This window comes from Misgurnus anguillicaudatus, chromosome 5 (assembly GCF_027580225.2).
Source record: "Misgurnus anguillicaudatus chromosome 5, ASM2758022v2, whole genome shotgun sequence".
NCBI classification, from domain to species: domain Eukaryota; kingdom Metazoa; phylum Chordata; class Actinopteri; order Cypriniformes; family Cobitidae; genus Misgurnus; species Misgurnus anguillicaudatus.
This window is the reverse complement of record NC_073341.2, coordinates 18,390,550-18,534,728: the sequence shown is the minus strand read 5'-3', so window position 1 is coordinate 18,534,728 and position 144,179 is coordinate 18,390,550. Positions and strand designations below refer to the sequence as shown.

At 36.7% G+C, this 144,179-nt stretch overlaps 6 protein-coding genes and 1 long non-coding RNA gene across 7 annotated transcripts; 2 read left to right on the top strand and 5 right to left on the bottom strand.

Annotated features, from left to right (window-relative positions):
* Nucleotides 1-64,129: 64,129 nt before the first annotated feature.
* On the bottom strand, nt 64,130-80,989 carry LOC129414538 (uncharacterized). Its single transcript, XR_008634429.2, has 3 exons — nt 80,716-80,989; nt 79,466-79,558; nt 64,130-64,715 (listed from the first exon to the last, which is right to left on the bottom strand). It is a non-coding gene; the product is annotated as an uncharacterized lncRNA (long non-coding RNA).
* On the bottom strand, nt 73,409-78,430 carry adra2b (adrenoceptor alpha 2B). Its single transcript, XM_055168601.2, has one exon. The coding sequence runs from the start codon at nt 77,118-77,120 to the stop codon at nt 75,603-75,605; it is 1,518 nt and encodes a 505-aa protein (XP_055024576.2). The 5' UTR covers nt 77,121-78,430; the 3' UTR covers nt 73,409-75,602.
* Nucleotides 80,990-82,173: 1,184 nt separating the features above from the next.
* Nucleotides 82,174-86,001, bottom strand: dusp2 (dual specificity phosphatase 2). The gene is made up of 4 exons (XM_055168957.2): nt 85,301-86,001; nt 84,048-84,178; nt 83,659-83,878; nt 82,174-83,573 (listed from the first exon to the last, which is right to left on the bottom strand). Exons 1-4 carry the CDS (start codon nt 85,692-85,694, stop codon nt 83,320-83,322), a joined length of 999 nt encoding a protein of 332 aa, XP_055024932.2. The 5' UTR covers nt 85,695-86,001; the 3' UTR covers nt 82,174-83,319.
* A 5,326-nt stretch (nt 86,002-91,327) lies between these two features.
* On the bottom strand, nt 91,328-97,134 carry LOC129414450 (izumo sperm-egg fusion protein 1-like). Its single transcript, XM_073867346.1, has 9 exons — nt 96,876-97,134; nt 96,328-96,402; nt 96,080-96,163; nt 95,983-96,003; nt 93,810-93,899; nt 93,596-93,711; nt 93,152-93,305; nt 92,899-93,067; nt 91,328-91,936 (listed from the first exon to the last, which is right to left on the bottom strand). Exons 1-9 carry the CDS (start codon nt 97,093-97,095, stop codon nt 91,837-91,839), a joined length of 1,029 nt encoding a protein of 342 aa, XP_073723447.1. The 5' UTR covers nt 97,096-97,134; the 3' UTR covers nt 91,328-91,836.
* A 14,801-nt stretch (nt 97,135-111,935) lies between these two features.
* Nucleotides 111,936-113,709, top strand: LOC129414454 (NPC1-like intracellular cholesterol transporter 1). The gene is made up of 2 exons (XM_055168516.2): nt 111,936-112,093; nt 112,427-113,709. Exons 1-2 carry the CDS (start codon nt 112,031-112,033, stop codon nt 113,216-113,218), a joined length of 855 nt encoding a protein of 284 aa, XP_055024491.2. The 5' UTR covers nt 111,936-112,030; the 3' UTR covers nt 113,219-113,709.
* Nucleotides 113,710-118,255: 4,546 nt separating this feature from the next.
* LOC129414453 (NPC1-like intracellular cholesterol transporter 1) lies at nt 118,256-121,021 on the top strand. The gene is made up of 2 exons (XM_055168515.2): nt 118,256-118,495; nt 119,259-121,021. The coding sequence occupies exons 1-2, from the start codon at nt 118,433-118,435 to the stop codon at nt 120,048-120,050; spliced, it is 855 nt and encodes a 284-aa protein (XP_055024490.2). The 5' UTR covers nt 118,256-118,432; the 3' UTR covers nt 120,051-121,021.
* On the bottom strand, nt 120,352-125,358 carry LOC129414451 (izumo sperm-egg fusion protein 1). The gene is made up of 9 exons (XM_073867671.1): nt 125,038-125,358; nt 124,504-124,578; nt 124,256-124,339; nt 124,159-124,179; nt 122,967-123,056; nt 122,753-122,868; nt 122,290-122,443; nt 122,051-122,219; nt 120,352-121,126 (listed from the first exon to the last, which is right to left on the bottom strand). The coding sequence occupies exons 1-9, from the start codon at nt 125,255-125,257 to the stop codon at nt 121,036-121,038; spliced, it is 1,020 nt and encodes a 339-aa protein (XP_073723772.1). The 5' UTR covers nt 125,258-125,358; the 3' UTR covers nt 120,352-121,035.
* Nucleotides 125,359-144,179: the final 18,821 nt, after the last annotated feature.

Sequence of the window (144,179 nt, the reverse complement as noted above, 5' to 3'; positions counted from 1 at the left end):
CGGCCGGTCACACTTTCCGGCTTTCTCAGCGAAAAAGAAGCTGATTTCTATATTTGCACCTGGGGCTTATATACGCACCTGGCGGGGCGGCGCCAGCATTATGCAAATATCTCAATGCCAAGTTCATTGGCGTTTTAGTAGTATTCGAAGCAGATTGGTCTCTCTAAGCGAGTTCCCAATTCGTCGGTCACGACGTGACGTCTCCGTTCCCTCCTTCAGGGAACGAGGGTTACATACGTAACCGAGACGTTTTCCATTCATCTCCTTCACGGATACGAACCAGGTTGTAAGCGCTGCGCAGGTCCAGCTTGGTGTAGATTTTGGCTTCTCTGAGTTGTTCTAGAGCAGATGGTACAAGTGGTAAAGGATATGGAAATTTGACAGTGATGTTATTCAAACCTCTATAATCGATGCAAGGTCGAAGACCACCATCCTTCTTTTCTACGAAAAAGAAGCCAGCTGCTGCAGGAGATGTAGAAGTACGAATAAAGCCATTACGTAGTGCTTCAGATATGTAATCCTCCATAGCTCGGGTTTCAGGTTGAGACAGGGGATAAACTTTACATTTAGGAGGCATAGCGTTAGGTAATAGCTCAATAGCACAGTCCCAGGGTCTGTGCGGAGGTAATTCAGTAGCTTTGCTTTTGCTAAACACTGCAGTATATTCAGAATAAACATCAGGGATTAAAACTTCCTTACTGGTTGGGCTCTCCACGTGAGTAGACAGACAAGGTTTGCACTTCAGAGGAGTAATACGGGTTTCCATACAACGTGATGACCATTGTTGAATCTCTCCTGTTCTCCAGTTGATCTTCGGGTTGTGTGCTACCAACCACGGATGTCCTAAGATGACGTCATATCGAGGTGAAGAGATTACATACAAAGTGACAGTTTCATAGTGAAGGGAGCCAACTTGAAGAGTGATGGGAACCGTCTGGTGAGTAATACCTTGGCCTATGGGTACATTATTGACTGCTGAAATGCTTAAAGGAGGTTGACAGGGAATGATAGGAATGTGAAACTTACTGACCACATCTTCATGGATGAAGTTAAGTGCTGAGCCTGAGTCAATTAATGCTGTAAATGACATGGTTTCATTATTGTGGAAAATGGTTACTGGTTGTGAACACATATCATAGCAAGAAGGGAGATTAAAAAACTGGTTTACCGTGCTAGCGTTGCGGGGTTTCTTAGCTGGACAGTTATCAATGCGATGTCCAGGCTTTCCGCAGTAGAAACATAGATTCTGTTCTCGACGTCGTTTTCGTTCTGCCATAGTCAAAGGCGCGAACCCCATCTGCATAGGTTCTACACTGTCATTAGTGGTAACCGCAGTATGAAACACTTTACTAGTGTTATGCATGGGCCTATCGGAAGCTCTCAGTTTCATGCGTGCAGGAACATTTCTCATCAAGTTATCAATGTGGACAGCCAAAGTCACAAAATCAGAGAAAGAAAGGTTCTCACCTTTACAGGCCAACTCAGCTTGAAGATCAACATCCAAACTGTTCTGAAACACATCCTTTAACGATCGATCATTCCACCCGCTTTGTGCAGCAAGTGTGCGAAATTCGATGGCATACTCTGCAACTGGACGATGGTTCTGGGTCATATTTATGATTTGTGATGAAGCACTTCTTCCTCCCGCTGGGTATTCAAATACCTCTTTAATTTGCTGTACAAAATAGGAGTAAGATGTGCGAATACGGGGATCGTTGTCCCAAACAGCGAATGCCCACTCGACCGCTTTACCAGTCAACAATGAGAAAACTTTAGAACACATGGCATTATCAGTTAGTTTGTCACTCACATGATCTTGAAAATATATATCCAGTTGACGAAGGAAGCCTCTCACATGTTCCGCTGTACCATCAAATTTATCTGGTTCCGAAACGCTCACTCGTTTCACAGAGGTGGATGGTAACGCCTGAATATAGCCAGTGAGGTGTTCGTTGACAGCTTGAAGCTGTGTGAGTTGTTCCTGGTAGCCCTGCAGAAGCGTGCTTTGTTGTTCGTAAGCAGCCATAAGATTGGTTACTTCCGCTGGATCGATGGGAGGCGAAGTATTCTGTAATGAACGCTCAGGAATACTGGGATCCATTTTGCGGTGTTTATTTAAAACAAACCAATCAAGCAAACAAATCAGAACGTGAGGCAGAAGAGTAGTCAGGTATACAGGCAGGCAGATCAAAACACAGATAGACAATCCAATCCAGGCAAACTACGCAACAGGGCAGATCCAAAAGGCAGATAAACAGATAAGCAGGCAAATGGTCACAACAATAGGCAGTCAGAAATCACAATCAGAACACGCTTGGTATGCAGGTAAACTGGCAATACTTCGCGCTAGCCCTAGGCTAGCTTGAGTCTTAAGTAGGGACAAACAGGAAACAGGAAGAGAAGCAGAGGCGGCGCCCCGTCAGTACTCCGGCGAGGGCTCCCTCTGGCGGCGTGGCGGTATGGACGTTACAAAAGTTCATATTAGTAAATCTCAGAGGTACATATTGGTACCACACTGTAAAAAATACTTTGCTGCCTTAAAACTTTTTGTTGAATTAACTTAGATTTACAAGTAATTTCAACATTTCAACTTACTCTTATTTATCTTGACTAGAGATGAGTTGTTATAACTACAGGTGAGTTGTTACAACTTATGAAATATAGTTGAAAAAAGTCAACTTCATTTTATAAGTTGTAACAACTCATCTCTTGTCACGATAAATAATAGTAAGTTGACATGACTTGTAAATCCGAGTTGATTTAACAAAAACATTTAAGGCAGCAAAGTATTTTTTACAGTGCAGAGAGTGCATATTAGTCATTCAAATGGTACAGTATTGGGTATACAATATTCAGCTTGGGACTATTTCCTGACATATTTTTCTGACAGTGTAATAAACCAAATAATAGGAAATGAGAAAGATGAAAACATTTAAAGTACAGGTATAATTTGATGAGTTTCATTGCAAAACGAGATAAATCCGTTTTTAGCATTTTTGTCAAAACATGTTTATTATTATGTTATCATGTTATTATTTTGTTTTATGGTGCTACTTAGCTGTATTTTTTAAGTTATGAAGGTTTAAATCAAACAAACCAACTGCAGTTGAATTGATATTAATTGGAATGCACAACCAAAAAACGAGATTTCTGAAAAAAAACGGAGTTACTCTTCATTTCTACACTCGCATCATCACTAATCGTACATCTCTGTGTCTGAATTCACTTGAATTGTTCATAAGCTAAATGATAAAACATTTCCATTGTCTTACTCCTTTGCAGTAAGCCTATTCAAAATCTGAATCTTTGAATGTCACATTGTTTTTCTGTTATTCTGCGTTGATACTATCATGTTTAGAAAGGCAATCTTCTGAATGTTTTAAAGAGCACCAATAATCCGATTCATGATTTTACATTTCCTTTGGTGTGTAAGTGTGTATTAGTACATGTTAACAATATGCAAAAGGTACAAACCCCAACAGAAGCGTCATGCCCATTCAAACTGAGGGGGCATGTGATCCCTCGGTTTTTTGAGCCAAATGGATTTTGCATGCAACCTCAAAATCAAAGAAGGGTCCATTAATCTGTTACTTTCTTTTAATCTGTTTAATATGCAAAATATTATCAATTCTGTGCTGCATCCTTCCCACTTTTCAGAGATGTTTTGATCGTGTTACATTACAATTCTGGCGGCAGGCGCTGCAGTCAGCGTGACCGTCTCGACCGTCTCGATGTATATTAGTAGATTTCTAAATTCTTCTTGGTACAACGACAAAGTTCGCCAGAGTTCACAGGGGTGCGGAATCACAAATGCTCATAAAATTTAATGCAAAAATCCATTCCTATCCACACTATTCCTGACGTAAATGCGGGCGACGCCATCTTGAGCTCAGATGGGTAAAACTTCCGGTGAGCCACTACAGCTAATAGTAGTCCTATTGCGAAGGATACGAGTCTGCCATTTTGACTGGCATTTTAATGCTTACTATGAAATTCAGGAAGACTGGCATAATTTGTGCTGTTAGGGGTTGCCATAATTGTTTATACAAACGCAGTAAATCTCTACAAAACAGTTGTTTTAACTATAATACACGCACAAGAACTGAATGTATATGTGGCGCACGTGCATCTATTAACTGTATCCACACATCCATCCAGTAAAACCTTTCATAGAAACTGACAGTGAACAATAAATACAATAATTATTCAAAAACAACATATTATGCTGATAAAATATGCTGATTTATTTATTCTGCTACTATATATTATTATAAAAATGAGATTACAGTACATAATATATAGCCTACAACATTAACTGCTTATTAGTTAATGTTTATAGTGTTTACGCATACCGTTACTTTTGTTATGTTTTAAATGATTTTTAAGCAAATAATTTCATAAGCACATGTCTTATTTACTGTATAATATTTTCATAAAACGAAAACAATACTGAAAACATGTAATAGGAGTTTAATGTTTATTATGGTTTGTTTAAATAACTTACATTGTGTTGAATGAGAAGCATAAGTTACTGCTGCTGGCAGATCGCGTGAAGCTTGATGTGTAGCCATAAAACTCGATAAGTCGATTAAAAATTGCTGTTTAAAAAAAACTTCACACCAGGGACAGTTGTGACATTTAAAAAACCATCACCTGAAAAGGTTAAAAACAAGAAGTCTCGGTATATTCCATGTATTAAACACTCGACTGACTGTCCCACTGTAGAGATACGGCATGTCTTTTATATTTGCACATTGAAGACTCGTCACCCCCGAGGAACAACATGAAACGATTGAATATATCTTGATGTATCAGGACATACATGAAATTATGACCGTAATAATCATGGAAATCGCCGGCTCTGGTTCAGTGACAGTACGCGCCGGAAGTCGCACCCATAATTCGCACAAAGCGTCATGGGGCGTAGGAATAGTGTGGATAATAATTCCCTTAAAATCAATCACGTGGCTATAGCTTATGTAATTTAGTTGTTTACTTTATGGATTTAAAATCACATTAACTTTATAGGATAATGCAGTTGTTGTATGCATTAAGGACACAATTAAACAAGTCATTAAACAAACACATTTTGTTTGATGTCTGTGTATGCACAAATTTCTGTGAGCTGTGCACACTATGCCCCCTTAAAAAAAAAAAAATGGGTGCATGACGCCCCTGAACCCCAAAGTAAACAATGACGCGAGTTATCATCTCCAAGTAAATCTATTTTCTTGGACTACAACAAACACACGGATTGTAGGCAACAGTTTACTTCCTGGGATTGGTGATGTAGAAAGACAGACATTATCATAATTCCTCCCGCTTCGGACTCAGCCTGTATGTTAACTCCTGTTAGCAATCGAATCTTTCAAACATGGTAAGGAGCGTCACATTTCCAACTGACTTCAGAGGTATTTAGGCCAATCACAACGTGTTTTTCAAATGGATGAGTTTTGTAAAAATCTGTGCGTTTCAGGAAGAGAGTGAAATCTAGAGCTACAAAAATGTACGGTATGTTGAAAATAATATGTTTTTAAAGTGCCCATATTATGAAAAAATTAACTTTTTCTGGGTTTTGGGGTGTTCATTTGTGTCTCTGATGCTCCCACATGCATACAAACTTAGAAAAAATCCATCCATGCTGTTTTGAGTGAGATACAAGTTTCTGAATGTCCTGTGCCTTGAGTCTCAGATTGCACGAGTTCAAACTCAGCGCCGTTGTGACGTAACTAGCCGTTTCATCACATTCCATTTAAATTTTCCCGCCCACCACCCCACTCGCAGGTCTCCACCCACCAGGTAGCTAGAGAGCACAGAGCAGTCACTCTACCCTCTATGCTGTTATCATGTCTCACGGAAATAACAGCGCTATTTGGATTATGGATTATACTCCCGCCTAAGTTTTAACGCATGTTTATTGGAACCTAAAGAGTAATCTTATATACAGTGTGTTACGACGCAAATAGTCCTCATATTGTAGTCGATAAGACTTTCATGCGAAATCTGATGTAAACAACAGACTATGTATCTATATTTCATGGATTATACGCATTTGTGGACAAAAATGGTAATTGGATTTTATTGGACTTTCATGGATTATTCACACATCTGAAACAGACTTGATTCGATTCGGGATCGTTATATCAACACAAAAGGTAAGAAGTCACGTTATAATTTGCATTTAGTCATCTTCTGTCACAAAATACTACATTTATGATGCTAGACTCTAGCATCTGTATCTCAAAACAGAGACCATACATTGATGCTAATCGCGAAAATTATACCTTTTAAATGTGAATAGTAATGTGAATATTATTGTTTGTAGACAGTAGGCTATATAGATATTTTTTGCAGGCTAGATATTTTGCAGCATGGTTTCGAAAGTTAAAAAAATATTTAACGGCTTTATTTTACAATCCTACATGAACTAAGTAATAGTGCTTTGCCAAACTAAAAATGTTTTGCCAAACTAACCGAGACTGGGCCTTACCAATCACGCTAACGTACCCCCGAGTCTCTATCACTTTCCCAAGATACGGTCTGGACCTCCCGCTAGCTTCTAGCAATTAGCACGTGGTCACAAGCAGTATACATCCCCCGCCAGAGGAAAATTTCTGTCATTTGCGAAATTAATGCGTTTGAAAATGTTTTATAATGGGAATATGTTAGTATTGTCCAGGGAAAAGGAGTGTATTGTTGAGACTGCTACATCACAATTGACTCTGGAATCATTATGTGTCATAAGTTTCTTCTCCTGGAGTGTACTTAGTAGTGATACTTTTTTGCTTGATTTGTCTGTTGGCAACATAAACCGTTAATAATAATATAAAAAAATAATAACAAAGTATGGTCTGTACTACTCACGATACCACTGAGCATGTGCACATGACGTTAGAAGTGGGGCGTGATCAAAGGAGCAGCAGCTCATAAATATGTAATGACCAGCTCAAAACGGCACAATCTGAAATGCACTGAAACAGAGACTACTAGAGATGGGTAACAATCTTTTCCTACAAGCTATTTTGAGCAAACAACTTTTGAAACATGTTTTATGAAACTCATACACCTATTTAACTTGTGGAAAAGCAGTCATATAAACCATGCAAACACATTGTATAATACCAAATACACAAAATAATGTTTTTTTTAGCATTGAAACACTTTAAACAGTCATTAGTGGGCCGTAAGTTGCAAAAGGTTGAGAACCCTTGCTCTAGTGGACACTTGATATGTACCAGGATCAAAGGCTGTTTCTCAATTTTCGTTCTTCAGCGATCTTGCGTCTTTGTGTCCTCACTCTACGTCATCATTAACCAGCAAAAGTTCAATTCCAATTCTCAAGAACGCAAGTACAGTGGACGCATGAAAATACCCAGATGTGTTCTTGATATTGAGGATGCATCAAGTGCAGACTTGCATGCTGAAATCTGGGTAGGTCAGGTGACCAACAGGAAGCGCTTTGGATGGCCATTGGTCTATGAAAGCGCTATATAAATGCAGTCCATTTACCAATTACCAAGATCACACACATCTCAATTCTCACAGGTGCGTTCTGTGTTCTCGCGACCTTCTGAGTTCGTTCTTCCAAGGTCGCCTGGCAAGACCAATCTCCGCGAGAATGCAAGTCCGTTCTTTGCGTTCTTAGAATTGAGAAACAGCCAAAGTATTTCAGGTTATGTAGAAATGTAGGCGGATTCCAATGAGCCTTTGCTGCAAAAAAGTCCCTCAAACACAACAAAGTTTAGCACCACACCGCTGTTTCATAGCAAAATCCCGGGAACAGTCTAAAGCCCAGGCCGTTGACTTCAGTCATTTATGATGCAAATGCTAATCTAATTTTAACCGTTAACATTTGCTGGTAATTACTACAGTTGAACTTTATAAACATAAACATGTTTCTGTTCACTCAAGTCATTTTGATGTTTTACAAGAGCAGATGAAACAAAGCTTCACATGAAATATAGACAGTGGCACTATCAGGTTAATTACTGTCGGCCATAAAACATGACAGCTGTACTGTATAAATATCCAGCTGAGAGGGAGGAAAACCCGCTGGGAGTTTAAAGCGAGGCGCTCTCACAAGCACTGCAGTCAAGCAAGCAAAACGTATTGTATATCTATGAATAATGCTGTTGTTGATAAATTACGTTACACTTAAAATGCCGTGATTTTTTACTTTTTTACTATTAAGGCGGGCATGTGCACTTGGACTATTACTTGGACAAGAAGAAAATAGATAAGACAGCAAATTATTGTAATTTAGGAGAGATCTGCTCTGCGATCTCTCGTATTTCATTGACGTTTTCAGGGACATCACTACTAATAGCATTTATCAATGTCATGAGCGTTATTATGGAATTACGGAGAATCTTTATCTCATCACCGTTGCCCGCTGGATGTTTGGAATTATGTCAGTTGGGATCATATTACATGATAACACATTCTGAGGGAATGAAATATCAAGAGCCCTCGTTCAGACCTTGAGTAGTGGGATTGCGTCATAGGGGACATATATTACATGCCGGGCTTGTGCAGTAATAAACTTTGACCTGATGATGATTCCACATGCAATAGTCCAAAGCTGCCTAAGGCTTTTCGCTGGCCATCTTCAAAATGAAACGCTAGCTTACTACACTACTGAATACTACACGTTGTACTGAAAAGCAGGAATGATTCACGATAAACAGCAGAATTGCACTTCGGTGTCACACAACCTCATCACTTTGCATGTGAGTGGCATCAAGTAATCATTTTGGAAATAAATATTTTTATATTGCATTTTTAATCAAATATGAAAGTTCAATCAAATAATAAGTCAAACAACAAACGTCACAGCTGTAATTACTTTTGGTTTATTTGTCACACACATATTGTACATTGTGTGCTCTATTACTGCACATTTTGGCTGGTCAGAGTTTGATTAATGCTGTTTGTCAATCAAATCTAGAAAGTTCCTATATGATAGTAGAAATCTTGCATGGGTGTTGATTATTTTCCTGTAAAACACACACCTATAACCTTTCAAATGTCTTAAAATAAGCACCAAGGCAATATCTGAGGTAACTGTGGTATAAGCGGAATAATTGACTCAGGTCTTTGAATAATTAGAAAATATTGCACCCCCCAGTGTAACATATAACATAATAATTCAACAGCCCGTCAACCGCCTAAAACTAATAACACACGGTAATCCAGATGCAGCAAATAATTTTGACAGGTACAGTTTAATACAGACTGATCTCATGGAAAGTTGTAAAAAAATGTTATTAATTTATTTGTGTCCATTGCACGAAATTCATATTTTTTCGTGCCTTGAACACAAATGTCTTTTTCGTGTCACCCGCAAAAATTTCCAGAAATAGTTTTTCTTGTATGTTGCATTTTATGTTTTGTTTTCTAATTTTTTCCCCCTAATTACCATTGTCACTTGGGTTTGGGGTTAGAATCACTTTCTGTTACATTTTTAGACATCCTAACCCAAAACCCAACTCTAAACCCAACTCCAAGTGAGAATAGTTTTAAAAGCGGCAGAAAAACATGTTGAAACCAGTACATAAAAGTACATCCTAACCCAAACCCAAATCTAACCCCAAGCGACAATGATTTAAAAAAGGCAAAAAAAAAAAAACAATACATAAAATGAAACAAAAAAAGAAAGTCGTGCTACGTACATAAAAAAAACTATTTATAGAAATTCGTGCTCAAGGGATGAAAAGCAGAATTTTGTGCCATGGAGAAAAAAAAAAATTGTGACTATAACACGACTTTCCAAACCCAGTCTCACGGAGTTGCATATAAATAGCACAAAGTGTAAAAATTGTGCAATACATACGACAAATTCCAATTTGGCGTGCATATGATATGGCAGTCCTTCCCATTCACTTAAACTGTGCATCTTTTTTTTGTCGTTTTATTAATTGGTTTCTCCATTTTTTTGCTTTTTTACCATTATCGCCTGGGTTAGAAAAATTTTTGTTATATAAAAATGACATCCTAACCCAAACCCCAACTCCAAGAGACCATGGCTTAAATATAGACAAAAACATGGAGAAACCTGTATATTAAATAACCTCCTTAAGCAAATCTCAAATCTAACCCTAAACCCAAGCTAAAAATTGAGAAACCAATAAATAAAACGACAAAAAAAGATGTGCCGTTTAAGTGAATTGGAAGGACTGGCATATGTACGCCGAATTGGAATTTGCCCTATGTATTGCACGATTTTCACACTTTGTGCTATTTATAAGCATCTACTGTACATGAGACTGGTTACGACTTTCCATGAGATCATGTTGATTTAAAATTACACAAAAATGAACATCAAGATGTATTTTAATAACATATGACATTATATTCACACATGATTAAACCAAATGTGTTTGCATTCATCAAAAATGAGCAAATAAAATATTTCAATTGAATATTTAATATCCCCTACCTTACTTGTGAGGTAAATAGCTGCGTAATAAGTGGGATAATCTTTTTATTAGGGAAATTAAACTGGAATTGAAAATGCAGGATTTCAGCTAAGTTCCAAATGTCATGATTTATTTTCATGAATAAAAGCATTTTAAAAGCATAGGTTTTTGCTTCCCATATCTAATCATGTAGCTATTAGTAACTAACCCTTTGAAGTAGTCTGTCAGCTTTCTCCTCTCCGCCTCACACATATCTTAGTTTGCTGGAATAAACACTCATGACTAAATGTAGTCTGTGTAATGACAGCTCCAGTCTTTTCTAATTACTTTCACTTTTCTACTTCATATACATGCTTAAGATTCAGAACTCCAGGAGAAAGCAGCACAAGGCTTTTAGTTAGAGGAATAATGGTGTCGTCAGATTTTATCATTACTGGATGTGAGCAATGGTAGACCCCAGTAGTGTGGTGCCTGGACAAGTGGGTATAGGCTTTAATTTACACCCCCATTTTTAAAGCGGCCTATTAAAGGTGCAGTGTGTAATTTTTAGAAAGATCTCTTGACAGAAATGCAAAATAATATAGAAAACCATATTATCAGTGATGTATAAAGACCTTTTATAATGAACCGTTATGTGTTTATTACCTTAAAATGAGACGTTTTTATCTACATACACAGAGGGTCCCCTTACATGGAAGTCACCATTTTGTGCCGCCATTTTTCTACAGAAGCCCTTAACGGACAAACTTTTTACAAAGTTGTCTCCGATGATGACATGTTTTTCCAGTGGTGGCTACAGTAGCTTCTCTATGTGTTTCAAAAGCAGTGGGCTGAGCAGTTGGTTGCATTTTACAACCTCACCACTAGATGCCGCTAAAATTTACACACTGCACCTTTAAACACCCTGTGTTATAAACAGTGCCATTGTAAAACTAGTCTTCCATAATTAGTTCACTCCTACTATTGCGACTTAACTTCTGCTGCTTGAATTCTCAGTGTAAGGATCATTATGAAATTAATATTTCACATTTACACTGCAAAAAAATGACTTTCTTACTTAGTATTTTTGTCTTGTTTTCAGTAGAAATATCTAAAAATTCTTAAACTAAGATGTTTTTTCTTGATGAGCAAAATGACCTAAGTAAATAAGTCTAGTTTTAAGACAAATAATATACAATTTAAGTGAAATTGTCTTTAAAACAAGCAAAATTATCTGCCAATGGGGTGAGAACATTTCTTTTGAAATAAGATTTCTTTTTTCTTAAACACTTAATTCAAGTAAAAATTTCTCACCCAATTGGCAGATATTTTTGCTTGTTTTAAGCACAAATATACTTAAATTGTATATTTTTTGTCTAAAAACTAGTATTATTTTCTTAAGTCATTTTGCTCATCAAGAAAATACATCTTGATTAAATAATATTTAGATATTTGTACCGAAAACAAGACAAAATTCTAAGAAAGAAAGTCATTTTTTGCAGTGTAGAGGTATACCTCGTGCCATCTTATAAAGAAGTGGGTATCGACCATATACAGTACCTGCTTATACCCTGCACTACAACTCTGGTAAACCCCATCCATGCCATGTGTGTGCCCCTTTCATTCTCTCTACAGAAAGGGTGAGCCATTATTTTCACTCCAACAGGGCCAAAAACACATATACTGATAATATTTTTGATGTTTTGAAGCAGTAATAACCTTCCGCATGCATAAATGCATCAAGAACCTTTTCCAGATCAATATGTTTCATTTTTAGGCTTGTGTAAAATAAAATTTTCTTTTCACAAATGAAATCTAGCTTCACATTTACCAAACGAGGACATCAATACCGCAAGAAAAGGCTTTTTCTCCACTGACGCAAGCTAATTCTCTTCTGGAAAGAGCAGGAATTAAACTATAATTTAAAGACACGGAGTTGGATAAGCTTTTGCCATTTTTTATTTTAAAGTTAATCTGTTTATGTTCAAACCAAAGTTTACTATTGTTCAGAGTCAGCAAGCTTGCTGATTAAGAGGAAAGATGTTTTCAGAGCAGTCAATTTCCAAAAACAATTTGAACGTTTGTTTAGAGATTGAACAAACTTTTAATACAACTTCTGTTTACAGAGTTTATGCAGAGAGTTTTTTTGTTATTTAAACACAGACTATTTAATACTGAATATAATAACGTGTCAAGTCCTATAACTGCGAATCTATAAACACAGAGTAAAAACAATTTAGAAAAAAATTTAATGATTCGGCTACTAGAAGCATATTTGGTTTGACATGTAAAATGAACTTACAATTATTTATAGGAATATTTCTTTAGCACAATAAACTGAATAGAAACTTTTCCAGTACAGTATCTAATAAAAGCTCAAGTTCTTTTAACTTTACTGCTTTAAAGTTTCAGGTCGAGATGGCACTAAAAATTCATCTGACCTAAATCCCAGTAGGCAATTATTGTTGAAGCTTTAACCTTTTGTGGTGTCTCAAAGTATGCATGAACTTTTCAGAGAAGTGTCTGGAATAGTAACTATTATTATTATTATACCTCAGGCATGAATTAATACATGCATTTAAGCATTTAGCAGACACTTTCATTCAAAGAGACTGTATATGATTTATACAGTTCAATTCATGTGTACCCTAGGAATCAAACCTACACTCTACAAAATATTGAATTGGTTTAATCCTGTTTTGGTATATATTGCTGGGTTGTTTCAACTGAAATGCTGAATTGTTTCATTCCATTGTTGGGTAACACCAACCCAGCATAGATTTACTTATAACACAACTGTCCAATGTTTATCCAACCATTGGTTAAATCAACCCAACATTTTTTTTTTTTTTAGAGTGCATGACTATGCCCCTCAGTTTAGCTCCAGGCACACAAAAAAATAACGGCAGGAGTTGTAAGCACAAGGCTGAAATGTTGATGTTCATAAGCAGTTCCCATAGGATTAGGAAGTCAAGCTGCATCAACATCGTGATACTTCAATGGCTTCAAAGTATAAATGTTAAGTAAACATACTCAGTGATTAATTTGTCATTTCGCATTCAACAAAACTTTGCTGAACGCCTTTGGTCTAGACTGTACGTCAATGTCAATATATACTGTATATTGTAGGGCAGGGAAAGTCAACTTGCGGCCCGTGGGTCAAATGCGGCTCTCCGGTCATCTTTATCCGGCCCACTGCTCATCTTTGTCTGCTTTAAAATCAGGGTGGTTACTTTAAAGCTGCCTTTCAACCATAGATGACAAATGACACCAAAAATAATCTGGAAGCAGAGTCGGAAAAGAGCTGCTTGGGGTGCCAACCATCTGCCGGTGCGTTATTTTTTAATCCAATTTAAGCTTTGGATGCATTCAAAAAATATATAAACTTGTGCAGCTACACCACATGTGATGTATTTCAATGTTCCAATCAAACACTGTGTGCGAGGTGAACATTATTTAAGAGAAATATGAGTTTTCAGTAATTAAAAGGCAAAATACTTTTTTTTTGAAAATGCATTTTTTTTAAAGGGACACTTTTTTAAAAAATATACTCATTTTCCAGCTCACCTAGAGTTAAACATTTGATTCTTACCATTTTGGAATCCATTCAGCTGATCTCTGGGTCTGGCGCTACCACTTTTAGCATGATCCATTGAATCTGATTGGACCATTGGCATCGCGCTAAAAGTAACCGGAGCGTTTTGATATTTTTCCTGTTTAAAACTTGACTCTTCTGTAGTTACATTGTGTTCTAAGACTGACGAAAAATTAAAAGTTGCGATTTTCTAGGCAGATATGGCGTAATAATCAAGGACTTTGCTGCCGTAACATGCCTGCAGGAGGCGCAATGATATTAGTGCCCTGATATAGTCCCCTGCTACTGAAAGATACTAAGGGGACAATTTTAAGCTGCTGTGTAATATCATTGCGCCTCCTGAGTAGTTGAAGACCCCTGCTGTAGGGGGTGACCACTTCTGTCTAAACTAAGTCTGCAATATAACATTGCACAAACAATGCACTCTGCCTTTGACAGAGTTACTTATGTTTCGTCAACACTGCAGCCTCCTCAGGCATTATGGTGCTCCTTTAAAATGTACAGCAAAAAGAAATGAGTTAAACATTTTAGGACGCTTAAGATCGGATTGAACCTTATGAGACTGAAGACACTATCTCAAAATTCTGTTAGAGATTACTTTAGCACTTCCATTAACTCCACTGACAGTGTTTTTTACAGATGATAAATGTTGTCTAGTACATGATGGGGTGCTTGGAGCAGATTTTTTTGTTTTTTTTATTTTTGGAAAAGCTTAGGTCTGCAATGCAACAGAATTAGTAAATGATTTTGAGATCATTGCTGTAGGACTAACAAAATGAAAAAGTCCTAACAGAGGATGGTTGCTTATACTTTAGATGATTCATTCACCAATGCTTTGAGCAATGTTGAGATATAGAAACACCTGAGGTTACTGTAAGTGTATTTGTAGTTTACCTTCCAAAAGTCCTTTATACGACCGCACATCGTGTACAGAACTTAAAGTTTGTAAACTATATTTTAGAAGAAAATAGGTTTCCTGTTGAAGTCCTAAGGGATTAACGGTTCGGTTTATGAATAAAATAAGGTAGTGGTATGCAACCTTGGCCAACATGCTGTAAAATGTAAGCTAGAAACAAATCTTTTAGAAATAAATTATGGTTCTGGAAAAACATAAAGACAGAAATGATAGTAAATAATGACTTTCTGGGTGAACTTGTCCTTTAACTTCATAAAATTACAATCTTCACCTATACAGCACACCATGATTGTAATAAGGTGAGAGAAAAACAATGCCTTATATTTTTAGATATGACTGACGGTTACAGTAATAACAGAAGGTGACGGGAAATAAAATGTGGTCACGTCTCTTGGGAAGCGGGGGACTTGTTTTTGATGAATGCTTTTGCCATGACATTTTGAGCTTTTGCAAATGTTGACAGTTTTTATTATTCATGTCTCTCATAAATGTAAGAAATTAGATATGTAAAATCCTCAAAAACTGCTTTGGAGGGCAGCAACATAAATCCTTCTGCTGTGAAGTCGGTAATCAAATCAGTTCTTTCCCCAGATATTACATTTGTAATGCAAATGTGATTGATGTTGCTTATTCCTGAGCAGAATGGAGGGAGACAGGGCAAGAACACATGGGAGGAATATATGCATTAAAAATACAGATTTATCAGCATGCTTAAGCACCTTTATGACTATTTTTAACCCCTGAACAAACCTTGTGTGCACAATATGTTTTAGAGAGATCAAAGGATTAATAGTGGATAATAAAAGTGTGATAATGACTGAATCAGACATGAAAATAAATTTTGTCACATGTGCATTGTATTACAGTACTGTATAATAAATATCAATTTACTCAACAAATATAATTACAAGCAAATATTAACAGTATGCATGTTACATAGCATGTTGATTTACAATATTATGAACACAAACATCTTTAATGAACAAATAAAATTGTTTTATAGGCTTACCACAGTGAATCACAGTAAAAACCAAAACATAGTTGAACACAGATTTGTACACAGAATAAACTCTCTAATAACGTTCTTAAAAAAATACAAATAAAGCTTGCATTGTTCTCATTGTCGGCTTATTTAGTTTAAATTATCTAACTTAACACAAACAGTTCAACTATATTTGCCAGCAGTCATCTAGGTGATTTGATCAACATCAGCTGTTTTTATTGCATTGTGTAAAATATCTTCTTATTTTTATCATATCAAATGATTTCTTGATTTTAGCTTTCAATAAAGTCCTGTTGACTCTTCTGAGGAGTCAATCGTTCTAACTCTGTTCTCCATGCAGTTGGCTCTAGTTAATGGTTAACAAACACCGAGTTGACAGAGATAGGTTGTGGCAAGCCTGGTGAGACCACAAACCTTGAGTCAACTCAAAATTCAACTTCGTGCAACACTCAACTAGTTTCATGCAACACGTCTCAAGATTCTTAAAGGTCTTCAAACCTGAAAACAAACATGAGGTTATATCTGTTCAGTACCAAAACATTGTGTTTACTTCGTAATTGTACGGGCATAAATAATTCAGAATAACTTGGTGTTCAAGGTTTAGACAGCCACCGAAGGTTTCAACCTGCACATGGGTTATGTCTGTGTGTGTGTGCACGCGCATGCGTGTGTTTGCTCTCAGGTGCAACAGCCCACGGACACTGTGCAAACTTTTCACTGAAACATTTGAGTTTAACAGGATTATTTTACAACAGAGGATATAATACTGTTAAAATTAATGGTTCAAGTGTCACCTTTAGACATTCTGTTTACTACAGGTAATGTTTCATCATCCTCAACATGTCAATATACTCTCTATAGACCCCTTAAAAGTTTGTAAACATTGCAACGTCTCCGGGTGGGCGGGGCTTAGCTGGAGGCAAAAAGAGCCATGGAGGCAATGTTGACAAGCGTAGCACGTTTTAGGAGGGATTTATTAAACATGGATGCAGAAGAAGTTTTGGAACTGTCCGAATATGTACAGTCACTGATTCTGCAGACCGTGACAGCTATTTTTGTAAATTAACTTTCGCGATTTTAAACAGGTTTTGGATATTTCCTAGACTGCATATGAATTACTTTTGGATGGCTTGGGGAATTTTGTCAAGGCTTATTGTCTAATGTAACCTATCGCTGGGATTACTATGATTAGCAATGTGTATTATTTTAAGAGTCCATTCAAAGGATGGCACACACACATTGATCGCTGCTGTTTAGTTTAATATTTAAGCTAAACAATAGCGCGGTTGGTGATTTTTCACCTATAAAACAGAAATTTGCTGATTTGTACTGGATAAAACCAACACAACAGTGCATATGCATAGATTATTTTACCTGATATGAAGTGTGCACTGCAAACACGAGCATTATTTATGATCGTCTCCGTCCAGTACTCCGTATTGCATTCAATCACAATTATCTTCTTGATTTCTGTGAAGGAATGTCTGCCGGGATCCGGTAAAACTTTAGTTTTGAACCAAAAGTGCTGTTCGTTCTATTCTGGCATTCAAAACCTTTTAGCGCGCCTGCTATGGGTTACTATTTATTTTTTGCCTCCAGCTAGAGCAGTGACATCACAATGATGTAGGAGATTAAGGGGTCTATAGAGTAGGGGAGTGCGCTGCACAAAACAACACTTTGGAACAAATACCTTGTCGAAAATAGCAAATACTTTGGTAAAGACGACGATCGTGGTAAAGATGGCGCCATTACCGGAAGCTAGTTATTTTCGTTTATAAATAAAGTTTTAAATATGGATATTTCTACAACAACACTGCACGGATTACCCTCAGGAGGCCTTTGTTTATTATCCTGGAGCTGTTTGGATTTCTTTGGGGAAGGATAAATGATTTAATGTATATAAGATTTGAGTGTTACATAATCACATGATTATCACATGATTTGTTTTTTGTATGTAATATTGCATGTAAAATTGTATAATCTTGTTTAGTGCTCTTGCGAAGGGTGTTAAAATGGCTAGAAAATCTTTGTTTCTGTCTATAATAGATAAATATCCACAAATTCATTCATCCATCCAAAGAGCTGCACGATTAAGACAAAAAAACATAATTGTCAACATTTTATCTTATGACTACTTTTTCATGATCTTTACTATATGATTAAGCTAACCCCAAGTATTATAACACTGCTAACAGTGTTTGACCTTGTTTCCTGTAAGAGTCTCTGAGAACCCACAATGATAAACTGACCCAATTTAAAAACTTCAAACTCAGTGTTAGATTTCCAGATATCTAGTTGAATGGTAAGCGCCTTAAACTCCAATGCTCTCCTATACCTCTCATAGCCAGTGCAGCGTGTTGACCAAGGCATTATCTAGTTAGTGCAGGCCCACAATGCTTAGCCAGGTGAAACGGATACACAGACCGTACAAACACATGCTCCATCCCGTTAATTTTACTCTCTGCACATACGCGCTCATGCAAGACACAGAAGGCAAATAATTCTCTGCAGTCAATTTAGGAATCACACACAAACATACTGTTTGCATGCACGAGAGTACTAGAATAGCTCAACATGACATTTTTATGGTGTTTTCCCTGAGACACATATAGGGAAAGAAAAGAAAGAAAGACACATAGGACACATGAAACTGGTCAGGACAGCTTTACGAGGGTCACAGCCAGGGCTGGAGTGGGACTCATTTTCAGCTCTTGAGTTAGAACGGACCACTTTGGTTCACAACTTACCATATTAAAATATATAATTAAATCCTCACCTCATCTTGACTTTTACTCTTTACTATAGCTGTGGAATCGGAATGAACTTCAGCGCTGATGCATAGACTGAAAGAAGAGGCGGAGCTAAAGCATTCACATTCATACTGTATGCTGTTGTGCTGAGAGTAATGATTGACATGCAGTTTGACCAATGTTTGTGTACATGACCAAGCGTGGCGTGCGAGAAGGCAGGAACCTAAAGAGAAAGGTCAAAGCAATGCAAAAATGAACACAATGAATGGCGACTGTAAAAAGCACAACCTCAGCCCCCGCGGCCAAAAAAACAAAACAAAGGCTCTTTGGGAATTCTTCCGGTGCTCCCGAGTAGCCAGTCCTAGCCTGGTCACAGGAGTGTTAAACTGAGAGGACCATTGCAGACATCATGTAAATAATACCTCAGGGGTCTCTGAGTGCCTAACTAAACAAACCCAGCATAAAGGGTCACTATTCACCCATAATTCTCTTTAACAGTTGTAAAGGGGCCGGCTACTTTGTAAAAGTATCCAACTGATTTAAAATAATAAAAAATGCCTAATTTATTCACTGACTATAGTAAAAGTTATAGCAAGTGGTCAGTATAATATAATTGAGTTCCTGGGTTTATTCAGTTTTTATTCCACACTACTATTTGCTCAACCAGACTGGAAGTTTGACATTTAGTATCAAAAGGCTGAAAATCATGGTGCTTTATGTCACTTTCAGTGTCAATTATGTAACATCTTTGTTGTTTTATTTGGACTAAAATAGACATGAGATGAAAACACCAACGACATTAGGAAACACCATGTGACGTGAACGTTTATAGGGTTTAAATAGCTTATTATGGCAACAGGGTACAGCTGGTGGCCTCTGTGTGTCCATTTACATTAATTTACTCTGATATCAGAAGATTAAAGGGAGGATTGAGGTTTTGAAGTCCTGCAATGTGACATCGGTGACAAAACAAGACCCGTGTGCTGACACAAGAGCTCCCGATGAATGCGAGGCAGGCCAGCACTGTAGTCATAATATTTAGTGTGGTTTGGAGTAAAGATTTAGCCTAAAGAAAAACATATCAATATGATTTTTTTAGACTTTTCAACCTAGATGTACATGAATTTCTTTTCTTGAAAGGGGTGGCACCCTTTAAAATCTAAATGTTGCATGTTAGTACCCATTGTACCTAAATGGCACATATTAGGACCTTTTAAAGATACCGTCCCAGTGACAACTTTTGTTCTGACAATGTTTAACTGAATACAAACTAATAATTTTATGTTAAAATGCTGTGATGCTATCTACACTGTAAAAAAATTGCTGTAATTTTGCAGCTGGTTGCCAGTAACTTACTGTAGAAGAAAAAGTCTGAAAATGTTTCATGTTCATTTAACTTTGAACAAAATGTTGCCAGTAAATAACATAAATGTAAAATCTACAGTAAGTTACTGGCAGCTAGTTGCCAGTAATACCCATTAATACTGTAATTTCTACAGACATTTTTTACAGTGTACTGTGATTTGATGCGGTCATAATTTAATTTACATATTTGACTTTTAAAGGTGCAATGTGTAACTTTTAAAATGATCTCTTGACAGAAATGCAATGTAATATACAATAACTATATTGTCAGTGTTGTATAAAGACTTAATAAACTATAGTTTTTATTACTTTTGAATGATGTAACCTAACCTTAAAACTAATTTTTATCTACAGCACAGTAGGGGAGGGCAGGGACGAAAGTACAACGTAATTTTAAAGGAATAGTCAATTTTCTTAAAAGAAAAATCCAGATAATTTACTCACCACCATGTCATCCAAAATGTTGATGTCTTTCTTTGTTCAGTCCAGAAGAAATTATGTTTTTTGAGGAAAACATTGCAGGATTTTTCTCATTTTAATGGACATTAATAGAGCCCAATATTTAATACTTAACTCAACACCCAACGTTTTTTTTCAACGGAGTTTCAAAGGACTCTAAACAATCTCAAACAAGGCATAAGGGTCTTATCTAGCGAAACGATTGTCATTTTTGACAAGAAAAATAAAAAATATCCACTTTTTAACCACAACTTTTCGTCTAGATCCGGTCGTGATGCGCCAGCATGACCCCACGCAATACGTCATGACGTCAAGAGGTCACAGAGGACGAACGCGAAACTCCGCCCCAGTGTTTACAAGTGTGTTGAAAGAGGACCGTTCCTACGTTGTTGTATGTCAACTGATACTAATTAATGTCTTTGTGTCAGGTTATTGTTTACAATGGTCCTCAAATGTGCGTTTTATATATGTAACACGTGACCTCCCTACGTCACTACGCATTTACGTGAGGTCGCGCTGGACTGGACCTAGACGAAAAGTTGTGGTTTAAAAGACCATTTTTTTTGTCAAAAATGACAATCGTTTCGCTAGATAAGACCCTTATGCTTCGTTTGAGATTGTTTAGAGTCCTTTGAAACTCCGTTGAAAAAAAACTGTTAAGTGTTGAGTTAAATATTAAATGTTGGGCTCTATTAATGTCCATTAAAATGAGAAAAATCCTGCAATGTTTTCCTCAAAAAACAAATTTCTTCTCGACTGAACAAAGAAAGACATCAACATTTTGGATGACATGGTGGTGAGTAAATTATCTGGAATTTTCTTTTAAGAAAATGGAATATTCCTTTAAAAGCTAATGTTTTAGACAGCGATATATTTTTGCTGTGGTCAATAACTCACAACGTGGTCTATCAATACCAGTTGGAATTTTGAACAAATTTCAAACGACGTCAGTATAATTTCACTTTGAAAATAAGAAGTGAATTGTTATTTTTGCCCCTGACAGCAGGGACGAAAGTAACACACAGGTGGGTCAAAAGTAACACAACAGAACAATAGATTTTTGTGTTACACTTGTTTTTAGTAAATATACACAACTGTGACCTTCTGTTTATATGTAACTGCAAACATATTTTGTCATTTATCTTTGCAAAAAAATTATAAATAATAGATTTCAGTTTTATCAAATGTTTCAAAAGCAACCTGCAGTACAAACTTGAATTGTTGAAAATAACAAAAATTAAACAGTATGAACACTATAAAATTAAATCAAATTAGAATAATATAAATTTTTAACATAATGCATCAGTAGCATTAGCAGTGGGACAAAAGCACTGGCGGCTTGTAACTGCTCTTCCGAGGATGAGCTAATTCAAAATAAGTGTTCGGATTGTCACGTGTGTGGTTCCCTTTTCCAAAATATGTGTAATGCGTGTGGAGAGTTTGTGTGTGCATCACGTGTTTTGTCAAAATAAGTGCCTGCCAGAGACGCGTCAAAACAGTTTTTGATAAAAGAGACGCTCACGTTCCCTAAATACACGCAAGACACTCCATTAACAGTAACCTCTGATTACGCATGAGATTGTGCGAGTATTTCAAGTTCAGTTTCAAGGCAGCAGGCACTTATTTTGGCATGACACGTGATGCACACACAATCTCTCAAAGCGCAGAACACATATTTTGAAATGACGAACCTCACACATGACAAGCTACATACATGTTGTGACGAACTTCGCATCGTGCGCTTCAAAAAAGAAAGTCACCAGCCGCCACTGGACAAAAGTAACACGTGTTACTTTCGTCCCGACAGGAACTCTTTACATTTAAACCCAATTTACTTTTATTTTTAAAAACTCTGAGAAGTCAAACTGCAGGATTTGTTAGACGACTAAATAACCTGTAGATTGATCAGTCATGTAGCACATGAAATGAGATACACAAAACGTTATAAAAAAAAAATGACCGCTTTATTTACTTATGATGGTCAAAAACAGCTTCTGAACCTACACACGCAAAACAGTGACGAAATAATGCAATATTTGTAAGCTTTGTCAAGGGTTGCCTGCTAAAGATGCTGTCATACTGTAGTTTGGAATTCAAATGTTATCAGGGCTCGGAAAAAATCGCTTTGCTACTTTCGTCCCACGTTACTTTCGTCCAACGTTACTTTCGTCCCGGTTCTCCCCTAACATTAAAGGCGGAGTGCACAATGTTTGAAAGCCAATGTTGATATTTGAAATCACCTAAACAAACACGCCTCTACCCCAATAAAATCTGGACGTTCTGTTGATAGACCCGCCCCACACATACGCAACCCGGCAAGGATGTCGGTTAGTAGACACGCTCCTTACTGCTGATTGGCTATAAGTGTGTTTTGGTAGTCGTCCTGTCTCCTTTTCCAAAGCGTTTTCAAACATCGTGGACTCCGCCTTTAATGGACAAACTGTTCTACAGTTTTATCACTACATTGTCTCAGCTACCATAGCTTCTCATAACGTTTCAAAATTGAGGTTAGTTGTGATTTGTTTGTGTTCCGCTGAAGAATAGAAATTCATATCTGATATAAATAAATTTTCATAGAATTGTCATATTTGGGTAAACTACACCTTTAGGCTGAAGGGGTTATTTAAAATAGCTAACACAATGCGCTAATAGCTGTCCGATCAAAAAAGGCTGCATGTAAATGCTCCCCAAGAAGCATTGGAAACAGATAATCCAAAACACCACAAATAAGACAAATCTCAACAAATAATGGATTTAATACTTTGGGACCGTCTCATTCACATAAACAAATACAAACACACACTCCTGGCAGAACTAAAGACAAAAAACACAAACTGCAGCGTAGCGGATGTGCAGCCATGTTTAACAACAAACATGAGAAAAATTTCCACTGCCAAAATAATCAACACAAACACGAACAGACACACATACAGAAAAGAAAACTACAAGCAAACAAGGCAAAGACACGAAAACATGCCCGGGGGAACGTTTCATTGCTAGGGTTGCTTTTATTTCATTTCAGCTGTCAACTTTGTGTCAATTTTTTTTTCCTTTAAATCCCTTAAAAGTCATGTACTGTAAAATAGACAAAAATGACAAAAATGCTGACAGTAAGGGTATAGAGCGAGCCAATTTGTGACACTTCATTTACATTTGTGTAAGTAGACTCTATTGAGTGGATAGCAGCATTAGATTTACTGTAAAGTTATTTAGAAGTTATTAGAAGACATTTATTGGACACTATTGATGTAATTTCTCTTTCTATGAAAATCAACCAGCTACCTTTAACTATACGAAATTTAAACACACAAATGCTTTCTCCCCCCCACACACACAACAGTATAGCAATAGTAGCTGATCAGTGAGAAGTGGTCCCAGTCCTGAGTTTTGATAGATGGCCATTAGCAACATGCCAAGACCATCACTGGGGGAAACTGCTCTGATGAATGTTCAGGGAGTAAAACATACACAAAAACAACCCTGACAAACAAACTGACAAACAAACATTTAAAACATGCACTTATGCATATACAGTACACTCAAAAAGGGTAACGTACCAAAATAACGCACAAAGAAACGTGCGCACATTTAACTGATCCACGGCGCATTTGCGCAAAGTCTAGCCAGGGGAAGTAAACTCTTCCCTTCGGAGATATTTATAGATGGACTAATTCCCCAGAGAAACTGTGCAAACACACAGACTCTAACACACCAGGAAAATACAGTCATGTGTATACACACATGGGCATTTGTTGACATCTTAACGCAGGAAAGAACACACAAACATCATTGCTATTTGTGACTCATCTAAACAGCCGTCCATGCAACATGCGACCGTATGTTTGCCGTCCTGTAGTAATTCATCTTTTATAACCAGTGATTTCATACGCATGAACATAGGCACGTACGCACACGCTTGTCATTTCACTAATGGTTATGATAATGGACTGCAAATTTCATCAAAAACAGACGGCTTTACCAAAAAGGGGTCGACACATCTGAAGCAATAAGCCACGTACTGTATGTCATGTAATATACTAACGCAATTTGTTTTATGATCCAACCTTACATCAGGTTTGTAATGCGAATAAAAAACTCTCCTTTGATGTATTGTTTGTTAGGACAGGATAATATTTGCCCGAGATACAACGACAGGGTTCCCACACCTTAGTTAACTTCAAATTCAAGGACCTTTCAAGGACTTTCCAGGTCAAATACCCTCAAATTCAAGGACTAAATGTGGGGACACATTTCAAGTGAGAGCAAGTTACATCGTGTTACTTTTTAAGATACATTGGTACAGTTCCCAGTAACAAAGTCCCCTCCAGGGATAAGTGTGTCTGAATGTGTATATCAAATTCAACCAATGATGAGGTTTAACGACAACGTATGACGCGGGAGCCAGGAAGTATATCGCTATCTGAAATATTGCCAAAGATGGCGTAACAGGGAAGCAGAAAGTATGGCAAGGGAGACGCAGCGTCTCGTTCCCTTCTCAGGGAACAACAGTTACATACGTAACCTGAGACGTTTTCATGTGTCAAACACAACTATGCAAAAAAAGCTTTTTGGTATGAATCAACATTCGCATACAGAAGACAAAAGCATTTAAAGCGAACAGTTTAGCACGTGTGCTTAAAAAGTCTAGAACTTTTATGATATTATCCTACACTACACAGGGAATAATATGGATTTTTTTCCAGAAATAGATTCAAGCACTTTCAATGACCTGTATCTATGTGTAACACGGTCTCACACCCATGGCGTCAATATTTGACGACACTTGACCATGCGTCAATATGTTGACGCGGAGGGTATACCTTTCGACGAACTGGGGACTTCAATACTATTAGGTACGCGAAATTAAACAGTTGTCACCTGACATTGGGGTTAGGGTTAGGTTTGGGTAGGGATGTCATTATGTAAATTTAACCCTAAACCGACGCGAAAATGGTAGAAAATGGTAAGAAAATAGGAAAGAGAATGCAACGGACTTAATAGTATTGAAGTCCCCAGTTCGTCAAAAAATGACGCGAAAGGTATACCCTCCGCGTCACCATATTGACGCATGGTCAAGTGTCGTCAAATATTGACGCCATGGGGTGAGACTGGGCTGCTATGTATGTATATTTTTAAAAACTTCCCAGGGCCTTGAATTTTTTTCCCCAAATTCACAAACTTTCAAGGATTTCAAGGACCTGTGGGAACCCTGCAACTATTTGAAAATGTGTAATCTGAAGGTGCAATATTGAGAAAATAGCCTTTAAAGATGACCAAATGAAGTCCTTATTTGATAAATAGGTTTAGATAAATTGTAAGGTTTGTTTATAAAAACAACTTAAATGTCCTAATATAACTAAGGCCTAGACTAATCTAAACCCGGGAAACCGCCCCTAGATGTGTTGTCCTTAACTAGACAAGATGTGTCATTTTAACATTCATTTTAAGAGTGCAGTTACAACGGAGCTGCTAATGGAAAATATGTGCACGAACTTCAAATCTTCCCATCTTCCCGTCCTCGGCACCTGTCTCATGCACTTTTACTTTGCATAAATTACATTTTTTATTTTAGTCTATAATGGCAGCAATCATTTCAGCAGCAGCTTCAGAGTCCCCTGTCTCCTCCTGATGAATAGCGTCCTGACGGAATAATGTGTATGAATTGCCTGCACATATAACATCATTTTATCTTTTAGTGTGTAAAATGACATGCTTACACCTAGAGGCCACCAGTAATGAATTGTAAATCAAAGCAAACTTTACTCTTTACTAAAAAATAATTAGCATGCCACGGTCATTTGCGTAAAACGACACATTGTGCGTCTTGCTCACAGATGGTCATTTATATAAAGCTTTGGCATGCCATGAAAAGCACATACTGATATAGCCTGAATGCAATGTAAATCACTTTGGATCTGCCAAATGTGTAAATGTAATGGTATCTGGTAAATGAACCTCACATTTGCATTCAAATTTTTATTGTGTTATGTTTTAAGTGGAAAAGAGCAAGTGTTCTGCTGGTACAGATCAAGGTTTATTTAGGGTTGTCAGATACTTAAACTCTTTGTAATTTGCACCCTGGTTATAGCAAGAGGTGCATTATAATACCTAATAGCATCATACAGGTCTAAACAACCATGAAGGTGACAGAAATTCCTATATAATGTATTGCTACAGCTCAACGGGTAGAGGATTAAGTACTGGCAAATATATAGATTGAATGCACTGTGAGTTGCTTTGAAATAAGTCTGTCAAATGCATTAATGTTATGAAATGAACTATCCTTTACTTTTAAGAATAAAATTTGCAATTTGAAATTGTAATCAAATGCAAATTTGTCTAATGCACCTGAACAGTTTTGACTGATCTGACTCTCTTTTCTTTCACAAGGGACAAACGTTTGTTTAGTTAAAGCTTTTAAACCTCACATATAATAATGAAACAAATATGCACCCTGCTGTGCTATTTTGTTTAAAAAACAAATAGCGCAACACACGAACGAATTCCCTGATAACTGCTTTTATTTATTTCAAAGGAAATTACCAGGAGTGTACACAAATTACAGATGAGAGAATGCAGTCTCATGTAAATGAAGCCTTCTGTGTCGATGCAATCTTATCTCCACAACTTAACTGGAAACGGATTTACGGAGGAACACACAGAAGGAGAGGCCGGGGAAAGTGCTGCCAGATTTATAGACGAATCACGGCAAAAGGCCGACACTTGGAGAAATAAAGGGTAAATTCCAGAAGTGGCTCACATTGCAGAAGACTGAATAGTGAGCATGACATATGGTAAGACGAGTAGACACAACAAACAGTGAGAGAGGGTCTATTAAAAACAGAAAATCCATTTAGAAATGGTGATATGATGGCAGGCAGGCACCACTTTAGAAGCACGTTTTTAATTTCCACACAAAGAAATGAACAAACACTCAAGGAGGCTCTTCACGGTATGCTAATGAGTGGTGCATTAGAAAGTGAGGTGCACAGGGAGAAAACAGATTCAAAGACAGATTCAAGCTCTAGGGACAGCAGGTGTGTGTGTGAGAGAGAGAAAGCTATTTCTTGTAAATGTAATTCCTTTTTAATTCCATCTAATAATTTGAATCCCTGTGTGTTTGTATCGGTAATTCTAAAAGAATGTGCTGTTGTGTAAACAACACAAAAAAATTACTAAGAGGTGATGACACTATTGTATATGCACACAATCATCTGGAGGTTACAGCTGTAATGTAGTCTGAAATTATTTACAGCACAATAGAATGTCAGACCTTGAATCATCTGAAACCAAATTTATAAAGATTTCTAGATTACCCAGCTAACACACGACGTACTAGTTATGTAATGTATTGGTCATTTTTGGTAATTTCATGACTTACCAGCTGGCAACGTAACTGTTACGTCCTAGGGAGGTAATTTCATTACCATTACAGTACCAACTCACCACGTTGCCAGTACGGTCTCCTTACGTTGCAAGATAACCAAGTACGTTCCAGTTACGTAATAAATTCGTACTATTTTGGTAATTTCATAACTTACTGGCAACGTAACTTTTACGTCCCAGGGAGGTAATTTCATTACCTTTACAATTAGACTATATATAAAAGTCTGTCATTCATATGTTATGGTAAGTCTTTTAATTATGGGCAAATAAGGACAAGTTAAATTAGTTGTACTGCAGATGTCCGCCCAAAGAATATTAAATAAAAGATTTAAATTACTAACTGGTTACCAACATAAAACTTTTAAACCATTACGTTGTCACGACGTGCCCTCGACAGGCAGATTACGTTGCGAAGTTACGTGCAGGCGAGGAATCCAGGAATTTCAGTTTTCCGGTCGCCACGACGTAACTCGGTTCGCCACGACGTAAGTTTGGTCATAATATAACGTCGACGTTACGTTGTAACAATCAGCCCTATCGGTTGTGTCACAAAATATATATAAGGGGTCAGATTTTACTGTGTGAGATTAAAAGAGTTAAAATGATGAGACAAACAAGTGTAATCAACTTAAATAAGTGTATTAACAAACACAAGACTTAAAACAACACACTAAAAACTCAAGACTGTTAAAAGAAAGGAATATAAAAAACCAAACCTAAAACAATCTAAAAGTCCAAGTGTGCTAAAAGTCCAAGTGTTCAAAGTGTCCTCCAGTGTATATACAATAAAAGTGTAATCCACTAGTGATAGTCGTTTTCGAAGCACTGCTTCATGAGGCTTCGAAACATTTACGAATCTTTTGTTTCGAATCAGTGGTTCGGAGCTTGTTTCAAACTGGCCCAAGTCACGTGATTTTAGCAAACGAGGCTTCATTACGTCATAACTGTTTCGAAACGTTTCGAAAATCCGACGATTCAACACTAGGGGGAGTTGATCACATGACCAGTGTCTAATATGTTTCGGTGAACTCGGGCCAGTTTTATTATAAAAGTTCATAAAACATTTATCCTTCTGACTAATAACACTGCCATTTTGTCTATTATAGACAGATTTAATGACAAAAATGTGCATAATTAAAAGGGTAGTTAGTTTTAATCATTTGTTTGCCCTAAATAAAACTAAAAACACATAATACACTTTTAACTATGTCTAAATTAAGTTAAATATTTTTTTTTAACATATTTTAATAAAAATCTTGCTATTATTTTGTTAAAAAAAGTGTAAAATGTTTGGCCATATCTGCTTTACACTATTTTGACCAGCAGGGGTCGCCAGCGTGTGTGGTGTTTCGAACTGCTTCGAAAAACTGAATCAATTTTCAAAGCAATTGGTTCAATTGATTCGAAGCTTCGAAAAGCTTCGTTTCTCCCATCACTATAATCCACAAAACGTGTTTGGAAGGGTAAGTCCACATAGAAAGGTAACTCCACAATCCAACAGAGGTTTAGCTTTAGCATATGCTAACAATGTGCTTCTGCTGCTTCCTTTTATACTGGCATTGTTTCCTGTCATGTGATTACTCACATGACAGGCAACCCAAACAAAATAAAAGACATAAACACATAAAATAGCAAAAGGAATAAAATGGAATAAAATGGCTAAGAAAACATGTAAAACCTATTTAAAACTCAAATATACATAAAACCACAATATAATGTATAAAATGAGCGGTACAACATGTTTCTTGTGTGACGGTGTCACAACGTAACAGTTACATATTTGTGTTAGCTGGGTATATTTCATAGAAATATTGTACAATTATATGCTTCATTCAAACTTCTTTGTTTTTATTTATATATTTATCTGCAAAAAAATGTAAACAGGACAAACTGCACTGTAAAAAAATTCCATAGAAATTACAATGTTATTGCAGCTGGGTTGCCGGTAATTTACCGTAGATTTACATTTATGTTATTTACTGGCAAGAGTTTGTTCAAAGTTAAATAAATTTGAAATATTAACAAGTCTTTATCTTTACAGAATAAAACTATACAATAACAGCCTCATGCAAAGCATTCTGGGAACCAGAAATCATCATCAACCTTTTTCTGTTTTTGCTTCAGATTTTGTTTCCCAGAATGTTTTGCTTGATGCTGTTTTTTTAGTTTTACTCTGTAAAGACAAAGACAAAGACTTTGAACAAAATGTTGCCAGTTAAAAAAACATAAATTTAAATCTACGGTAAGTTACCGGCAACCCAGCTGCAGTTTTCAGACATGGAATACTACAAAGAAAACATGTTCATAATATATTATTCATTTATTTTAAACAAAAGAATACTAAAGTTTTTTACATTAGTTCAACAATAAATGTTTGATGGGATAATCCTGATTTTTAAATCACAGCTTTTAGTTTAGCCTATCGCATTTTTGTTGCAGTGACTTTACAGTTTGCTTTTGTTGGCCTTTTGCTTTAACAGATTTGGAATTTAATGACATACAGAACTGCTGATTAAATGCAAAGAGCTCCTGAAAAACTCAAGAGACCAGGCCAAATATGCCTTTAATGTGTATGTTAATATGCAATGCCCTATAAAAGTGTTGGGACAGTAAGAACAAAATTGCTCTGTTTGCTATGAAGACAAGAAATGTGAAGGATGAATATGAGGCAAAAGTAGACTGTTACATTTTTGTAACATTTAATTATGTTTCAAATAGGACTGTCAACATTTCTGGGCACTATTTTAATGATCTAAGCGTATTGTCTAAAACGCACGGCGCACAGTCTAAACAGGCGTGTCCGATTCCACTTTTGCTAATTTACCGACAAGATAAATGGTTTATGCACCAAACGCACGGCCTAAAGAGGTTGTTCCTATTCTCCTATGAGTAATGGGTGTGTTTTGGGCGTAACGTGCAATAAACCAATGAGAGTTTCAGCTCTCATCCCCTTTAAAAGCCAGTTGGGCCTGGCGCCATGCCTTAATTTTATTTACAAAGCGGAATTTGTAAACTGAAAAACTAAGTGGAGGAAGAAGACCACCAGTTTAAGAATAAGGTTAAAAAATTGTGTTGTTTTCATTTTTATTGGAATTGTTTTTTTTTTATTAAAACCTTTAAAAGCTGTTTTCTTTCAGTCATAAGAATAGCAGGCTTTTAATTGCTGTAAATGTATTGATATCCTACATAATCATTGGAATCTCATAAAATAATTTGCAAATATGCAAGAAAAGTTTTGTACTCTAAACATATTTTATTTGTAACAAGCAAGAGAATTTACGCAACGTGTCATCCTTTAATTTTTCATTGTTTTTGAGCTGCATCCATGTATGTGATAAGCAAACGGCCGTTGTCGTAGGTGCATATTATTAACGCGCTCTTTAAATAACAAAAACAATATTGTGCCATTGACTTTGACTTTAGACGAGGTAATAGTTCATCAGTGGCATAGTCTTATTTTAGTTGCCTCAAAATAGCAACAAGCCAACAATGCACCTGAACACAACTCGTTTTCAGACCAGAACGCCCATGGGCGAAAAATTGGGCGCAAATGCATTAGCTATTTAAACAACGTGTCGCTAAACGAAAATGATCATTGCGCTGGTTTGAAATTAGCAAAAGACACTTGTGTCGCGCATTGCGCTGCATTTCACCGGGTGTTAATGCAAATTCATTTTAATTGCACAAATTTTATTAACGTGTGATTTAGGGGTGTGCATTGGCACTTCACTCACAATTCAATTCAATTACGATTCACCAGGTAACGATTCAATTCAATTCGATTCTACGATGCATTGCGATGCATCAGAATTCTACTGTACACAATAAGGCAAGTGCAACTATTGTCAACAAAAACGGAAGCTTAGCTTTAAGACAATGACAATTATATACCTCAGATGAGAATTTACACACAGCGTAAGTCTTGTCTAGTTTCCTATTAACTTCGTAGAATCCGAAATGTGCCCATATGTCCACTTTCAATGGAAAAGGGTGCGTTTTTATTTACCCGTCTATCACTGTCATCTCTCTCCGCCTCAGCCATCTTGATTGTTGTTGTTATGCTCCCGGAAGTAATTGAAACTTCACCTCTTTATTGTCCACTTGAAGCCAGAAAATAAACAGTGACATAATCGATTATGGCACTTTGCTGCATCGATGCTGAATCGTGCATGCGCGCATTGCGATGCATTGCCGAATCGATTATTGTTGACACCCCTAGTGTGATTAATGCAATGGACAATTTCTGTTTGATCCTTGGTCTAGCTCATAGTTAAATAAATTGAGACAAGACTCGAAAACGATCTTCCTCGCTCTGACTAACATATCTGAAGCGCGTGCACACAGATGCGCGAATGGGTGACCCCTATATATAGACATCTACAAAGAATTACAGTTTTAAAAATATCTGTTTGACAAGAATTCACGCAGATATATTATGTCTCAAGTAAGTGTTTAATATACATTATATTAGATACTTGGAGATCTTAAAGCTGTCTGTTTTAATGTCAGTCAAACAATAAAATAAAAAAGTTTAACATTAATATTGTTTTTGACTTAGTTTTTCATTTTTAAAATGTAATTTTAGATTTTTTTCAAACAGGTGTAGTTCCATCATATTTTGTCAGATTCCAACAAATTATGCATTAAGAAGTTAGAGAATGTCAAAATAAAAATAACTCATTTTTGAAAATTTGCTAATTCAGACTCAATTTGCCAGCATGGGTCACAAATGATGCAGCAGCAAACACAAATGAAGATAGAAAAGGGTCTTCTGAAAGGAAAATTCATATACAAAACAATAGTTGATGATTCTGTCAAAAATGTAGACAGGCTGGTGTAAACATACATTTGCATCTATATTAGTCCACACCCATGTTGATTAGAGTGTTAAAGTTTTGAAATTGAGATTGACAGCCCTAGTTTCAAAACAAACATGCTTTACCAAGAAAGAACAACTACCTTTAATCCTGACGTACAGTATGTGTGGTCACCAAATGCAAAACAGTGGATCAAACTGAGTTAATGCATCCGGACACAGTTCATCCCTCAACACTTGTCAGACAATAGTCTCAATATGCTCACATCAGACATAAGCATTAGTATCCAAACGTGTTGCGTGTTGCTCAGTTCAGTTGGTAAATTGTATATGTTAAAACAAGTGAAAAGTAAAACGTGACATTCTGTACTTTGTTTTCATATTCACCTTTTAGTGTTTAGACATTTCTTCACACCACAGCAAAAAGAGCGATTTTGCCTTTAAAGTCCCAATTCATATGGTGGACACTGTTTAAACTGCATATACCCCACTGTTATTGCAACAAAGGTTACAAATGCACTGCCGATATCTGTTAGACGGTTGACTGGCAGAGGACATGACAACCTGACTCAAAGAAACATCTATTTGATAACATTTGTAACTCATTACACTGGAACACAAGTGCTACCAGAAACTCATTCAAGTCCCATGCAGAAGTCATTCAGGGTTTTAGGATTTTACCTCATCAACTCTCTCAATAAACAATCTAGAATCCTTTCATTTCTAAAAGGTTTTCATTTGAGATTTTGTCCAATTCAGCTTCACACATTCACACAAACATCACACACACCAACAAAGACAGCCAAACATACAAAATATACAGGTAATTACTGAATTTCTTTTCAAGTTTCAAAGTTCGCCAAAAAGTTCAGCATCAACTTTTTATTCTGTTAGACGGGTTTAGTAGCAAGTAAACTAAATATGCCAAAACAAATTTTATCCCTTGGGTTATGAGAGAGAAATAATCTTTACTTACAAAGTCTACTCAAAGTTTCTCTAATCCTCTCTGTGCTTTCTTTGCCAGTTTCTGACTGACACTGCTGTTCAATTTAATGATTTTTTTTCTCTCTAAGTAAACAAATACAGTAACTGTGATTGGTTGTTTTTCATGCTATCAGACCTTCCCAATTCTCCATATAGGTGGTTATTGTCTAAAATAAGGTGAGTGCAGGACCACACTTTGTGCTGATGGTTACTGTGTCCTTGTCAACTAAAAGTTTGTTACAAACCAAAACATTTCTAAGAGCCTTTCACTTTTTGACAGATAGCGGGCAGTAATGAGGAGCGAATCCAGTTTCAGTGACACAAGCACCTTTTGGGCAAGTGGCATTATGATAGCACCCGCTCAGGTGTGCAATGCAGAAAGAGCTAAAGGAGGCATTGCACCACGTGCTGGCAGATAACAGGAAAATCCTCACCGGTGTTTTTCTGAAAAAAAATATTTTTTAAGAGTTTGCATTATCATGAGATAAATCATATTTGGCATGCTGTCTAAAGGGAGGACTCTGAGCTCATAATATATAAGCTTAAACAATATAATTTAATTTCAGAGTATTCTCTCCTCTTTAACTGGGATAGATGTACCAGCAGATAGTGAGGTGATGTGTTGGAGGAGGGAAGCTGCAAAAAAAATGTTAATGGTATATTTTGATACGCTTTCGAGCGAAGCTGCCTTGAAGCCATCTGCTTCAGTCATCACCTTACCCTGACAAAAATACAGAAAAATAGCACAACTATATTTCTCTTTAGATTTCCCTTAAGGCTGCGGATTTAATGTTCCCATTGGTTTAGGACAGAATGGTCCAGGTGAAACTGCTTCTACTTCATTTAAAATATTAATTGCTAATTACAAGATCAGTATTCACACTCAGAGTTAATTTAAATATTTGCATAAACTCAACATTTCTTACTGTCTGATATGTCGTCCTTTTGAGATGACATTTTAGACCTTACATTTGTACCCACACACATAATACACGCATATAAGCGCAAGAATGGTGCAGCGGTAACCAACAGATTGTTGTCCTCCTGACAGGCTTAATGACAGCAGTGTGACCCACTGATAACGCCGAGAAACAATGAAGATCTCTGTGTGCCATTGTGCCTTGAGTTAGGCCATCACTTCGGATTTTTTAGGTTTGCACATGTGTTTGTTAGTGTGCGTTGTGTAAAAACAAGGTCACCCCCCGACACCCAAAAGTCAGCCTGCAGCACAACACTTAAATAGATAAAAATACAAAGAGTTTTATTATTGTCTGAATGTGCGCGTAAATAACTAGGTTATAATCAATCAAAGGCCCACATGAGCTTGACTAAGGCGCCTGGGTAGATTATAGAGGTGTGGGGAATCACAATGGTGCTGGTATGAGTTCCCTTCTGAGTACAAGGATGCCATAGGCCAGGATAGATCAGAATGAATTTTAATATCGAACCAATGTGATTTTAAAGGTTCACATGTTATGTGAAATCCACTTTTACAAGGTGGATGTGAACACAACCACCCTACAATAAAAAAGTGCACCCTCTACACTGTAAAAAATGTCCCTGTTAAATTACAGTAAAGTACTGGCAGCTAGAATCACCAGCATCCAGACTACAGTAGGTAGACTGTAAATTATTTTAGCTAGATAATGTAGCTTATTGTTGCTAATTTGTTTAAAGGAAAACACAACCTTTTAAATATTTTACTATGTTTTTACCTCAATTTGCAGTAATTTACAGTCTACCTATTGTACTGTAGTCTGAAACAACAGTTACCTGCTGTTAAAAATATTACAGTACTCTGCTGTAAAAAAATGTCCCCTTTAATTTACAGTACTGGTAGCTAGATTTGCCAGCATCCAGCTGTAATTTTACAATCTACCTATATACTGTTGTATACAGTCTACAACAGTATATGACTGTAAAAAGGTACAGTACTGTGCTGTTGAAAACAAAGCTGCACATGATAATACTGTCAGGTGTGTGGTTGCCCTTATTTTGTTATTTTGGTGTTCTTGCTGTAATTTCAATAAACACACTGGTAGGTGAAGGTGATTATTGAAAATTTGCATTCTAAAATAAAAGACACTGAAAATGCATGCTGGAAATACATAGTTTTTATTAAAGCTGTTAATATATCTAATGCAATCAATAAATGACACAATTTCTGCTTCACAAGTGAGACTAGGCTGAACAAAACATGACGCCACATGAACATATTTTTGCAAAAAAACAATGCTGTGATTTCACACACAAATTTGGTTAGAGAACACACAATGATGTGACTTTACAAACATCTGGTTGCAGAACAAAATGCTCTGAGATTACCTGATTAAATAAATCCTCACTCAAAGTCCATCAGGTTTTTAAAAGAGGTGGCCACCAGCTGGGTGTCTTCTGTTTCCTTCTCAATGTGCACACTAATTAAGCATCTAAAATGTGCAATAAGAGAAGTAAACATTATACAGTTATGACAGGCAAAACCCACTGCATTCACAATATACACTCACATAAAGGATTATTAGGAACACCATACTAATACTGTGTTTAACCCCCTTTCGCCTTCAGATCTGCCTTAATTCTACGTGGCATTGATTCAACAAGGTGCTGAATGCATTCTTTAGAAATGTTGGCCCATATTGATAGGATAGCATCTTGCAGTTGATGGAAATTTGTGGGATGCACATCCAGGGCATGAAGCTCCCGTTCCACCACATCCCAAAGATGCTCTATTGGGTTGAGATCTGATTACTGTGAGGGCCAATTTAGTACAGTGAACTCATTGTCATGTTCAAGAAACCAATTTGAAATGATACAAGCTTTGTGACATGGTGTATTATCCTGCTAGAAGTAGCCATCAGAGGATGAGTACATGGTGGTCATAAAGGGATGGACATGGTCAGAAACAATGCTCATATTGGCCGTGGCATTTACACGATGCCCAATTGACACTAAAAGGTATAAAGTATGCCAAGAAAACATCCCCCACACCATTACACCATTGCATTAATGAGAAATTGAACAGGTGTTCCTAATAATCCTTTATGGCAGTATTTCTGCCTCAGCATTACAAGTATTTCAGCTTCGGAGACCTGAGCATCTTTTAGAAATGTAGACAGCAGTGTTAAAAGTAGACAATTTTTTATGATTATTCTCCTCAAATTGCAAGATAAAAACCTCTTACAATGCTATCCTTAAATGAGTTAAAGAGATAGTTCAACTAAAAATGAAAATTCTTTCATCATTTACTCACCCCCATGTTGTTCTAAACCTGTATGATTTTCTGTATTATGATGAACACAAAAGAAGATATTTTAAGCTAATGCAGCTAATTGTTGCTAGTTTGTTTAACAGCCAGTCCATTATATATAAAAATAGAATGCATCTCTTTGTTATTAGTAACATAAGTAATGCTAATTAATGCAAATATTTAACAGAGACTTTGATTAGTTAGCACTTACCTTAATAAATAATAATGAAGAAAGTCACAAGCATCAACATCCACACCGTCCACTTTGGTGTTAGCATGGTCAAAGTCGTAACAAATATCATCTTCTTTAAAGAGCACCTATTGTCTGATTCACATTTTTAAATTTCCATGTTAAAACAAATTTGCGTCTCACACCTGAAGTCAATGGAAAGGTGCGTAGGATAAGACAACAAAAAGTCTCATAACATACAACAAACAATTCACGCACACTATATGCTTGCTGAAAATTTTAATAATAGTTGCGTTGCAACGTTTCGATCAACTGATCTTCATCAGGCAACTGATACTGTTGTATTGTTGTATTGTGTGTAAATTTCCATGTTAACAATATGCAAAAGGTACAAACCCCAAAGTAAACGATGACGTGAGTTATCATCTTCAATGTAAATCTCTTTTCTCGGACTACAACAAACACACAGATTGTAGGCAACAATTTACTTCCTGAGATTGGCGATAGAGACAAGACCGACATTATCATACAAACCAAAACAGAAAATGTTGACATTGTGTAAAATGTAAATAAAAACAAAATGTAATAATCTGCAAATCTCATAAACTCATCTTTAGTTGCCAAACGGGTACAGACAACATATCAAATGTTGAAAATTAAAAGAAAAAATTATTTCTTGGAAAATGTAGGCACATTTGTAATGCGATGCCTGCAACACCTTTCAAAAAATGTTGGGACAGAGGGTAGATTTTGGGCTATAATGAGGTAAAACAATTTATTAAAGATGTGATTTGAAATAGGTGATGTCAACAGGGGATTCATTATTTGGTATAAAACCAGCACCCAGGAAAGGCCTAGTCCTTTAGTAGAAATGATGGGCCGGGGATCACCAGTTTGCCAAGAAACATATGAGATAATTACTGAAAAGTTTATTTCTCAAGACAGATAGGAAGTAATTTGAATATTTCGTCCTCTACGGTATTCAACATCATTAAAAGATTCAAGGAATCTGGTGCAATTTCAGTGCGTAAAGGCCAAGGGCGCAAGCCTAAGCTGAACTCCCGTGACCTGCGTGCCCTAAAACGGCACTGTATCAAGAATCGTCATTCTTCCATACCTGATATCATAGATATATACACTAGATGTCGCCTTGGGGCTCTGAGCATGCGTCAAAACCGCCGCCATCTTAGAACAGGGGTCTTGTAAAGCTGCTATCTCCGCCTATACTTCGAATTCATGGACGATGCCGGACTTTTGTGCTGCGTATTGATGTTAGGGCTACTAGCACTATGCATTGCAGTTAGAAAAAGTAAATTTTCATAAAATCTAAACTTTTTTTTTTTCCTGGACTAAATGCTAAATACATGTCTGACTGTTGAAACGAACCAAAAGAAAACCAAGAAAATCGCGTTCAAAAAGATTTATGGTGATTGCCTACAATGACGCTGATGCGGGATTCCCCTGTTTCAAGGTGGCGGCTCTGTTTGACGCATTCGGTCCAATAAACTGCCGTAGCCAAGGCGACATCTAGTGTACATATCTATGAGCTGATATAACCACATAGGCTCAGAATTACTTTGACACAACTTTGTCAAGCAGTTCAATACGAAACTACATCCACAAATGCCACTTCAAACTTTACTGTGCCAAAAGGAAGCCTTATTTTAACAGTGTCCATAAGCGCTGTCGACGTCTCTGGGCTCGGAGACATCTAGAATAGATCATTACACAGTGGAAACGTGTATTTTGGTCAGATTAATCATTTTTTGAGGTTTTTTTTTAATGGACGTCGGATGCTCCAGACCAAAGTTGAAAAGGACCATCCAGACTGTTATCAGCAACAAGTACAGAAAGCAGGGTCTGTCATGGTCTGGGGTTGGGTCAGTGCCACTGGTAAGGGTAACTTGCAGTTCTGTGAAGGCACCATTTATGCTGAGAAGTACATAAAGATTTTAGAGCAACATATGCTGCCTTCAAGCCGACGCCTCTTCCAGGGACGGTCATGCAAATTTCAACAGGATAATTCAAAGCCACATTCTGCACACCTTACAAAGGCATGGCGCGAAAGAACAGGGTGCAGGTGCTGGACTGGCCTGCCTGCAGTCCTGATCTGTCTCCTATAGAAAATGTGTGGCGAATTTTGAAGCGTAAAATGCGACAACTGTTGCACACCTCAAGACATGTTTACGGGTAGAATGGGACAAAATTCCACCTGAAATATTAAATCACTTGGTGTCTTCTTTCCATAGACGCCTTTTGAGTGTTGTGAAACACATCTGTTTAACTCTGCATTTACTGAATGAGCTGCTTCACACTGACTGCACTTTTAACTCAAGTCACTTTTACTCCTGTTTTATTCTTTTTAACATTTTAAACTGCTTTTATTAAAATCACATTTATTTTCTTTAATTGTTATTTTAAATTCTCATGTATCTTTGTTTTTATTGCGATTTTATTGTGTATCTCTTATTTTTACATTTTCTTTTTTCTCGTTTATATATTGTTTTCTCATTTCTATGTACAGCACTTTGAATGACTTCTGTGTATGAAATGTGCTATACAAATAAACTTGCCTTGCCTTTCCTTGCCTCATTTACAGTATTTAATTGTATGAAGAACAGTATATGTCGAAAATGGCCTGGCTTTAACAGCAATTTTATTTACAGTGTTTCTTTTTAAATCCCCATTAAACCAAAGCAGTCTCATTAGACTTACTGTTTTAATTCTCTGGTTAATGTGACATCACAAAAACAGAGGCCCACCCACTGACTGACTGGTTAATTTAAGCTATATTCTAAATGTGCTTGATAGCACAATGTAGCACTAATGCGGCTAAAGATACTATCGTCTCAGACTCTATTCACAGGAATCCGATCATTTTTTAACCGAAAGCAATAGCTCATTTGCATTTAAAGGTACACACACAGCACTTTTTTGCTCGCGCCCAAATAAGGGGCTTTTTGGCCATGCTATAACAAATGATCTGTGTGGCATTTTGAGCTGAAACTTCACAGACACCGTCTAGGCAAACCTAAGACTTATATTACATCTTGTAATATAATGTACAAATAATATGGCCCTTAAATGTACTAAAATGTCTTTTCACAGGCCCAACTGGTACCCACTCGTGCTGGACTTGACCAATGAAGGTTCCAGCATGGGACTCAGAGTTAATGTGTAAATCTAACTAGTATGTATGTGTAACATTTTATAACAGTAGAAACTCGAAAGCACATTCTGTGACTTACTTTTATTCTCATCTACATTTTAATACAAGCCCGTCACTGCTGTCTTATTCTCTGTGGTATTCACTTAAATGATAATTTCCCATCATTCCGGGTTTTAATTTTTTTTTTTGCTCTCCAGTTGCCACGGGAGCTTGTAGCATAGCAACAAAGTGACTCATTCGTGATGTCACTGCTATTAAACCAAATGAATTCAGAGAACCTCAAACACGCTATCAAAAACATGCAACGTATGAAAGTTTACAGACCTGGTCTACATCATTAAGCAGAACAGAGGAAATATTATAATCACTCACCTGAATGATATTGCCCAGGGGTCTGCTAATAGTTTTCACTTTTATATCTTTTGCTATGTGATCTTTTCAGTGATCGCTTTGCTGATCGAGGACATAATAGTAATATAGAGAGAACTCAATGCGTAATGACAATGTCACACATCTAAATGACATGAAAACCCTCTCATCCTAAACAGCGAGGTCCAAACTCTCCAGAGAGCTCTGTGGGGCAGGAAAGATGAAAAGGACTGTTGCTTTAAGCATGCTGGGCATCTCATATCTGTCACTAGATGTTTACCCTTTGATGTCAGATATTTAATTTCTCCTAAAAGCAGACACATCGGGCAAGCACGTAGCATTGCACTTTAACTAGTTTTAAAGGTTATTTTATGTTGTTTTTTTTGTATTAACCCTTGTGTAGGCTAGCAAATATGCACATTTTGATGTATTTTGAGAGTTTAAATGTCAACCCTATTACCATCATATTTTTGCAGCTGCTTAACAAAACTAATAAATAGACAAAATAAAATGAAATGATAATCAAAAGGTGAATATACTTAACAAATTAAGTTAAACAATTTCAACTTGTTTTTATACAGGTCAAAACTTAAAATAGTGGGTTGAATTGACTTGCAAAACCAAGTTCTTTTAACTTAATGCTGCTTTTTAAAGCTACAGCTCTATCAAACTGCTATCTATTCAATGTGCCCATCCAGCCCCGTTTGTATTCTAGACAGTGCATTTACAATCAGTGGTAATGGAAGCAATGCAATGAGTGAAAGCTTGCTGGTGCGTCTGTGTGTTCATTATAGTCCACAGATGAGCTCATTTGTCGACATCTTGGGATTACATTTCACCAAAACCTCCACTTGGACATCTGACAACGTATAAAACATTAATTAATCCACAGACACAAAACTGCCAGTCAGACAACTTTAATCGTAATTTGTACGTTTGAAGAAAGCCTTGGGGGTAAATGCATTGTCAGTCTGCTTTTCATAATCCTGAAAACAATTTAGAGCTCAAGAAGAAATTGGATAGGAAGGCTGTCCATCTGGGACTAAACAGTGTAACCAGAATGGCCTAGACCGGGGCTTGTTGTTATAATTTTGCCTCATTTAATGTCCCCCTGTAGTGAAAATCTAGTGTTTTATTGTTGTTTATATATCTATGTGGTGTTTGCTAATATGCTTTAAATGGGACATTTCACAAGACTTGGTGTCCCCAGAGTACATATGTGAAGTTTTAGCTCAAAATACCATATAGACAATTTATTATAGCATGTTAAAATTGTCACTTTGTAGGGGTGAGCAAAAATTAGCTGTTTTTGGGTGTGTCCTTTAAAATGCAAATGAGCTCTGCAATGTGCCGGATAGTGCAGAGTAAGGGGTGGTATTATCCCCTTCTGACATCACAAGGGGAGCCAAACTTCAATTACCTTTTTTTACATGATTGGAGAGAATGCTTTCCCAAAACTAAGTTACTGGGTTGTTCTTTTTCACATTCTAGGTTGATAAAAGCACTGGGGACCCAATTATAGCACTTAAAACATGGAAAAAGTCTGATTTTCATGATATGTGCCCTTTAGGACAAACCATGTGCAAATGTATTGTGTCAAACTGGACTTAGCGGTTACGGTATGTACCTGAAACTGCAGAATGTAACATCTATTTACATATCTATGGTCCAAGGTGTGAAAGAGTGGAGGCAGGACTAATTTGCATATTCATATCCATGGTCCAAGCTGTGTAATTGCTAAGCTATTTTATAAATACTGTCACAGAAAAAAGCTTTTACATATGCTGTTATAATGCTCAAAGATGACTTTTTTGTGATTATCGACTACAGGGGGATTTTTATATTTACTACTTTATTTTGATGAGGGACATGCTTTATTTGGCAACAGTAAACTATTGAACATGTCCAGAAAGATGCAGTTCATTGAACTACCCCTTTTTGACAATATGCCTCAGTATTAAGTATTAAAAATGTAAAAACTGCCTATATGTACTTCTGGTTTCTTTCTGGTTCATTTTTGGATCTATTAAACTTTTCTTTGCCCTACAGTATGTGGCACTTGTCCTACCTGACATTTTTAAATTGAAAATGCCGTACTGAATATAAACCAGGGAGATTTTACTGTGATCCTTGTTTAACCAAGAGCTGTTATGAAAACAATGATATAAACCGTGTAATGTTGTATAACTATCTATATGTATGATTTTTAACTATATGTTTTCCATGTGAACAACTTGCTCTATAACAATGCATTTCAATGAAAAACTGTATAACCCTGAATGCTGTATGTTCTTTACATATCTTATATTTTTGCAAAATTGCATAACATGCCTATTTAAACCATGGTCCACTTCATGTCAGACAGCAGAACCATGCCATTACTAAGGTTAATAGAAAGTATTTAAGTGCTGGAAATAAAATATTTTTATTACAGACTCTTCCATACACTTAATACTTTTTATGTTGTTTACCAGTCTGTTTCTTATGGCCAGTTCACAGCGACAAAGCGACACAATCCCATTAATTTTCCTGGCGACACAAGCGATAGTGACTGTTGGCAACCGAAAAGGGCGTGTCCAGGAATGCAAATAAAACCTTTACATTTATGTTAATGATGAGCGTCATTCACATCATTTATCTTTGTCAGGCAGGTGATGTTACTTGTTTGTTTATAATTGTTAATAAAAAAAATAATTAAGAACGCAAAAAAGTTGCTGGAAGTGTGCATGCAGCATTACTTACCTAGCCTTGATCAATGTTAACATTTGAAGTGAAAGTACACCTAAAAATTTTCATTTTCTTATCACTTACAAGCACTCCTTTAAAAAACAGCGAGCCAAAATAGTTTACCTTTTATTCAATTTTTTGTTATTTGATTGGAAAATGCTGGGTCAAAAAGAAACAAAGCCAACCCGCCTGGGTAGTAATTTAACCTATGCTGGGTTGTTTTGACCCAAAATGCTGGGTCAAATATAAATATAGGTTAATTTAACCAAACAACTAGGTTTGTCACTTTTGAACAAACACAGCTTTTTAGAGTGTAGTAGTGCTGGTTTAATTTAGATTTCTCATTCACAGCACTTTCTACCCTTTGGAGAGGACATTCATGTGCTTATTAACTTTACCAAAACACTCAATCACTTATTTGCATTTACTTTCAATTCCTGCCAGAACTTGATGGCTTCTCTACAATAATCAATTTGTTTGTACAAATACAATTTGATGAATCATGATACCTTCTGGAGTGTTCGTGACTCAGTGTCATGGGGTCGGACACAGTGAATGTTATCTTCATCATCATCAGATGGGTTGTTTGCAGGAGTTAATTGTTGCCATGTGTGTGGGTTAATCTGCTCTTTAAATGTAGCTGGTGGAAATCTGAAAATAGCAACTAACAACTGTGGATGTTTTAATAGTATATTTTGAAGCTATTCTATTCAATTCAGTTTTATTTATATAACGCTTTTCACAATTGTTTTATTGTTTAAAAGCAGCTTTACATTAAAAAAGCATGAGAACACACAGAAAAATCTGTGATTAAACCGTACTAGCCAGAATGTAACGTATAAAAGTTAACTTTTATTATATTAAGCCAATGTCAGCTGAGGTTGAAAAAAACCCCAAGGAGAAATACCCTGTGGGAAAAAGTCCTAGGTAGAAAAAAAAGAGAGAGACAGACATACACTGAAAAAAATGATTCATTCAATTTACTTAATTTTTTTAAGATAAGTGGTTGCAATCAATTTATTTAAGCTACATTTAAACAAAAGTTTTTTGTTTTGTATTAAATGTAGCTTAAATAAATTGATTGTGACCACTTACCTTAAAAAAATTGAGTAAATTGAATGAATATTTTTTTTCAGTGTAGCTGATTAGGATATACTATACAGTATATTAAATAATATATTATAATTGTATGGGAATAAAAAAGGGATATATTTATACTGTATATATTTAGTAGATTAAATGTTAAGCGGCCGGTAGTCAGTTGAAGGAAAGGCCAGTAGATCAGTGGTGTGATGACCTTCACAGCAGCAGAAACGGTCTCTGTTAGTCTCAGTGTCCTTGGGTTCAAGGACAGGACAGGGAAAAAGAAACAAAATCCTATTAACGTACATTGGTATGTAATGTAAGTCAGTGGTTCTCAAACTGGGGGCCGGGGCCCCCAGGGGGGCCGCGAGATGGTGCCAGGGGGGCCCCAGTTTTATGACATTTTATAAAATACATGAATTTATCATGAATCCTGTGTAATTAAACCTAAAAAAATAAGGCAACTAACCAACAGCACTACTTTGAATCATTTTATATGTTTTGTTTAATTAAAATGTTACATTTTAGAACAAATTTGTCATAAATTTTCTTTGGGGGGGCCGCGAAGAAATGCACTGTACACAAGGGGGGCCGCACGCTGAAAAAGTTTGAGAACCACTGATGTAAGTGTCATACAGTATAGTGGTTGAATATCTGCTCGGTTATGGACAAGCTGACTGTTGTGGCATAAGTACATTTACCAGACAAATTATGTGAATGCTTTGTTTCGCTACAATGTTGTGCTGTATGTGCAAGTACAATAAAGCAGGTGCTTTTTATGCTTTTTTATATGTATATTGGGCAAACATAGAGGGGCATGTAAGTTAACTTATGCTTTTTCACACAAGATGTTACCTAATGGCACTAAATGAGTGTAACTTTAATGTATAGTGTCTCCAATGCAAAGATTAAATCATCCACTGTTCAATATTTTTTGCATCACTGTAAAAAAAAAACCTATTTGTTGGTTCAACTTAAAAAAGTAAGTTACCTGGTTGCCTAAAAATTTTGAGTTAATTCAACTTAAAAATATTAGTTAACTTCAACAATTGTGTAACAAATGTTATGTTAAATTTTTTTTAGTTGAATTAGTTTAAGGCAAATAGGTAACTTATTTTTTTAAGTTGAGCCAACTTTTTACAGTGTACCTCAAAATTGTTATAGTTCTTTTCTTTTACTGTTTGCCAACAATGGTCTTTGTGTCTGTTTATATAGAAAGCTTTATATCTTATTAATTGTGTTGGTTGCTCCTTTCCTTTGAATTACAGTTTCACAATTTCTTCTTCAGTGTTACAAAAAAGAAACTCATCCAGGTGTGGAACCAACATGACAGCACACTATAAAACATTTAAGTATTTCCCCTTGCTTTTTCTTGTTTACTCAGCTTTTGGGCCAAGTAGTTTACCTGACTTAATTTACTGAGCAATGTCTGAAGTATTCCAACTTGAATACAAAAAAAAGAAAAATCAGTTGAACCAACTTAAAATCAATCACAAACCTCAATCGGGTGACAATCAATAAAAATAGTTTACTATAAATACAACAGATAGCAAATAGACAATATAAACAGCATAAATAAAGCCAGCAAACATAAACAGTAATCTTTTTAAATATTTTAACCACAGAATTTAATATGATGCAATTCAAGCTGGGAACTTACAAACAATTGTTTATTTTTTAAATAGTTTGTTCAGATAACTCAGTTTGACAAGTTGAACAAACTTTTTGACACAATTTGGACAAATACTGAACTATTTAAGTCAAGTAAACAAGATACTCTTTGTTGGCAACATGTTTAGGGCTAATCAAATTCAGTATACACAAAATAATAATAATAAATTGACTTTGTTCAAGATACTTTATTATATTTGTTAGGAGAACATTTTTAAGTTGGATTTTTAGTAAATCATGTTTTTTTATTTATTAAAACTTTTCTTTTATCAAACCAAAAACTTTGTCAGACAAAGCCTGAGTTTATTAATAATGAGCACTCTCAACGTTCTCTGAAGTTCACAGGCACACATTTTGGAGAGAAGAATGAATTGCACAGATTCAGACCCAGCTGAATTTCTTGCCTGAAGCATAACTTGAGCTTTCATCCGTGTAAACTGGCCATGCCCACTGGTGATCATTACTTTACAACAGCATTATATGAAAGCTTGTAGAAGGGGATCTTAGACTTGGCGGCGGTCAGCATTTTCACACCTTAAGATCACAGGCTCATGACCATTCATTCTCCCGGGCCAAGCCCGACTTTCTAAAAATTATTGATCTGCAGATAAAACAAGAAGGCAATTGCTATACTCTTAATGAGAAAGAAATCCCTCTGCTTAATGAGCTTAAGCAAAAACCAAATTACCAACAGTGAGCACACTGTGCTTCACCATGATCCTGTTTAAAGTAAAGCTGCAAAATAGTCTAAAAATCAAACTGCACTGAAATGGAACCAATAAAGAAAACTTAAAAAGACATAGTTTGCTTATTTCAAATATTATACACAAACTTTTGAAATACTGAAACACTTGTATATGAAATAAGCAGATTATAAGAAAACCAAATGTTTCATTGAATGCTGAAATTTTGACATTTATTATTATTATTACTTTTATAAATAATAATATATAATTCTTGATTATTATGATATAGTGCTTTTACAGTATGTAGCACATGAAATTTTTCAGCTCTGTTTGCATTATTATCAGCAATATTCTAAAGCCTGTGGGCATCATGCCAATCCGTGCATGAGCCCACTGAAAATTATTCATTTTGTGAATGACATACCTGGTGGAGGAGAAAACTTTCAAATAAAAATCCAGTTATTAAAAATTGCTCACCTTATATAAAATCCAAGAAGAACAGTAATGTGTAATATCAAGAATAAAAATATATAATATAATATAGACATATAAGAATATAAAATGTTTCTCTGTGGGTTGAATAATTCTACATGGTTAAGTTTACATAAACTTCAGAGAGTGAATGAGCATGAATAAATCAGCTTATGACTGTGACAACTCAATTTACATTTAAATAACTAAAGAAATCGGAACACTAACAAAAGTGCATCCTACAGTTTTTATTCCATGGAGTTTATAATGATTCTGATTGAGATTTGACTCATCCTTCTGGCAGCTGAAGCAATAACTTGCATAAAAACAAACAAATAAACAGACAAACAAAATGTGAGCAACATTCGGCACTGCATATATTACAGACGTTTGGGGCTATTAAACTCTAATCCCGAAGAAGCACTGCAAAGTTCTGCTTAAACTCTTATAAACAAACACCAAAGTTATGGTGCGTTCAAGTCCTCCTGGGTTGTCATGTTTGTGACTTTACATTTAAGTCACTTTCGTTGGCACAAGATAGCGGTGTACCTACGTTTTTAATTAATTACATGACAATACAAGGTTTATTAACTTTATGGCATGTTTTGCTATTTTATGTTTTAATTTTATTTATGAAGGCACTATAAACTTTAACATTACATATTAACTGTTATATATTAAAGCAATAAACCCCAAGAAGCAGTGGGTTACCAGTGCATTTTATAACAGCTATGGGGCGTTGTTAGGCACGACGCGAAGATGTTATAAAATGCACTGGTAACCCAACGCTTCGAGGGGTTTATTGCGTTTATAAAACAGTTACTTCATATGCATAACGTTAGCGGGATTTTGTAAAATAAAACACAAATAAGTTGTAATTATATTAGTACAAATATTACTCTTCCGCCAAACAAAGTAGTTCCTCAAAATCAAGTGTGACTGAAACAGAGCGCAGTTCCCTACCAACACAGACGCAGCAAAGATACAATGAAAATATGATTAAAGACTGTGGTGTTTATTTTATAAATCACCATTCATCTAATTTATACATTAACATTTATATCGTGCAACTGTTGAAGTGATGATCAAATATGGGTGGAAGGAAGCATGCTGAATTCTTTCCCCGTCAGCGTTTTTTTTAAAGTTGCCACCCAGTTTTAGTTTAATGCCTTGCAGAAAAATTATCTTCTTTAAATAAACATAAAATATCAAATGGAAGAACAGACCATCCGCTTTCAAACAAAAACAAACAAAAAATAAACGTTTCATCCTACCTTCATTTGTTCTTTTATCACCTCTCACAATTTTTAGCTAAAAGCGGAGATAATTCAATTTTTGTGAAGAACTTTAGTACGGTAAGAGATCAGATTCAGAGCCATGAACAGTAATACACGGTGTTTTCAGTGAATGCGTCAGTGTTTAAGTTGGGTAAGATCGCCACCCAGTGGATAATAATAGCGGACGTATGAACTTTAGTTATAAACTCCTCAGACAACGTTTTCTCTTTGTTGACGAAATGACTCAACAATATTTATTGACATTTATCTGGATATCGCCATTAATTGTGCAATTGTAGACAAATTAAAAAATATGATTAAAGACTGTGGTGTTTATTTTCATAATTCAGTAGGCTACGCAGCAATAGTGGCGCAGTGATACTTATGTAATGTGGTCTGAACCGTGAGGTTACCGGTGTATTTTATCACGGCTTAGAACGCGTTTCAACCAATCAGAATGAAGAACCAGAACTGCACGTTTTATAAAATACTATTATATTTCGTACAGACTGCTTATTTTGCGGTTAAGTAAAAGCCTTGGAAGCGTTACCTACATGGATTGCTTCTATTGGTTCTGCCATGTTTCTCACTGACACGCCCCAACTCGTAAACTTTGGGCTTAAAGAAAATCTCGAGTTTTCCGATGGTATTCATGACATGACTTTGTATTCTGACATAGATTGAACTCAGCATTAATCCAGCCATGTGTCTGAGTTTGCATGCTATTAGATGAAGTATGAGAGGCAAATGAGGTATGTGTGAGAGCGGTATTCATACGTTTTAGACATCTCTTGCTTTGCTTGCATTGTTTGCATGTATGATAGTACATTCTCCATTAGATTCTCAATTTGTATCGGCTGATAAAAGGGTTTTGTATGGTATTATTGGTGCAGTATGGATACACATCGGTCATGTTTTCGTCATGTAACTTGTATAGCATATGATGTATCAGCAACCATGAACATAATTTACTCAGATGGTAAATAAATTTAACTATAACGAATAGGCTACATATTGGTACCTTTATAACTTTCACTTGAAAAGAGCTGCAAGTGTGTTTAATTTGGTTTGGAAACTCTGTTGGACAGTTGAACAGCGCTGTCCTAAGCCTTTTGTGTTTCAGTCTTTTTCACAGTTTCCAATTAACATTAGCATATGTATTTCTCTAGTGTTTTCTGTATATATAATGGTTAGTTTGTACGCTGAAGACATTTGAATTGTATAATCCCGGTTCCCTGAAGTTTACTGAAGTTTGAAGAATGTGTTGCTTCTTTGCATGGTATGCTTAATAATAAAGAGTTTGTTTGATCATATTGATCCCATCTACAATATTAAGAATTTTTATACTGACTATGACTACAGGACATCTATTATCATTTTTATACAGTATGCTTTCCTTATACAGTGTAACCTGTCTAATCTACCAGCCTGAATTCAAGATGAACCCACACTTTTGCAATCCTAGGGCATAATAGGACTGAGATTTTTAGCAATATGGACTCAATTTCCCTTCACTAACCTTTTGCATAATGCGTGGTCATTTCTGCAGTATAATATAAGCAGATGATTTGTGTAGTAGAATGTACTATAAAAAATGAAAAACTATTTAGTCATGTTTATAAGGAATGGCTGAACACATTTGCAATAATAATGTAATAAAGTCTTTTAAAATGACCACAGTATTTCTCTGTTGACTACTATTGACTACTCAGGCTTTACAAGATGTGATTACAGTCAATTAAATGCCAAAGGAAGTTCACCAACCATGTTAAAAGGAAGAGCAGATAATGCCATGTTCATTTATCGTCAGGTACCTCAACCTTGCATGTGTCAAGATCAATGAAAAATGTGAACATTAGGGGAACAAAGTGGCACATTGGTATTATGCTCACATTTCGACGCGGCACAAACACGTTAGAAGGAAATTAGTCCTGCTAATGTTAATGAGGTCAATTCTGACAAGTTTAATTCAACAATGACATTTATAAAATCAGATGTTTATGCTTTTGCTTCCCTACACAGAGACCCCATACACCCTAATTTCGAAAGTGACAGCATTTCAATCCCTAAATGTTCGTTTCATGCCTGTACGGAACAAGACTCACTCCCGAAAATGCGATGATTGACAGAGAAGTAACCATCAGTGGTGGCTGGTCACTAGGGGGTGCTGGGGTGCCGCCCCCCCAAAGTTGGCTAGAAAAGAAAGCTACTTTAACGTGTTACAAAAAAGTTAAATATATAATGCAAATTAGTGCAAAATAAAATAGTTTAGTTATACTATTTTACTGTTAGTCATGTTATCATTTATTTAAAAAAATTGAAAATCAAAACTCGTTTGTGTGTGTGTCATGTTTGTGTGTGTGGGGCGCACCCCGAATGAGTGTCTATGTAGGTCAGTAAAAAGGGTAAAAACATGTGACCTGAGGCTGAGCTCTAATTGGCTGGTTTCGAATCCGCCCTGGGGCGCAGGACTGTGCGCCCCAAACCCTCCCACTTATGACGAACAATTGACTATGTTGGGATGAATTAGTCTAACGCAAACTCTAGTGTGCTTGTTTGTGAGTGTGAGTGTGAGTGCGCGTGCGGCCGGGTAATTATCAATTATCAAGTTTTATTTCAAGTTTGTAAATGCCCCCCCAAAACATTTTTTGGTACCATAGTAAGGTTCTGCAATTCATTGCTTTGATATTACGGGATTATGATTTGCAATTTTAATAAACCTCAGTCTTGGCGTTGTTGTGTGTTGTACACATTTATGAGGTTGCTTCACAGAGCGCAGTCTTGCTGTGTTTCCATGTCTTTTTCGGGCTTATATATCGTTGTGGCGCTTAACCATTTTTGGCCTTGGCTCATGAAGCATTCAGATTTGTGGTGAAAGTGGGAAGGTACCGGTCCTAATATTTTGGTCTTTGAGATAAAGCTGTTTCGGTTTATCATGGGATTTTTCTTGTTCGCTGTGTTTTAATGTGCAAGATCTGGCAACACACGTAAGTAAACACTCGTACCTCCGTGTTTTCTGCACAGCGCATACAGAAGACTTTTCCCCCTTCTAGGCATTTATTTTTTCTCAGAAGAGAGACCTGTCATGTCCATGGTGCATGTTTAAATACTTCATCAATAGCTAGAGTTTCTGTAAATGCGGTTGTCACTACCTACATTTTGCAGTTGTTAATAGAATGCAGTTGTCCTTCCTATAAATTACTAAATAAAAACGTTTGCCAAATGTGTAAATGAATGCACGACAGAATGACATTATTTAGTGGATATGCAGTTTTATGAGCTATTACATAATCATATTACAATGCAGGTACTGCTGAAATTTACAGGTACATTTACACTGGACTATAGGGAGGTAAAATTGCCTTGGATCCTGCAACAATTCATTTACCTACAGACCTGAGATGTAGTAATTTAAAGCATCACATAAATGAAACACTTTTTGTTTTTTTCTCCCCTTATGCCTTTATGCTTCTGTTCTTCTTTACCGTATTGCAGTATTGTTTAGATAGAAACATCTGGTTTATATTAATAAATATAAATTTTGCAACCATAAACGTGTCTCTATAATTGTATACCATAAACTTGCAATACAAGTTCCAACCATTATTATTTTTTACAATATTTTAATTGGTAAGAGGAATACTTTGTGCAGTCATATAGTAATATTTGTTTCTTCTGAAATAAGAAACAGAGCGCTTTAAAATCTGTGTTTCAATCAGACTTTTAGTTGTTTCATGCTATAGGTGGGCAATGAAACATTGCTATGCTTGCAACAATGCAACGTTTCCCACATCTGTCAGAAAAAATAATAGAGTTGACTGAGAAAGATGAAATTTTGTACAGTGCTGTTGAAATAGTGTGACAATAAAAGCCGGAAAGAGGATCCGTTTTTGTCAGACACTGTATAATTCTCTCACAGCTTGACATAACAGGAGTCTAAAACTTTCTTAAAACCTTGAAAGTACAGCTTTTCTTTAAACCTGGCAATGACAATTTTGGATAGAGCATGGACATTTATAGATGTTCCTCTTTCAAAACTAATAACACCTATTAGCGATCTCAGATATATTAAATTATATATTCTGTTTTGAAAAATTACTGAGGAGACACATGTGAAAAAAACCACGGCCTTTTCGTAAGAAGAAAAATCTGAAATGCAGGACAAGTAAACAAAATGTCTATTTGAGTTCTATGTTATTTAGTTTTTTAAGATCTTAATTCTAGTTAAAGGAACAGTATGTAGGATTGTGGCCAAAACTGGTATTGCAATCACAAAACTTGTGGCTAAAACTGGTACTGCAATCACACAACTGGTGGCCAATACACAAAATGACAACATAAACATCAGTTGAGGGCTGCAACTCCACTTTTTAAATGACAATATCCTGGCCAGACCACTGTTGTCAGTGATATAAGTATTTAAAATGAAAAGGATTTCTTAATGTTTAGTGACATATCAGGGCTATTTTATTATTTATTGATATACATTTCTTACATACTGTTCCTTTAAAATATCTCCTTTTTGACATTTCGTTCCAAGTGGACCTGGTAAAGCAAATGCTCGAATTCACATCAAAGGGATTAAAATACATCTTAGTCAATGTGACATCAACATGCAGCAAAAAATATGCACTTGCAAAGGCAAAGTCTTTATAAGGAAGCCACAGCACCAAGACCTGTCAGATACTGCGCATGCGCAAACAATCGGCAGGGATTGTCGCTAAAAACAGGCTTTTTACTGGAACTTCCTTTGCTAGAGCGACCTTATCTCCAAGTGGCAGATAAATACAGCTTTTGTAAATCGGCAGAGATTATGTTCCTGGTTCATGCTTGTCATTCAATTTTAAAATGGCATTTATAATAAAGTTCCATATTAAAGTACATCAGTCAGCTTTGTCATAAGGTCTAAGCAATATAATAATAGAGACATCATGCCCTAAGCTTGGAGTTTGAGTGGATATTGCTTTCCTTTTATTGACTAACATATATCAAGACTGAAGGTCACAACTTTTAAAATTCACCACAGAAAATATCAAAGGGATAGTTCACACACAAAAAAAATGGATTTGCCTTGTGACCTGCACCTAAAGTTTAAGAAGCGAGAGACAAAAACGTGCTTTCGTTGGTTACTAAAGAGATCACCAAAAAATGAAAATTCTGTCATCATTTACTCACTCTCATGTTGTTACAAACCTGTATAAATCAAACCTATCACAGACCCCATTAAATTTCAATAGTAGGAGAAAAAATTGGGAAAAGATTAATCGCGATTAATCGCATACAAAATAAAAGTGATTTTTGGCGTATATATTTATTTATATTTTTATATTTTCTATAAATTAATATATATATATATATATATATATATATATATATATATATATATATATATATATATATATATATATATATATATATATATATATATATATATATATATATATATATATATATATATATATATAAAAATTAAAAAATCTGACATGAATATATGTATGTGTGTGTGGTTAAATATACACAATAATTACACACAGTGCACACACATATATTATGCAAAAAAAGTCTATGGAAGTCAATGGCGCCTCTGATTGGTTTGGTTACAAACATTCCTCAAAATATCTTCCTTTGTGTTCATCAGAACAAGAACTGTATACAGGTTTGTAACAAAGGTGAGTAAATGATGACAGAATTTTCATTTTTGGATAAACTATCCCTTTAATAACCACCTTAAGCGCATTTTTGTCTTAAAATATGAATTTCTCTTGCAAAACTGTAAAATAATAGCACAGTACTTTTCCAAAAGGCTCATTATTACTAAAACGCTGCACATATTGACACAAAAACACATTTCTGGATTATGATGGCTGCAACTGCTATTTTATTAGACATATTGACATCAACTTGACCTGTGAAAATTTCTGTAGACCACAGCGCTAGCACCGTGCAACACGGTCTTAGGTTTGAACCCAAATAATGGACAGAGTAATGAAATGTATGGAAGTCACTTTGGATAAATGGGTCTGCCAAACACGTAAATGTAAATGTGACATTTGCACAGCTCCGTTCAAACTCTCTGCGCACATAATCTCTCCTCATCTGTCTGCTTTTCGCTGCTAAACTGTTCTAGCTTCCTTTGTTAAATTGCTGAACTCAGAGGAAGGAACTTTAAGGGCTTATTTAATTAACCCAACACAAGCTATGGCTGCTTTTCTCTATTATTACAAAAGAGATGACAGGTTATTTAAATCTGTGGCTGGCAGATCACAGGGCGCATTTGTCCACCCTGCACTTTTCGGTTCTTTGCATGAGGCTTTACTGCCGAGAAATTCCCAGAAAAAGTATAAGACGTGCAGACAATTTATCTGAGAGAGACTGACGAGAGAAGCATGTGCTGTTTAATTGAATCAGCACATGTGTTTTGGCTTTTTTTACTGATACTGTACACACGGACAACTTTCTCACTCTGAAATACAGGACAAAAATTGCCAGCAGTGCGGATATGGTTTTGTGTATAGTGTATTTAAGCTATTTATCAAAATGATAGCTAGTTTCCTAATTAAATATTAATTTATAACTCTTATGCCTTGGCAACATACAGTAGGTTTATTAATTGTTTGTTAATTTACAGCAGGTAGGGGAGAACTGGGTATGTTGTCACACTTTTCACACTGTCTAACATTTACTGAGCACCATACATCAAAATGGTATAAATCTCATACCAAATGAAAGAAGGAAGTCTTGGGCACATATGTTGTATTCATAACATCTTTATATCTTATCTCATTACAGAGTTGTAGACTGTTGAATAGTGACTGTGCACTTGTGACAATTTGCCCCATCGGAGGGTAAGTTGTCACACTAGGGCGGGTAAGTTGTCACACTAGATTATCTAAAAATAAGAACACAACTACTTAATTGTGAATATTGATTTTAATTTTTAAACTCAAACCAAACTGGAAATATAAACATCCGTGCCTGGAGAATCTGGAAAAACAATTATTTCAATCCAAATAATGCACATTTCAATTAAGTGGCAAGACCACTTTACTTTGAACTTTGGTTCAAATGTTCTATGGCTTTCACATAAAACCAGATAACTGAATGGAACGCTGCAGATAACTTGCTTAACTTAACATGTTTAACCTCTGAACAAAACAGATGCCCTGTATGACTAATAGGACTCATCTCCAGAATCACAATTCTGACACACATAAATTGCCTGGCCTGAGGTGCAAGCATCATGGGCCCAATTGTTGCATTTTACACATTTTACCCAGGTCTCCTTTGGACGACTCTTTGAAAATGGCTCTACACAGACGAGGCAGAAGCACTCTTCATCATCTGATGATGACTCTTGCATGATTTTTCTTCTTTTAGCTGCCTTGTTTTTCATAGGTCCAGATTTCTGCTTCCCTTTCTTTTGAAACAGCTTTTTGCTAGATTGAGGCTTATTCTTTTCTATATCATGTTTTCTGAGCATGGTCGATGTGTTTGTTGGTACAGGGGCAAGTTGTCAGATGTGACGACTTGCCCCAAAGTCATTGAGACAACTTGCCCCATACTTACTTGTGTGCTAATGTTGTCTAAATCTCAAGTTTAGCTCATCATATCACTTTAGCTAAAGTATCAAAAGACACTTTACGGTCTCCTCTATTTTGTGCAAAATAATCATTTTAAACATTCACACCTAACAAAGTTGTATTGCATAAAATGTAAAGTAATTTTTTTTCTTTTTAAGCAGAAAAATAAGAAAATTGTGCTAACCTCAGATTACAGTGATCTTGACCACATGTGAACAGGAAGTTCACTATAGAAGAAGAAGTCACATAAAGTGGCTATTTGATTTTTGAGATAGAGCCTCTAGTGTTGGAGTTATTAACAGTGTGACAACTTACCAGTGTGACAACTTACCCCGCTCTCCCCTACTTTTAACACAGTCATTTACCTTTAATATCTGTCTAAAAGAAAACACTTGTGACTCTTGCACTAAGGGTTAAAAACATTACCATTTCATGTTAATACGTGTGACAAACTAAAATTAACAGATTCTGTAAGCTGTAGTTTTTTAAAGGAACAGTATGTAGGATTGTGGCCAAAACTGCTATTGCAAACACAAAATTTGTGGCTAAAACTGGTACTGCAATCACACAGCTAGTGGCCAATACACAACATGACAACATAAACATCAGTTGAGGGCTGCAACTCCACTTTTTAAATGACAAAATCCTGGACAGACCACTGATGTCAGTGATATAAGTATCTGAAATGAAAAAGATTTCTTAATGTCTAGTGACATATCAGGGCCATTTCATGATTAATTAATATACATTTCTTACATACTGTTCCTTTAAATAATTTGCATATTTTAACATACTTAAAGTCTGTAAATCACAAGCGCGAGAATTTCCTCCTAGCAAAGTTGGAAATGCCTTCGGGCTTTTCAGATTGAGGCGTTTTAGGCAGGTCTGGATCAGCAATCTCTTCAGAATTGAGACCGAACTTTGCAGATCTTATACATGCACAAACAGCTAAATAACCCACTATATAAAAAAGAAAACATGAAATCGTATTATTTGACCCTCTTAAATGTATACTGATTGTGATTGGATGAAAGGTGTCGGAAATCATTTTCAAGTGTCGTGATCAGCACTGCTGCTGTTGCTGCTTGTGGCGGCGCAACAACTGACAGGTGGATGACATCAAAGTATCCCGAGAGCATTTCGATAGCGGTCTCCTGTGTATGATTTCTCGACTGATTTCTCTCGCGGGATTTTGATGTTATTTGCCGCTCGGGACGCCACATGAAGTTGAACAAGCCTGTTGTATCAGTCACTGGTTAGATCAGTCAAAAACAAATAAATTAGGCTCAAAATACGGGACATCCTGGCTAATACAGGACAGTTGGTAACACAAATATATTCCACATATTCTCTGCACCTTTAAAGTATTTTACCTCAACCCGTTCTTACCAAGATGCGTACAAATGACACGCAGTCGTTTCGTGACATTTTATTTATTGTTATCTCATTTGTTTTCTGTTTTTAAACCATTTTCTCTTGGGTTTAGGGTTAGATTTCACATTTGTTTAAGCAGGTTATTTAATATACAGGTTTCTCTATGTTTTTATCTATATTTAAGCCATGGTCGCTTGGAGTTGGGGTTAGAGTTGTGGTTTGGGTTAGGATGTCATTTTTATATAACAAAAAGTGGTTCTAACCCTAAACCCAAGCGAAAATGGTAAAAAAAAACAGAAAACAAATGGGAAAACAATAAATAAAATGTCACAAAACGATTCGCCATATAAGTGAATGGGAAGGACTGGCGTATCATATGCACGCAAAATCGGAATTTGGCGTATCTATTGCACGATAATCACACTGCGTGTCATTTGTACGCTTTTTGGTGAGAATGGGTTGTTTACCTAGTTAACAAACCACTGAATAGTCAGAAATCATACATGCGGTCATGTGAGGCAACCCAGCAGAAATACTGTCCTATGCCTTACTGTACCACTGCTATGCTGCCCTGATACCACACGCAAGAGCATCAAAGGTTAACACTTAAAATTACTGGATAAAGTAGGAATGGAATATATCACCGGGCAGACTACGTCACAAGAAACACTCATCATCTCTCCAACAGAGATCGCCTAAAAAGAACAATACACAAATATAATAGCATGCATCTTCACGTTCTGTAATAAAATGAATTTCAGTGTAGTGGAAATGAAGCCTGAATATGTGTTCCACACAACAATGATTCAAAGGAAAGTCGGAAGAAAGAGACGTGTGTTACTGAACCTGATGTTAGAAGAAAAAGTAGCATGTTACTCTATCTTTTCAAGGTTTTATTAAATAAGCAAAGGAGCTACAGCTGAAAAGACAACCAATGTCCACATTACAGTCCGAGCAGTGGATGATGTATAATGTAGCTTTAATATTCATCACCTTTTATCCTACAGGGCTGTACATTAACTGTACTTTTTTTTACACATAGCATTGCTACAGAGGTTGAAAGTTTTGTAGCACAGGCCAAACTGTTGTAGCACAAACATAAAACTTCATCATTACCATTAAGTTATCATATCTGTAATACATATACAAGTAATGAAGTTCATCACTTACATTAGCTTCCCATACAGAGCACAAAAATACTACACAAAAAATATTTTAGACAAAGTTTTTTCTTTATTTGCTAATAATTGAAGAGTGCAGAAACAAAAGTAGAAAAGATCTGTGGGCAGACATGACTAAATTAAAGCTCTTAATAAAAAACTACATTTGCAAACTAGCAAACAAACCTTTACAATGAAACCTTTTTTGTTTATCCCTAAAGGGGGCCGCACACCGCGACATGTATCTAAAAATCAAACTCATTATGTTCTATGAATGTACACACACACCGGCGCCTTCTGATGGCAGATGTCCACTGTGACACACAAAGTTTAACTTTTTATTCATTTTATTCCAATTTATTCATCGCACAGACCAGTTTTTTCATAGCATGTGCATATATGTCGCACTGTACAGCCCTGCCCTGTATAAGTACTATTTTGTAACGTCTTCTTGTAGACTTCCTGTAATCAAAAATTTATTTTGGTGCCTTTCTGTAGCTCTGCAATGGGACTACTTCTTCTCAGCAATGTATTAGTGTACTGTAGCTCAGCAGTGTCTGCCTGTAGCTTGACAATGTCTTCATGCAAGCGTCCTGTAGCTTAACAATGTCTTCCTGTAGTCTTACTGTAATCATGTCTTCCTGTAAATAAATATGTAGCTCAACAGTGTCTTCCTGTAGCTCAGCAATGTTGTCCTGTAGTCTTTCTGTAGCTCAGCAATGTCTTCCTGTAGTCTTTCTGTAACTTGACAATGTCTTACTGTAATCATGTATTCCTGTAATCAAAAATGTAGCTCAGCAGTGTCTTCCTGTAACTCAGCAATGTCGTCCTGTAGTCTTTCTGTAGCTCAGCAATGTCTTCCTGTAGTCTTTCTGTAGCTCAGCAATGTCTTTTTGTAGTCTTTCTGTAGCTCAGCAATGTCTTCCTGTAGTCTTTCTGTAGCTCAGCAATGTCTTTTTGTAGTCTTTATGTAGCTCAGCAATGTCTTCCTGTATTCTTTCTGTAGCTCAGCAATGTCTTCCTGTAGTCTTTCTGTAGCTCAGCAATGTCGTCCTGTAGTCTTTATGTAGCTCAGCAATGTCTTCCTGTAGTCTTTCTGTAGCTCAGCAATGTCTTTTTGTAGTCTTTATGTAGCTCAGCAATGTCTTCCTGTATTCTTTCTGTAGCTCAGCAATGTCTTACTGTAGTCTTTCTCTAGCTCAGCAATGTCTTCCTGTATTCTTTCTGTAGCTCAACAATGTCTTCCTGTAGTCTTTCTGTAGCTCAGCAATGTCTTACTGTAGTCTTTCTGTAGCTCAGCAATGTCTTCCTGTAGTCTTTCTGTAGCTCAGCAATGTCTTACTGTAGTCTTTCTCTAGCTCAGCAATGTCTTCCTGTATTCTTTCTCTAGCTCAGCAATGTCTTCCTGTATTCTTTCTGTAGCTCAACAATGTCTTCCTGTAGTCTTCCTGTAATCATGTATTCCTGTAATCAAAAATGTAGCTCAACAATGTCTTCCTGTAGCTCATCAATTTCTTCTTGTAATCTTCTCGTAATCATGTCTTTCTGTAAGCTCTGCAATGTCTTTCAGTAAGCTCTGCAATGTCTGCCTGTAGCTTGACAATATTCATGCAGTTTTCCTGTAATCAAAAATTTCTTTCTATAGCTCAACAATGTCTTCCTGTAGCTCATCAATTTCTTCTTGTAATCTTCTCGCAATCATGTCTTTCTGTAAGCTCTGCAATGTCTTTCTGTAAGTTCTGCCATGTCTGCCTGTAGCTTGACAATATTCATACAGTCTTCCTGTAATCAAAAATGTATTTCTATAGCTCAACAATGTCTTCCTGTAGATGGACAATGTCTTCCTGTATTTTTACTGTAATAATGTCTTCCTGTAATAAAAATGTAGCTCAACAATATCTTCCTATACCCTTTAGCTCAAAAATGTCTTTCTGTAGCTCAACAATGTCTTCCTGTAGTCTTACTGTAATCAGGTCTTCCTGAAATCAAAAATGTAGCTCAGCAATTCCTGTAGTCTTCCTGTAATCAGGTCTTCCTGTAATCAAAAGTGTCTTTCTGCTGCTCAGCAATGTATTAGTTTAGTTCGTCAATGTCTTCCTGTAGCTTGACAATGTCTTCATGTTATCTTCCTGTAATCATAAATGCCTTTCTGTAGCTCAACAATGTCTTCCTGAAGTCTTACTGTGATCATGTCTTCCTGTAATAAAAATGTAGCTCAACAATGTCTTCCTGTAGCTCAGCAATGTCTTCCTGTAGCCTTTCTGTTGCTCAACAATGTTTTCCTGTAGCTCAGCAATGTCTTCCTGTAGTCTTTCTGTAGCTCATCAATGTCTTCCTGTAGTCTTACTGTAATCATGTCTTCCTGAAATTAATAATGTAGCTCAGCAATTCCTGTAGTCTTCCCGTAATCAGGTCTTCCTGTAATCAAAAATGTCTTTCTGCTGCTCAGCAATGTATTAGTGTAGCTCGTCAATGTCTTCCTGTAGCTTGACAATGTCTTGATGTTGTCTTCCTGTAATCAAAAATGCCTTTCTGTAGCTCAACAATGTCTTTCTGAAGTCTTATTGTGATCATGTCTTCCTGTAATAAAAATGTAGCTCAACAATGTCATCCTGGAGCCTTTCTGTAGCTCAAAAATGTTTTCCTGTAGCTCAACAATGTCTTCCTGTAGTCTTCCCGTAATCAGGTCTTCCTGAAATCAAAAATGTATTTTTGCTGATCAGCAATGTATTAGTGTAGCTCGTCAATGTCTTCCTGTAGCTTTACAATGTCTTTATGTTATCTTCCTGTAATCAAAAATGCCTTTCTGTAGCTCAACAATGTCTTCCTGAAGTCTTACTGTGATCATGTCTTCCTGTAATAAAAATGTAGCTCAACAATGTATTCCTGTAGCTCAACAATGTATTCCTGTAGATCAACAATGTATTCCTGTAGTCTTACTGTAATCAGGTCTTCCTGAAATCAAAAATGTAGCTCAGCAATTCCTGTAGTCTTCCTGTAATCAGGTCTTCCTGTAATCAAAAGTGTCTTTCTGCTGCTCAGCAATGTATTAGTTTAGTTCGTCAATGTCTTCCTGTAGCTTGACAATGTCTTCATGTTATCTTCCTGTAATCATAAATGCCTTTCTGTAGCTCAACAATGTCTTCCTGAAGTCTTACTGTGATCATGTCTTCCTGTAATAAAAATGTAGCTCAACAATGTCTTCCTGTAGCTCAGCAATGTCTTCCTGTAGCCTTTCTGTTGCTCAACAATGTTTTCCTGTAGCTCAGCAATGTCTTCCTGTAGTCTTTCTGTAGCTCATCAATGTCTTCCTGTAGTCTTACTGTAATCATGTCTTCCTGAAATTAATAATGTAGCTCAGCAATTCCTGTAGTCTTCCCGTAATCAGGTCTTCCTGTAATCAAAAATGTCTTTCTGCTGCTCAGCAATGTATTAGTGTAGCTCGTCAATGTCTTCCTGTAGCTTGACAATGTCTTGATGTTGTCTTCCTGTAATCAAAAATGCCTTTCTGTAGCTCAACAATGTCTTTCTGAAGTCTTATTGTGATCATGTCTTCCTGTAATAAAAATGTAGCTCAACAATGTCATCCTGGAGCCTTTCTGTAGCTCAAAAATGTTTTCCTGTAGCTCAACAATGTCTTCCTGTAGTCTTCCCGTAATCAGGTCTTCCTGTAATCAAAAATGTATTTTTGCTGATCAGCAATGTATTAGTGTAGCTCGTCAATGTCTTCCTGTAGCTTTACAATGTCTTTATGTTATCTTCCTGTAATCAAAAATGCCTTTCTGTAGCTCAACAATGTCTTCCTGAAGTCTTACTGTGATCATGTCTTCCTGTAATAAAAATGTAGCTCAACAATGTATTCCTGTAGCTCAACAATGTATTCCTGTAGCTCAACAATGTCTTCCTGTAGTCTTACTGTAATCAGGTCTTCCTGAAATCAAAAATGTAGCTCAGCAATTCCTGTAGTCTTCCTGTAATCAGGTCTTCCTGTAATCAAAAGTGTCTTTCTGCTGCTCAGCAATGTATTAGTTTAGTTCGTCAATGTCTTCCTGTAGCTTGACAATGTCTTCATGTTATCTTCCTGTAATCATAAATGCCTTTCTGTAGCTCAACAATGTCTTCCTGAAGTCTTACTGTGATCATGTCTTCCTGTAATAAAAATGTAGCTCAACAATGTCTTCCTGTAGCTCAGCAATGTCTTCCTGTAGCCTTTCTGTTGCTCAACAATGTTTTCCTGTAGCTCAGCAATGTCTTCCTGTAGTCTTTCTGTAGCTCATCAATGTCTTCCTGTAGTCTTACTGTAATCATGTCTTCCTGAAATTAATAATGTAGCTCAGCAATTCCTGTAGTCTTCCCGTAATCAGGTCTTCCTGTAATCAAAAATGTCTTTCTGCTGCTCAGCAATCTATTAGTGTAGCTCGTCAATGTCTTCCTGTAGCTTGACAATGTCTTGATGTTGTCTTCCTGTAATCAAAAATGCCTTTCTGTAGCTCAACAATGTCTTTCTGAAGTCTTATTGTGATCATGTCTTCCTGTAATAAAAATGTAGCTCAACAATGTCATCCTGGAGCCTTTCTGTAGCTCAAAAATGTTTTCCTGTAGCTCAACAATGTCTTCCTGTAGTCTTCCCGTAATCAGGTCTTCCTGTAATCAAAAATGTATTTTTGCTGATCAGCAATGTATTAGTGTAGCTCGTCAATGTCTTCCTGTAGCTTTACAATGTCTTTATGTTATCTTCCTGTAATCAAAAATGCCTTTCTGTAGCTCAACAATGTCTTCCTGAAGTCTTACTGTGATCATGTCTTCCTGTAATAAAAATGTAGCTCAACAATGTATTCCTGTAGCTCAACAATGTATTCCTGTAGATCAACAATGTATTCCTGTAGCTCAGTGCTTCTCAAATAGTGGGGCGGGACCCCCAGGGGGGCTCGAAGCGACACTAGGGGGGGCGCGCGAGACCCCAGGGAAAATACTTTTTCAGGAAGTGATTTTTAAAGACATTACACCCCAATCACGCTGTAAACCGCTTGTGTTATTTATTGATTATATTTCATTTTTCAGTATCAAATGGTCAAAAAATATTATACTTTAAATAAGGATTTATTTTTTTGTCAATAAAGTTATTCTTTGTTGTAAGTTGATCGATATTTCTTTTTTTGTGTTTTCTTTTTGTGTTTTCTCAATGTTAATAAGGATACAATGTTTTGAAGATGTGTAATTTTATAGGCAAATTATACTATTTACAGTTGCGGCGGAGAGTTGGGGGGAGCGCGAAATGTTTACCTCTTCCTAGGGGGGGCACTGCTGTAGCTCAACAATGTATTCCTGTAGATCAACAATCTTCTTGTTGCTCAATTGGTAGAGTTTGCTTTAGCACTGCAAAGTTTGTAGTTTTAATTCTCAGGAAGCACTGATAAAATGTATAATTTGAATGCAATGTAAGTAGCTTTAGATAAAAACATATGGCAAATGTGTAAACCACATGATCACTAATATAGACAAAATGTCTAATATCAAAGAAAGTTTCATTTTAAAAGGGATACTGTACTGTAGATAGACAGACAGAACGACAGACAGACAACTCAGTGATTTTTTTTTCAAATGCACATGAATCAAGACTTATTTTACCAATTGAAGTGGCACCCATGAAATGGCAATATCACAGTCTCTTCACATTATTCAAAATGAAAAAATCACAGTGACCATTTCAAGCATATCTATTTGAATAGCCACGAACCACATTATTAAATTTGCACATGACACAATCACGTGACACATAATTTTCCCCTGATTCTGGGCAAGCCTGCTTTCTTCTCTCTTCTTTTTTTATCTTTACACATGCAGGTAAGCTTTTTGTTTATGAACACACTCTCGACTATGTAGTTCTCTGTGTGAGACCTTCCTAATCTGAACACCTCAGCAGTGACTTTCTCAGTTTCCATGGTTTCCGCCGCGCAAGCATTATGTCCACAATGTCCATCATGTTTGACTGGCACGACAGAGTGGCGGACGCAGACTCTGCACCCCTTCTATGGTACACCTAGCAAAGGTCACAGAAATGAAATAGAGACGGATCAATGGAGTTGTGTTCACCAGAAATTGAGATCTTTTAGAAACTTTACAAACAGGCATTATGGAGCAGGCATTAACATCAGCAGCGGGAGTCACTGAACGAAAACAAAAGCACAATAAGAAATGTTTTAACTACAAGGCAAGTTTTCATTGGCGTCCTTCCAAGTTCCAACCATCAAGAAAAAGTATACACTGTAGCGTGCACTGATTTTAAGTCTTTTGGTTTTATATAGATTTGTTAATGTTAAAAATGTTTTCGATAAATGGTCCTTTTGCATTCACAAATATATATATATGTTAATATTGCATAACATGAAGTTTAGTATAGTGATTATAGTTCCTAATACATTTACATGTATCTATTTTGTCTGGATTTAAGTGCATTCAGAGTATACAGTTCATTTTTAATCAGTATGCGTGTTCCCTGGTGTTCAAACCCACAAACTTTGCGCTTCCAATGCAAAACTTTACCAAGTGAGTTGTACAACAACAGTTTTAGTTATTAACAGTAATAGTTATTGATAAAATTTGCTTTTCTATATTATAAAAATGCTTCATTGTTATTCTTGTTCAGAAAGGGCCAATTAAGTGTTAGATTCATTCTGGTCGAATAACACTGCAATTAGCCACTTCTGTCCTCCTACACTTGAGTACTTGGGCAGGAACATTGTCTTTAGAGATGTAAATATCACACGGATGCTTCTCTACGCACACACTCATTACTCGCTGTTACCATCACTAAGGGAAATATGGTAATTTGCGAATCTTTCATTTGGGTTCTTTGTAATTACACGCTATCTTTTGACTGCAGTGCGGACGCTTAGTGATGTGTGAATCACCATATGGTTTCTTTGAGTGTTAAGTCATCATAGCAGATGCTGAGCGTGTTGTCATCACTCCCCGGGACTGTGATGCTCGTTTGAGTTGTCACTTCATGTGGCAGGTCTAACAGTCCTCCTGTGAAAACAGCTTCTCCTTCGTTCTGGCCCAACTGATGGGGAAGGTGGGGAAGAAACTTGTGAAAGACAGGTCAGTGTTTAAGTATGCTAGACACTGAAGCATAGATCTGTGTGAGTGTACCCGAATTTAAAACACAGCGACAGTGTGTGAATGTGTTAAAGAAATATACTATTTGGTCTGAATGTGAATGCATTAGATTTGAAAATATTTCAAACACAGGTCAGCAAGCGAGCGTGCCCATATTTGAAACTAAGGTCAACGTACCAGCATACCATTGTTGAAACACAGGTCAGTGAGTGAGCAAGAATTTGAAACACATGTTAGCATGCCAGTATTTGAAACACAGGTTGGCATGTAAGTGTGCTGATATTTGACACACAGTTCTGCAAGTGAGTGTGCCGATTTTTAAAACACAGATGCGTGTGCAAGTTTGCCAGTATTTGAAACACAGGTTGGCATCTGAGCATGCCAGTATTTGAAACACAGGTTGGCATCTGAGCATGCCAGTATTTGAAACAAAGCTTGGCATCCAAGCATGCCAGTATTTGAAACACTTGTCATCAAGCAAGCATGCAAGTATTTGAAACACAGGTGAGCAAGCAAGCGTGCCGGTTTTTAATAACACAGGTCAGCGTGCAAGCATGCCAGTATTTGAAACACAGGCCGGTGCACTGAAAAAACTAACTTTTTGGTGTAGTAATATTTATTAGATTAACTCTCATAATTTCTACATAATAATATTAACAGAACTAGAGAACTAGATTTTCCTAAGTAAAATGATGATAAATACACAATTAATTCATGTAAAAAATGAACTGTGTGGGAATAGTAAGTCTTATTAGATATTTTCTTGTATTATTTAACTGTTTTATAGTCACTGCACATAGTCCTAAAATAATTAAGTAAATTTTAATCAAACACTTTAGCAGATTCAAGTAAAAAATCTTAGTTCATTTTACTTAAAAATATTAAATCAATCAAAAATCTAAGTAAAATTTATTTGCACATGTTGTAAGGAATATTTTTATTTTTTAAGCTTTATCACAGAATAAGAACTGATAAGAACTTTAACTACTTAAATATTTGTTACCAAAATGTCATAAAGGTTTAAGCTCTTATATTATTGATGTTGTTTTGTTGTAAATTATAATTTTGTGAAGTCACCGTTCAGGTGATCAGTGTTTCTTTATATGAACCCTGTTCAGAACATTGTATTGTAATTCTCTCCACAGTGCTGATAATGCATGTCAGAAACACAGTTTGTGTGCGTTTCTGTTCAGAATCAAGTTTGTTCAATGAGTGACTTGTCAGTCATGAATTTTGTGTTATAATGCCATTTATAACACTAAAAATAACTAGGTCCATAGAAATATGTTAAAGAAAATAACAAACAATACGATTTATTTAATATTTTTAGGACAGCAATGCTTCAATTTTCAAAAAAAAACCTAATAGACTTTACCTAAACGATTAAAATAAATCTAACTTCTAAATAAAATAATTAAGTAACATGTAATTAATTATTTAACATATGTTTTATCATGCATTATTAAGTAAATTTTATTTGATTTTAGTAGGTAAGTTTTACTTATAAAAAGCAGTAAATTTTACTTAAAAAAAGTTCGTGCAAATTATTACGAGGATTTTCTTAAGTAAATTTTACAAGTTGTTTTTTTCAGTGTGGTCAAGCTTACCAGTATTTGAAACACAGGTCAGCAAGCAAGTGTGCCGGTTTTTAAAAACACAGGTCAGCGTGCAAGCATGCCAGTATTTGAAACACAGTTCTGCAAGTGAGTGTGTCGAATTTTGAAACAGAGATCTGTGTGCAAGTTTATTTGAAACACAGGTTGGCATCCGAGCATGAAAGTATTTAAAACACTGGTCAGCAAGCAAGCATGCCAGTATTTGAAACAGAGGCAGGTGGGCAAGCTTGCCAGTATTTGAAGCACAGGTCGACAAACGAGTGTAGGGGTATTAGAAACACAGGTCAGAGTGTAAGCATGCCAGTATTTGAAACACAGGTTGGCATCCGAGCATGCCAGTATTTGAAACACTTGTCATCAAGCAAGCATCCCAGTATTTGAAACACAGGCCGGTGGCCAAGCTTGCCAGTATTTGAAATACAGGTCAGCAAGCAAGCGTGCAAGAATTTGAAAAACAGGTTTGTGTCCGAACATGCCACTATTTGAAACACAGGGCAGCATGCAAGTATTTGAAACACAGGTTGGGGTACGAACGTGCCACTATTTCAAACACTGTTCAGCAAGTGAACAAGCCGGTATTTGAAACACAGGTCAGCAGGCAAGCATTCCAGTATTTGAAACACAGATTGGCATGCAAGCGTGCCGGTATTTAAAAACACAGGTCAGCGTGCAAGCATGCCAGTATTTGAAACACAGTTCTGCAAGTGAGTGTGCCGATTTTTGAAAGACAGATTCGTGTGCAAGTTTGCCAGTATTTGAAACACAGGTTGGCATCTGAGCATGCCAGTATTTGAAACACAGGTTGGCATCCGAGCATGCCAGTATTTGAAACAAAGCTTGGCATCCAAGCATGCCAGTATTTGAAACACTTGTCATCAAGCAAGCATGCAAGTATTTGAAACACAGGCCGGTGGCCAAGCTTGCCAGTATTTGAAACACAGGTCAGCAAGCAAGCATGCAAGTATGAAACACAGGTTTGTGTCCGAACGTGCCACTATTTAAAACACAGGGCAGCATGCAAGTATTTGAAACACAGGTTGGCGAACGAACGTGCCACTATTTCACTGTTCAGCAAGTGAACAACCCGGTATTTGAACGGTTGGTGTGTAAGCATGCCACAAATTCAAACCGGTCAGTGTCCGAGTGTGCCGGTATTTAAAATAAAGTCAGTGTGTGAGTGTACTGGTATTTGAAAAAGTCATCTGTTTAAAATTTTAGCACACTTACACACTGACAGTGTGAAGTACTAAAATTAGATTAATGATTGCTGGGGTTGTCATGTCTTCAGCCTGACTATTTGGAAAGAAGTTGTTGTGGGGTACCAGAAATACGCTAAAAGAATGGACAAAGTTTATTGACAAATGGCAAAAGTTTTTGAGACCGGACATTAAGGGATATCCATGTCAGCTGGCCCCTGTGGGACGATGCTGGTATGTTACGCAAGTTAAAGACAGTCAATCCAACCTGGAAGAAAGCCGTGGTCAATCTTCACACATTATATTCACGGAGCTCGCATGTTTAACTCCTTTATATAAACAAACCAATGCATCACATTGCATCAAACATAAAACTATTGTGTGTGGCTTAATATAATTGTAGAGTTGTAGTACTTCTATGAAACTTGCACTATATGAAAGTTTGACAACCTGAATCCCGGTTCACTTTGAATCCATGGTAAAGAATGAGAATGAGTCTTCAATCAAAAATTAATACAGGTTTTAAACGACACAAAAGTCAGTAAAATATGACAGATTATTTGATTGTTGAACTTTTACTCATCAGTACATTTTCTGCACTTTCTGTCCACCCAGATCTATCACACACTGTCTGCACTTGGCTGGGAAGCTTTTCCATCTAGTCGACAGATCTATTACTCATTCTGATTGACAGAGGGCACTTCATACATATAATACATTTAAAGAGTTTTCATCCATCAGTACTGTGACATACACACATTACACTACTATCTCTATTCCAATTGGCTTCCTGCACAAACTCTTTCATGATCCCTTTCGTGCCTGTCATTACTCATTTCTTCCCGAACTTTCTCATTTCTAGATTCCTATCCATCTCTGTTTTTCTTTTCTGCCTCTCCGTTTCCTGTGTTGGATGCCCAGGGACCGTTTTTTGGATTGCTTTGCCCCCTAATTGTATCATCCTCCTCCATCTCATCCATGCTTCAGATCTATCCTCCCTGCTCCTGTCGTCCACAATGGAGGTAGAAATTTTTTTAAATTATATATTGTTAGCCGCATCTTCCCCGCATAAATATTCATGGGCGACTCTGCTTGTGCGAGGGCATGGGAGAATTAGGCTTTTCGTAAATGATGTTCACAGCAATCTGTGCTGCTTTGGCTTTGGTTCAGGCTCTCAAAGCAACTGTTTCTGCTTTCCAGAGCCACTGTTAAAAATGTAAACACAGAAACACTTCACATTTACATGTTTTGCCAGCAGCCTTGCATAATATCAGTCAACAATTTGCTTCCGGAGAATTCAGATGCGACAATCAGTCACACGGCTCAAAGCTGAATTGCAAATACGCTCTCCGAATTTTTCGACATCAGCGATGCAATTTATCCTTTTGCTGCAGTGTACTTCCTTAAAATATGTTTATAATAAAAAACTCTACATTGTTTGATTCCGACATGATACTCTTTATTTACTCAATACAGCATAAAAGTAGTATATTTTATGACAAATTTTGTCATTTCAGCTCATGTCCCAGAATGATGCAGTAGGACACTACTGAGACCGAGTCACATCCTGAAAGAGCTATTCTCAGTGGATTATGAAGCTACTGTTAAACATGATGATATGTGGTACGTGATGAGGCTGTGACTGAACACACTTCGTACTTCCTGTTTCATTGTCCATGCCAAAAACGGACACCCCCCTCATGTCCATTCCCAGCTAATCCATTTTCTAATTTAACAGTTTGCTTATCCGAACACACACAACTATTCCAGAATCTCACTGGATGGGAATGTGGGACAGGGGTTGGCCTGAATGAGAACCATCCTACTGTAGTCCTGTCATTTAAGAGTGATATAGGCTTTAAAGCTTTTTTTAAACAAAATGATGTGTGAAATGCTGAGCGGATTAAACATTCTTACAGGCATTTCATATTTTCAACAGCTCATGTATAGGATCTTATTGTAAGATCATGTTTTGAGTACAGTAAAACAGCAGATACAGAGAGTAAAGAACATTCTGCACACACACACACATATAAACTTTCCATCTTTGAAGATTATATATTTTATATTATATTTAAAAAATCCTTGTTGCACTTAAATGTTTAGGTATACTCAACTTAAATTTACAATTCATTTTTTAACTTTCTAGAATAGTGAGAGGTTGCTATAAATTATTAAAATAAAGTTGATTTAGCTTAAGTTATTTCAACTTTTTTTCTATAATTTATAGCTTCTCCTAGCTAGTAAAGATTGTTTAACTAAAAAATAAAGAATTTTTACAGTGTTTATATGACACAAATAGCTCTAAAAACTGGTAATATGTTTCCTCTTATGTTAGCTTGTAAGTTGCATTACCTTAAAATTGCATTTCTTGTCCCAAATACATAGCGGTACACATTTGCATTTTTTGTCTGCTTTAAAACACGTTTGCTTGTCCATTACAGCTACTATAGACCGTTTCATTGGACGCACGTGCGGTGATGCGATAAGCGTCTGGTCCGAACTTACTTCCGGTTTCTGTTTGTTTAATAGACCATTTGCGTGTTTGCAAACAGAGATGACGTTTTTTGTGGGTGGAGCCCAACTGGTGGCAGGAAGACACAGCTCTGCAATAAGTGTTTTAGCGTTAAACTGTCATTTTTATGGATCTGGTGTTCTGTCGAAGTCTGTTTCCTTTTAGTGCATTGTTTCTTATAGTGTTTTCATCACGTTACGTTTATTTTTTAGATAAATTAAACATTTAAATGGCTTGGCTACTGATATATGTGCATAAATGTAATTTATATGTATTTTGTTTTATTGGTAAACCAATTGTTTTTATTGTATGAATCAATAAAGTACATATAAAAGCAATACCATCATGTATTTTATATAATACCATTTATTAAATATTTCATCATTTGAAATAAACTGTTTTCTATTATTTCTTCCTTATGTGTTTGTTCTAAAACTATTATGTTTACAAACAAATTCAAATGCATAGGCCTGTTTATATATTAATAACACTTCACACCATGTGTGTGTGTGTGTGTGTGTGTGTGTGTGTCTGTCTGTGTGCGCGTGCTATATTTATATATTTATTAATGTAAGCATAATAATTTCAGAACAAACAGTAGGTGTCAAAAACAAGAAGACATAGGCTTTAAGATGTAAGGTAAAAATAAATAATAGAAAACTGATAAATTATGAAATATTTAATAAATGGTATTATACAATACATATTGCTTTTTTAGTATAACCCTTTCAATGTAATGAAAACGCTATAAGAAGAGGGAACAGACTTCGACGAAACACTGGACGCCTTCTCTAATTATTTTCTATTCTAATTATTAATATAATTTCATATGATTTCGTCCGTCCTTTTAAGAGCTTGCAACCATAAAAGCCTACGTTTATCTTTAAATGGTGTCTTCAACAATGGTATTTTATAAAAATGAAGTCCATCTTTTTTTTACATTCCTATTCCCAACAGCACAAAGAGACATTTTCTAGAGAGTTATCTTGCTTATTTCACTCCTGTGTAATTCATTTCCACTGTTTTTCTGCCACCACAGCTTGCAGTGACGTAACTGTGACGTCTACTTGCAAACGGTCTATACTCTGACTAGTTGCTGAAACTGAACTCTTAAACAAATACCTCGTTGAAAATATAAGAAATGTTTTGGTTTCCTGTTGTTTATTTTGCTTGTTATATAAATAAACTACTTTAAAAGGACTTGGTTGTTATTTATTCTTCGCAGAGTTAACCGGAAGTTACGTGAAGACCACGAAAGCCGCTTGTTTATGTTGTTATTGCTGAAACCGTCTGTTTTCACCCTTATATTTACATTTTAAATGGGATCCTAAATGTGTCCAAGCTTTTTACCCTTTAAAATGTTCTGAATATTACTTCCTCAGTTTTGTTTAATTGTAAGAGAGCAATCTTCTTAACATAAACCTTGACATTTATTCCCCTGGAATGACGTTTCCATATTTTTAGATAAACGTGTTCAATTTTTCTCACAGCAAAGCAATCAAGAGTTTAAAGCTCTGCAAGAGCACGACCCTGGGTAGATGTTTAGGGAACATGCTAGGCTACTTATTCACACAAAATTATTTACACTCTTCATAAATTAATAAATGCAGCATCTTCCTGCAATTACCGGAGATGAAATTCATTCTCTATTTGATTTCAGAGCCAAGTGTCTGGCTCTTAAACTGTAAAATTGCACATAATATTCACATTTTCTATTTGATTTGTAAAGTGTCGTCGTGATGAAAATAAATGCAATTAAGTCCGAAGTAGACGGTCCTTCATCTTAATATTAAACTCAGTCTAATATTAACCCCCATCGCCAAGATTGTATTGTGTTCTGAAACATCATCGTTCTTAATGCAATCACACTTATGAATATTCTTTTTTTGTTTGAAGGGTGTTAACGGAGACTATAAAGTTTATCCAACCGCATCAACATCCATCTGTCGAAGCATCTCTTTATCCCACAGCTTATTCATATTCCAAAACATTAAAATGTTGTTTTTGAACCTTTTGAATACAAATATATATTTGCATCAGAGTTTGAATAAATCACAGCAACAACAAATATGAAAAGTATAGGGTTATTTTTACAAAAAATTAGATGTGATGAAAATATCCCACTTTCACTGAGATTTTGAAAATGAATTTGTGAATGTTTGGTTTCTAAGGAGCACAACATTTTCTTCAAGGCATTTCTTCTCTGATTTTTTATCTATCAATGAGAGAAAATCCTTTGTGCTTCTGAAAGCTCTTAAACAGCAATGAGTCAGTTGGCACACACAGACACAGCTGAACGGTTTTATTTTATAGAGAGTTTGAAAACCAAAAGCATTACACTGGTGAAAGAGAAGTCCGGGAGGCAAAAGAGATACACTTGCAAGAGATCTGTAAATCGCAAAGCTTTTGAGAATGCAGCGCTGAAATGGATAAAGGAATCAAACAAAAAAAAAAAAAAAATGTACAGTGCTGACTTTTAATCCATTTGCTTTAAAGGGATAACTCACAAAAAATGTAAATTCTGTCATCATTTATTCACTTTCATGTTGTTTTAGAACTGTATAAAAAAATTCTGATGAACACAAAAGAAGAAATTTGGACAAACGACGACAAGCACACAGCTGGTGAAAACCACGACTTCCATAGTAGAATAAAATAAATAATATTGTGATAAATAATGATGAGGATATTTTAATAAAATATGGTAAGCACGGAGTTGATGGTTCCCATTTAATTCCATACATGTACAATTTGTTTTTCCTACTATGGTAGTCAATCCAGCTGTGTGCCTATCACCATCCATCAAAACTTCTTCAGAAAAAAATATTTATACAAAACAACATGATTTTTTTGGGTGAGCTATCCCTTTAACTGAAACTGTACTCCCCAAATGTCTGTTTTCCCCTTGGAAAAAGAAAAATGGAAACAAGAGGAAATAGAAAGATAAATAAATACAAAATCATCCACGCAACCAAAATAATTTACAGCTTTCATTACTCCGTTCAAAATGACCTGAATGATTTTAGCTTTATAAAACTATTATCATTATTTGGGCGGAAACGAACTCACTGTGGCAAAGTACACGCTTTGTATCGTCGGTTTGAAAAAATACTAAATGAGTTTAGCAGCAAACATGTAAGAGCATTGGCACAAATATTAGCGCTGGCATATGATGGCAGATATGACATACCAGCCACATTTATCAAACATTCATACCGTATTTAGTCCAATCAGTGCCTGTGAAATCGGGGAGGGGTGTGAACTTTACAAGCACACACACCATCATCCAAGCAATGAAAGCTTCACACAAACAACGCACACCCTTTCACACGCACCATACGTCAGCAAACATACATGGCAGTCAGACACAACACATACCTATTCACAGTATTTGCTTTGCACACACACACACACACACACACACACAATCATTAGCAAAAAGGTAATGACTAAAGAAATAGAAAGCATCATCGCTATCAGCCCTTAGTCCCAAAGTATCACCCTGCTAAATGGTCAGGGTGTGGTAGATCAGTTTATACCAACAAATATTGTTCCTTTATACAAAGAAAAGTGCTGAACAAAGTCAGAACAGGCACCTCCAAACCCGTCCATCAGATCAGGAGGTTAAAGTCTATTTAGAAGATGCATTTTAAATGTTTTTATAGAACAAAACATTAGAAAAAACATTTTATGCACATTTTGTATATATATATATATATATATATATCAAACGCGGAGCCAATCTTGACCCTTCTTTCGCAAAGTCATTGCATCCAAGCCTTAAAAAGAGATATCAAGGTCTTTACCCATCCATGACAGGTGTTCTGTATTCACAAAGCCTGTCTGCATCAGAGGAAGAAAAGAGATGGGCATGACAGGGGATCTCCCCTATGGTCCTGCACTAGGGAGGATCCGTAACAAGATGCTTTAATGTTCGCCTGGAAAAACTTGCATCAGCATACACATTGCATACACTTTGCCCGTGGCAAGGAGTTCCATGGGAATATTTTTGACTTGGAAATTTTGTTCGGAAACAATGCTCTATGTCCATAAGCATAGGAAGTGTTATGAGGGAATCTGAAGGGTTTACATTAAAAATCCATATTTGTATTATTCCCAAGGTTGCATTTCCTGGAAAGCAAAGTAACAAAAAATGAAAACCTTAATCTTTTGCTCCACGCACTGTGCCTTGTCTTTGCAGGTGTGAAATAGTCTCACTAAATTTATTTGAGCACCCCCCCCAATCCTCCCCTGCTGCTGTAAATATTTTTGGATAAGTCTCATTAATAAGTCCTGGAATCCAAAGCCTGAGGCGGTAACCTGACAAAATAGTCATTTAGTACAAGAGTAGCATCATGTCCTTGACTAACTGGGCTGCACAAAAGCCCTTCATCTACATTGCAACAGCACTGTTATTGTGCGTTTCGTAGTCTGAATAGCTGTACGTTTGTTATCCGAACAGACAATCCACCTCGGGAAGTTTAGAAAAATGTGCCTTTGGTGTTCTTGCAGAGGATCTTTTTGAAGGCTCTGCGAAAGTCTTTGTTGAAGATGGTGTAGATGACTGGGTTTAGGCAGCTGTTGCAGTAGCCGATCCAGAAGAAGAACTTAAAGATGGGCTCTGGGAGGGTGCAGGTTTCTGGGCACACGGCCTGTAGGCTGTAGGAGAAGAAGAAGGGAAACCAGCAGACGACGAAGACGCCAATCACGACCGCTAATACAAATGTGAAGCGTTTCTCGCGGTTCACCATGGCTTTGCGGCGTGCGGAGTTGGCCGTTCCTTCCTGCCTCGTTCTTCGTGCCACCAGCTTTGCGCCTTTTGCTGTGGCTATCATGTCTCTGTATTTCTGTATTGTTGCAGGAGAATGGATGCCGGTGGGTGTCACTATAGGAGTGCATGGCACCTCTGCCCCCCGCCCGCCTTGCTCTGTGTCCGAGTCAGAGCTCATGCTTTCCCCGTTATTATTGTCGGGTACTTTATTGGTCTTTTTCTCCTTTCGCTTCCCTTTGGGTTTACTGGGAGCGATATCGGATGAATTGGATGGGGTGGGGGATGGGCACGGAGGGGTCGGTGTCTGAGCTGATGAAGGGGGCTGCAGGAGGTTGTTGGAGACTGGGTTGCTAACAGCCTTTGTTTCACACAGCTGACCGGTCTCCACTTTGGACACAGCTAGAGTGGGAGGTCTGACCATTGTGGAGGCTTTATGTGTGGTAGCGGTTGTTTCATCTCCTGTCCCGTTTTGCTGACCCTTTACGGCGTTGGCTGGGATCTCTTTCCGGGGCTCTCCAGGTGGACACCGTGTGCGCTGTTTGGCGATCTGGTAGATTCGAATGTAGACTAATATCATTATCAGACAGGGTGCAAAGAAAGAACCAATTGTAGAGTACAGGATGTACCAGCGCTCATCGTTGAGCTGACACTGGGGATCTGAATCCACCCCACCTTGATTCTTGTTCATCGAGAGGAGGGGCGGAAAGGAGATTACTGCCGAGATCAGCCACACCACCAGAATGGCACATTTGATGCGTTTGTGTGTCCGCTGGGCACCGTACGTAACAGCATGCGAGATGGACATGTAGCGGTCTAGACTAATGGCACACAGGTGTACTATTGAGGAAGTGCAGAATAACACATCCAATGCCAGGTAAATCTCACACCACACAGAGCGGAAATACCAGTAGCCCATCAACTCGTTGGCCAGGGAAAATGGGATGATCAGCGTGGCCACTAAGATGTCCGCGGCCGCGAGAGAGACCAAAAACAGATTCTGGGGTCCTCTGAGTGAGCGGCTAGTTAACACAGCTATGATGACCAGAATATTGCCAACAATCGTGAAAATAATCATGAGCGTAATGGCCGTCGCAAACGCTGCTGTGGCTTCTGGAGTGTATGGAGAGAGTTTTAGCAAGCTCTGGTTACATGTTGGTGAAGATGTGCCTACAGAGCTGCTTGTGTTATGGCCATGCAGACCCGCGTCGGCAGAGCACGCGCTTTCCATGACTGCCAGAGCGCGGCCACTGACGTGCACGTGCACTACTCTTCTCAACTGGAATTCTAATTTGGGGAGATTTTAATGATTCGATTTATTTGCTAGCTTAATAAAAACAAAAAATAGTGTATAAACAATAATGAAAACATGAATAATAATATAAATATGTACGTTAAAGGAAACCCATTTATGTATAAACGAATGAATACATGGCTAACCTCTGTAAAGATTGCGTTAGCCACCGTTTCTATCACATCTTTGCGCCTGTATTTATTTCTCTGGTCACAATAAACTTACTATGAACGTCATTTTCACCACAGCCTTCAAATAAATGTAATTTCAGATTAGATGCTTTGATGTGTCTTTATATCGTTTAAGTTTGTTGATATGTTATGAACTAGTTTCTTCGGTAAATTATTAAATTCTGGACGTTTAATTAAATAAAAAACTAATAAACATGAGTGGCAAAAAAATATCAACAGAGTTATGTCAGCATGCGCGACACTGTACAATTATTTGCTAATATGTAAAATATGGAATAATATGTTTTAATGCAACATTGACATTTAAAAAGTCTTTAAAGAGTTTACCGAAATTTGTTGGAATGTTTAAATCTAGGTTACCCAGATGCACGAGTCTCCACGGAGAACTAATCTTTAAATATAAATCTCCAGAGAGCGCGCAGTAGCGCGCGGCGAAGAGCCAATTTCCCCTCGGCGTTTTTCACAAGTTTTCAGGAAGAATTCAAAATGCTGATAAATTACTTCTCTGCTAAATCTTTGTCTTTGTTCTTCACTCGTTGTGTCGTTGTTACATTCCTGAGTGGAGAAAGTCACCTTAAAAAGAATCCAAGCACTTCAAAGCAGTATATTTCCAAGCACTTCAAAGCAGTGTATTGTCTAAAAGTCCATTTCCCAATGTTTGTCCAGTCTGTGGTCACTCAGCACGGCTTGCCTGGCTCGAGCGTGCCTCGCACATGATCTCGGTGACAGCTGTAAGTGTCGGTGCGGCTCGAGCGAGCCGCTCTGGCTTCATATCCACGCAGCGACGCATCTCAGTATCCCACAATAAGTGATGTCAGGACGGGCGTCATGAAGCGAGCTCTTCCCTCCCACCCACAACACTGACCTATCCAAGTACTCTACTGTCAACCAGAAAACAAATTAAGACGTAAGAAGGAATAACTCAAGTGTCTTGAAGCACTCAACAACTTAACTAATTCAAAAAATAGATCAAAAATGAATGCAATGGCATCATCACTACTTAATTGCACTATATATTTGCGTAACTGTGCTAAATTACACCTGCTGCCGCTGTGCAGAACTCCCTCTCTCCAAATAAGCACATTTGAAGCATTTTAAACTTACATCACAGACTGCGCTCTCGTGCGTAAGGGGACAGGGAGCTCATCACGCACCAGAGCGACTGAGCGCTTCCTCCGCATCATATTCGCGCCTAATTTAATAAAGATCAAGTGGTTTAATGCTCACTTCGACTGATAATGTGCAACATATACCCGCCGCAATTTAGAGCTTTTTCAACCTATCCATTAAGAGCGCAGAATGTGTTTACTGTGCCTGGATAACAGTCGTGATGGAGCAAACAGGTCTTGATGTCAGAAGGGTCAGTGAAACGGAGAACACTTTTAGTATGGAACAGGGGGAAATAATAGCTATTAAACAAATAAATAAATGCACGCGCTATTCAGTGAGGAGTTGGATATTTGAGAAACATTTGGCTAGCCTACAGTATGTGACAGATAGATAGACAGACAGAAAAAGAAAGAAAGAAATTTGTAGTTTGTAAACCTGTGGTAAACTCTGCCCTCTTATGGATACCAAAACATATGGACTTGTATGTCTGCAGAATTCAGAACAAGAGCATTAGAGAGTAATATTGCTTCAGCAAAGGTTGTGGGTTCGATTCCAGGGAACGTAATAGTAGCTTATGGAAATGTTGAAAGTTGCTTAGATTGAAGCGTCTGCCAAATGTAAGTTATGATATTATTTATCCAACATTCAGTGTTCCCAATGTGTATTTTAAACACTCTTTTGACTCAAAACTCTTGTAAATTATTGATATTCACATCTAGCATTAATGTCGTACGTCATTCAACATTGCAAGAGGATTTATGACCAGAATACAAAATATCTTGTGACTCATCATCCGCTGGGTTGTGGGTCTTGTGCGTTTCAAAACATTTTTAAGCTGCTTTAAGCCTTGCCAGAAACTCTGGGGTTCATGAGAATTTACTTTCTCCATCAGTTACCATCTAAAATTACGACACTCTTGAGGATGAGATTATTTAAGGAAGTGTTTAATTCACTGTACCCGTAAATGAACTTATTACTTACCTGTCAAGTGGGTTGTGATGTTCCTTTTTATAGAAAAAGTGATGTCTTTAGTGATAGACGGGTGTATTTGCCAGGCCAATTAATTTTACAGCCCTGTAGGGAATAGTGAGAACATGTTGTTTTTATTTTTTTTCTCTTATAAGTATTTGGTAAATAGACTAGTCTGTAATGAAAAAGTTAATTTAACATGACACATTTGTGTCCTATTTATTTGTATTATCTCATTTGCAATAACAACATTGTATTCTTAACCTGTGTGGGGTGAAAAGGGGAGGAACCCAACCCAGTGGGTTGTAATTTAACCTATGCTGGGTTGTTTCAACCGAAAATACTTGGTTGTTTAAATCCATTATTGGATCAAATATAAACATTTTCTGGATTAATTTAACTCAATGGCTGGGTTTGTCACTTTGTGACCCAATGCTGGGTTGAAAATAACCCAGCATTTTTAGAATTGGGTGGGTTATGTTGTCTCTACCCTTGATTTAGTCAAAGATGGACAATAACCCAATCATGTGTTAAAACAACCCAGCATGTTTTATATTGACATGTTATGTTATTATTACATTTCAGATGACAATAAATCAGAATTCCAGAAATAACTGGACAAAAGTTATGCAAAGAACAATAATAAAATAATAATAATAAAAAAACAGAATACCGTGGCTGCCATGTTTCGTCTGCTACGGCATGAGCAATAATAATAGAATGAGAACTCGCCAATAGACAACATGCAGGTTTTTTAATTCAGTTAACTTGAAAATTGTATTGGATCTGATAGGGCTGCCAATGTTTCCTATAGCCTGGCATCAGCAATATTTAAATGAAATGTTTATGTATTCAAAGCATAAACACAAACGAAAATGCTGTCCTCTACTTTCCCATCTTCAAAATGTGTCCAATAAATTTGTGTATATGACACAGTTAATTATTTCAGTCAGATTAAGAGCTCTAGCAGTCAATATTTACCGGGTAAAATGTAATTCAGAAATATTAATCTTAATCTGCATTTAGACAAATCAAAACATCAGGTTTGGACCAAAGTTTTAATTTCAAATAGGCCTAATGTCACCATAAGCAAATGTGTGAGACGGTTCATGCATGATCCATTTCAACAACATCAGGTTTGACACAACCAAACTCCTATGGATTTAGATTTTTTGAGCAGGCTTGGTAGATCTAAACAAAAAAATGTTGCCCTCCCCATGCAGGCACCCAGGAAATAGTAAATGTTGATGACTAGCAATTACCTTCTGGTACCATCTTTGGGCTGATTGATCGATGAACTCACAGGACTCCGCCAGCTGTTAACAGTTCACTTTACTCCTATAGACCCTTTTACAGCCCACGTGATCAAATAGCCTGCGCGCGCATTTTGGCAACAGAAGTGGTTTTATTCCCCATTGGTTCAACGTATTAGCAACTCAGAAAGTTTATTAAAACGGTTTCCCAGCATCAAAATGTCTGGTTGTTGCATTTGGTTGCACTAATATAATATACTAATATATGTATCTGGACACTTTATATTTAGGCATCTGCTAACGTCTTCTATCCCTTCCACTATGTTACACGGATCTGGTAGATGTGTTGAAAAAGTTGATAAGTCAACTTTTTAAAATAACTTTCTCTGTCTGAGTTGCTTCACTGTTGATTCTTGCCATACTTCTGTTGCCAATCTGCGTTGCCACGTCATCATTGTGTACAAACGTGCAAGTCAGAAAGCTTGCTTTGATTCAGTGTAGCATACTTTTTTATAGTCTAACACTGCCTCCATGTGGTCATTTTGTATTACTGTTTGACATGTTAATACTTTCGTTTTTAGTAAAGCAAATGCTGTTGTGTCCAACAGATGGCGCTGATGTAAAAGTTATAATTTTTCAACCGCCTGTGTAATGGCGTTCATGGTCCTCGCTGGGGTTTTTAAAGGCACAGTTCACCCAGAAATGAAAATGTGGTCATCATTTACTCATCTTCATGTTGTTCTGAACCTGTATGAGTTTTTTTTCTGTTGAGCCCAAAATAAGATAGGTTGATAGTACCCAATGACTTCAATAGTATTTGGTTTTCCTACTATGGAAGTCAATGGGTACTGTCAACTGTGTGGTTAAATTTTCATTTATTTAAAAGAGGACAATGTACATTAATCAACATTACCTTACCCGAGTTAGCTCAAAAGTGCTAATTTTCATCGGCAGTCCTTCAGCCAGGTGTAAAAAAGGCAACCTTAAAAAATGATCACAATTATAAAATCACAAAATAAAATTACATACAACACATTGTAAGTAGCAAGTACAATTCATAGAGAATAATTATATTGACTTAATTTAACTTAATTTAAGTTAACTTAATTTATCAAACTATATTTTTTGTATTCATCAGAATAAAAAAAACTCATAAAGGGTACAAACAACATGAGGATGAGTAAATGATTTTTGGGTGAACTATCCCTTTAAATCAACCATCAATAAAGTTGGAAACTTAAATATAACCAAATTCATGCTATTACCACTACTGTTAATTATTATAATCTCATAATAAGATTAGGAGCATCAAAGTTTAATTTCAGTCACTGATTTCAATCTTTGACACGACTTTACTCAGTCAATAATAAAGATATTAAGGTTATATTTTCACAAAATTTTCTTTACATTACTAAATGTAGGATGATTTTATGTAAACACTAAATCACAAAAAAGACTTTAGCCGGGTTTTCACAGGCAGGGTCACATTTATTTAAAAAAATAGAGCCTGATTTAATTGACATCATTCAGTTGTGCTTAAAAAAAATAATTGAACTACATTATCTACATTTCAAAATGAAGAATGCAGCTTAAAAATTGTATTATATACAAAACATTTACATTTAAAGTGCATAGCTGGAATTGAAATACATAAATAAATATTCACAAAAAGAAAAATTAAATAAACACACACACACACAATGATAAGAAAACAAGCTTTTGCGCCTGTTATCTACGTCACACAATTTACCTTTTAAAATGACCTAAGATCACAGTTTGTCAGGTCTTTGCCCTTTAAAATTTAGACTAACAATTAGACAATAACTTTGTGGAAAAACTTGACATTAACCACACAGAAAACTAACCACAAGTCACGCCCATATATAGTCATAGGTTCAGTCGGTACAGTCAAATGGAACATTGAATGATGCAATAAAATTATGCTATGTGATCTGCAGACGTACATCCTGAGCACATTGTTAAAACAACCAAAATTCAATGCTTTATTATTCTCAGGTTTAAACTGCCAATAGAGGTTTGGCTGTCAGTTTGATTGTCCGTCTCACAAAGCTCTCAAATTATTATGTGTATGTCATAAGACCACAATAGCATTCATTTACACAATATCACAGTAACATACAACCTTTTTTTCCATGGGGGTTATAAGGGTGTAGCAGCGTTGTCCTTAAATGTGTCAGTGATGACATTATCATTGTTTGGTGACACAGACCAGCATTCAGCTATATAGTTTGTGTATTGCCATAAACAATCAAGTAAAGGAAGTCTGCTGATGCTATCTACAACAACAGCTAAGTTCATTTAAAAGGGGAATGACTTTAAACCCCTCGCCTGTTCCTGTTAACAGACATTTAGCCTGTGTCATAATCCTGCTGAAGCAGAATAGCATTCAAACATTTGTTTACCCGTAGAAATGTGCACCTGAGTCGACATCATGCTAAACACAAAAGCACCGTAAATCTTTCAGATTCTCAGTCTTTGATATTCGTGCTGTACATAACAGCCAGTAGATCTGTCTTCTGGACAAAGTCTTAAGTTTGTAATGTTCTGTCATGGATCATTGAAGGCAAGATTTCTTCCATCTGTACACAGACACTAAAATGCAGTGGCACTGTTTTCTCGGTCTAGTACCGAATATGGGCACAAAACATCCGTCTCAAACTGCAGCAGCTGGCCCATGAAAGCAAGGTTGGGTGAGATGACTTGTCTGCGGCGTTTTACAAAGTCAAAGGCCTCGTCGAGGCGGACACGGCGAGCGTGTATCAGGTATGCCAGGCAAATGGTCGCTGACCTGGAGATCCCTGCTTGACAGTGGACCAACACTCGCCCACCGCTCTCTTTAACCGAATCTGCAGGCCCAACGTAGGTGATTGTTAGTTTGGGGTCAGTTTTAAGTCGTTAAGTATGTTTGTTTGTTTATTCACTCAAACTTACCAATAAAGTGAATAGCCTCAGGAAAGAGCACACGAATATCTGCAGCCAAGCTGTCCTCCACCTTTAGCGTCTTGTACTGAAGTTCCTCCTCAAACAGGTTCGGACAGGAGGAGGAAACATTAAGCACAGCCGTGATCCCACATCGCTCCAAAGTCTCCAGTCTGGACGAGTGATGGGCGCTGCCCAGAAAGAGGAAGGGGAGGATCTCAACTGGACCACCCTATTGATTTAAAAGGAACCAAAAGCTTGTCATTAGAAACCTCAGAAACGCAAAGGTTCACTTTTCTGTAAATGTGCATAGTGTATTTGTTATAATGTCCACAGCAATAAAAACTAACTATGGGTCATTTTGATTAACAGTGCCAATATGGACAATTTATTTAACTAACCTGATCATAGAGGGGGGTCTTTCTTCCTGACACAATGGGCTCCGGGTCAGCGAGAGCAGGGTGATTTGAACACATGACCGGAGTGTTAAAACAAAGCTCAGGATACAGTGTAAAGAATCCATCAAATCCACCTATAGAAATATAAAGGGAAAACATATTTGTAAATAGAAATGTTATGTAAATGAAAGTGATCAAATATCAGATATCTCAACAAACCTTAATAGGCCCCAACTTAATAACAACACTCAAGCAGTAAATTGTCAATGATAAATAACAACTTATTATTGAAATTAAGCACACAGCTACCGTAAATGGTGTTTACTTTACAAATGAATTCATACAGCATAACATGTGAATTTTTTATTTGTAAATATTTTTTCTATAAATAAAAAACAAATAAAACATTATTTTTAAGTGAATGGTGATGGTACCTTAAGCAAGTCTTTGTATTATGTAATTATTTTTTAAAATTAAGGTTACTTCCCACATGATAAAATGAAAAATAGACTGTAGTAAATTGTAGTATACTGTAGTATATTACAGTATTTACACATAAATATAGTAATTACACTAAAATTAAAATAATCTGCGGTATTAACTAGTGAACTTTAAATAATGTACCCTGGGTTATAATTATTTACTATTGTAAGGTTCAGAAACACCTGAGTTTCTAACGAATTTCACTACAGTTGACTATAGTTAATACTAAGTATACTATGGTATTTTCCATGTGGGTTGATGTGACCTAGCTAATGTTGTCACATTTACCCTTAAAAATAAAGGTGATTCACGATGCCATAGGAGACCCTTATTTTGTCTAAATGTTTTTTAAAGAATCTTTAACATCTTAAGGACCTTTCTATTTAATAAAAGGTTGTTTTAGGTGAGAAAATGTTCTTCAGATTATACAAATGTATAAAAAAAATTATTTAAGGAACCAAAAAAAAAGGTTCTTCTCATGGCATCGCTGTTTATATAGGCTATATATAGATATAAAAAGGAAACATATAAATGTGCATGTTTGTGGTTGTGTTGTGGTTAAATAGAACAAAAACCTAAACAAACAAAACATGTACAACATGTCAAACATGTCAAATGCAACAACATGTCAAAGCAAAAGCTATAAAAAAAAAATGTCCCTCTCATCCTAAATATTGTCCACCACCATGTCCCCTAAAGGGCTCCGTACAAATGCAACATTGCAGTATGAAGTATTTCCAAACAGTGACATATTTTAAGTTTGACATCTGTACCTTGTAAAAAGCAGATCTGGGTGGATGCAGACTGGACCTCTAGTTGAAGGGCACTTATCAGGAGATTGGCCAGACTCTCACTCTTCAGATCTCCCACCGACCGACTGTTCTCATCCAGGACGATCACCGGAGAGAAGTCCCCGTTCCGCAGCTGGGCCAGAAGCGATTTATCGGCCACCAGCCACTCCAGACACACCACAGAGCTTTTGGATCTTCTCCTCAGCATTGAGTTCCAGTTCACGTTGCGGGACTCCGCGATGTGCGCCCGGGAGAAGGAGAGGAAAGGCCGACAGTCCAGCACGATACATCCGCCAGACGTGAAGAGCTCACAGGGAGTCCGCAAAATATGAACTAACTCACTGCCTGAGATCTCAAGAGGGTCGCCAATACCCATGATGACCTCTTAAGATAAACAACCGCGTGAGGAGAATTTAATGTAGGCTAACCGGTTCAGTATATAGAAAAAAAAATGTTTACGACCAGAAATGCACTACTACAGTTTTATAAATAGCAATGGAGCACACAAAATAATATTAGTGTGTGTTCGTATAGACCTAACGTTAATGTGTTTTCACAGTATTGCTAGTTTAAAATGAACATCTAATAAATCTGTCTTTAACTATGATGCTTCAATATTTCGTCAAAGCTGTAGATTTACACTCCTTATTTTGTCAGCAGATGTGAGTCTACAGTACAGGCGGGGTTGGAAACGGCATTTGTATCGCGTCTCCTCCGCCACAGCCACGCCTTCATTTTCCACCTAAGGAACAAACGTCACGCGCGGAAATACCATATTTGGTCTTTTGACAAAGACCGACATTCCAAATATGGCTCTTGACGCGCTCTCCCCCCAGTTCCCACCGGCACGTGGTTGTTGGGGTTACCCGTGTTTTTTTGATGATGTGACGTGCGTTTAAGATGTACAACCACACATATACACATACGTATGTTGCCATAGGGTCTATACGGCACCTGTGTGGCTATCTTGAGATTTTGTGAAAGTACACAAGGAGTTGCAGGGTTAGATATGCAATAATTAACGGTCCACGCGCTGGATGTGACGTATTGTTTATTGTTGACGATTTCGATGTGGGTAAAATAGGCGACTTTCCACAAGTGTACTGAATCATAGGGTGATGCAAACTGTCAGGAGAGCAGAATAAATAGAACAATAGATCTAATAGCCAAATTTAAAACGAATGTTTTTTATTATTATTTATTTTAACGTAAAACTGGTAGGCTAATACTAAAGCAAAAGAATAAGAATAAAACAAATTTAAATGAATTATTAATACAAAATTATTATTTTCACTTATAATCAGAAACTCTTTACTGTGTTTGACTGTATAATCAATATTACATAAATGCAGAAAAAGACAAACAGATCAATTCCATATCCCATCCTTGTTATTTCCAGCCTTCTGTTTATACCCATAAGAGCAGAACAACACAGCTGCAGGCATTAAGTAGCAGGTTGTTCTCTGAACGTTTGAATGACTTTAATGACCTGACCTCCCACATCAGGACTATATGTGTTCAAAACAGATTAGCCAACATATTCTCTATGCACGAACACACAGAAGCAGTACAAAGGGTGGGGGGAGGTTATACAATCAGCTAGGAATATGATTCAACCAACCAAATTATAGGACAAGTGGCATATATATATTTAATGTTAGAAATTGAACATCTTCCACAAGTCTGAGCTCATTTATGTTAAATAACAACAACAAAAATGTTACTGCAAACAAGAGTGTGTCATCTGAAGTCTTGAGTCACAGACTAAATGATGGAAATTTCGCTTCCTCATGTATGGTTGTTGCAAACTATCAAATGTGACGCATCAGCTCGAGGGCAAGTTTAGTTTAGTCTTAGTTTAGTCATGTTTTTGCCCTAAAAATATCCCCGTTTAAAACTGACTGTGGTCGATTTTGCAAGGATGACTTAAAATGACATCATTATGCCTAATGCTGACAAGATTGTTCTTGAAATAGCACACATTGATGTTTTAAATGAATTACGGTAACTGATGTAAATGTATTCCTGTTTACAAAAATACTGAATATTTCAACATATAGAGTAATATTTTACAACTCATTTTGCTAGCAACACAAATGTCATGGGTTCAACTCACAGGGAACATGCTGATAAAAAATGAATAACCTGAATGCACTGTAGTTGCTTTGAATAAAGGCATCTGCCAAATATAATACTGAAAATAAATAATTCTACTCATCTAGCTTAGCCTAAAATCACAAACCAAAAGTAATGGCACTATTGTTAAAGGAAGAGGAGGTGGATCCTCCCACTGTTTGTTTTTCTTCACTGAATGTGTGTGTGTTAAAAGCAGCTCAACTAACAACTTGCTTTGTCCTCTCATTCACTCCCTCGCTTTTTAAATTTCCCTTTACTATTCTACTTCTCCCCCATATTTTTCCCTGACAAATTCACCCACAATTGTGGTTACTCCTATACCCACATTCAAAACTTCATCTTTCTCCTATACATCATCACACACACACACACACACACACACACACACACACACACACACACACACACACAGACAGACAGAGAGATAGACAGAAACAAACTGTAGATTTAAATTTATATTATTTACTGACAATTTGTACAAAGTTAAAAGAACATTAAACACCATAAGCACCATAATGGTGCTGAAGTCGACACGAGCCAGGGCTCTCAGTTCTTCTATCGGCTTTCGGTGAGATCACGGGAGGAAACCAGCTCGACACAAACACTATAGCACCTAGTAAACATGTTGGGTGTTTTAGAGTAGGCGGGACAGGGCCCTATAAAGGCCTGTCACTGCTGTTCCGATATAACCCACTCAGTAACACCTCGACAACGCAATAGCGTACCCGTTTTAGCGGTAGCAGGGGACGCTGCGATAGCCACATCCCATTGAGGTGTCTTAGGTGGCGATTACGACATGGAATAATCGCAAGTCTTTGCCGCATATCTAGTTCTCTGGGGTGACTTTCTAATGAGACTGCACCTTTACAGAGACCGCCGAGGCTTAGTTTTTACTCCATGGACATTACACATATGGGATCCCTCTATAGGGGATGCTCATATGGATGCCAAGCCTTAGGGGTTGTGCACACCAAAACTTTTAAACACGGATGAAAACACCTGGAGAATGGCAGCTGAGTGCCAGCTTTCTTTAGCTGAGCACTTTGGTAACTGTGATACAGCTGAAGGCTGTGAGCCGGTTGGTTGCTGTGGTAATGTCGCGCCCCTCCTCCACTGTGATTGGACGGCCGTGTGAGAACTGACATTGACGAGCGGAGCTTTTCACCCAAAGTTGAATATTTTTCAACTCTCGGCACTCAGCGCAGAAAAACCGTCAAGCGCCGTTTTTTAGCGCGGAAGAAAATCGCTAGCTGCTGGCTTATTTGAAAAACGCAGAGCTTCAATTGGAAACAATTAAAAACATGCACCGGCTGCGGGCGTAAAAGCTTTAGTGTGCACGCCCCCTTACACAGGTTTTCAAGAATTCAGCTGATGAAAGGCTGGAACCCGACGCTTCGCCACGTCTGGTAGCCAAGCCTGTTGGAGGAAGTACCAATTTTAGCACTATAATGGTGCTACAAACCAAAAACACGAGCTAGGGCTCTTAGTGCTTCTACCGGCTTTCAGTGAGAGCGCGGGAGGAAACCGTCTCGAAATGTCTGTCAGCGAGGCACCATGAGCCAATTCCACAAGGACGCTATGGTTCTAGTAGAGTGCGTCCTAAGGCTAAGGCAATAGTGTCCACTATCCAATGTGACATCCTGTGCTTGAAGGCAGCTTTTCCCTTCTGCTGTCCTCCGTAACAGTTCTGAGGTCCTAAAACTTTTCGCTCGGAGAGTGCGGACGGAACACACAACAAGCTAATTCCGGGGCCAGAACAAAAGGAAACAAAAGATTCTCCACCCAGCCCTCCTCCAGGGGAGGAAGTGTTGCGATCACCATCTCCCAAAGAGCAGTCCCTTCCCTCAGGGCCACTTGCCCTTACATTTTCAGGAGGCCTTTGTGGCGGGCTGGATTGGGGGGGTGCCCTGCCTGTGATCGGTTCGCCGACGCTGTGTATAGGGGGGTTGCTGCTGAGGTACCAAGGCAGATGCCGGAGTACACCCTCGGCAAGGAGCAGACTGAGACCCTGCAGCCGGTGGACGGGCAGCCTCCCATCAGGGCATGATATGACTATTCGCCTCAGTCTGCTTTTGGGAGGTCATGAACTATTGGGCAAAGCTCTCGACCACTTCTCCAAAGACCCGGCTTTCTTCGCCTCCAGAGATGGCGCACCTGGATCACGAGCGTGGACATCGTACGACCGACCGACTGCGATGTGACTTTGGTCGCCTGAAGTAACAACAGCATAGCATGCAGGGCTAAAGCCACCTCTCCTCAGGCCCGGTAGGCACTGCCCGTCAGAGAGAACAAGTGCTTGCAGGTGGTGAAGGCAGGGCTGGCTTGTCCCTCCAAGATGCAGACCGTTGGGACGAGAGCTGGGGGAGGAGCCCAGACTAAGCCGACCGCCGCCACCCAAGCGAGCATGTCCGCGATCTCTGGGTCAGGCTTGGGCTGTGCCACCTCCCCTGAGGGCAGCTGAGCGTCCGAACAAACTGTTGCCAGTAATAACATAAACACACAATTGTCAAATTGCACTCAAATCATTGCTGTTTACTTCCATATTTTCCTTTTTAGTTAACATTCAATATATTTTAGATAAAACATTCAATATATTTGTTATTAAATACACCTGTTGTTATTTTTCTAAGTATGCAAAAATAGTAACAGATGTTTATGGTTAGGAATGTACACTTTATCTGTGTTAGAGTTATTATTGCACATGTGGTACTGTCAGTTGTGGTTAGTTTAACAAACTATATACTGTCAATTTCCTGTCAAGATGGCAGAACATTTTTTGCTATAGCAACAGTGGGGCTGTTTACTCTCAGAAGTACCTTAGACTACTTCAACAAAACAATGTTCAAGTCAGGAAAGTACAGAACAGATTAATTTTTTGTATTAAATGACAGCTAAATATCTCAGGGGTAAATTGTAGGCAAGACATGCACTTTTAAATGCCTTTTTAAAATATCTAGTATTATCTTTTATATTGTAAACACACATTTTTTGTAATAATAAACAATGAAACTAATGAACTATGTGTGAATGAAATACTTATTTATGTCCTGATTCATTGCCAAAAAGGATGATTAAAAAACAGAAAGTACCTCATATATCTACCTCAAACAGAGACAATGTGTTGCTTAAGGGAGATCCCCCCATAGGTAGGCCTATGTTTGATTGTCTTTTGTCGTCTACAGGAAGTTGGTGAGTAATCTGGTGAAAATCAATACCAAGTATAACAGCCTGAGAGAAAACAATTAACCCATTCAAGTAAGAACATTGGTTTAAGCCTAGCAAACAAGCTTAAGCTTAGCACATTTTCCACAGCTGTGGAAATGTTTTGGAAGAACTATCCAGTCTGCATTTATAAGCATCAATTTAAGCATCCTGTGATGTCACTCATCTCTGTAAAACAATAGAAATCATATAAAGAGCCACATGATGAATAATTAAAAGCATAAAAACCAGAGACACTCAAAATCATAACTCTCAATACATGTAATTTCCTGTTTAGTATCATAAAGGACTTTCCCCAGAAGAACTGATGACATGTTATTTTAAAGTTAATGCTAACATGGGTGGGTCCCCAAATACAGAAAATAAATTCTCCCATACTCTTACCAGACAACACTATGAATGATCTGAGAAATACATCCATGATCAATCAGATGTAAAGATGAAACAGTAAACAGGAAGTCTGGCAGTTCTGGCAGTTGCTGAAGGGGAACTTTATTTCACCAAAAACAATTTAAAGTTTTTACTGTGCACTCCGATGACCAGAGGCGGACAATCCCTGGGACTAACCAGTTGGCAGGGCTTTAGCACTTTATCTTTAATTCCCTCCCTCATGCATGCCCAAAAAAAAATATTTTTGTGAGATTCAGTGAATGAAGGAATGAATTGTTTTTATTCACAGAGGATGTGTAAGTAAACTTAATTGGTAACTGAATCACAGCATAGACAGATAACCTACAGTACAGATTTGTGATGTCTTTTTTATTTGATTCTGAATTGCTGAACTGTTGAACAAAATCAAGTGTGTTTGTTATGAAAAAATGTAAACTTTGTACCATTAGGGTCCTGTAGGAACAGGTCTGCACTAGAGCTTTTCTTCTGTAAGTCACACGACTTCATGTCAAAGCATGTTGGTTTTTCTTTTTTTTTTCTTTTTAGATGACGTTAGTTCACTCAAACACATTTTTCTTTTACCTAGTAAGCCCTAGTTTCATTTACTTTCATAACATGAAAAAGAGCATAGTCTTCAGTGAAAAAATAAAAATCATGCCGGCTTTGAACAACACAAGGGTGAGTTTTAAACAAAATCTTTAATTTAACAGATCCATAAATCCATCAATTCTTTAATTAACTGTAATAATTTATGTATGCGCCTCTTTGGATCACATCCCTAAGTTTGTGACAGTCAGCTCAATGTTTTCAGCATCCTCCTCCTCTCTTCTCCTGCTGCTGTCTCTCTCCTTCTGTCGCTTCATGGTCACTCTGTCAGAGAGACACAAAACAATGTGACAGAATGAATGAATGAAGTGTGTGTCCTTCCTGATGGCTTTTACAATCAGTGATTGATGACCCTGTGACAGATCACTCACTGTCTTTGCATATGCAAACCATCTTACTGCATGTTATATACATATAATTACAAAAAAGAATGCAAATAATTATTAGGGAGGCAAATGATAACTAGAGCAAAGTATATTTAATCCTCATGTACTGTTTGGAGTTTGAGACCTAAAGGACAATTAGGTATAAAATATATAGATTTTCTCATTCTAAGGTTCTCTAACTGGTGTCCTCACAGTTAACAAATTATAACAGGGCAGTTTATAACATGCTTAGTACTTAACAAAATAAGAGTCTCTATACTATGAAACCGATTTCTTAGAAATGCTGTGATCAATATTTCCAGGCTCACTGAATTACTCACTGGCTCTCTGCCTGTCTTTCCATTAAGGATTTTTACAGCACTTACCATCATTTCGGCCTTTAAGGAACAGTTCACCCCAAAATGAAAATACTGGCATCATTTACTCACCCTCATGTTGTTACAAACCTGTATACACGTTGTTGTTGTTGTTGTTCTGCTGAACACAAAGGAAGATATTTGTAATGAAGTAGGAAACAGAAGCACCATTGATTTCCATAGTAGGAAAAAATACTACTATGGAAGTCATTGGTGCTCAAAAACGGTTTGGTTACAAACATTGCTTAAAGTATCTTTCTTTGTGTTCAGCAGAAAAAAGAAATGAATGCAGGTTAACAACATAGGGTAAGTAAATGATGACCGTATTTTCATTTTGGGGTGAACTATCCCTATAAGACCTTAAAGTTTTAGTTTAAAATTATAAAAAAAAATTCCAATACCCAGTTAAAATACTTCTTTGTCCAAACATGGTTTTGTAAAAAGAGGTAAACATTTATGATTTGATCAATTCAATTTGTCATACCCCAAATAAATTATGATGACCAGGCTGCCAGTGATGCTGAGTACAGTCAGTAAAATAACCATAATGAGGACAGCGTTCCTATTTAGGGTAGGAGGGGTGGATTCATAACCCATAGGCAAAGGAGGCAATGTCACAATCAGTCTAGGGGCTGTAGTTGGCAATGGGTCAACTAAAAGACAAAAAAGACACAGTTAGATACAAATCAGTCCATACGTGGTTTATACAATCAATTTAATGTAACCATATTTCTTACCTGTCAGATTGAAGTAAATGCGAGACAGTGTAGTACCCTTCTGGTCCTGTAAGAGGCAGCGGTACAGGCCTTGCTCATTGACTCTCAGTTGATTCAGTACTATTTTAGAGTCTTCTGTCACCACCAGCTCTTCATACTCCCCATCATGTGACAGCTTGTGATGAATAATCATGTGTGAATTACTGTACATTTTATTTATTAATTTAAACCACAATCCATGTCTGTAAATGCTGTAAATGTTATGAACAATGAACAATGTAGCATTTTGTCACATAACACCACTACTATAAAGTATAGCTTCTTATAACATTATGTTATACATACAGTAGACTATTTTAAAATCAATCATATTTCATTGTTACTTTTTAGTTAGTTACTCCCCAAATTTTGAATGTTCTGTGCATCCAACCTAAAAATCTATTTCATGTGTCTGTTCATATTTACATTATTTGCTGGGAGCCAGGAGTAATGATACTCCATCTGTCCAACTACCAAAGTGTGCCAAGACAGAAAACAGTCCAGCACCACCCCGTCTCCTTCTTCTGCCACTAGATGATGTTCTTGAGCAACACAGAAACATGAGAAATATTTATATATAGTAAAGTGATGCTGAAATGATCTGGATGTGGGTGTATATGTGGGTGTTTGTCTGTCTCACCTCCACAGTCTAGTGGTGGTGTAGATGATAGACATGTATAAAGCCCATACTGACAGGAAGAGCAATTCATTACTTTCTGATAGAACAGTCCTGTAATAAACAAGTATTCACCCCAACCATACAACCATTCATATAACCACACAATGAATGAGCTCTACAACATACATGCATCATTTACATGTAGCCATTTAGTGAGTGAGGAAAAACAATAAAGAGATGTACGTACACCAGCATTTCAACATGCCAGAATTTGTTTCAGTTGCTCTTAAAAGTGATTTTCTTTACAGGCTTAAACGTTTTAAATTGATTTTGTAGATAAATACAAATTTGAAGAGTGTACAAGGCAATAGGTGGCTACTAGGAAAAAATAAAATAAAACCGTTTACATTTATTAGTATGTATATTATTTATTATATTAATAGAATTAATATGGTCACATGCTTAGCTTTTAAAATAAACTCCCTTTAGTTTTCAATATTTCACTATATGGATGGATGGATGGATGAATAAATAAACGAATGCATGCATGAATGAATTCATGAATTAATGATTTATATTCATAATATTTATTATATGAAAAATATTAATATGATCACATGTTTAGCTTTTCTTTCAGTTTTAGTGAATTAATGAATTAATGATGCATTGATGGATAAATTAATTATTTCTATAATATTTATTATATTAATATGGTCATATAGCTTTTAAAGAACCAGTAATGTGCCAATTTTAAGCGTCCTATCACTGTTTATAAGTCCCGGACAACAGGTATAAATGCATGCAAGGTCAAAAAACACTGTAATTTTCTCAAAATAGAAATGTAAAATTTCCCCATTTCTCAGAGATCCCTAAAACATTTGTGTAAAGCAGTTCAACGACTCAGTCTGCCTTAACCCCACCTTTCAGTAGCTTACACTGCTGTGATTGGTCAACTGACAGAGTCTCCGCACAGACCACAGATCAGTGGCACAGACCAACAATAGTGCAACATGTACTAACCTAGTGTTAACATGATTTACTGAGAAGACATTATCGACATCAATACACATCATTCATAATTAATCCAAGCAATAAAAACGACGGTAGAAACTAACATTTTACACTCATTTAAGCATTTATGTAAGCTAACTGGGCCATAGCAAAACCGTAAGTGAGCATGCACTAGCCGCTTGCTAACGTGACTCTCTGACAGTATATTCAGAGTTTAAACAACAACATCAAGACACATTATTCATCATTAATCCAAGCAATAAAAACGACAACAGACATTAACATTTTTAAGCAAGTATGTAGCTATACAGGTTGTGGTTAGGAGACGCATGTTGTTCCAAATAAAGTGGGTAATGAACCATCTTTCATTGCCAAACTTCTAGTAAATCCCTCCGTAAAAAATTATTTTCACAGCCAAAGATTTAGTATATCCTTTCTTGAAAAAGTAATTTTAACAACAGATTCTTCATATATCTTAATCCTTTGGTAGTGAAAACAACACAAACTGAAAACACAGCGTGATATGATGTTTACACTAGCTAGCTGTGGGCAGGTCATAGTTTTCGTTTCTCAAGCGGGCAAGGCTGCAGGCGGAGATTATTAAGCAAAGTGTTGTAAAGTGTGACGTGGGTAAAGTCGGGCAGGAGATTCAAACCACATGACGACTCGTTTCAGCGATTCAGAGTCGACTCCCTACTTTAGAAGCCAATAACTATATTAATCGTGTACTTTTTGGTTCAACTACTTTGCACATTGTTTACACTTATTGACAGCTACATGACACACTGCAATACAGGTCAGTTTCGATTTTGGATCTGCGTGGTACTTTAAGAAACTCCTTTTATGTTTTATTATTTTACTATATGAATGAATGGGTGATGAATGGACAAATAAATGAATGGACGAATGCATGAATCAATGATTTAAATTTATAATATTTATTATATGAATACAATTCATATGATCACTTAGCTTTTATAATATACTCCTTTGAGTTTTTATTATGTCACTATGTGAATGACTGAATGACAATAAATAAATGAATGAAGGAAATGAACAAATGAACAAACAAATGAAGTGATGATGTGTTTATTCTGACTGTAAATAACATTTAAAATTAAATAGATTTTATGCAGAATTGTTTTTATGTTTTAATGAAAGGCTTATTGTAAATATTACTTACCACATTTATTAGGACACAGACCTTTGTTAGAGAAAAAAATAGAGAATTAGCAATCTGGACACCACAATGCTAACAACATGTATGTCAAACATCCCACCTTGTGCAACAAAAAGCTCCAAATGTTTCTGCAGAATTCTCCTTCCTTTCTCAACGATATTAATCATATCCCACTGAAGTGAACCTATTAAAAAGAAAAACATCATGGTTTATAGGATTGTCAATGTAAGCCATAATAATTTATCAGATGCAGATAGCTGACCATTAGACATGAAAAGACCAGTTAAAAATGAATGACTGAGCTGTAAGAGCATGTTACAGAAATAACCAGCATTCACAAGTCTCTACCGGTTCTTTGTTCTTTCCAGTGCCTCTTGAACTCGCTCTGATATTCTGTTCGTGCACGATAAAGTGTTGTAGGATCTATAAAGCAAAAAGCATATATTGTAGCTGTAAAAACGCATTTGAAAAGACAAGAGTAAATTTGACTAAATCATATTATTTATATTTATGTTTTCTAGAGAAGTTCATAAACACAGTATGAATGTATGCACTATGCAATATATATTTATAGAAATATATAGAAGTATAGAAAACCAATTTAGAACTTTTAGATCATTAGATATTAGCATCATAAACACAACAGTCCAATGTTCATGAAATGTATTAAATTTTTATATATTTGAATGTTGCATTATAGTTAGTAATACAAAAACTGATACTAGAAATGTCTAATACAAAAAGAAATAGCAGGGATCACTATAAATCTTTTCAGTAAAACCAAAGTTATTAACAGGCCATCTGATTGAGTTTACCTGAAACTTTTTATGTAATTAGGATTTTACAGACAGCAGTTGCATCATGCATTATTGTGTAACTGCAATTACTTCACATACCTATGACACCACGAAACCATCTACTGGTCTCTCGATAGTTGTTGTAAGCATGTTGAATGATTTCCTGCAGTTCAATCTGATCATGGACAGTAATACCTTTGACAGATGAAAGGAAATCTTCATGTACGTAACGAACAACCTGGTCACACTGCAGACAAGACTTCACACTGCAGCATGAAGACAAAATCAAGAGCCAGCACAAAAGAAATGCAAAACACATGGTACTTTAAAGAAACAGAAAGCTATGGTCTTGATAATATATAAAATCTAATGATGTCATTTCAGATCCAAAGAACCTTTATGATGTCATCAAATGCAAACATTCTATTTACTATAGCAACACAAAATCCTATTAATTATAAGTCCCCATGAAATCAAAGTTAGAGTAAATTCAAGTCCTCTTTTATTTAATTGAAAAATGTGTAGTTGTAGCAGTTGTTGCTCAATAAAATCAATTAAATGTAGAAGACAAACCGTTGAATCTCTCACTTCTGTCTTTTTTGTCTTAATTAGAAATTAATATAGCTGCTGAAGATCTCAATGTGCTTTATGTAGAAACTTTTCTAGACATTTCTTTTCTGTTATTTATTTCTTGCTGTGTAAGCAGTCAAGTAGTGTAAGAGTCTTGCTTTCAAAGTACAGCCTAGAGTTATCAACTAAGTGGTTAACCCTGATACTCCAGCCCATCTCAGTGCAGGCCTGTTGTTGCACGCTGAGGCCACAACTGCAAGATCCTTTTGCCGTGTTTATGATGTGCAATGACTACGTAGGTGTGATGAAAAAAATTATGATCATGACAATATCGGAAAATTTCTACATTTCCAAGTGCCAAAACCATCAAACTACACACCCCCATGCACTTCACTTGCCATGAAAGATGATAAAGACATGTGCACAAGATTTGGTTTCTATGTTGCCACCTTTTTACATTTATGCATTTGGCCCCTTTATGCAAAGCAACTTACAGTGCATTCAAGCTATACATTTTCTTTTATAAGTAGCCTACAGTACGTGTATTACTTGGGAATCAAAGCCACATTCTTCTGCACTGATAACACCAGGCCCGGAGTGGGAAATGGGGAGAACCGGGAGAATTCCCAGTGGGCCACTTCACTGTTGGGCCGGTCAAGTTTTTTTTAATATTTGTCACTTTAGTGAGTCTACATCTTCTCTTAAATAACACACACATTGGGCATTCTGACACCGCAGCACGCAGCCTCTGCATGGGTTGTACAATGTGAGGGAGTTCTCCCCTTCCATAGAGTTGGTTGGGCCCATAGTCCATGGGAGGAAGAGGCCAGGAGGGGCTGAGAAGGCTTTGGAGGAGGATGCTGCCAAATGTGCCAAGCTTACTGATTTACTTTCAAAAGGACAAACACAAGTGGCAACAGTTAAAGAGAGATAGGCCTATGATTAGCATTAGCAACGTAATTATTCGGCTAATACCGTTGTCAGCCTATTCACAAGCAAGATTTAACTAAAAGCCTTTTGTGTATCACCCAATGGCGATTCACAAACTCTTATGTAATTTAATATTGAAAACAAAACTCAAGCTTGATCTGTATATGCAGTAAAATTACTTTGTATTATTTTATTTTATTTTTATCACTAATTATTTTCGTAGTGAATAAGTGAATTAATATTCAATTTTTATTTAACATTTACATTATTGGTTGAACTATTAATAAAAACTATACACAATAGTAAGAGCTGAATTGTTGCTTCATTTATCCAATTTGGAAAAAGTGCTAATTTGGAATTACACCATGGAAAAAGTGGGTCGGTCTTGGGCCTGAAACTCCCGAGCCGAAAAGTGTCCCCACTCCGCCCTGGATAACACAATGCTCCATCAACTGAGCTACCACCTGTTGGTGCAAAACCCAGTAATTTTAAACAAAAGTTACATGATTATCACCTGGCAACACATCCAGGACAAAGTTTAAAATACTGTATGTAACAGTCTGAGAAAAACCCAGCTGAAATACAATTTTATCTTATTTACTTTTTTCTATAAAAATCATTCTAATCTTAAGAGGATATAATAAAATTAAACCTTGATATCTTTAATATTGACTAAGTAAGGTCATATCAAAGATTAGATTATGAGACTTTAGCCTGGATTTTACAGACAGGGTCACAGACACCACACTATGGGCTCTATCTTACACCCGGCGCAATGCAGCGCAATGCGCGACGCAAGTGTCTTTCGCTAGTTTCCACCCTAATTTTCACGTTTAGCGCCGCGTTGTTTAAATAGCAAATGCATTTGCGCCCCCTTTGCGCCCATGGGCGTTCTGGTCTGAAAAACGAGGTGTGTTCAGGCGCATTGTTGGCGCGTTGCTATTTTGAGGCAACTAAAATAGACTACGCCATTGACCAACAAAAACCTGGTCTAAAGTCTAAAGTCAATGGCGCAATGTGTTTTATGTTATTTAAAGAGCGCATTAGTAAAATGCGCCTATAAACGGGAGGACAACGCGGGTTTGCTTATCACAAAGTACATGAATGCGCAGCAGCACAAAAATGCTTTTAAATATGAAAGATTAAATGATTTAATGTAAAAGATTATTATTGAGTCTCTTGGACATAATTGAGGACTTATTATGAGACGTTAGAAGGCGCAAAGAGCTGCTTTACCTGCAGCCTGGTAAGTAAATAAATGCTTTGCTTTGAACAAATGCGTGTTTTTAAATGTTTTTTTTTTAATGCTACCTCACGGATTTATTGTATATGATGACTCTGTACCTGTGGATATGGGAGGTAAGAAACATTTGTAAGTAATGCTTAAAAAAACTCTTTGCTAAAAAAACGCTGTCCAAAGTGCTGAAACGTGAGGAGAGCCGTTTGTAAATTCTTTATCTCCTGTTTGTTACAAATAAAGTATTTTTAGAGTACAAACCTTATCTTAGAAACTTGTAAATTATGTTTTGATGATATTGGATAACCATACATTTAAAGCAATTACAAGCCTGCTTTTTACTTCCATGACTAAAAGAAAACGGGTTTTAAAGGTTTTAATAAAAAAATAACAATTTCAATATAAGGGAAAAACAACACAATTATTTAACATTAATCTTAAACTGGGGATCTTCTACCTCCGCTTAGTTTTTCAGTTTACAAAGTCCGTCATCTAAATAGGGATTAGACATAGCGCCAGCGCAACTTGCTTTTAAAGGGGATGAGAGCTGAGTCTCTCATTGGTTTACTGCACGTTACGCCCAAAATACTCCCATTACAATAGGACCTACCCTTTTCGACCATGCGTTCGGCGCAAAAACCATTTTTCCCGTCGTTAAATTAGCAAAAGTAGATTCGGACACGCCCATTTAGACGTTGCGTTGTGCGCTTTAGACAATGCGCTTAGATCGTTAAAATAGGGCCCTATATGTTTAGCAGCTATTTTGTTATTGCATAAGCATGTGTTTATGTATATTTTTGTGAAGTGAGTAAAACTTTTGAGTATGGATGAGTATACATACAGTACATACAGGTACAGTATATCTAAACCTTTCCTATCAGCTCAGAAAAGTGGATCTTAACTAATCATTGAAACTATTGTGTCCCAACATCTGTAAATCTATAAATGTATGCATCCATACATATATCTATCTGTACAAAAAAAGCAAAATTATGAGGGCACATCTGTAAACTACATTTATAAATTTCATTTTTTATTTTTATTTTGTTTTTTACCAAGTTCCGTGATCAGATTTTGACATGCATTGGTTAGCTTGCTACAATTTACGGATTTCTTATCTTTTACTGATTCTTACGGATACAGGAAATGGCTACGAAAGACAACATTTCGCACCTAAACTGTCATGAAAAGAAATTCTACTTTTAAAAAAATATCTTGGTTAGGGTGAGATGCCTACTCGATCCCTGATTGTCATGGGCTTGCCAGACCTTTTGTACTAGATTCTGGTCTGAGTACATCTGGCAAGACCAAGACAGTACTATGTTCTGTGTGGGGACACGTGGAGTCATATTGTGTGTGTGGCTTCCACATGTTTCCAGTGTCTTGTCGCTGTCGTGGTCTTGCCAGACCTTTGGTTAAGATTCAGGTCTGAGTTCAGAAGGCAAGATCATGGCAGCATTGTGTTTTGTGGGGGGACACTTGTTTTCACACCATGTATTTGTGTCACGTGTTCCCAGTGTCTTGTCACTTTTACCCTACTCCCTTATGTACTCGTGTCTTGAGTAATTAATTATGTTCACCTGTTCCCCATTTGTGTGTGTCTTTATGATGCCCTCTCGTTCTCTGTCATGTGCTCGTTCGTTCGTCCACATTCAGTGTATCCTTCATGTCTTCCGTGTTCACTGAATTGTGTAAATCCGAGTCTGTGTTATTTTTGGTATCCTGTTCCGTGTTTACATCATCGTTAGTTTATTATCTGTTTTACCCCCTTGTGGGTTTTTGTGTTGTTCTGTTTAAATAAACCTTCAGTTTATTTTTACTCTTTGTCTGCGTTTGGGTTCTCCCTTATTCCAGTCGTGACACTGATGGTTTCTTCCAGCCGTTGTCCGCTGCTACCGAACTACCACTATTTTTATTTTTCACAACATGAAACTTTGCTCGAAGTATCACTTGGATCTCTACACATGAACACGAGCATTGAGAACATTGTTTGTGTACACAGAGTTTACTAAAAAGAAAGGTTTTGATCAGGGTTTAGATTAGTCCAGGGGTGCGTTCTCCGATAACGTTGTCTCTTAGAGCGCTAGGAAGACTCTTAAGTTAAACCTTAACTACAGGTATACCTTTCCTACGTGTGTTCTCCGAACTATACCTTAGGATGTTGCTTAAGGTAAACCTTCATGTAATAGGTTTCGCTGCGTTATGAGATAGCGGTGTTCTTTATTAAATAAACATTTTTGAAATAGTTCAAGTTCAATTTATTAGGAATATCTGGTAAAAAATATTTCAAATTGCAAACAACTAAATTCAACCTTCTATATTTTATATCAAACCCGTGCAAAACCCGCAACTTTATTTCCAAACGTATCATGTTTAAACTGCTCCAATTCATCCGCTATGCCTTGAAAGGATCATTTATATTAGGGGTTCCCAATAAGTGCGTTGCACAGGGAAATAAAGTGGATTGTGCAAGTACTTGGCTGTGCATTACACTTAAAATATATAAAAACAAACTGCTGTTGTTCATTAGTTCACGCGTTTATTGTGCTTGGACACTGTATGCACAAGCAGCGCGTTAACAATGCGGATAAAACTTAATGGACGCATTTCTGGAGCCTGTCTGTCTAAATATAACATATCAAATATTATATAATAGCCTATATAAATATATAGTATGATTGCTTTAGATTTTAGCTTTGATAGTTTTAATGTGGAAATTGTGTTGATCTTAGACTATACAAGCAGTAATCAAGTGCACAGTTTATTTTGAATGTTTATAAAGAATATGGCATGCAGTTGCCTCAAAGTTATAAAACATAAAAAACTTCGATGCAAAGTCGAATTAACATTAATAATCATAATTTTTTTTTGTAATTTTACACGATTTATTTATGCAGCTAAAATACTAGCCGTTAGACTAAGATTTACGGATATGAAATGCACAAATGAAATAGTAGGATTCGCTGTATAGCTGCCAGTTTCACCAACTCCATCACCCAAAATATATTTTTTAAATAGTTTCTTAATCCTGTAGCATTTAATAGTTCGCAGTTAGTGTCCCTTTGGAAAACATAATTAAAAATCTAACAACCATCAATGTAATGATGTCTAATTATGTAAATGTTTTATTCTTTAAATATAAAATATTTGCCTAATTAAACACGGAGTGTATTGCATTTTTTTTTTTTACAAATATTTAGTTATACAGACTACAATGTAAGCTTTTATGAAAGTGATGGCCCCTAGTGGAGTCATGTGGGATAAGGTATAGCTAAGAGTGCTCCAGACCAACCTTCCGAACGAACGACTTACAGAAGTGATACGTAACTAAGAACGTTTCGGAAAACACGCATTAGTGATAAGGTACAGCTTAAGGAACAACTTAAGAACGACGTAGCGTTAAGGTAGTTTCGGAGAACGCAGCCCAGGACTAGGCCTTAGACATTTAGGTCGTTTTTACAAACAAACATTACAAAAACAATACTGGTGTGTATCTTGAGACAAAACAATGGTACTAATATATGTTAAGATATGTCAGTACAAGATGTTTTTAAAGTAAGACAGCTCAAACATGCATTTTAGTCTGGGACTAGGATAAGCCCTGTATGGGACACCGCCCTTAAACTTTTAGGTTTAATCAAATTGTTAATACAAATCATTTTAACTTACTATTTAAATTTTGGCTAGTGAAAAGTTGCTGTAAAAAGTTTAAATTACTTAAAGTAACATATATAAATATTATGTTACTTAAAGTAAATATGTTAATATTACTGTGCATTATAATGCCTTTCATTTGCTAAATAAATAAATAAACAGGCATTCATTACACTGTTAAAGGTGACAGTTGGATCTATAAAAAATACTTCAATTGGTAACACCTAAAAATTGTTTTTCAACTTAAATTCTTGATATTGAATGTGAAACAACTTTAAAAAGTTACTTCAACTTGCAGGGGCGTAGCACAAGGTCCTGGGCCCTATGCAGGCAGTCCTGATGGGCCCCCCCCATTTTTCCATTTTAGTTTTCTAATCTAGTTTTCCCCTCGCTTAAAACTTACATCAACAGCTGCAAGTTGTGTGCTTTAATCCAGAGCTTGTCATTAATAATTACAAAAGATTGAGAGATCTGCTGCATGTTTCCCATGGCAAGGACGAAAGGAAAGGGTTTTGAGGATTCTGTCCAGATAAAAAAGATAAATTTGTATCAATCTACAAAAAAGAAAAAACTTTTTATACATTTTATAAAATTATGAAGGCTTCCTTTTGCATCCTTGGCTGCATACCACCACGTGTGAGATTTTTTTTTTCAAAAATGAAATGGCCTGTCGTCAGCATAAGACTTTGGTGTTAAACTCTTTACTGACTTAACTGTTGTGCCAACAACAAAGGCCGCGAAACCACACAAACTGACAAAAACACTGTAAAAAAATTATATTTTAAAAAATTGTGGAAACTGAAAGTTAAGTTTTGACTCAACATATTGCTTTCAAATAATTATCCCCAAACAAAAACATGCATTGTGATAATTAACCCTCTGGGGTCCGACCATTTTGGGACACTCTCAGAGGTTGTGACATGCTCTTACATTTAGTCTTTTTTCAGTTGCTTTAAAACATAATAATGGCAAGTGTCTCATAACACTGCGTTCAGCACAAACTGGGCTACAATATTGTATGAGCTACATGTATGTACATGTTTGTCTTTTTGAGAGAAAAATGTTAATGCGTGTTTTTTAAAAAAGCTAAATTTTTAAGTCACTGATATAAGTCCACATAACCCATACTAAACATGTTTTAACAAGACTTTTCTAAACAGAATCTAGTAGTCTAAAGTTTTTTCTTTAAAATGATGTGAAAATCATCCTGCCTACTCATTCACATAAAACAATATATTGATTTAGAAATTGCAAGACACTTTTTGTTTAGAGGGGCCGTATGCGAGAAGGATTGATTGACAGCTAGCAAACAAAGACCCGCATAATGAGCTGCATAATGAGGCAGGAATGTGAGAATGAACTACAGTAAAGAATGTGAGGACAAATAAATGTATACATGTTTGTTTGAGGTTTATTAAGAAGTTAACAATATAATCAAAATAGAAATGAAGGTCAGTAGGACATTTTCAGTTTATTTGGAAACAAACCCTATTCAAAAACTTAACTTGTATAAGAAACTGATAAACAACAGAACTGTAAACTTCATGTGGCTCATGTTACCATATAACTTTATGTCCAAAAAGTGTGAATTTGTTTTTCCACTTCATAGTTTTGTACTGATGAGAGGGATGCAGACCTGTAAGAGAGTTATAAACAGCTGTTAGCATAAATTGTCCACAGAAATACCCTTACATATGTCACGAGTGACTATCGGGGCGGATCCAAAAGTTATGGAGAAAAGTTCCGCCCGGACCAATTTACCCAAACACCGGCACTTCCAGGTAACCCCGGGCAACGGAATCAGCAGAACCCCGGGACAGGTGTGCACGACGAGGTGGCGAACGCTGATTAGATGGTTCAAGGGAAATAGGAAGTATAAATAGAGCATGTGAAACACAAGACGTTCATGATTTTTCCATTCTTTCTTGTGGATGTAGGAGCGGGCGCTGTGGCAAGCGCTGTGTTGATGCGGTGAAGTGGATGAGGAAGAGTTGAAGAGAGGATCTGTCGGAGGAAAGAGGACAGAGAGACAAGTCATTGGAAGAAGACAAATCATATTGAAGCGGTACATTCTTACTTGTGTGTGTGCATCTGCATTGAAGGTCACAGTGAAACACGATCTCTAGCGGAGATTTCGCAGAGTCGAATGACTTTTGAAGACTGCTAAAGGAAGGAGAACAACATGGAAGAAGAGAAATAAGCGTCACCAGACTGTGAGTACCAGTGGTTTATTTTAAATTCACTGAAGCATTGGAGGAACAGACAGTCACCATTTGCGTGGAGTGTGTCGTTGTGTAGTGGCCCTGCCGGTGGGCGAGCCAGTGGATTGCAGGACATCTGGAGCGCTGTGCGGGGACTCGTGTTATCCATCCAAATCACCTGTGGCAGCGATTGTAAACATCTCCCCCTTCAGTGAAGTACTTGACCCAGCGTGGAGGTACGGGCCTTATCTGTCACTAACTAAAGTGTGGATTGCCGTGGGTAAGTGTGCATTATTGAAGTGTGTGCACCTGAAGTATTTGCAGTGCTGTGGACTTACCTTTTTATCCCCCCGCCTGCGTGTCCAAGCAGCAAAGGAGATTGTGTGAGTACTGTATCTGAGTGCTGTAGAAGAGATCATAGGGAAATTGTGAAGACGCAAACTAACTGTTGTGTGCAAACCCGGTGTGGAGAGAGAGTCTAGCCGCCTGCTCCACCAGTATAGGCGTCATTCTGACTTTGGGGAGGAAACGGAGCTGACGGGTCTGTTACGGACACCATCTTGCAGCCCCATCTGTATTCTCACCGCCTCTCCGGATGGCATCAGCCGTGACAGGTCAGCAGCAACTGTGTGGAAGTGGGTAGCGAGTACACTCTCTTACTGTGGAAAAAGGCTAGGTAAAGAACAAACTTTCTTTCATCTATGTTGTAATACCCACCTGTGATGTGTCAAGAGTGAGTGAGGAAGAGTAAAGTTAGAAGCCATACTTACTGGAAGAGCTTGTTGATTTAGATTTAAAAGCTATACGTACCTGAACTGTCTTGTGATACAGAGCAGCACGCCCATTGAATCGCAGAGCCACATAGAGCTAAAAGCTATACGTACCCGAACTGTCTTGTTGGTACCGAGCAGCACTCCCATTGAACCGCAGAGCCACATTAGAACCAGAGCTAAAAGCTATACGTACCCAAACTGTCTTGTGATACGGAGCAGCACGCCCATTGAACCGCAGAGCCACATTAGAACCAGAGCTAAAAGCTATACGTACCTGAACCGTCTTGTGATACAGGGCAGCACGCCCATTGAACGACAGAGCCACATAGAGCTAAAAGCTATACGTACTCGAACTGTCTTGTTGATACCGAGCAGCACTCCCATTGAACCGCAGAGCCACATTAGAACCAGAGCTAAAAGCTATACGTACCTGAACTGTCTTGTGATACAGAGCAGCACGCCCATTGAACCGCATATCCACATTAGAACCAGAGCTAAAAGCTATACGTACCTGAATTGTCTTGTTGATCCAGAGTAGCACGTCCAGGAAATCGCCGAGCCACTAGAGCTGAGTGAAACCAAACTTACCTGAGAGACTGTAGATTCAGTCCCGTGCGCCGAGTAGAGTCCATACCTACCTGGTACCTCCGTTGGCCTAGTGGAGTAACGTCTTCGCAGCGTCCCCGAAGTAACCTGAAAGAGAAAGTGGAGTAGTTCTTATTCCAGCAGCCTGCCATTGCGAACCTCCGGTGCCGGAGGGAGGTACCACGGTATAGAAGGGTTTCTCTAACCTGTCTCTTGTGTGTGTGACTGCACCAGACATCCAGGACGAGCTTGGACCCCAGCTGGCCGCGGACGGAGAGGAGTGGTTCCGGCACCCTGTGTAGAAAGAGCAGAAGAGAGAGAGTTACAGATACGAAGGAGTTCCCATTTAAACTTACCTGATTCACCACAGTCGGTTGCTGGAGCAAGACGTGGAGCGGCTGGAAGACTATCGAGCTTACCCCGTGACAGCGCAGGTATTTGCCATATACCCCCTACATCCACTAACTATTGTTTATTCTGCCTCCAGGAGAAAAGGAGGGCGCCTCGGGTTCAAGAAACCAAGGGAAGGAGCTCCGTCCCCCGGTCTCCCTCCCCCTCGTAGTCGGGCTGGGCCCCGGCACTTGGCCCCGCGCCCCCCGCCCGCCAGTCCGAACCCGGGGGAGGACAGCAGAGTTATTTTAAGATCCCCCTTCCCCCTTGCCCAACAGTGTTTTAACTTTTACTTACCTGCTTCGTGTGTTTGGTCATTGGGGTGCTTTTGGGGACCTCCTCGAGGTGGAACGCCCGGAGGGGCATTAGTGGCCCGCTCCGGTTGGTGACACATACATAACTAATGGGTAAATATAGCACTACATTCAGATAAACTATCATGTACATTTGGACTAAATTCAGAACATCTCAGATAAACATCTGCAGTGATTCGTTTTATAAAAAGCTGTTTTCAGATGACTGTTTTTTAAGATGCCCATCGATCGTGTAGCTAACTCTTTCCCCGCCGGCGTTTTAAAAAAAAGTTGCCAGCCAGCGCCAGCATTTTTTTCATGATTTTCACAAAAGTTTAATGCCTTCCAGAAAATGTTCTTCTTTAAATATATAAACAATATATCAGATGAAAGAACAGACCCTCTGCTTTCAAAAATGAAAAAACGTTTCATCCTACCTTCATTTGTTCTCTTGTAATCACCTCTCAAACATGGGTAGGTTTCTTCAAAAACACAAAATTTTGAGTAAAAAGCTGAGATAATTAAATTTTTGTGAAGGACTTTTGATAGAGATCAGATGCAGAGCGGTCTTTAAAACATACACAGAGTTCTTTCTCTTTCACGTGAGGCGCTACTTCAGGGTTGTATAAGTTGCGGAAGTGTGCCACCTGGTGGATAATAGCGGTATTGGGGAAAGCATATCTCGTCATTGGCTGGGAAGCGTTTTCTCTTAATTGACGAGATATCTCGTCAATGGCGGCGAAATAGTTAAAAACACATCGCCTATGGCGTCCATGTGCGCGAGCACAGCATGTAGATCCGCCATTAAGTGACGATCACGTGTCTTCGTTTGTAAACAATGCGAAAGTTTTTCAATCCGAAGTGTGCAGTCTGCTGAGGTCGCATGTGTAGGCTGAACTGCACAAGCCATAATAGCAAATATAAATGAAGACAAATGACTTACAGTTTCTTCAGCAATATATCCTCCTCCATTGCGTCTTCCATTGTTCTTTCTTCTTAGGTAACTTTAAAGATAAACACTTCTCTTCCTCAATGTCCAGACATAAATGAAGATATTCCTCACGTGTGTGTAAAGTTTATCATCCAAACATGCGGTAAAGTCTTTAAATCTGATAAAACTTTATGCTTTGCTTTTTATGGTTTGAACAGCTTGTGTCTTCATTACCATGTCAACAGCGATACCGCCTGTGGGCGTGACCGCATTAAAGATAATGAAGTCAGCCAGGAAAAACAGTACTCTCTTTACTTCAATGGAGATTATATAAACAGGCAATATTTGTTTTCGATTATAATTAGCTTGTTTAAAAGTAGACATTTCAGGCTTTCTCTGGATATGTGTATCATGTTTGTGTGACGAGTATTCGCAGAGTTTCAACTGATTTTTGTAACGCGTTTTAAGAGACAGCTGGCGGAGACAGAAATCTCAGAATGCACACCCTATTTATTTTCTTTATTTAACAAAAACACAAAGATCTCTTGTTATTGTGAATGTACATAAATTAAAGAGGACCCATCACAGTTTCAAATGATGTCAAACACGTAAGGGTATTTAAGGTTGATTCTGCTATGATAAGGAGAAAACACGTCAAAATGCGGCGCCGCGTTTTTGGACCCCTGGGGGTTAAAACTTAAGGTATTGGGGTAAAACAAAAACATATATTCACAGAACATATTAAAGCGTAACTAAACCACTGGTCAGAGCCTGACTCCACCCACTGGCAATATTTGAAAAATGCAAGAAAAGTGGGCGGATCCAAACGGAGATAGAGGGGAGGTGAACGTGATTTCACCAAGTAAGATGTGATCCTGGATCAACACCATTGTTGGTCCTGGATCAACATTTTCATTAACCAATCAGATTGCAGGATTAGGATTAGTAGAGGGGATGAACTAAGTGTGTGGTGAGATCGTAACAAGGGCGTGGTGAGCTTGAACCTGCTTACGTCACGAGGCATTTTTTGGACCCAACATCCAATAGGAAAATTCAACTGCAGTAGCCACCGTTCAACCTGAAGAGGGCAGCACTTAGACGTTTTTACACCATATATTGTAGTATTGAAACACTTTATATCCAAATGTCAAAAAACGTACTAAAATCGATGAACAGCACTAACAAAGCATCATTCTTACAGATCATTAACTAAAAAAAGTTGGTTTAGGGTTTAGTTACTCTTTAAACTCTGCTCAGCCAATTTACAGCATGCACCTAAAATTAATTGGCTTTAGCGGTTTTAAATGTGGGTGCACGGGAATTGATGATCGATTTCTACAATAACGTTATGATAAGTACTTAAATATTGACATTTAAGTAATTTTAAGTATTTTTAAAGTCATTTTCAACTTAAACTGAGTGAAAATCTGAACAAACAAAAATCATATTGCCGAGCCAGAGGAACTGAAAGCAAAACAGATTTCCGATTGTTTTAAAATGGGTGTTTAACTTTATTGTGATGGTATTGATTGTTTGAGACACTAGGTTAGTAGGTATACGATGTTTGTTATATGTTTTCTCCTCAGTGTAACGCACCGAGCTAATGCTTCATTTAGTGAGGAAATGGCAAGTTCACTACAACTTTCACAGTGAGTATATTATATTTGTATTTCTTCTATAACATATTTGTGTGAAAACTGTTAGCTTTTTCGAGATTTATGTGCGTTTTTTTGATTAAGAGCCGCTGCGCCGTATGGTGCCCACACACGTTGTGCACACGTAGACATGATAGGCTGCTTGCAACCTGCACCTTTCTAAAGAGAAAGTACAGTGTTTTTTAAATAAATGAATATATTACGAGTGTAGGGGCTTCTGTATTCGGCCTGGACATCACGAAACGGGCGCATTGTTTACATGTATTTGACTGCATGCAGCACTGCGCAGACAAATCAACCCATGACATCAAAGTTCCGCGAGAGCCATTCAAAAGCTTATAGGCTTGTTTGAGATGCAGCTTGCCTCGCCTGAAATATAGGCGAGAGTTGCCGGCTGCAGTGAGGGGAGGAGTGAAAAAAGTGCAGGCAAGCCAGACGCTTCATGAATCTCGCTGTGTTGTGGACTGAAGAGAATGGAAGAGATCGCGTTCGCGTATTTTATCGTGGACTAATTAGATGCAACTGAAATACCAACAAATGCATTTACATTAAGATGTTCATAATGAGAATCAACAAAGGTGAACTGTTCATTACTGGAAAAGGCTTCTTAGTAAATGTTGGGATGTAATCTAAGTCTAGACGTAATACAAATTTTTTTCGGTGTGAAATATAAACAGCACACAGTACAAATAATACAACACCAATACAAAAGTTTAAAAGAATTCATTAAAAATATAAATGTCATAAGTCAAGAACAAGTTTAATAAATATAAAAACTACTACAGGAAGTGGAGTTTTTAGAATTAAAAAGTCATCAGCTGACATTCCCGGGCAAATGAGCATTAAGCTGTGTCGTCAGCAAAGCTTTTCCCATCGTGCTTTTCGTCAACGCAGTCGGTGGAGAGCAACTGCGCTCGGCTGTAGAATCCAACGAGGCCGCCTCTCCATCGCGAGAGTTATTTTGCACACGTCAGCATGACATCAGAGCAAGTCGGACATACGTCGGAACCTTTTCTAACTGGAATGCATCTTGCGCTGATCATCGGTGATCAATTCTGCGCAGAATTTGCTCATCTCAAACAAGCCTTATATCTCGCGTTATATTGATCTCATGTGCCAATCGATTAGGAAATCCAAGACAGTGTTGCCAACTTGGCGACTTTGTCGCCAGATATAGCGACATCTCAGACCACTTTAGTGACTTATTTTTAAAAAAGCGACTAGTGACAAATCTAGCTACTTTTTCTGGCATTGTTGGAGACTTTTGGAGACTTTTAACATGACATTCACTCTTCTCAATGATAAGTTTATACTCATCGGCGCGAGTCTCAAATAAGTGCACGAACACCGCCCAAAACGGACGAGATGTATAAATAATCAGCGCGTTGACTGTACTGTAAGTAATCGAATATAAACCAACACGAAGTAGCGCTTAACATTAGTATAGGTTTGCTTCAACAATTTGCCCATCCCTTAGAAAATTAACCATAGTTTTACTATTGTTTGTGTTAGATAACCATATAACCACATATTTACCATAGTCTGACTAAAGGATATTTTCAGTGAAACTATAATAAAGTAATGAAAAATTTCCAAAACCAAAATAACTGTACTTCTATATTAAAACTTATCGTGCAGCTTTGAACGAGACTGACATGCCCTTCTATCCCTTCAATTATTTCTTTACAAAAACTAAATTTTAATAGTAAACAACATGATATGTTTTTTTAAGTTGGTTTTAGTAAATCAAAAATGGATTAAAAGATGGGGGGTGGGGGGTTTGTATGTCTACCCATTTAGTTAATAATCTGTGAGCTGGATTGGCATTTTTCCATTCTGGTTGGTGGTGAACACACATTAGGCCAGATAAGAGCCCATCATCAATATCAAACACGTTCACCCAATGAGGATGAGGAGAGCTTTTATTCCCCTCTATATATCTGCAGACAGATTTAGATTGGGCATCTGTCTGTTTCTTTAAGCGTCTCTCCTGCTAACACTCCACAGTTAGAAGACACGCAACTTATGAAGAGAAATGCACTGGCATAGAAAGAGCTGGACTTGGTCCATTACATTATGTACACTTGCTCTCTGCTTGGTAAGTCCTTGACATATTTTCTATAACATTATTTTTATAAAAACTGTAACTTATTTTCTAGACGGTATAGCAACTGATATAGTAGCAGAAACATCATTTTATACTGGATTTTACAGTAGCTTGTGGTCCACAACTCGATGGGGTTGATAAAACGGGGTGGAATTTGTTCCATGTTCACCAACAGGAAATTAATATACAAATACATAAAACATATGGCCTTGATTGTGCCATATGAGATGCATTGCTGTAATGAAAGTTCGAAAACCAAAAATTGGGATTTCTACAAATAAATGCATACAATTTCAAACATTAACAGTGGTCCTAACACTACAGGTCCTCAGTGGTGCTCAGCATGAATCGGGCTACTGTGCATTTTATGATGAATGTGGCCTAAACCCTGATGTGGATGAGGCCCTCATTCCCCCGAAGGTTCCATGTAAGGACTACAGAAAAGCAGTGAGTGTGACGGGAGACCATTACAAGCTTTTGGAGGACGTGTGTCCGATGTTGGCCAAGGGTGATGGTCAGACCCACGCCTGCTGCTCTGTAAAACAGCTCTACAGTCTGAGGACCAGCCTGACGCTGTCCAAAGCCGTGCTGATCCGCTGCCCGTCTTGCGTTGACAACTTTGTACACATTCACTGTATTACCACCTGCAGTCCCAATCAAAGCCAGATATTAAAAATCACCAAAACGGCCAACATCACCCAACCCCTGGGCAATGTAAAGGAAGCAGTGACTGGTTACGAGACTTATGTTTCGACCAGCTTCTCGGATGCAGCTTTTAGGTCCTGCCAAAACGTACGAATCCCATCCACGGGAGAGTTTGCCATCGGCACTATGTGCGGCAAGTACGGCTCGACACTGTGCACACCGCAACGCTGGTATGACTACCAAGGCGACTCTAGCAACGGACTGGCACCCTTAGATATAAATTTTAAGCTCTTACCAGAAGGTCAAACATCTGGGATTCCACCAGGAGCTGTGCTGTTTTCAGAAAAAGCATTGAATTGTAATGAGCCCACACCCACAGGTTGGGAAGCTTGCTTGTGCCAGGACTGCGTGGAGTCATGTCCGGCCGTACCACAGCCAGGCCAGAAAACCAATGTAATCCAAAACATTTAACTTTTCCTTCCTTTACCAGTTTATCTCTGATTCCCTCCCTCATGCATGCCTAAAAACATATCTTTTTGTGAGTGAATAAATGAATTGTTTTCATTCACAAAGAAAGTGTAAGTAAACTTAATCAGTAACTGAATTACAGTAGCAGACAGATAATCTACAGTACAGATTTGAGATGTCTTTTGTGTTTGATTCTGAATCGCTAAACTGTTAAACAAAATCAATTTGATAAGGAAACATTTAAAATTTGTACCATTAGGGTCCTACAGGAATTTACCATTTTACCATTTCTCCCATGTTATCTTTTGTGCTTTTTAGATGACGTTAGTTCACATTTTTCTTTTAGCCCTAGTTTCATTTACTTTCTTGATATGGAGCATTGTGTTCAGTAAAAAAAAATCTAATCATGCCAGCTTTGAACAAAACAAGGGTGAATTTTGAGCAAAATCAGATCCATAAATCCATCAATCCTTTAATAAAGTGTAATGATTCTCTTTGGTTCAAATCCTCAGTTTGTGACAGTCATCTCAATGTTTTCAGCATCCTCCTCCTCTCCTCTCCTGCTGCTGTCTCTCTCCTTCTGTCGCTTCATGGTCACTCTGTCAGAGAGACACAAAACAATGTGACAAAATGAATGAATGAGGTGTGTGTCCTTCCTGATGGCTTTTACAATCAGTGATTGATGACCCTGTGACAGATCACTCACTGTCTCACAAACCCTCTTACTGCATGTTATATACAGTACATACATATAATTACAAATATAAATGCAGTCCATTTAACTAAAGCAAAGTATATTTAATCCTCATGTACTGTTTGGAGTTTGAAAGGACATTTTGCAAATATAAAAATACAGCATCATCAGACATCTCTTACAAAAAATCGCTGGGATCTTAGGTATAAAATGTACAGAAATGTATAGATTTTCTCATTCGAAGGTTCTCTAACTGGTGTGCTCACTGTTACAGTAAACAAATTATAACAGGGCAGTTTATAACATGCTTATACACTGAAAAAATGATTCATTCAATTTACTCAATTTTTTAAGGTAAGCGGTTGCAATCAATTCATTTAAGCTGCATTTAAACAAAAAAAAATTTAGTTGAACCTAATCAATTTTATTTAGTTACCCTAATATAAAAAAGTGTAGTAATTTCAGCCCTAATTAATTATGCTACTTCCTCTTAAATTATTTATTTATGATTGATGAAAAATTATTAACCGGATTTACTAATTTTTTTTAAGGTAAGTGGTTGCAATCAATTTATTTTAGCTACATTTAAATAAACACATTTCATTGACTAAATTTCAACATTTTAAGGAAATTGTTTGCAATCACTAACCTTAAAAACAATATATAAAAATGACCCTTAAATGGCTTTGCAAATACACCAAGTAGTAAGTTTAATGTAATTTTTTTAATGTCAGCAAATGTAGTGCATGTTCAATAACAATTTCTTTGTGTGTACAAGTGTTTAAAACAAGTGCTCACTGCACATTCACAAAATATAAAATAATAAACCACAGGTGGAAAGAGGCCACATTGTTTGTGAATCAATAAAACAACAATATTAAAACTGCACAAAAGTCAAGTGCTGACTTCACACACTTCACACAATAATTAATAAAAAAAGTGTTAGATTTTTACAGACAACAGTTATGAATCATTAAAAGCATTATTAAAATGTTTTAAACTACTGATTCCCAGGTCTTTAATGAAAAACAGAGTAGGCTGTGACATCTGGACTAATATTTCATGCTGAGGATGCACTGAAAAAAATGATTATGGCCCCAATTAAATGAAGCATAATTTAGTTTAGCTAGTTTTAACTATTAAATTTAAGTTTTTGATTTTAATTAATATATATTAATAGGTTTTAAGCGAAATGCATGTCTTTTAAATCCAAGTCATGTCAATTAATTAAATTCAGTTTAAAAAAAATAGGTTGGTTCTTTGCGCATGCGTGCAAATGCACATTTTCCCTGGCACTACAAGAAGTTTCCAGTCAGGTTTACGATCGATCTGAAGTTGGGATATTTCAGCCCTGGAGTTTTGCTCAGTACGTCTATTTTCACAGTAAGTAATATTTCATGTAATACAGCACCTTTTATAGCATTGAATATTTTTATAAACTTAAAATACGCCGTTTATAAGAAAGCTCCTCCAGGCCGAGTGCCAGAGGCAATCACAGCCGTTACGATATAACGTAAACAAATACCACACGACCCCGAGAGCGATATTGCTTTTATACAACAGTTCAACGCGATCTCATGAGAATACGTGTGTATTTTTACGTTTCAGTGTGGCTGTACAATACGTACATTTACTTGCGTTTAAAACACACTGAAACGTACAATAACGACGTTTTGACATGACTAATACGTAAATTATTTACGTATTTACAGCTTTACAAACGTACAAATTTTTACGGAAGTTATTCCTATTCATAAATATTAAAATCGCGGGCATTGGCATTTCTTACTCATAATAATAAATAACATTGGCTCTTTGAGTGCCACGTGACATATTTGCAGTGTTGGGCAAGTTACTGAAAATTAGTAATTAGTTACAGTTACTAGTTACTTCTTTTAAAAGTAACTGAATTACTCTACCAGTTACTGTATATCAAAAGTAATTAGTTACTTAGAAAAGCTCTTTGGTCATATATTGTTTGTTTTCTGTTGGATTTAAATGATACACAGGATTAAAGGAAGATATTTAATCAGAAAACGGAGAAGGCTACGTGGATTGTTTTGTCGGACGGACACAGAGCGAGTGGATTGTTTTGTCAGACGGACACAGAGCGAGTGGATTGTTTTGTCGGACGGACACAGAGCGAGTGGATTGTTTTGTCAGACGGACACAGAGCGAGTGGATTGTTTTGTCGGACGGACACAGAGCGAGTGGATTGTTTTGTCAGACGGACACAGAGCGAGTGGATTGTTTTTTCGGATACGGAGAGACTGAAACTAAAACTAAAAGCGAGCTCACACATACTATGGAGTTTTAACACGGGTGTACAGCGCAGTGTGAATATTTTAGTGGAAAAAACAATCGCGGATCGTTCTCTTCCATGAAGCCGATGTAAACATCTAAGAATATATGAACATTTCTCAGATTTATTACCTTTGTGGACTACAAATGCAAGTTGATGTCATAATGCGATTGCTTGGTGAAGATAATTTAAAAACATGAGACCGGATGGATTGACTTGCGCACAATTTTTAAACAAAGGTATGTTGTCCCGTTTAGATTTTTCATGTTCATTCTAAATGCACTGTCAGCTATGATGAAGTGTAATGATTCATTGCGCCGCCAACCACGGTCCTGCGACGTCAGATATGTCTTGTCTATTTTTTACAAAATAGAGTAACGCAAGTAACAAACTCATTTAAATTTCAGTAATTGTAATTGCGTTACTTGATTTTAAAAAATACTTCGTTACATGCTCGTTACTGCTAAAAGTAGTGGAGTTACAGTAACGCGTTACTTTGTAACGCGTTACTCCCATCACTGCTCATAATACCTAACAACTGTTTTTCAGACTTTGGTAAGTCATCTTGATCAAGTGTTGGCACATTCAAAATGGGACTAGGTCTCTGGACATTGATCTTGGGAACATTCTCTTCTCTGACATAATTCAGCTCATCAAGCACTGGCTCATCCTCATCCACCTAATCTGCAACTAAGGAGCGTAGCACAAGGTCCCTATGCAGGCAGTCCTGATGCCCCCCCCCCCATTTTTCCAGTTTAGTTTTCTAATCTAGTTTTCCCCTCGCTTAAAACATACATCAACAGCTGCAAGTTGTGTGCTTTGTTCCAGAGCTTGCCATTAATCATTACAAAAGATTGAGAGATCTGCTGCATGTTTCCCATTGCCAGGACAAAAGGAAAGGGTTTCGAGGATTCTGTCCAGAAATTCCACCACATTTGTATCAATCTACAAAAAAACAAAAAACTTTTAGTGATCTCTGTAAAAAAAACATAACATCTCTGATACAGTAGTCAGCCACAGATCAAAGGGTTGGTCAATATAAATGTAAAATTACAGAAGACAACCCAAAAATATTATGAAATGAATATAAATAGTAAGTAAATACGGCTCAATAACACATATAAATTCCATGTTTGTTAACTTCTTAACAATAGTAACTTCCACACAGCCTCCGTCTTAGTGACAAATATATGTTTTTGTTTTCAAATTTATGTCCAAAGACTTCATATCATATTATTCACTATCATTTAAGGTGTAAATGTGCAGAATGGAGACTGATTGGGGCCAGTTTAAAAAAATTCATATAGAGTTATCATTTAGCCCTGGTAATCAGTAATGGTTTTACCCCCAGTCCTACACCCCTGTCAACTTGTAACACCTAAAAAAATAATGTTTTTTCAACTTAAATGTTCTCAATTTATGTGAAAAATGTAAGGTGAAAACTTTAAAACTTTAAAAATTACTTAAATGAAAGTTTAAGTAAAAGATTCGATTTTGTAGGTGTTACCAATTGAAGTAATTCTTTAAGCTTATTCAACTTTCACTTTTTACATTGTATTAATTGAAATTATTTCTTAGCATCTTACATCTCAATCTTAGATTAGATTATGCCAGAAAAAGCAATAAAGTAAAATAATGTCACACAAGTGAATCATTTGTCTGTGGAATTTACAGACATTTCTAAAACAGCTTATCGTGCAGCTTTGAACGAGACTGACATGCCCTTCTTTACGTCATAAACTTACCTGTTTCCTTTCAATTGTTTCTTTGCAAAAAGAAGTCTAATCAAAAAAAGAAATTGAATTTACCTTCTTTGTAGTTTCTCCATCAACAAAGGTTTGGAGAATTTCACTGGATAAAGAATTTCAATATCGCTTTTAAAAATGAATAAAACTCCCCAAAGTATTACCAAGCAAATGTGAATCAAAAATGAATTAAAAGATGCAGGGGGTGAGGTGGGGTTTCGTATGTCTACCCATTTAGTTAATAATCTGTGAGCTGGATTGGTGTTTTTCCATTCTGGTTGGTGGTGAACACACATAGGCCAGATAAGAGCCTGTTCATCATCAATATCACACACGTTCACCCAATGAGGATGAGGAGGGCTTTTATTTCCCTCTATATATCTGCAGACAGATTTAGATTGGGCATCTGTCTGTTTCTTTAAGCGTCTCTCCTGCTAACACTCCACGGTCAGAAGACACGCAACTTATGAAGAGAAATGCACTGGCATAGAAAGAGCTGGACTTGGTCCATTACATTGTGTACACTTGCTATCTGCTTGGTAAGTCCTTGACATATTTTCTATAACAATTTTTTTATAAACCTGTAACTTATTTTCTAGACGGTATAGCAACTGGTATAGTAACAGAAACATCCTTTTATACTGGATTTTACCGTAGCTTGTGGTCCACAGCTCGATGGGGTTGATCAAATGGGGTGGAATTTGTTCCATGTTCACCAACAGGAAATAAATATACAAATACATAAAACATATGGCCTTGATTGTGCCATATGAGATGGATTTGCTGTAATGAAAGTTCGAAAACCAAAAATTGGGATTTCTACAAAAAAATGCATACAATTTCAAATATTAACAGTGGGCAAAGCGGCTGAACCCAAAGCTGAGTTACAAAGGTTATTATATTGAAGAGCTCAGATGCAAAACCCACTATAAGTTCATCTGACATGTTCTCATGTAAATTAGCATTTTTAATCAGACTCTTAATGGATTCTGCCCACAAATCTGTGTTTCTAAATAGCCTGAGGCCAGGATTAAGCGGAATTAAGGTGAAGATTTTTGATAAACATACAATGTGTGCCGAGAGCATTTGGTTATCTCATTTTTGACGGAGGTGCTTTTAGCAGCTTTTGCATCTGAGCTCCTCAATTCCATTTTTTTTTCAAGACACTGACAATTATGTGAATCTCATTTTTTATTTTTTATCAATAAAATAAAATGTTTCTAGTTGGCCAATGTGAAAGAGATTGTACTCAGTACGAAATGAGAGATAAGCAGTTATGCTATAGATCTCTGTTCATTACAGGTCCTCAGTGGTGCTCAGCATGAACCGGGCTACTGTGCATTTTATGAGGAATGTGGCCTAAACCCTGATGTGGGTGAGGCCCTCATTCCCCCGAAGGTGCCATGTAAGGACTACAGAAAAGCAGTGAGTGTGACGGGAGACCATTACCAGCTTTTGGAGAGCGTGTGTCCGATGTTGGCCAAGGGTGACGGTCAGACCCACGCCTGCTGCACTGTAAAACAGCTCATCTTTCTGAAGACCATCCTGACACTGTACAAATCCGTGCTGATCCGCTGCCCGTCCTGCGTTGACAACTTTGTACACATTCACTGTATTACCACCTGCAGTCCCAATCAGAGCCAGATATTAAAAATCACCAAAACGGCCAACATCACCCAACCCCTGGGCAATGTAAAGGAAGCAGTGACTGGTTACGAGACTTATATTTCGACCAGCTTCTCGGATGCAGCTTTTAGGTCCTGCCAAAACGTACGAATCCCAGCCACAGGAGAGTCTGCCATCGCCACTATGTGCGGCAAGTACGGCTCGACACTGTGCACACCGCAACGCTGGTATGATTTCCAAGGCGACTCTAGCAACGGACTGGCACCCTTAGATATAAATTTTAAGCTCTTACCAGAAGGTCAAACAGCTGGGATTCCACCAGGAGCTGTGCTGTTTTCAGAAAAAGCATTGAATTGTAATGAGACCACACCCACAGGAGGCGAAGCTTGCTCGTGCCAGGACTGCGTGGAGTCATGTCCGGCCGTACCACAGCCAGGCCAGAAAACCAATGTAATACAAAAAAATTAACATTTCCTTCCTTTACCAGTTTATCTCTGATTTCCTCCCTCATGCATGCCCGAAAACATATCTTTTTGTGAGTGAATAAATGAATTAATTGTTTTCATTCACAGAGGATGTGTACGTAAACTTAATCAGTAACTGAGATACAATAGCATAGACGGATAACCTACAGTACAGATTTGAGAAGTCTTTTATATTTGATTCTGAATCGCTGACCTGTTAAACAAAACACAAGTGTGTTTGTTAAGTAAACTTTGTGATGCACCGATGTATCGGCCGCCGATATTAATCGGCCGATATTTGATGAATTTAAAACCATCTGCATATCGGCAATAGCACGAGAAAGGCCGATACCGATTGTTTATTAATTAACTGCATAAAGAAATCCATTATATGTAAAAAATGAGTTAATGTTGTTAATAAAATAAATGCTGAATAGCTAAAACCACCTTTGAAGGTTGTCATGCTGTCTTATTATATTTGTTTTAGCTTAATTTGTGCCTCTCTTATAATGTTGGTCAGTTGAATGTTAATTAGATACAATCCATGTTCAGTAAAAATTATTTGATGCAGAAATAAACTAGCTAATAGACCAACTGTATAGTATTGTATACAAGTGTTTAATATCGATATCGGCCAGAAGTTGTCTGTTTAAATCGGTATCGGCCCAAAAAAATGTATATCGGTGCATCCCTACTTTGTACCATTAGGGTCCTACAGGAATTAACAGGTCTGCACTAGAGCTTTTCTTCTGTAAGTCACACTACTTCATGTCAAAGCATGTTGTTTTTTCTTCTCCCATGTTATCTTTTGTGCTTTTTTTCTTTTAGCCCTAGTTTCATTTACTTTCTTGATATGGTGCATTGTGTTCAGTGAAAAAATTAAAATCATGCCAGCTTTGAACAACACAAGGGTGAATTTTGAGCAAAATCAGATCCATAAATCCATCAATCCTTTAATAAAGTGTAATCATTCTCTTTGGTTCAAATCCTCAGTTTGTGACAGTCATCTCAATGTTTTCAGCATCCTCCTCCTCTCCTCTCCTGCTGCTGTCTCTCTCCTTCTGTCGCTTCATGGTCACTCTGTCAGAGAGACACAAAACAATGTGACAGAATGAATGAATGAATGAAGTGTGTGTCCTTCCTGATGGCTTTTACAATCAGTGATTGATGACCCTGTGACAGATCACTCACTGTCTGTGCATATGCAAACCCTCTTACTGCATGTTATATATAATTACAAAAAGAATGCAAATAATAATTAGGGGGGCAAATGATAATTAGAGCAAAGTTAAACCTCATGTACTGTTTGGAGTTTGAGACCTAAAAGACATTTAGGTATAAAATATATAGATTTTCTCATTCTAAGGTTCTCTAACTGGTGTCATCACAGTTAACAAATTATAACAGGGCAGTTTATAACATGCTTAGTACTTAACAAAATAAGAGTCTCTACTATGAAACCGGTTTCTTAGAAATGCTGTGATCAATAATTCCAGGCTCACTGAATTATTCACTGGCTCTCTGTCTGTCTTTCCATTAAGGATTTTTACAGCACTTACCATCATTTCGGCCTTTAAGGAACAGTTCACCCCAAAATGAAATACTGGCATCATTTACTCACTCTCATGTTGTTACAAACCTGTATACACGTTGTTGTTGTTCTGCTGAACACAAAGGAAGATATTTGTAATGAAGTAGGAAACAGAAGCACCATTGACTTCCATAGTAGGAAAAATACTACCATGGAAGTCAATGGTGCTGAAAAATGGTTTGGTTACAAAATTGCTCAAAATATCTTCCTTTGTGTTCAGCAGAAAAAAGAAATGAATACAGGTTGTAACAACATGAGGGTGAGTAAATTATGGCAGTGTTTTCATTTTTGGGTGAACTGTCCCTATAAGACCTTAATGTTTTAGTTTAAAAGTGCATTACAAAGACTTTTTTTTTAAATATAAAATACTTCTTTGTCCAAACATGGTTTTGTAAAAATTAAATCTGTCATACCCCAAGTAAATGATGATGACCAGGCTGCCAGTGATGCTGAGTACAGTCAGTAAAATAACCATAATGAGGACAGCGTTCCTATTTAGGGTAGGAGGGGTGGATTCATAACCCATAGGCAAAGGAGGCAATGTCACAATCAGTCTAGGGGCTGTAGTTGGCAATGGGTCAACTAAAAGACAAAAAAAAGACACAGTTAGATACAAGTCAGACAATCAATTTAATGTAGCCATATTTCTTACCTGTCAGATTGAAGTAAATGCGAGACAGTGTAGTACCCTTTTGGTCCTGTAAGAGGCAGCGGTACAGGCCTTGCTCATTGACTCTCAGTTGATTCAGTACTATTTTAGAGTCTTCTGTCACCACCAGCTCTTCATACTCCCCATCATGTGACAGCTTGTGATGAATAATCATGTGTGAATTACTGTACATTTTATTTATTAATTTAAACCTCAATCCATGTCTGTAAATGCTGTAAATGTTATGAACAATGTAGCATTTTGTCACAACTATAAAGTAGCTTCTTATAAAAGATAATGTTATAGATATTTTAAAAACAGTTGAGCTACCAGAAATTTTCTACAAGATTTAGCATTGCTACTTTTTATTTAGTTACTCCCAACCGTAATAAAAAAGTTTCTAATGGCTTTGAATGTTCTGTGCATCCAGAATAAAAATCAAATGTGTACGTCTGTTCATATTTACATTATTTGCTGGGAGCCAGGAGTAATGATACTCCATCTGTCCAACTACCAAAGTGTGCCAAGACAGAAAACAGTCCAGCACCACCCCGTCTCCTTCTTCTGCCACTAGATGATGTTCTTGATCAAAACAGAGACATGAGAAATATTTATATATAGTAAAGTGTTGCTGAAATGATCTGGATGTGGGTGTATATGTGGGTGTTTGTCTGTCTCACCTCCACAGTCTAGTGGTGGTGTAGCTGATAGACATGTATAAAGCCCATACTGACAGGAAGAGCAATTCATTACTTTCTGATAGAACAGTCCTGTAATAAACAAGCATTCACACAACCATTCATATAACCACACAATGAATGAGCTGTACAATTTACATGCATCATTAGGCATTTAGAGGATGCTTTTACCCAAAGTGAGGAAAACTTATAAGAGTGAGGAAAAACAATAGAGAGATCATTATACTTTATTAAACTCTAAAACACTCAATAAATTCATTGATCTGTCACATTTATGCACATGTACGTACACCAGCATTTCAACACGATATAATTTGTTTCAGTTGCTCTTAAAAGTGATTTTCTTTACAGGCTTAAATGTTTTAAATTGATTTTGTAGATAAATACATATTTGAAGAGCGTACAAGGCGAAAGGTGGCTACTAGGAAAAATAAAATAAAACAGTTTACATTTATTAGTATGTATAACATTTATTATATTAATAATATTAATATGGTCACATGCTTGCTTTTAAAATAAACTCCCTTTAATTTTCAATATTTCACTATATGGATGGATGGATGGATGGATGGATGGATGGATGGATGGATGGATGGATGGATGGATGGATGGATGGATGAATAAATAATAAACGAATGCATGCATGAATGAATTCGTGAATGAATGATTATAATATTTATTATATGAATAATATTAATATGATCACATGTTTAGCTTTTCTTTCAGTTTTAGTGAATGAATGAATGATGAATTGATGGATAAATTAAGTATTTCTATTTATAATATTTATTATATAAATAATATTAATACGGTCATATTTTTAAGAAACTCCTTTTATATTTTATTATTTTACTATATGAATGAATGGGTGATGAATGGATGAATGAATGAATGGACGAATGCATTAATTATTATTTATATTTATAATATGTATTATATGAATAATATTAATATGATCATGTGCTTAGCTTTTATAATAAACTCCTTTGAATTTTTATTATTCCACTATATGAATGACTGAATGACAATAAATGAATGAAGGAAATGAATGAATGAACAAACAAATGAAGTGATGTTGTGTTTATTCTGACTGTAAATAACATTTAAAATTAAATAGATTTTATGCAGAATTTTTTTATGTTTTAATGAAAGGCTTATTGTAAATATTACTTACCACATTTATTAGGACACAGACCTTTGTTAGAGAAAAAAATAGAGAATTAGCAATCTGGACACCACAATGCTAACAACATGTATGTCAAACATCCCACCTTGTGCAACAAAAAGCTCCAAATGTTTCTGCAGAATTCTCCTTCCTTTCTCAACGATATTAATCATATCCCACTGAAGTGAACCTATTAAAAAGAAAAACATCATGGTTTATAGGATTGTCAATGTAAGCCATAATAATTTATCAGATGCAGATAGCTGACCACTAGACATAAAAAGACCAGTTAAAAATGAATGACTGAGCTGTAAGAGCATGTTACAGAAATAACCAGCATTCACAAGTCTCTACCTGTTCTTTGTTCTTTCCAGTGCCTCTTGAACTCGCTCTGATATTCTGTTCGTGCACGATAAAGTGTGGTAGGATCTATAAAAAAAAGTAAATTTGACTAAATCATATTTTTGTTTCTTATATATTTTATACTCTTAGAAGAAATAAAGGTTCAAAAGTTGTCACTGGGACAGTAAAAAGGTACACTTTTGTATCCAAAGAGTGCATATTAGTACTTTAAAGCTACATATTGGCAGTTCAAAGATACATAGTTGTACCTTTTTTAAAAGGGTACTACCATAGTGACAGCTTTGTACCTTTACTTTTGACAGTGTATAACAATGTCACATTATAATTAGTAATACAAAAACTGATACTAGAAATGTCTAATAGCAAAACAGCAAAGAAATGGCAGGGATATGAGAAAATAAAACTAGGTAAACAATTTTATCTGATTGAGTTTCCATGACAGTTGCAAACTTTTTTATGTAATTAGGATTTTACAGATAGCAGTTGCATCATGCATTATTGTGTAACTGCAATTACTTTACATACCTATGACACCACGAAACCATCTACTGGTCTCTCGATAGTTGTTGTAAGCATGTTGAATGATTTCCTGCAGTTCAATCTGATCACGGACAGTAATACCTTTGACAGATGAAAGGAAATCTTCATGTACGTAACGAACAACCTGGTCACACTGCAGACAAGACTTCACACTGCAGCATGAAGACAAAATCAAGAGCCAGCACAAAAGAAATGCAAAACACATGGTACTTTAAAGAAACAGAAAGCTATGGTCTTGAAAATATATAAAATCTAATGATGTCATTTCAGATCCAAAGAACCTTTATGATGTCATCAAATGCAAACATTCTATTTACTATAGCAACACAAAATCCTATTAATTATAATCCACATGAAATCAAAATTGGGGTAAATTCGAGTCCTTTAATTGAATTGAAAAATGTGTAGTTGTGTAGCAGTTGTTGCTCAATAAGATCAATGTAAAGGACATACCGTACTCACTTTCATCTTTTTTTGTCTTTTTATTAGAAATTAATATGGCTGCTCAAGACCTCAATGTGCATGTAGAAACTTTTCTAGACATTTCTTTTCTGTTATTTCAAATATTGCTGTGTAAGCAGTCAAGTAGTGCAAGAGTCTTGCTTTCAAAGTACAGCGTAGAGTTAACCAACTAAGTGGTTAACCCTGATACTCCACCCCATCTCAGTGCAGGCCTGTTGTTGCACGCTGCAGCCACAATTGCAAGATCCTTTGCCGTGTTTATGATGTGCAATGACTACGTAGGTGTGATGAAAAAATGTATGAACATGACGATATCGAAACATTTCGAATATACGCACCCATGCTCTTGGCATGAAAGATGATAAACACATGTGCACAAGATTCAGTTTCTGTAATGTTGCCACCCTGGCACATTTATGCATTTGGCAAATTGGCAGACACTTTTATGTCAAGCAGCTTACAGTGCATTCAAGCTATACGTTTTCTTAGAAGTACAGTACGTGTATTACTTGGGAATCAAAGCCACAAACTTCTGCACTGATAACACAATGCTCTATCAAGTGAGCTAACACCTGTTGGTGCAAAACACAGTAATGTTAAACAAAAGTTACATGATTATCACCTGGCAACACATCCAGGGCAAAGGTCAAAATACTGTATGTGACGCAGTCTGAGAAAACCCAGCTAAAGTCATTTTTTGTGATTTACTTTTTCTATAAATATTGACTAAGTAAGGTCATTTCAAAGATTAGATCATGAGACTTCTGCCTGGATTTCACAGACATGGTTACATAAACTATATGTTTAGCAGCAGCTATTTTGTTATTGCATAAGCATGCGTTTGTGTATATTTTTGTGAAGTGAGTAAAACGTTTGAGTTTGGATGAGGTACAGTATACATAAAACCTGTTTGCTGCTTAAAGGGATAAGAACAAAAGAATATTTTTTGAGGAATGTTTGTACCCAAACCAATCAGAAGCCCCATTGACATCCATAGTAGGAAAAATTAATACTATGTAGGTAAATGGGTACAAACATTTCTCAATTTCTTTGTGTTCACCGGAACAAAGAAATTTGTACAGGCTTGTAACAACCTGAGGGTGAGTAAATGATGACAGAATTATTTTTTTTGTTTATTTTTTTACATGAGCATCACTAACTTCATTATTCAAATAATAAATTATGTACGCCTGACTGAATAAGAACAGTAATACAGTAGGACCTCGGAAGAGTGCAAGAAGACCCTCAGATTAAAAACAAACAGGGTGTAAATAAAACAAACAAACAAACACTTACACCCCGATCCACAATTCTGTTTATTTTTGCCCAGTCATTAAAGTCCTGCCAGGTGTTTTATGTGAACTCTGCTCTCTGACAGCATGATGTTTCAGGATTTGAACATCCAACATAAGGTAAAGATGAAAGGCAAGTGGAAAACCCCTCCTAATTTAACCGGGATGACTCAATTTAAATTTGATTCTATTTACGGAACCTAAGTTATTCTGACCGCTATAGATAGGAAAATCCCTTCCATGATTCAGCATTTCCCAGACATATTTCAAATGTGCAGTTAGCAAATACATATAATAAAGCATAATAACTACAATAATGAATAAGAAGAAGAAAAAGAAGAAGATAAATTCTTCTGACACAATAAATTGTGTTATCTCTGATAATAGCATGGTGCATGCTAATGCTGGTGTTTGAGTATATGTGAGTGACGTGTGTGTGTGTGTGTGTGTGTGTGTGGGTGTGTGTGTGTGTGTGTGTGTGTGTGTGTGTGTGTGTGTGTGTGTGTGTGTGTGTGTGTGTGTGTGTGTGTGTGTGTGTGTGTGTGTGTGTGTGTGTGTGTGTGTGTGTGTGTGTGTTTCTTGTTGCTATAGTGACAGGAACTCTGACCTAAAAGGGCACTCTGCCCTGTATTATCAGTCATGTATCAAACACAGATAACACTAATCGTAATTAATTCTCAAGGTCAAATCAGATAATCATTTACAAGGATAACAAGGTCTACACAGTAATCATAAAATTACTGTACAATATGTTGTACATAGTCATAAGGATATAAGACAACATGCTCATTAAACTTCAAATTTTATCTTAAAAATAATAAAAACAATAATCTTTTTAGCTAGTTTCGATTCATCCTGAAAAAAATATGATTAATTAGAAATACATCACATTACACGTTACACATGTGAGACCCTCAAGACCTAAAATGACTCCAGCTAATAGCACAGAAGGTTAAATACACAGGAAAGCATACAATTCTTGAAATATTTTAGATGCAAAAATGCACGTGACTGTGACTTTACATTTCAGAAAGACAGTAGAGCCACAAGTCTGACTTTTTTATATCTAAATGATAACTCTATATGAAATATTTTGTAAAACTGGCCCCAATGCAGTCTCCATTCTGCACATTTACACCTGTCCTTACCACAAGCAATCTTTCTTCCTGTTAACATTCCTAGGATTTCAGTAAGTCTAGACCTTTTTTTGCCCTTTTGTCCTTAAAGAAAGAAACTGTCCTGTCAGTAGTTATATGGGACCACTATCTGTCAAAATTTGATTGATTTATGACCCCCTTTGACAGGGGGCGGGACTATCAATCAAAAGCTGTACAATCTGTCTAGGTTTGAGAATGGTATATCAAGGGCTTTAGACAGCGAGTATCCTGTGCGTGTTGTGCGGTGTGTCGGTCAGCTCGTTGTTTTTCCTGTGTGTGTGTGTTTTGTGTCGGGCCTGTGCTGTCATGTTTGTTGCTGTCAAAAATAAGTTTATAGTTTTAGACTGTCCAGTTTCTGGCAGGTTTTATGACCGGAGTTTCTCCGTCCTGTGTGCTCTACTCTCCCGGGCGCGCTTCTCGACCCCCACTGCGTGTCTCACAGCGGGGTCGGTGTTCAGCGGACCTGTGTGGTTCTTTAGACGAAAACCTGTTTATTATAAACTAAATAAAAATTTAACCGCATCACGAGGTCCGTGAGTGTGTTCATCACCCGCTCTCTATGTTCACGCGCATTAAAACTCGCTCACCGGTGCACGCGCCGGGTGTATGGTCATATCTGCAGTTTTAAAATAAACTTAATAAATGTAATGCTGTCCACTCTGACAAAAAGTAAAGGTTTATTTTAGATTTAGGGATTTCTTTAATCAAGTCTCTGTAGGTTTGAGAATCGTATATCAAGGGCTTTAGACAGCGAGTATCCGGACCGTGCGTGTTTTACGATGTGTCAATCAGCTCGTTGTTTTTCGTGTGTGTGTGTGTGTGTTTTGTCAAGCGAATGTTTTATTGCTGTCAAAAATAAGTTTATAGTTTTAGACTGTCCAGGTTCTGTCACTTTTTATGACCGCGGTCTCTCTTTTCCCATCCGTACTCACCAGCCCTCAGCCCCCACTGCGTGTCTCACAGCGGTGTCGGTGTTCAACGGACCTGTGTGGTTCTTTAGACGAAAACCTGTTTATTATAAACTAAATAAAAATTTAACCGCTTCATGAGATCCGTGAGTCTTTTCATCACCCGCTCTCTATGTTCACGCGCATTAAAACTCGCTCACCGGTGCACGCGCCGGGTGTATGGGCATATCTGCAGTTTTAAAATAAACTTAATAAATGTAATGCTGGCCACTCTGACAAAAAGTAAAGGTTTATTTTAGATTTAGGGATTTCTTTAATCAAGTCTCTGATTAAAACATGTGAATGCGCGCACCGACGGCGATCTTACGCTGACGCGCACTTATATCTGACCTTAATAAACTTTTAAATGTTTTAAGACGTTTTCAACCCATCTTCAGGGTTTTTTTATTATTGACTTCTTAAAACCATGTATGTATATTATTATACAACGAATCTTATCATGTATGCTCTGACAAAAGTATGATTGTAGATTTTAGGTGGAGCGGTGTCATGTTTATTGCTGTCAAAAATAAGTTTATTGTTTTAGACTGTCCAGTTTCTGGTTTTATGACCGGAGTTTCTCCGTCCTCTGTGCGCTCCTCTCCCGGGCGCGCTTCTCGACCCCCACTGCGTGTCTCACAGCGGGGTCGGTGTTCAGCGGACCTGTGTGGTTCTTTAGACGAAAACCTGTTTATTATAAACTAAATAAAAATTTAACCGTGAGTCTTTTCATCACCCGCTCTCTATGTTCACGCGCATTAAAACTCGCTCACCGGTGCACGCGCCGGGTGTATGGGCATATCTGCAGTTTTAAAATAAACTTAATAAATGTAATGCTGGCCACTCTGACAAAAAGTAAATGTTTATTTTAGATTTAGGGATTTCTTTAATCAAGTCTCTGATTAAAACATGTGAATGCGCGCACCGACGGCGACCTTACGCTGACGCGCGCTTATATCTGACCTTAATAAACTTTTAAATGTTTTAAGACGTTTTCATCCCATCTTCAGGGTTTTTTATTATTGACTTCTTAAAACCATGTATGTATATTATTATACAACGAATCTTATCATGTATGCTCTGACAAAAGTATGATTTTAGATTTTAGGTGGAGCGGACACACATTTATGCCAAATACTGTTGAATATAAACGTTTGTTTTGTCAAAAGTTTCTTTAAAGTCAATAAGTAATCAAACATTTTAGATGTATCTGGTTAAACTTAAATCTGATATTTTCTATCGATCTATTTCTTTAGTTTTCTGATCAGTCAACGTTCACAAGCTGCTCTCATGACCGTGTGTGTGTGTCCGTGAGATAATTCACAGCAGGGGTGGATTGTAAAGTAGTTAGAGTCTTTTAAAACCATGGTGGTAATAATGTAATACTGTCACTCTGACAAAAAGTAAAAGATTTATTTTAGATTTTATAGCAAACACTGCAGGATCTAAAAGTTTGTAACATCACAAATTTATTTAATGAAATATTCAGTACATGTATAGCAATGAATTGTACCAAAACCACCAGAGGCCGACAATTCTTTAGACCAAAGTCTATTTATTTTAAACTAAATAAAAGTTTAATCGCTTCACGAGATCCGTGTATCTGTTTATGTACAGCATACTGTTAATGCATTAAAGATCGAGTCCCCGGTGGGTACAACAGAGAACACCCGTGGATGCGCGTTCATATCTACCGTTTAAAATAAACTTAATAAATATAATTCTGTCCGCTCTGACAAAATAAGGTTTTATTTTAGATTTAGGGATTTCTTTAAACAAGTCTGTGATTAAAACATGTACAGCAATGCGCGCACCGACGGCGACAGAGAACTTACGCTGATGCGCTCTTATATCTGTCGTTAAGAAACTTTTAAATGTTTTAAGACATTTAAGCCCCTCTTGTGGTTTGAATTCATTAATGTCACCTAACATCCGAGTGTGTACATGCGTATTTACGATAAATGTAACACGATACGCATTGTCAAAATAAAAGGTTTCCTGAACATGGTATTCCAGTGCGTGTTTTTTGTCTCGCGAGTGCTCGTCATATTTATTGATGTGAAAAAAGTTTGATGTCTAAGACGTTCAGTTTCTGGACGGTTGGTTTTTACCAGCGGGCTCTCATTCTCACCACCCGTTATCACCCACCCAGTAGACCCCAGTGTGTCTGAACAGCGGTGGTGTTCAGCGGCCCGTATTGTTCCTAAAACTTCGTGTTGGTAAAATAAGTGTAATACAGCCGTTGACAAAAATTAAAAGGTTTATTTTAGATTTAAGGTGGTCCACCAGCGCCTTTATGGCAAACACTTCAGGTTCTAAAAGTTTGTAACACCAAGAATTTGTTTAATGAAATATACAGTACATGTATAAGCAATCCCCCGAGTCCATAATCTCCGGACGGGATCGCCAATACTCTTTTCTTTAGACTAAAGGGTATTTATTTTAACATAAATAAAAGTTTATTTGCATCACGAACGCCGAGAAACTGTTCATGCACCGCAATCTATTGTTCACGCGCATTAAAGGTCGATCACCGGTGATGACCAGAGTGTGTTTATATAAACTTAATAAATGTAATTCTGTCCGCTCTGGCAAAATAAAAGTTTATTTTAGATTTAGCCATTTCTTTAACCAAGTCTCTGATTAAAACAAGTTACTTTTGCTTAGGGCAATAGGCACATGCACACACATATCTGTGGTATTAAAAATAAGGTTTTTAAAGTTTAAGAAATTTAAACATTTGAAAAAAATCAAACATTTTAGAGGTGTCTGAGTAAACTTATATCTAATGTCATATGATCCGTACCGTGTCGCGTTCGTGTCTGTGTGCGTGTCCGTGTCAGTTTATGTATGTGTGTGTTATGCGATCGTAGAGTAGGGCGGGGGATGTGAGAGACTGTGAGGGTGTGTGTGTGTGTGTGTGTGTGTGTGTGTGTGTGTGTGTGTGTGTGTGTGTGTGTGTGTGTGTGTGTGTGTGTGGTTATCACGTGGTGGGGGTCCCAAATGATCAATGGCAGGATTTTTATGTGACGGACAGGCCCTAGGTCAGCCTGTGGGGTTAGATACAACATAGGTTAACATCTATCAACGCATAATAAGCAAACATGAAGTTGTATTGTACCTATGCATTGTTGCTGATGTTCCTAGTTTTGTGTATTTTTCTTGGACAGACTTTTGCTTTTCAGGCATGGTCGGTCTTCGGACTTTTGTCTTTTCATACATTTGTTCATAGTTTTTCTTCGCTGGCGTCAATTTGTGTTTGAGGATTTTTTTTTTTTGTGGACTCATCAGATGTACATACTTGTGTGTTTTTCTTGGACTTTTGCTTTTCGAGCTTGGTCTTCGGACTTTTGTCTCTTCACACATTTGTTCGGAGCTTTTCTTCGCTAGGGCCAAATCCTGTTTGAGATTTTTTTTTTGTAAACTCATGCACACGCTTGTGTATTTTTCTTAAACTTTTGCTTTTCAAACTTAGTCAGACTTCAGACTTATGCATACATATGTTCAAAGTTTTTTTCCTCGCTAGTGTCAAATCCTGTTTGAGATTTTTTTGTAAACTCATGTACACGATTGTGTATTTTTCTTAAACAAACTATTGCTTTTCAAACTTAGTCAGTCTTCAGACTTTTGTCTCTTCATACATTTGTTCAAAGTTTTTCTTCGCTAGTGTCAACCCGTGTCTGAGATTTTGTAAACTCATGTACATACTTGTGTATTTTTCTTAAACTTTTGCTTTTCAAACTTAGTCAGTCTTCAGACTTTTGCATACATTTGTTCAAAATTTTTCCTCGCTTGGGTCAAATCCTGTTTGAGATTTTTTTTTTTTGTAAACTCATGTACATACTTGTGTATTTTTCTTAAACTTTTGCTTTTCAAACTTAGTCTTCAGACTTTTGCATACATTTGTTCAAAGTTTTTCTTCGCTAGGGCCAAATCCTGTTTGAGATTTTTTTTTGTAAACTCATGCACACGCTTGTGTATTTTTCTTAAACTTTTGCTTTTCAAACTTAGTCAGACTTCAGACTTATGCATACATTTGTTCAAAGTTTTTCTTCGCTAGTGTCAAATCCTGTTTGAGATTTTTTGTAAACTCATATACACACTTGTGTATTTTTCTTAAACTTTTGCTTTGCAAACTTAGTCAGTCTTCATACTTTTGCATACATTTGTTCAAAGTTTTTCCTCCGCTTGGGTCAAATCCTGTTTGAGATTTTTTTTTTTTGTAAACTCATGTACATACGTGTGTATTTTTCTTAAACTTTTGCTTTTCAAACTTAGTCAGTCTTCAGACTTTTGCATACATTTGTTCAAAGTTTTTCTTCGCTAGTGTCAACCCGTGTCTGAGATTTTGTAAACTCATGTACACACTTGCATATTTTTCTTAAACTTTTGCTTTTCAAACTTAGTCAGTCTTCATACTTTTGCATACATTTGTTCAAAGTTTTTCCTCCGCTTGGGTCAAATCCTGTTTGAGATTTTTTTTTTTGTAAACTCATGTACATACGTGTGTATTTTTCTTAAACTTTTGCTTTTCAAACTTAGTCAGTCTTCAGACTTTTGCATACATTTGTTCAAAGTTTTTCTTCGCTAGTGTCAAATCCTGTTTGAGATTTTTTGTAAACTCATGTACACACTTGTGTATTTTTCTTAAACTTTTGCTTTTCAAACTTAGTCAGTCTTCAGACTCTTGTCTCTTCACACATTTGTTCAAAGTTTTTCTTCGCTAGTGTCAAATCCTGTTTGAGATTTTTTTGTAAACTCATGTACACGCTTGTGTATTTTTCTTAAACTTTTGCTTTTCAAACTTAGTCAGTCTTCATACTTATGCATACATTTGTTCAAAGTTTTTCCTCGCTAGTGTCAAATCCTGTTTGAGATTTTTTTGTAAACTCATGTACACGCTTGTGTATTTTTCTTAAACTTTTGCTTTTCAAACTGGGACAGTCTTCAGACTTGTTCTTAGTTCTATCTGCTCAGACAATATTTTGCTTTCATCAATCGTCTTGCTTTCTTTGTAAGCGACATCATATATCTGTGATGGTTTTTGTGAATACAGATTGTTTCATTTCTATAGTTTATGCAACATTTTGGCAAACTCTTAAAATTAGTGCTAGATGATTAAAACAACAACGCAAAGTATGTTTTAGATTTACTTACTAAATCTTTCACGACGAAACAGCGATGATGTACATAACGAAGACTGCAAAATAATAAAGAGTGATTAAATTAAGATGCAAACATCTACAAATTGGCAATGTTTTTATCTATTGGTACCATTTTTAAGGCTACATGTCCAAACTATTTCAAACATTGCCAATTTGTAGATGTTTGCATCTTAATTTAATCACTCTTTATTATTTTGCAGTCTTCGTTATGTACATCATCGCTGTTTCGTCGTGAAAGATTTAGTAAGTAAATCTAAAACATACTTTGCGTTGTTGTTTTAATCATCTAGCACTAATTTTAAGAGTTTGCCAAAATGTTGCATAAACTATAGAAATGAAACAATCTGTATTCACAAAAACCATCACAGATATATGATGTCGCTTACAAAGAAAGCAAGACGATTGATGAAAGCAAAATATTGTCTGAGCAGATAGAACTAAGAACAAGTCTGAAGACTGTCCCAGTTTGAAAAGCAAAAGTTTAAGAAAAATACACAAGCGTGTACATGAGTTTACAAAAAAATCTCAAACAGGATTTGACACTAGCGAGGAAAAACTTTGAACAAATGTATGCATAAGTATGAAGACTGACTAAGTTTGAAAAGCAAAAGTTTAAGAAAAATACACAAGCGTGTACATGAGTTTACAAAAAAATCTCAAACAGGATTTGACACTAGCGAAGAAAAACTTTGAACAAATGTGTGAAGAGACAAGAGTCTGAAGACTGACTAAGTTTGAAAAGCAAAAGTCCAAGAAAAATACACAAGTGTGTACATGAGTCCACAAAAAATCCCAAACAGGACCCGACACCAGCGAAGAAAAACTCCGAACAAATGCATGCAAAAGTCTGAAGACTGACTAAGTTTGAAAAGCAAAAGTTTAAGAAAAATACACACGTATGTAAATGAGTTTACAAAAAAAAAATCTCAAACAGGATTTGACCCAAGCGGAGGAAAAACTTTGAACAAATGTATGCAAAAGTATGAAGACTGACTAAGTTTGAAAAGCAAAAGTTTAAGAAAAATATGCAAGTGTGTACATGAGTTTACAAAATCTCAGACACGGGTTGACACTAGCGAAGAAAAACTTTGAACAAATGTATGCAAAAGTCTGAAGACTGACTAAGTTTGAAAAGCAAAAGTTCAAGAAAAATACACACGCATGCACATGAGTTCACAAAAAAAAAAAATCTCAAACAGGACCCGACCCAAGCGGAGGAAAAACTTTGAACAAATGTATGCAAAAGTATGAAGACTGACTAAGTTTGCAAAGCAAAAGTTTAAGAAAAATACACAAGTGTGTATATGAGTTTACAAAAAATCTCAAACAGGATTTGACACTAGCGAAGAAAAACTTTGAACAAATGTATGCATAAGTCTGAAGACTAAGTTTGAAAAGCAAAAGTTTAAGAAAAATACACAAGCGTGTGCATGAGTTTACAAAAAAAAATCTCAAACAGGATTTGGCCCTAGCGAAGAAAAACTTTGAACAAATGTATGCAAAAGTCTGAAGACTAAGTTTGAAAAGCAAAAGTTTAAGAAAAATACACAAGTATGTACATGAGTTTACAAAAAAAAAAAATCTCAAACAGGATTTGACCCAAGCGAGGAAAAATTTTGAACAAATGTATGCAAAAGTCTGAAGACTGACTAAGTTTGAAAAGCAAAAGTTTAAGAAAAATACACAAGTATGTACATGAGTTTACAAAATCTCAGACACGGGTTGACACTAGCGAAGAAAAACTTTGAACAAATGTATGAAGAGACAAAAGTCTGAAGACTGACTAAGTTTGAAAAGCAATAGTTTGTTTAAGAAAAATACACAATCGTGTACATGAGTTTACAAAAAAATCTCAAACAGGATTTGACACTAGCGAGGAAAAAAACTTTGAACATATGTATGCATAAGTCTGAAGAGTGTCTAAGTTTGCAAAGCAAAAGTTTAAGAAAAATACACAAGCGTGTGCATGAGTTTACAAAAAAACATCTCAAACAGGATTTGACACTAGCGAAGAAAAACTTTGAACAAATGTATGAAGAGACAAAAGTCTGAAGACTAAGTTTGAAAAGCAAAAGTTTAAGAAAAATACACAAGTATGTACATCTGATGAGTTTACAAAAAAAAAAAATCCTCAAACACAAATTGACGCTAGCGAAGAAAAACTATGAACAAATGTATGAAAAGACAAAAGTCTGAAGACTGACTATGTTTGAAAAGCAAAAGTTTGTTTAAGAAAAATACACAAAACTAGGAACATCAGTAACAATGCATAGGTATAATATAATTTCATGTTTGCTTATTATGCGTTGATAGATGTTAACCTATGTTGTATCTAACCCCACAGGCTGACCTAGGGCCTGTCCGTCACATAAAAATCCTGCCATTGATCATTTGGGACCCCCACCACGTGATAACCACACACACACACACACACACACACACACACACACACACACACACACACACACACACACACACCCTCACAGTCTCTCACATCCCCCGCCCTACTCTACGATCGCATAACACACACATACATAAACTGACACGGACACGCACACAGACACGAACGCGACACGGTACGGATCATATGACATTAGATATAAGTTTACTCAGACACCTCTAAAATGTTTGATTTTTTTCAAATGTTTAAATTTCTTAAACTTTAAAAACCTTATTTTTAATACCACAGATATGTGTGTGCATGTGCCTATTGCCCTAAGCAAAAGTAACTTGTTTTAATCAGAGACTTGGTTAAAGAAATGGCTAAATCTAAAATAAACTTTTATTTTGCCAGAGCGGACAGAATTACATTTATTAAGTTTATATAAACACACTCTGGTCATCACCGGTGATCGACCTTTAATGCGCGTGAACAATAGATTGCGGTGCATGAACAGTTTCTCGGCGTTCGTGATGCAAATAAACTTTTATTTATGTTAAAATAAATACCCTTTAGTCTAAAGAAAAGAGTATTGGCGATCCCGTCCGGAGATTATGGACTCGGGGGATTGCTTATACATGTACTGTATATTTCATTAAACAAATTCTTGGTGTTACAAACTTTTAGAACCTGAAGTGTTTGCCATAAAGGCGCTGGTGGACCACCTTAAATCTAAAATAAACCTTTTAATTTTTGTCAACGGCTGTATTACACTTATTTTACCAACACGAAGTTTTAGGAACAATACGGGCCGCTGAACACCACCGCTGTTCAGACACACTGGGGTCTACTGGGTGGGTGATAACGGGTGGTGAGAATGAGAGCCCGCTGGTAAAAACCAACCGTCCAGAAACTGAACGTCTTAGACATCAAACTTTTTTCACATCAATAAATATGACGAGCACTCGCGAGACAAAAAACACGCACTGGAATACCATGTTCAGGAAACCTTTTATTTTGACAATGCGTATCGTGTTACATTTATCGTAAATACGCATGTACACACTCGGATGTTAGGTGACATTAATGAATTCAAACCACAAGAGGGGCTTAAATGTCTTAAAACATTTAAAAGTTTCTTAACGACAGATATAAGAGCGCATCAGCGTAAGTTCTCTGTCGCCGTCGGTGCGCGCATTGCTGTACATGTTTTAATCACAGACTTGTTTAAAGAAATCCCTAAATCTAAAATAAAACCTTATTTTGTCAGAGCGGACAGAATTATATTTATTACGTTTATTTTAAACGGTAGATATGAACGCGCATCCACGGGTGTTCTCTGTTGTACCCACCGGGGACTCGATCTTTAATGCATTAACAGTATGCTGTACATGAACAGATACACGGATCTCGTGAAGCGATTAAACTTTTATTTAGTTTAAAATAAATAGACTTTGGTCTAAAGAATTGTCGGCCTCTGGTGGTTTTGGTACAATTCATTGCTATACATGTACTGAATATTTCATTAAATAAATTTGTGATGTTACAAACTTTTAGATCCTGCAGTGTTTGCTATAAAATCTAAAATAAATCTTTTACTTTTTGTCAGAGTGACAGTATTACATTATTACCACCATGGTTTTAAAAGACTCTAACTACTTTACAATCCACCCCTGCTGTGAATTATCTCACGGACACACACACACGGTCATGAGAGCAGCTTGTGAACGTTGACTGATCAGAAAACTAAAGAAATAGATCGATAGAAAATATCAGATTTAAGTTTAACCAGATACATCTAAAATGTTTGATTACTTATTGACTTTAAAGAAACTTTTGACAAAACAAACGTTTATATTCAACAGTATTTGGCATAAATGTGTGTCCGCTCCACCTAAAATCTAAAATCATACTTTTGTCAGAGCATACATGATAAGATTCGTTGTATAATAATATACATACATGGTTTTAAGAAGTCAATAATAAAAAACCCTGAAGATGGGATGAAAACGTCTTAAAACATTTAAAAGTTTATTAAGGTCAGATATAAGCGCGCGTCAGCGTAAGGTCGCCGTCGGTGCGCGCATTCACATGTTTTAATCAGAGACTTGATTAAAGAAATCCCTAAATCTAAAATAAACATTTACTTTTTGTCAGAGTGGCCAGCATTACATTTATTAAGTTTATTTTAAAACTGCAGATATGCCCATACACCCGGCGCGTGCACCGGTGAGCGAGTTTTAATGCGCGTGAACATAGAGAGCGGGTGATGAAAAGACTCACGGTTAAATTTTTCTTTAGTGTATAATAAACAGGTTTTCGTCTACAGAACCACACCGGTCCGCTGAACACCGACCCCGCTGTGAGACACGCAGTGGGGGTCGAGAAGCGCGCCCGGGAGAGGAGCGCACAGAGGACGGAGAAACTCCGGTCATAAAACCAGAAACTGGACAGTCTAAAACAATAAACTTATTTTTGACAGCAATAAACATGACACCGCTCCACCTAAAATCTACAATCATACTTTTGTCAGAGCATACATGATAAGATTCGTTGTATAATAATATACATACATGGTTTTAAGAAGTCAATAATAAAAAAACCCTGAAGATGGGTTGAAAACGTCTTAAAACATTTAAAAGTTTATTAAGGTCAGATATAAGTGCGCGTCAGCGTAAGATCGCCGTCGGTGCGCGCATTCACATGTTTTAATCAGAGACTTGATTAAAGAAATCCCTAAATCTAAAATAAACCTTTACTTTTTGTCAGAGTGGCCAGCATTACATTTATTAAGTTTATTTTAAAACTGCAGATATGCCCATACACCCGGCGCGTGCACCGGTGAGCGAGTTTTAATGCGCGTGAACATAGAGAGCGGGTGATGAAAAGACTCACGGATCTCATGAAGCGGTTAAATTTTTATTTAGTTTATAATAAACAGGTTTTCGTCTAAAGAACCACACAGGTCCGTTGAACACCGACACCGCTGTGAGACACGCAGTGGGGGCTGAGGGCTGGTGAGTACGGATGGGAAAAGAGAGACCGCGGTCATAAAAAGTGACAGAACCTGGACAGTCTAAAACTATAAACTTATTTTTGACAGCAATAAAACATTCGCTTGACAAAACACACACACACACACACGAAAAACAACGAGCTGATTGACACATCGTAAAACACGCACGGTCCGGATACTCGCTGTCTAAAGCCCTTGATATACGATTCTCAAACCTACAGAGACTTGATTAAAGAAATCCCTAAATCTAAAATAAACCTTTACTTTTTGTCAGAGTGGACAGCATTACATTTATTAAGTTTATTTTAAAACTGCAGATATGACCATACACCCGGCGCGTGCACCGGTGAGCGAGTTTTAATGCGCGTGAACATAGAGAGCGGGTGATGAACACACTCACGGACCTCGTGATGCGGTTAAATTTTTATTTAGTTTATAATAAACAGGTTTTCGTCTAAAGAACCACACAGGTCCGCTGAACACCGACCCCGCTGTGAGACACGCAGTGGGGGTCGAGAAGCGCGCCCGGGAGAGTAGAGCACACAGGACGGAGAAACTCCGGTCATAAAACCTGCCAGAAACTGGACAGTCTAAAACTATAAACTTATTTTTGACAGCAATAAACATGACAGCATAGGCTTGACATAAAACACACACACACAGGAAAAACAACGAGCTGATTGACACATCGTAAAACACGCACAGGATACTCGCTGTCTAAAGCCCTTGATATACCATTCTCACCCCCCAGTCACATTAGCTACAAGCGACAGAGACAGAGCGACAGGCTACCATTCATTTTCAATGGAAGTGGCCGTTTGCCAGCGACAAGCGACGAGCTCGGCGATGCGCGAGCAAGGCGGGGCCAAAATAGACAAGCAGGCTATTTTATGCAAATACTGAGCGATGCGACAAAGCGACTGCCAATCGGAGTGAAGGAGCAACGTGACGTAGGTCTGTGGTCGAGTCTGAGAAAATAATTCAAGATGGCGGACAATGCGCATTTATGTATATATCTGTTAAGTTTGGCATTTTATCTCAAATATTTTGTTACTTTTATCGAGAAATAAATACTTTTAAATCCAAAAACACCTTTCTTGTAACTTAACAATACCTCTAAAGTGACTTTTGATACCGCTTTTAGAAACTAGCCAAGGAACGCCCATCAAGCGGGTGCGTGTCGCTCGGTGTCGTTCACTTTTGTAGCTAATGTGACTGTAGGGTCAAACCTAGACAGATTGTACAGCTTTTGATTGATAGTCCCGCCCCCTGTCAAAGGGGGTCATAAATCAATCAAATTTTGACAGATAGTGGTCCCATATAACTACTCCTGTCGAAATCAATAGACCTAATTAAATAGAACAGTGAATATTCCAAAACAAATACTATAGTATAGACTGAAAAAAAAATGATTCATTCAATTTACTCGATTTTTTTAAGGTAAGTGGTCGCAATCAACCTACTTAAGCTACATTTCAACAAAAGTTTTTTTTTTTCCTTAAATGTAACCCAACAAATTGATTGCGACCACCCACCCCAATAAAATTGAATAAATGGAATGAATAATCTTTTCAATGTACATTATTGAAAACCTAGGACCAATGAGATTTCCGTTGCAATAAATACTGTAACAATTTGAAATATCAAAGTGTAAGTTTTAAATCTTTCAAATAGTTTCAAGTTCCCACCCAATAGTTTTACACTGTTCCAGTTATCTTAGATAACAATTCAATTATCTAACTTAATATAGCACAAACAGTAAGTACATTTTATTCTATTGTATAAGCTGTGTGAAATTAGATATTTGTACATTTGTTAGACATTTATTAAATGTGATAGAATTTGAAGAATAAGATCACAGAAAAAATGATTCATTCAATTTACTCAATTTTTTATGGTAAGTGGTCGCAATCAATTTATTTAAGCTACATTTAAACAAAAAATTTGAAAAACAAAACAAAAAACTTTTGTTTAAATGTAGCTTAAATTAATTGATTGCAACCACTTACCTTTAAAAAAAATGAGTAAATTGAATAATTCATTTTTTTCAGTGATCCTATTCTTCAAATTTACTGTCTTAAACAGATATGCTAATCACAGGCAATATGCCATATATAGTATATGAAGAGCAGACTGCTATTTCTGTCCTCAGTTTAATGGTGATGTATTTGCATTGTTTTTACTAATCCTCTAATTTACTACACTGAAAAAAATGATTAATTGAATTTAATACATTTTTTAAGGTAAGTGGTTGCAATCAATTTATTTAAGCTACATTTAAACAAAAAAGATTAGTAAAGTAAAATATAAAACTTTTGTTTAAATGTAGCTTAAATAAATTGATTGCAACCACTTACCTTGAAAACACTGATTAAATACAATGAATCATTTTTTTTTCAGTGTAATTACTTAAGTGTGGTGAAGAAGATATAGTTTCAAAGACACACTTTACTGTTATATCCATCCATTCGCCACAGACATTTAGCCACAGGGTCTGAAGCCTTTCCCAGCATCTTGGGGTTTTATTATTGTTTTTTTATTGTGCATTTTTGTATGATTTACCTCATGCAAATTCATACAAATTAGCCAACTCACAAAATACGTTCAAATCAGTTAGCTGACCATGAATATATATTGAATTATCATTTGTGTATAAGTTTAATAATCAATGTCATATTTAGTGTTCACTTTGTTTTCACATGTACAGTATGAGATTATCTCATTCTAATGTATGCATGTTTAATCTTATCAATGATCTTTCGAATACATCTGTTTTTAACTGATAATCCTCGAGGACAAGTATCTAAACCTTTACCCTATATAAAATATCAGCTCAGAAAAGTGGATCTTATCTAATCATTGAAACTACTGTGACCCCCAACATCTGTAAACCTATACATTTATGTATCCATACATACATCTATCTATCTGTACAAAAAAATTGAAAATTAGTAGGACATATGCCCGCACATCTGTAATCTGCATTTATACTTTCCTTTTGTTTTTTTACCAAGTTTCGTAATCAGATTTTGACTTTCCTTAGTAGATCCTGTATAATATAGCTCCAAAACCTTGCAGTTGACTTGATTTCAGATTTGATCTGAGTCTTTACAGCATAAAAATACAACTTTAAAATTTCACATAAAAACTCAGTTTTAACAATTAAACATGCAAAACGTTATTGTTTAAAAACATTTAAAAGTTGCATACTTAATGCTAAATGTTATCAAAATATAAAGATTTAGTGTTATCATGAACATAATTTTTACTTTTATGTTTATAACAGGTCTTGAATCATTTAAATAGGTTATCCATTATTCTAAACTGTAAAAAATAGCTGTTTTAGGGTGGTTTCCCGCACAGTTATGCCTTAATTATATTAGTTTTTTTACAAACAGACATTACAAAAATCAATGTGTGCATCTTGAGACAAAACGATGGTACTATAATGGTAATATATGTTATGATGTTTTTACATTAAGACAGCTCAAACGTGCATTTTAGTTTTGGGTCTAGGATAAGCCCTGTCTGTGAAACCGCCTAAATATTTAGGTTTAATCTAATTAGAAATACAAATGATTTCAACTTACTTTTTAATTTCAGCTAGTAATAATTTGCTATAAAAAAGTTAAAAGTGCTTAAAGTAACATAAAAGAAAAATATGTTAATATGACATATGCATTATAATGCCTTTCATTTGCTAAATAAATCAATAAACAAGCATTCATTATACTGTAAAAAGTGACAGTTAAAAAATACTTCAATTGGTAACACCTAAAAAATGTTTTTCAACTTAAATTTTTGATATTTAATGTGAAACAACTTTAAAAAGTTACTTCAACTGGTAACACCTTAAAAAATAACTTTTCTTCAACTTTCAAAATTTTCTCAATTTATGTGAAAAATGTAAGACAAAAAAAAGAGAAAAATTACTTAGGGGCGGTTTCCCGGACAGGGATTAGACTAGTCCTATACTTAAACACTTTTAAGAGCTCTCCAAACTGAAAACAACTTGCACTGATATATCTTAAAATACATCAGTGCCCTTTGTTTTACCTCAAAATGCACACAGGTAATGTTTTTAGTAAGGCATGTTTGTTAAAACTAGTTATATTTCCTAATTAAACTAAAGCTTAGTCCTGGATTAAGCTAATCCTGGTCCAGGAAACCGCCCCATAAAGTGAGAAAATTTAAGTTGAAAAGATACAATTTTGTAGGTGTTACCAATTGAGTTAACTCTTTAAGCTAATTCAACTTTCACTTTTTACTTTGTATTAATTGAAATTATTTCTTAGCATCTTACATCTCAATCTTAGATTATGCCAGAAAAAGCAATAAAGTAAAATAATGTCACACATATGATACAAGTGAATAATTTGTCTGTTGAATTCACAGACATTTCTAAAACAGCTTATCGTGCAGCGTTGAACGAGACTGACATGCCCTTCTTCACGTCATAAATCTTACCTGTTTCCTCCAATTGTTTCTTTACCAAAGAAGCCTTATCGAAAAAAACTTGAATTTATTTTCTTTTTTATAAACAAAAAATTTCACTAGAAAAAGACTTTCAATATCGCTTTTAAAGATGACTTAATCTCCAAGCAAAAAAAGTATCACCAAGCAAAAAAAACTCTAATTTTTACTGTAAAGAAAATGTGCAATGATATATGAGAGAAAGGTACACATGGTAGATTGTACAGTACAACTA

Bases quoted from the DNA above. Each gene is read 5' to 3' on its own strand.
- adra2b (XM_055168601.2), bottom strand. From the start codon at position 77,120: ATGGAAAGCGCGTGCTCTGCCGACGCGGGTCTGCATGGCCATAACACA.
- dusp2 (XM_055168957.2), bottom strand. From the start codon at position 85,694: ATGGGTATTGGCGACCCTCTTGAGATCTCAGGCAGTGAGTTAGTTCAT. The intron at 83,879-84,047 runs GTTAGTTAAATA...TTAAATCAATAG, and splicing joins AGACCCCCCTCTATGATCAG to GGTGGTCCAGTTGAGATCCT. The intron at 83,574-83,658 runs GTAAGTTTGAGT...TTGGGCCTGCAG, and splicing joins TGAGGCTATTCACTTTATTG to ATTCGGTTAAAGAGAGCGGT.
- LOC129414450 (XM_073867346.1), bottom strand. From the start codon at position 97,095: ATGTGTTTTGCATTTCTTTTGTGCTGGCTCTTGATTTTGTCTTCATGC. The intron at 96,164-96,327 runs GTAGAGACTTGT...TCTTTTTAATAG, and splicing joins CTGGAAAGAACAAAGAACCG to GTTCACTTCAGTGGGATATG. The intron at 96,004-96,079 runs GTGGGATGTTTG...TCTCTAACAAAG, and splicing joins GGAGCTTTTTGTTGCACAAG to GTCTGTGTCCTAATAAATGT.
- LOC129414454 (XM_055168516.2), top strand. From the start codon at position 112,031: ATGCACTGGCATAGAAAGAGCTGGACTTGGTCCATTACATTATGTACA. The intron at 112,094-112,426 runs GTAAGTCCTTGA...CTAACACTACAG, and splicing joins GTACACTTGCTCTCTGCTTG to GTCCTCAGTGGTGCTCAGCA.
- LOC129414453 (XM_055168515.2), top strand. From the start codon at position 118,433: ATGCACTGGCATAGAAAGAGCTGGACTTGGTCCATTACATTGTGTACA. The intron at 118,496-119,258 runs GTAAGTCCTTGA...TGTTCATTACAG, and splicing joins GTACACTTGCTATCTGCTTG to GTCCTCAGTGGTGCTCAGCA.
- LOC129414451 (XM_073867671.1), bottom strand. From the start codon at position 125,257: ATGTGTTTTGCATTTCTTTTGTGCTGGCTCTTGATTTTGTCTTCATGC. The intron at 124,340-124,503 runs GTAGAGACTTGT...TCTTTTTAATAG, and splicing joins CTGGAAAGAACAAAGAACAG to GTTCACTTCAGTGGGATATG. The intron at 122,869-122,966 runs GTGAGACAGACA...GTTTTGATCAAG, and splicing joins ACCACCACTAGACTGTGGAG to AACATCATCTAGTGGCAGAA.